The sequence below is a fragment of the Amblyraja radiata genome, chromosome 2, assembly GCF_010909765.2.
Source record: "Amblyraja radiata isolate CabotCenter1 chromosome 2, sAmbRad1.1.pri, whole genome shotgun sequence".
Classification (NCBI taxonomy): Eukaryota; Metazoa; Chordata; class Chondrichthyes; order Rajiformes; family Rajidae; genus Amblyraja; species Amblyraja radiata.
Genome location: NC_045957.1, coordinates 103,597,578 through 103,710,773, shown reverse-complemented (window position 1 = coordinate 103,710,773; position 113,196 = coordinate 103,597,578). Strand labels below are relative to the sequence as shown.

At 43.2% G+C, this 113,196-nt stretch overlaps 1 protein-coding gene across 1 annotated transcript; it reads left to right on the top strand.

Annotated features, from left to right (window-relative positions):
• The first annotated feature begins 9,006 nt into the window (after nt 1-9,006).
• On the top strand, nt 9,007-98,143 carry LOC116966412 (pituitary tumor-transforming gene 1 protein-interacting protein-like). The gene is made up of 7 exons (XM_033012639.1): nt 9,007-9,143; nt 32,055-32,107; nt 34,110-34,218; nt 62,478-62,610; nt 68,968-69,033; nt 79,400-79,446; nt 96,607-98,143. Exons 1-7 carry the CDS (start codon nt 9,056-9,058, stop codon nt 96,657-96,659), a joined length of 549 nt encoding a protein of 182 aa, XP_032868530.1. The 5' UTR covers nt 9,007-9,055; the 3' UTR covers nt 96,660-98,143.
• The last annotated feature ends 15,053 nt before the right edge of the window (nt 98,144-113,196 follow it).

Sequence of the window (113,196 nt, the reverse complement as noted above, 5' to 3'; positions counted from 1 at the left end):
ATAATGTAAAGACATGAGGACTGTGGAGTGAAGCCAGAAGGTGGCAGCAATGCAACATTGTGGATGCCGGCTGCCGTAAAACTCCAAAGAAGAAGAAGAAGAAGAAGAAGAAGAAGACGTCAGCCCATTGGGTTTGGCCGCAGGAGTGGGCGATCTTGCTCCTCTAGTATCTTTGGTCTGAAGAACGGTCTCAACCCGACATTTCACCCATTCCTTTTCTCCAGTGATGCTGCCTGACCCACTGAGTTACTCCAGCATTTTGTGTCTATGTTCAACTGGGAACTAAAACTCTGAAGAAGGGTTTTGGCCCGAAACGTCGCCTATTTCATTCGCTCCATAGATGCTGCTGCACCCGCTGAGTTTCTCCAGCAATTTTGTGTACCTGGGAACTAACTGTTCGTTTGGAAATATTAAGTACGTTTCTGAACTAAAATGTGCGTTGGAATCCCTTAATTTTAAATAGTCCCTGGCCACAGTTTAGGCATCAGTTGACTGCAGGATAGTAGATGTGAAGCTCATGAGGAATAAGCCAGATAATTAGATCAGCAGTGGGAAGTTATGCGAGGAAAGGAATGAAACGGGAAAGGTAGGGATTAAATACATAGCACAGAAACGGGCACTTCAGCCCACAATGTTTGCCGAACATTATGCCAAGTTAAAGTGAGCTCATCTGCCTGTACATGATTCATATAACTGTGTTCTCTGCACTTGTGCCTTTCTAAAAGACTCTTAAACGGCACATCTTCACCACCACCCCTAGTAGTATGTTATAGGCCACCACCATTCTCTGTAAAAAAAAAACACTTGCTCTGCACATCTCCATTAACCGTTCCTCCTCTTACCTTAGTTATAACTATGCCCTCTGGTGTTGAATATTTCCCCTATGGGGGAAAAAGGTGGACTATCAAAAAAAAGTCAGCGTGAATTTGTTAGCTGGAGTTCCTGTCCTACCAACCCGGTCGATTTTGTTTTTAGAGAGGTAACAAATTGTATTGATAAAGGCAACAGTCAACCTGCTGGAGGAACTCAGCAGGTTGAGCAGCATCTCATAGGAGAAAGAATGTTTCCAGTTGAAATGTTGCATTAGAACAGATTGGAGAGGGAAGACTGCCAGTGTAAAGAGAGAGGGGGAGTGGTGAGATAGAACCCAGTAAGTGATTGATAGACCAAGGAGGGGTGAAGAATTACATGCAGGAGTGGAGATGTGAAAGAGAGGCAGGTGGATGATAAATGGATGTAGACAAAAAAAGGACAGACTTGGGAAGTGGTGAATTTGGAAATGGCATAAATACACATATACACAAAGATTACCAGTGCTGCAATCTGGACTCCTAGTTGTTTCCCCCTTCCCCATCCCCTTCCACCTATATTCCGCCTCTGGTTTCCCAATTCGTGCCTCTTCTATCCTCATCTCACAACTTCTGTCATTTATTTCTGGCCTTTGTCCAACCATCTGCCTAACATCTGCCCCCTTTCCCCTAATCTGAATCCAGCTCTCACTTGCCAGGCTTTGTCCTTCCCCTGGAGAGACAAAAAAAGCTGGAGTAACTCAGCGATCAGGCAGCTTCTCTGCAGGAAGGGAATAGGTGACATTTTCGTTTTGGGTCGAGACCCTTCTTCAGACTTCCTGCTTTGCCCCACCCCTCTTCTTTACAATCAGTTTAGAGTAGGATTCTGACCCAAAATGTCACCCATCCACGTTCTCCAGAGATGTTGCCTGACCTGCTGAGTTACTCCAGCACTTTTTGTCATTTATGTAAACCCAAATCTGTAGTTCCTTGTGTCTGGAGTCTGGTAAGTAGGAGCGTGGTCCCACAATGGAAACCATTAGGAAGAAGGTGAAGGAACCAGAACCAGATGTGAGGGGAGGGGGAGGATCCAGTGGATAAAATGTAGGCAATTGGGAGATAAAACCAGGAAGAGGAGGAAGCTGAAAATTATGATGCATTGCTGGAAGGTGACCAATGGGAGATGGGTCTCATGGGGTGGGGAGGAGGAGGGCGAGGGCCACAGAAGATATGGGTTAGCTGAAAATTCAATGTTCATTCCATTGAGTTGTCTGGAATCTGATAGGTAAGGAAAGTGGTAATTAAAACTATAAGGGAAGAGGTGAAGAGCAAATGGAACCATGACCAGATAAGGGAGGGGATATCTGGTGGATAACATGTATGGGTAGTAAGTTTATGGAACCAAGAGGGAAAGGTTTGTGACTCTTTCATTTTTTAGTTTATTGTCACGTGTTCAGACATACAGTGAAAAGCTTTTGTTGCATGCTAGCCAGTCAGCAGAAAGACACTACATGATTACAATCGAGCCATTTACAGTGTATATGATAAGGGAATAACAGATACTTGATAAGGGAATAACATTTAGTGCAAGGTAAAGCCAGCAAGGTTGAATCAAGGGTCACCAAAGAAGTAGATAGTAGTTCAGCACTGCTCTCTGGTTGTGGTAAGATGATTCTGTTGCCTGATAATAGCTGGGAAGAAACTGTCCCTGAATCTGGAGGTGTGCGTTTTCACACTTCTATACCTATTGCCTGACGGGAGAGGGGAGATGAGGGAGAGGCCAGGGTGCAACTCATCCTTGATTATGCTGGTGGCGTTGCCAAGACAGCGTGAAGTATAAATGGAGTCAGTAGAAGGGAGGTTGGATTGTGTGATGGTCTGGGCTGTGTCCACAATTTGCTGCAATTTCTTGCAGTCTTGGATGGAGCTGTTCCCAAACCGTGATATATCCTGATAAAATGCTTTCTATGGTGGATCTAGAAGTTGGTGAGAGTTGTAGGGGACATGCCAAACTTTCTAAGCTTTCTATGGAAGTAGAGACATTGGTGTGCTTTTGTGGTCGTTGCTTCAATATGGGTAGTCCAAGAGAAGTTGTTGATGATATCGACTCCTAGGAATTTGAAATTTTCAACCATCTCTTCGGCACCATCAATGCAAACTGGGGTATGTGTACTGCTTAGTTTCCTGAAGTCGATCACTATCTCCTTTGCCTTGCTGATATTGAGAGAACAGTTGTTGTCTCGACACCAGGACACGAGGTTCTCGATCTCCTTCCTATACTCCGTCTCATCATTATTTGATATCCGGTCAAATAAGGGAAAATGAGGGACAAACAGGGCTCTCGCTTAGCTTTTTTTCCCTGTTGCCAGCCGGGCAACCTAGGCAGCTTTTTAGGTTGCCAAATGACAGTTTAGGTGGTCATTTAAGACGGCTCGCATGACACGTGCGATAATGTGCTTGGACGAGTGCGTAGTTACCAGTCAGAATTATGGTCAATGAAGCATTCACATATTATTTCTGCTTCAAATAAAGTCACAAACTAAACATATCAACAATCAAGACATGATATATACCACAATGACATGCAGCAAAATTACAATACAGTATCTCATATCTTTTTAGACGTTGCAATGAATGCAATTTCTATTATTTCTTTCCACTTCCAAACAAAATTCTGGTTGGATTATTCAGCGTATGATCAACCTCAGTGAGACCAAGTGCAGGCTTGGCGATCGCTTCGCACAACACCTACACTCAGTTCGCAATAACCAACCTGATCTCCTGGTGGCTCAGCACTTCAACTCCCCCTCCTATTCCGAATCCGACCTTGCTGTCCTGGGCCTCCTCCATGGCTAGAGTGAGGCCCACCGCAAATTGAAGGAACAGCACCTCATATTTCGCTTGGGTAGTTTACACCCCAGCGGTATGAACATTGGCTTCTCCAATTTCAGGTAGTCCTCGCTTTCTCCCTCCTTCCCCTCCCATTCCCAGCTCTCCCACAGCCTACTGTCTCTGCATCTTCCTTTCTTTTACATGACCCCCCCCCCCCTCCTGACATCAGTCTGAAGAAGCGTCTCGACCCAAAACGTCGCCTATTCCTTCGCTCCACAGATGCTGCCTCACCCGCTGATTTTCTCCAGCTTTGTCTACCAACGGGATCCCACCACTGGCCACATCTTCCCATCTCCTCCCCTGTCGGCTTTCCGCAGAGACCGCTCCCTCCGTAACTCCCTGGTCATTTTGGCCCTTCCCACCCAAACCACCCCCTCTCCTGACACTTTCCCTTGCAACCGCAGGAAATGCTACACTTGTCGCTTTACCTCCCCCCTTGACTCCATTCAAGGACCCAAGCAGTTTTTCCAGGTCGGCAGAGGTTCACCTGCACATCCTCAAACCTCATCTATTGCATCCGCTGCTCTAGGTGTCAGCTGCTCTACATCGATGAGAGCAAGTGTAGGCTTGGCGATCGCTTCGCCCAATACCTCCACTCGGTTCGCAATAACCAACCTGATCTCCCGGTGGCCAGCACTTCAACTCCCCCTCCCATTCCGAATTCGACCTTTCTGTCCTGGGCCTCCTCCATGGCCAGAGTGAGGCCCACCATAAATTGGAGGAGCAGCACCTCATATTTTGCTTGGGCAGTTTACACCCCAGCGGTATGAAAATTGACCTCCAATTTCAGGTAGTCCCTGCTTTCTACTCCGCTTCCCAGCTCTCCCTCAGCTCACTGTCACCGCCTCTTCCTTTCTTCTTCTCCCCGTACCCTCACATCAGTCTAAAGAAGGATCTCGGCCAGAAACGTCGTCTATTACCTTCGCTTCATAGATGCTGCCTCACCCGCTGAGTTTCTCCAGCATTTTTGTCCACCCATTCACACAAGTTCTGTTATCCCACTTTCCTCACCCACTCCCTACACATTAGGGGCAATTTTACAGACAAGTTAACCTACAAAGCCAATGCATCTTTGGGATGTTGGAAGAAACCTACATGCTTGCAGGGAGAATGTGCAAATTCAACACAGACAGTGCCCGAGGGCAGGATCGAACACAGATCTCTGGCGTGTGAGGCAGCAAGTCCACCAGCTGTGCCACTATATTTTATTTTCCAACACACAAAAAAATTATACGTTGATAACTTTGGTTACTAAAAAAAAAGAAACTATCCATTTTCAGTCTTAAATCTCTAAGTGATGCTATGTCCCCTTTACAGCTACTGTATGTTTTAATTCAGTTCAAGACTATGGGGCAGTACATTGGTCATAAAGTTGCTGCCTAAAATTGCCAGAGACCCGGAATTGATCCTGAATATGGGTGCTGTCTGTATGGAGTTTGCTCCTTTTCCCTTTAATCACACGAGTTTTCTCCGGGTGCTCTTGTTTCCTTCCACATTCCAAAGGTTTGTAGGGACCTTTTTCAGTCCCAACCCAAAACGTAATATTTTCCTTTTGTCCAGAGATTCTGTCTGACCTGTTGAGTTACTCCAGCTTTTTATGTCTATCTTCAGTTTAAACCAGGATCTGCAGTTCCTTCCTACACACACGATACTCTACGATAGAACTTTATTAATCCCAGGAGGGAAATTTGTGTGTGTGTATAGTAATATAATCATATATAAATATACACTGTTTTGATTTCTCATTTATAACATTGTTTACAGAGTACTATGTTTACATACTCTGTTGTGCTGCTGCAAGTAAGGATTTCATTGAGAGGTGAGACTCTTGACTCTTGACTTACGTCGCTAATGCATGGGATAGAACTAGTGTACGGGTGATCGGTGGTCGGCGTGGACTTGGTGGGCCGAAGGGCCTGTTTTCACACTGTATCTTTAAATTAAACTAAAAATACTAAAACCATAGGAAATCTAAAGAAGGGTCTCTACCCGAAACATCACCCAATTTCTTCTATCCAGAGATGCTTGCTGCTCCATGGAGTTCTGCTGCACAATTAAAGCATGGAATAGTCTTCACCCTACTATAGGTACCCAACCAGCAGCAATTAAATTTAAGGTATCTCTTTTTTTCCCCCAAGAACCGTTTTTTGTCTAAGACCAAGTCAAGTGTCAAGAGAGTTTTATTGTCACGTGTCCCAGATAGGACAATGAAATTCTTGCTTGCTGCAGCACAACAGAATATGTAAACATAATACAGAACAGGAGATAAAAGTTCAGTGTGTCTATATACCATAGACCAGATATATATACATATACACAATAAATAAACAGATAAAATGCAATAGGCTGTTATTTTTTAGAGTTTGGAGTTTGGTGGTGGTGCGTATGCGCACAACCACGACCGATGATGTGCTGGCCAAAGATCCTCGCTATCGGATCTTTGGTCCTGGCCATGGTTGTGCGCATGTGTAAGGCGGCCTGCCATGCCGGCGGACGAGGAGTGGGCGGAGACCTGAGACACATATACGGGTGGCGGACGAGAGAGAGAGAGAGATAGAGAGGGGGCCCGCTCAGAATTAAACCCTAGGTGTCCCGGGTGCTTGCCAAGCCGTGCAAAATGGCATGGCTTTTAGGTTGCCCGGCGGGACTGTAGGTTGCCATTGGCAACTGGGCAACTGCAAATTTCGAGCCCTGAAAGATTGGGAATAATAACCAACAGCAGTGCATTTGATGTTGTCAGCATGGACTTCAATAAGGCCTTTGCCAAAGTCCCACATGGGAAACAACTCAAAAAATTCAACCTCATGGGTTTGAAAGCAAGTTAGCAAATTGGATCCAACATTATGTAGGAAAGAACTGCAGATGCAGGTTTAAATCGAAGGTAGTATTGCGTACAGTTTTGGTCTCCAAATCTGAGGAAGGACATTATTGCCATAGAGGGAGTGCAGAGAAGGTTCACCAGACTGATTCCTGGGATGTCAGGACTGTCTTATGAAGAAAGACTGGATAGACTTGGTTTATACTCTCTAGAATTTAGGAGATTGAGAGAAGATCTTATAGAAACTTACAAAATTCTTAAGGGGTTGGACAGGCTAGATGCAGGAAGATTGCTCCCGATGTTGGGGAAGTCCAGGACAAGGGGTCACAGCTTAAGGATAAGGGGGAAATCCTTTAAAACCGAGATGAGAAGAACTTTTTTCACACAGAGAGTGGTGAATCTCTGGAACTCCCTGCCACAGAGGGTAGTCGAGGCCAGTTCATTGGCTATATTTAAGAGGGAGTTAGATGTGGCCCTTGTGGCTAAGGGGGTCAGAGGGTATGGAGAGAAGGCAGGTACGGGATACTGAGTTGGATGATCAGCCATGATCATATTGAATGGCGGTGCAGGCTCGAAGGGCCGAATGGCCTACTCCTGCACCTAATTTCTATGTTTCTATGTTTCTATGTAGACACAAAATGCTGGAGTAACTCAGTGGGACAGGCAGCATCTCTGGAGAGAACCTTCTCTCCAGAGTTGCTGCCTGTTCCGCTGAGTTACTCCAGCATTTTGTGTCTACTTTTGGATCTAACATTGGTTTCCTAATGAGAGGTAGAGGATAATGCTGAAAAGCTGTTTTTGTGATTGAAAGACTGTCACAAAAGCTGTGTCACAGGGATTGTGGCTCTGCCCTTATGTTCGATGTTATACATTAGTAGTTGGCTATGAATACAGCAAATATAATTGGTACATTTTTCAGATGATACAAAAATTGGTGGCATTGTTGAGAATGAAGTAGATAGTCGGGTTATAGGATGATTGTAGATCATTTGTTAGTGTGGGCAGAGCTGTGGCAGATAGAATTTAATTTGGATAAGTGGTTTACTTTGGAACTACACAATGGATAACATCTTACGCTATTCACATCGACAGAGTTGTGAATCTGTGGAATTCTCTGCCACAGAAGGCAGTGGAAGCCAATTCACTGGGTTTAGATTTAGCTCAGGGCTAAAGGAATCAAAGGATATGGGGAAAAAGCAGGAACGTGGTACTGATTTTAGATGATCAGCCATAATCATATTGAGTGGCGGTGCTGGCTCAAAGGGCCGAATGGCGTACACCTGCACCTATTTTGCTATGTTTCTATTCACAAATGACAAGCTCTTCTCACCAGAAAACAATCTGGCAAATTTATACTGCAAACAGACACAACATCCACCAAAGCCATCCCGTCTAATGAAACGACAATAGAGTCATAGAGTGATACAGTATGGAAACAGGCCCTTCAGCCCAACTCTCCCACACTGGCCAACAATGCCCCAGCGACACTATCCCACATGCCTGCGCTTGGTCCATATCCATCCAAACCTGTCCTATCCATGTACCTGTCTAACTGTTTATTATACAATGGGATAGTCCCAGTCTCAACTACCTCCTCTGGCAGCTCGTTCCGTACACCCACCACCCTTGATGTGAAAAAGTTACCCCTCGGATTCCTATTAAATCTTTTCCCCTTCACCTTGAACCTATTTCCTCTGGTCCTTGATTCCCCTACTCTGGGCAAAAGACTGTGCATCCACCCGATCTATTCCTCATGATTTTGTATACCTCTGTCAGATCTCCCCTCATCCTCCTGCGCTCCATGGAATACAAACCCAGCCTACTCAACCTCTCCCTATAGCTCACACCCTCTAGTCCTGGCAACATCCTCGTAACCTTTTTCTGAACCCTTTCAAGCTTGACAATATATTTTTACTCCAATCCCTTTGCACTAAAATGAACATTTGCTCGCTCAGTAGGTTGCTCTACATTCATGTTTACTCCCTGTGTGTCATAAACCAGCACGCAAATAACGTTTTTATGCAAGTGAAGCAATATTAACGTATATTAACATTTAACTTAACATACATGGTGTCAGCTACAATTGTTCTGACTTCCACCACCCATCTGTCCAATCTCACTCAATGCTTTAAAGCCTTTCCACTCTTTAATGCCACCACCAGGGCAGGCACAGATCACGCTGATACCTTGTAACTTTGCTTTGATGAAATGTATTTGATCTTACACCTCTGTTTTCCTCTCTGCGCGCACTGAAACTGCACATTCAGGTGAATATCATCACTCCCTAGTCCCCAATATCTACCTCGGCTCCCATTGCTTGGCATTCACCCAAGTAGCCAATGTTGGGCTGGGCATAAAGTTTGGGGAGTCTTACTTCGTGCCCTGCCATGCATAAGGTGCAGACCATAACCTTTGGTGCAGACTTCTTATGCCCTCCGCCGGGGCATGTGCGGGCGGGCGCGCGCTCCACTCCCCAGGGCACGTCCGGGCGCGCGTATATGGGCGCGGCCCTGGCTGGGAGCAGCAGGAAGGGAAAGTGAAAGCGCCGAGCAGCAAGATGAGGGTTGGTGCCGTCAGTCTGGCCGTCGTCCTTACCTGTCTCAGCCTGTCCCGCCCAGGCGCTGCAGACCCCCGGACTTGGAAAGGTAAAGGGATGCTGGTTGACCGAGGGTGGTCAGCTGCAGCGAGTGGGGGCAATGCCTGGAGAGCCGCTGGTCCAGAGACTGGGTGTGACTTTCCCGCCGGTTATCTACCTGCCCTGCTGTTGCTTTGGTTTGGATCGATCGGGTGACGTGGGGAGGGGGGACGTGCTGAATGTGCAACAGCCTGTCATCCATAATATTGACATCGCCCAAGCTTGCATCCGACCACACATCACCTGCAAACTAGGATGCATCACCCATGGTCAGTCATGACCGGGCGGGGGGGGGGGGGGGGGGGGGGGGGCTGCTATACACCTGCCCCCATCCGACGCCTGCCGTCCTCTGCCCTTCTGGGAGCATGGTCCCGGGAACACATGCCGGACCGCCTCTTCTCCACCCTGACCCACAAGAACACGTCCCGGCTGCACCCTGTCACACCCAACCCTGGCACCCTTCTCCCCATCACACATCCTCAACCCCCATGCCCCTTCCCCATCCACTGGCCAGCCCATAGTCACCAGAAACTCCGGCTGCATTTCCCTGCAACTTCGCCTGTTGCGCTCCCAGTCTGCTGCTCCGTAAAGATAGAGTGAGATATCTTCCCCTCCGCTTCCCTAGTATCTGCTTTGTCCCCTGCATAAAGACAACTTCCCTTGTACCAATGCTATATAAACTGTCTGAACAGTATCTTCGGAATAAAATAGCATCTACAGTTCCTTCCTACACAAATGGAAACCGGTGTCTGCCGTTCGGACCTATTCTGCTCCTCTTTTTAATAAGATCGATCTTTTACCTTAACATCATTTCACTGTGCGTGGTATTTCCGATACAGTCTCACCAGCATTTTATAAAATTGTAATAAGATAGAAAATGCTGAAAACATCCGACAGGCCAGATTGATGGAAAGAGAAACGAAGTTAACGTTTCAGATCAGAGACGTTATGAGAATAAAGTATTTTTAAGTTACAGAATTATTTGTGGAAAGGATGGATAGGACAAATAGAATATTTGTGGCGGAGTGAAGCTACGATGACCCAATCAAGTTTAAATTCTGAATTCGGGCAAGGCCAACTTTGATGGGAGGAACTTGCTAAAGTTAATTTTCTCTACCTTCCCACAGTGTCCTCAAATATATCTTACAACCAAAGGAATGTCGGTGAATGGGATGCTTTGGTGGTGACAATAGTTCAGGGCATGCATGTTCCTGTTAGAGTGAAGGGCAAGGCAGGTGGGTGGAAGCAAACTTGGATAAATAAGAGAAATTGAGGATCTGGAAAAACAAGGAGGCATGGGGCAGGTGTAGACAGCTAGGATCAAGTGTATCCTTGGATTACTTTTGGGAACTGTGGAGTATATTTAAGAAGGACGCAGGAGGGCAAAAATGAGACGAGATAGCTCTGGAAGATAATAGTAATGCAAATCCAAAGGGATTTTATGTACATTGAGGAAAAGAGGGTAACTAGAGAGAGAACTAGGGCCCCTCAGAAACTAAAGCAGTCATCAGTGTTTTGGTTGCAGGAGATGGACCAGATCCTCAATGAGTATTTCTCTGTTTTTAACATGGAGAAAGACATGAAGACTGGAGAACATGGAACATTTAATGGAGATATCAGAGGACAGTCTGTACTGCGGTCAAGGAGATGCCGGATGTCCCAAGGCATGTGAATCTAGATAAATCCTCTGAGCCTGATAAGATATATTTGAGGACACTGGGAAGGTAGAGAAAAAATTGCAAGCCGCCTGGCTCAGACATATGAATCATGACACGGGTGAGGTGCCAGAAGGTTGGAGAGTGGCTAATGTTGTGCCTCCATTTAAGAAAGGCTGCAAGGAAAAAGATGGGAACTATAGACCAGTGATTAGGGATAGCCAGCATGGTTTTGTACGTGGGTGATTTAGTCCCATGAATCTGAGGGTTTTTTAAGAAATAACCAAGAAGGATGATAAGGGCAAAGTTGTAGACGTTTATATGCATTTGACAAGGTCGAGAGTGAAGATGGTTAGCGATAATTACAGCACGATCTTGGATCAGTTGGGCAAGAGGGCTGAGGAATGGTTAATTGAGTTTCATGCAGATAAGTACGCTGCATTTTGAGGTGTGAAACCCAGACAAAAAGCCAATGCGTCTTTGGGATGTGGGAGGAAACCCACACGCTTGCATGGGAGATTGTGCAAATTCAACACAGCCAGTGCCCGAGAACAGGGTCAAACACAGATCTCTGGCGTGTGAGGCAACAAGTCCACCAGCTGTGCCACTATATTTTATTTTCCAACACACAAAGAATTATACGTTGATAACTTTGGTTACTAAAAAAAAAAGAAACTATCCATTTTCAGTCTTAAATCTCTTAAGTGACGCTATGTCCCCCTTTACAGCTACTGTATGTTTTAATTCAGTTCAAGACAATGGAGCAGTACATTGGCCATAAAGTTGCTGCCTAAAATTGCCAGAGACCCGGAATTGATCCTGAATATGCATGTATGGGGTTTTGTTTTCTCGTTTATAACATTGTTTACAGAGTACTATGTTTATATATTCTGTTGTGCTGCTGCAAGTAATGATTTCATTGTTCTAACTGGGACGGGAGAGAATAAAACACTCTTGACTCTTAACTTACGTCGCTAATGTGTGGGACAGAACTAGTGTATGGGTGATCGGTGGTCGGCGTGCACTCGGTGGGCCGAAGGGCCACGCTGTATCTTTAAATTAAACTAAAAACACTGAAACCAGATGAAATCTAAAGAAGAGTCTCCACCCGAAAAGTCACCCAATTTCTTCTATCCAGAGATGCTAGCTGCTCCATGGAGTTCCCCGCACAATTAAAGCATGGAATAGTCTTCACCCTACCAAAGGTACCCAACCAGACGCAACAAAATTTAAGGTAGCTCTTTTTTTCCCAAGAACCCTTTTTTGCTTAAGTCCAAGTCAAGGGTCAAGAGGGTTTTATTGTCATGTGTCCCAGATAGGACAATGAAATTCTTGCTTGATACCATATATAACAATTACAGCACGGAAACAGGCCATCTCGGCCCTTCTAGTCCGTGCCGAACACTTATTCTCACCTAGTCCCATCTATCTGCACTCAGACCATAACCCTCCATTCCTTTCCCATCCATATACCTATCCAATTTATTTTTAAATGATAAAATCGAACCTGCCTCCACCACTTCCACTGGAAGCTCATTCCACACAGCTACCACTCTCTGAGTAAAGAGGTTCCCCCTCATGTTACCCCTAAACTTCTGTCCCTTAATTCTCAAGTCATGTCCCCTTGTTTGAATCTTCCCTACTCTCAATGGGAAAAGCTTATCCACGTCAACTGTCTATCCCTCTCATCATTTTAAAGACCTCTATCAAGTCCCCCCTTAACCTTCTGCGCTCCAAAGAATAAAGACCTAACTTGTTCAACCTTTCTCTGTAACTTAGTTGCTGAAACTCAGGCTACATTCTAGTAAATCTCCTCTGTACTCTCTCTATTTTGTTGACATCTTTCCTATAATTTGGCGACCAAAATTGTACACTATACTCCAGAATTGGCCTCACCAATGCCTTGTACAATTTTAACATTTCATCCCAACTTCTATACTCAATGCTCTGATTTATAAAGGCCAGCACACCAAAAGCTTTCTTTACCACCCTATCTACATGAGATTCCAACTTCAGGGAACTATGCACAGTTATTCCTAAATCCCTCTGTTCAACTGCATTCCTCAATTCGCTACCATTTACCATGTACGTCCTATTTTGATTTGTCCTGCCAAGATGTAGCACCTCACACTTATCAGCATTAAACTCCATCTGCCATCGTTCAGCCCACTCTTCCAAATGACGTAAATCTCTCTGTAGACTTTGAAAATCTACTTCATTATCCACAACACCACCTATCTTAGTATCATCTGCATACTTACTAATCCAATTTACCACACCATCATCCAGATCATTGATGTATATGACAAACAACAGTGGACCCAACACAGATCCCTGGGGAAACCCACTAGTCACCAGCCTCCAATCTGACAAACAGCCATCCACCATTACTCTGGCATCTCCCATTCAGCCACTGTTGAATCCATCTTGCTACTCCACCATTAATACCCAACAATTGAACCTTCTTAACCAACCTTCCATGTGGAACCTTGTCAAAGGCTTTACTGAAGTCCATGTAGACAACATCCACCGCTTTACCCTCATCAATTTCCCTCGTAACCTCTTCAAAAAATTCAAGAAGATTAGTCAAACATGACCTTCCAGGCACAAATCCATGTTGACTGTTCCTAATCAGACCCTGTTTATCCAGATGCTTATATATATTATCTCTAAGTATCCTTTCCATTAATTTGCCCACCACTGACGTCAAACGAACAGGTCTATAATTGCTAGGTTTACTCTTAGAACAACAGATGCAGCACAACAGAATATGTAAACATAATACAGAACAGGATATAAAAGTTCAGTGTGTCTATATACCATAGATCATACAATAAATAAACAGATAAAATGCAATAGGCTGGTATTTTTCAGAGTTTGGAGTTTGGTTGTGGTGGGTCCACTCCAGTTTAAATTCCATTTGGAATATTTTTGGAGGACCAAGAAACCAAGAAGCAAGGGTTACTCCAGGGAGTTACTCCAGCTCCAGGGAGTAATTCTGCGTTGGTTTTCAGCGGTCGCGGTGAGGCGGCGACCGGACAGCAATGGCGGCCAGATCTCCCACAATGCAATGGGAGGGAGAAAGTGGCCGACGCCGACCAGTTGCCGTGGCAGTGCGCATTTGCAGGGCGGCACATGCGCACAACCACGGCCGATGATGTGCTGGCCGTGGCAGTGCGCATGTATAAGGCGGCCTGCCGAGCCGAGACCCGGGAGCCGAGAGCCGAGACCCAGACACGAATGGCGGGCGGAGATAGAGAGTGACAGAGAGAGAGAGATAAAGAGGGGGCCCACATAGGTGTCCCGGGTGCTTGCCAAGCCGGGCAAAATGGCATGGCTTTCAGGTTGCCCGGTGGGACTGTAGGTTGCCATTGGCACCCGGGCAATCGTTAATTTCGAGCCCTGTTAAAGGGTTTACATGGCACAGGGACTTTTGCCCCCTCCATTTGACATGCATGATTAAATTTACACAGAATATGTAACATGTCAATCCTTCCTTAACAATGATGATTGGTGTGGTTGTGCCAGGAGCCTGAGGGGTCCGGCTGGTCGAGTGAGTCTCCATTCTCCAAATCCTTCCTTGCTGTCGTCATTACATTGCAGTGCGTCTCCTTCACATCGGTGATGGATTCTCTTGAGGCCGTCACGTCGACATACTCTATTTTCCGCAGATCCAATGGTTACCAGTTTCCAAGGTAAACGAGCAATAGCGGTGTGTCCATGGTAACTCAACTTGTCCGTCCTGGGAAGAGATTTCTTAAAGGAAAAAAGGTTAGCCTGTCAGGTTTTTCGGCACAATACTGACAATCTTACAGTGGTGAAGGTGGATCCACGCATCTCTCCCTTCCACCTTAGCTGCAGTAGGGGTTGTGAGGAGGACCTGGTAGGGTTCTTCCCACCGAGCACAATTCTTGATCATTACATAAGCACCAGGTTCAATTATAGACTGAGTGGTTAGAGGTGGGAGTTCCTCGTACCCTGCTCGTAACCTGGAATGTAGGTCTCTCAATGCCTTGGTTAACGATAAAATATAGTTAGTAATTTCTGTTGTCATGTGGTGAAAGTGAACGGCCTTTGCGGTATTCTGATTCCATGGGGTTCCGAGTGAGCGGTCATATATAATCTCTGCTGGGCTCAATCGTGCCTTCCCTGCTGGGGTGGTGCGCATCTGAAACAGTGCCACAGGGAGTAGTTTAAGCCAGCTAGTCCCTGTTTCAGTCTGTAATTTGGCAAGTTTGCTTTTCAATGTTTGATTGGCCCGTTCAACGAGTCCAGCAGCCCGTGGTCAATGGGCACAATGTAATTACTGTTGGATGCCCATCTGGGCGCAAAATTCTTTGTTCACCTTTCCCACAAAATGAGGGCCATTGTCCAAACTCAGCCATGTTGGGATCCCATACCTGGGTATAATTTCTTTCATAAGTACTTTAACAACTGTAGAGGCTTTGTTATCCGTGGTGGGGTAAACCTCAATCCATTTACTAAAGGCATCAACAATAACCAATACATATTTATAACACTGACATCTTTCCTACTCAATGTAGTCCATTTGGAGGGTCTCAAAGGGACCTATGGGTAAGGGGGTTCTCCCATTTTCGCAAGTTATACCCTTCCCGGGTTTATGTTCCTGACAGATCAGACAACGACTACTAATCCCCTGAGCCAGAGTCTGCAACTTTGGATGCCACAATGTAGCTAGAAGCGTATCACCAGTTGCTCGAGCACCACCATGAGTTGCAAAGTGTATATATTCAATAACCCACATCACGAGTTCATCTGACATACATGTTTGCCCTGCCGGGGTAACCCATACTCCCGACAAAGTCAACTGTAAATCCGAGCTGCTTCCACATTTCTATGTCTCGGTCAGGAGCGGCCTCCTGTAATCTAACGACGCCTTGGATGGTTGGCATTGGCTATCCCGAGGGAGACTTGCCTTTGTCTATGCTTTTCGTCTGCCTTATCATTTTAGGTACAACCACCCTGCGCCCCTGGGACACTTCCTTAGCTTCTTGGTCGGCACGGTGATTTCCGACATCTACTGTGGTTTGGCCCGAAGTATGGGCAGTACATTTTATAACGGAAATTAGTTTTGGCAACATTTTGGCAACAGGTCTGATACCAATTTCTGGTGGGATATCTGTGTTCCCGCTGAAGTCAAGAATCCCCTATTTTTCCACAACTGACCGAAGTTATGGACGACTCCGAGAGCATATCTAGAGTCAGTGTAAATGTTTATTCCTAGTCCTTTCCTAGGGTGCAGGCTCTTATTGGGGAAAACAGTTCCGCCTGTTGGGCAGAGAATGGTGTTTCCAAGCCGCCGCGATGCTTGGTATTGCCTGCTTCTTCAGCGGGTACTGTCGTATAGAGGGCAGTGTTACATATTTCTGGAGAGCTACTTGGATGGGAGGTAATCTGAACGCATCCTACCTGAGTAGAGTCATCTGCCCAAACCGGTGGGTTCACGTACTTCACTCAAGATGATAGCGTAATTGTGTAGCAACCGTCTACGGTGACTGATAGAATTGGACGGTACAATCGTTGGGTAATTCTTGCTCTTGGCCCGTGTTCGGGTTTGCCAGCCCAATTGCTTGCTGAACCATGGGTCCTTTCTTTGTTACGTGTGGGGCGACCCCAGAGGCCAGTTTCCACAATTCCGGGGGTACGTTAGCATACTCTGCTGTTCCCTGTGGTCCAGTCACTAGGATTTACATCCCGCCTTGTTCCGTCACATGGTCTGTAAAAGGTTTCCAACTCCATGTTTCTGCCACTTCAGTGGTATGCTGGGGTAATATGGAGCGGGGGCTCATTTTCCAGGTCCAGTGACCACCATTGGGGTATCACTGACAAATAACACTGTCTTTTAGGGGCCCATGGGATCACAGTTATCCCAGTGTCTCCACATTCAATCTTCAATTGAAATGCACATAACAAATCTTGGGCCAACAGATTACAGTCTAGGCCCGTGGTGATTATAAACTGATGCTGTACCGTCTCCAGTGATAGAAATGGGGGGATAAGCAGAGGTACGGCGTTCCCATAGTTTTCAATTTCCAGCTCTGGTTTAATGAGTACTGCAGAAAGATTCTCACTTTATTCAACTCAGACGAAAATGATTTGTTAACGGCCACTGTTAGCACATTAACAGCCAGTAGTTAACAGTAGTTATACAACGTGTCATCAATACATCGATCCACATTCCTCAGTAAATGTAATTGTGTTTTAACACCGCGTTCCTTTGAATAACATTCAAGGGAGAATTTGTTAAACTCACTGTCAGGGCTACCGGATCGCGAGCACGGGCTCAGGTAAAGTCACGTTATTTTACTATTCCACGTTATTTTATTTGCCTCCGTGCCTCCCTGTGCCTCCCTGTGCCTCCGTTCCTCTCTCTCTCTCTCTCTGTCTCCGTGCCTCTCTCTCTCTCTCTGCCTCCATGTGTCTCTCTCTCTGCTCCCGTGCCCCTCTCTCTCTCTCTCTCTCTCTGCTTCCGTGCCTCTCTCTCTGCCTCCGTGCCTCTCTCTCTCTGCCTCCGTGCCCCCCTCTCTCTCTCTCTGCCTCCGTGCCTCTCTCTCTGCCTCCGAGCCTCTCTCTCTCTCTCTCTCTGCCTCCGTGCCCCTCTCTCTCTCTGCCTCCGTGCCTCTCTCTGCCTCCGTGCCTCTCTCTCTGCCTCCGTGCCTCTCTCTCTGCCTCCGTGCCTCTCTCTGCTCTCGAAAACTCGATGATGTATTTTGGGAGGTATTTTGGAGAAAGGAGATGCATAAAATGTGCACATTAAAAAAATCAGGGTTCAGATATACAAACCTGCAAAAGCAAATGATATGCTACATTTTCAAATGGGAAATAATGCTAATAGAAAACATATAAATCATTGGTTGTGCCATAGTTAGAATATTGTGTTCAATATTTCTTGAACGATATGTCCTTCAGCTAACAAAAATAATGAATAATTAGTCTGAGTTAGTCAATTAGTTAATGGTGCAGTAACACTCGGCTAGCAGTCACCATTGAATGGTATTCGATATGCTAGTTAAGAGGGAGAAGGATGAGTCAGAAAACAAGGCTCTAAATTTAAGTAAACTTTGGGAAAGAGAGGCAGAAGAGTAGACTATGCAGAGCATTGACAAACAATGTGAAATGTTCCAAGATCTTCTTGGTAATAGACCTGTACATTTTGAATTCAATTCAGATTATTTGTCATTCAAAGATGACTGAAAAGAAATAAATGTTATCCCTAACAACTAAGTTCAGGTAGACAGTAACATGGATAAGGGAGAGCCAGTGGATGTAGTGTACCTGGACTTTCAGAAAGCCTTTGATAAGGTCCCACACAGGAGATTTGTGGGCAAAATCAGAGCACATGGTATTGGGGGTAGGGTATTGACATGGATAGAAAATTGGTTGGCAGACAGGAAACAAAGAGTAGGAATTAACGGTTCCCTTTCAGAATGGCAGGTAGTGAGTGACTAGTGGGATGCCTCAAGGCTCTGTGCTGGGACCACAGCTATTCTCAATATATATTAATGATTTAGATGGAGGAATTAAAAGTAACATTAGCAAATTTGCAGATGACAAAGCTGGATGGCAGTGTGAACTGTGAAGAGGAAGCTATGAGGATGCAGGGTGACTTGGACAGGTTAAGTGGGAAGATGCATGGTAGATGCAGTATAATGTGGATAAATGTGAGGTTATCCACTTTAATGGCAAGAACAAGAGGCAGATTATCATCTGAATGGCAGGTAGACACAAAATGCTGGGGTAACTCAGCGGGTCAGTCAGCATCTCTGGAGCAAAGGAATGGGTGACGTTTTGGGTCGAGACCTTCTGTATGGGGTCAAATTAGGAAAAGGGGAAGTGCAACAAGACCTGGGTGTACTTATACATCAGTTACTGAAAGTAAGCATGCAAGAAACAGCAGGCAGTGAAGAAAACTAATGGCATGTTGGCCTTCAAAATGATAGGATTTTAGTATAGGAGCAAAGAGGTCCTTCTGCAGTTGTACAGGGCCCTGGTGAGACCACAACTGGAGTATTGTGTGCAGTTTTGGTCTCCTAATTTGAGGAAGGACATTCTTGCTATTGAGTGAGTGCAGCATAGGTTCACGAGGTTAATTCCCGGGCTGGCAGAAATGTCATATGATGAAAGAATGGAATGACTGGGCTTGTATCCACTGAAATTTAGAAGGATGAGAGGGAATCTTATAGAAATATAAAATTATTAAGGGATTGGACATGCTAGATGCAGGAAACATGATCCTGATGTTGGAGGAGTCCAGAACCAAGGGCCACAGTTTAAGAATATGGGGTAGGCCATTTAGAACTGAGATGAGGAAAAACCTTTTCATCCAGAGTGTTGTGAATTTGTAGAATTATCTGCCTCAGAAGGCAGTGGAGGCCGACTCATTGGATGCATTCAAAAGAGAGTTAAATTGAGCTCTTAGGGCTAGTGGAATCAAGGGATATGGGGAGAAGGCAGGAATGGGGTGCTGATCGTGGATGATCAGCTATGATCACATTGAATGGCTCAAAGGGCCGAATTGACATATTTTCTAGGTATCTATGTAAAATGCTGGAATAACTCAACAGAAAAGGCAGCATCTCTGGAGAGAAGGAATGGGTGACGTTTCGGGTCGAGACCATTTTTCATACTGATGTCGGGAATGAGTGGGACAGAGAGTGCAGTCGGAGACTGTAAGACTGGTGGGAGAACTGGGAAGGGGAGGGGATGGAGAGAGGGGGAAAGCAAGGGCTATTTGAAGCTACAGAAGTCAGTGTTCATACCACTGGGGTGTGAGCTACCTAAGCAAAATATGAGGTGCTGTTCCTCCAATTTGCACTGGGCCTCACTATGACAATGGAGGAGGCCCTGGACAGAAAGGTCAGATTGGGAATGGGAGGGGAATGGCGTACATTCACAGCTTTATCCTGCGCTACTTAATGCAAGGGCGAGCGGACAGATGGACGAAAGCAACGATCATAGAGTGGAATAGATGACATTTCGGGTCGAGACCCTTCTTCAGACTGAGTCAGGGGAAAGAGGAACAAGAGATATAGACGGCACTAAGGACAAATGAATGGAAGATATGCCTATATCTCCTGTTTCCCTTTCCCTTGACTGTCAGTCTGAAGAAGGGTTTCGCCTCACGGACCTTAATAATAATAATAATAATAATAATGGATGGGATTTATATAGCGCCTTTCTAATACTCAAGGCGCTTTACATCGCATTATTCATTCACTCCTCAGTCACACTCGGTGGTGGTAAGATACTTCTGTAGCCACAGCTGCCCTGGGGCAGACTGACGGAAGCGTGGCTGCCATTCTGCGCCTACGGCCCCTCCGACCACCACCAATCACTCACACACATTCACACACAGGCAAAGGTGGGTGAAGTGTCTTGCCCAAGGACACAACGACAGTGTGCACTCCAAGCGGGATTCGAACCGGCCACCTTCCGGTCGCCAGCCGAACACTTAGCCCATTGCGCAATCTGTCGTCCCAAGGTGTGAGCTACCCAAGCAAAATATGAGGTGCTGTTCCTCCAATTTGCACTGGGCCTCACTATGACAATGGAGGAGGCCCTGGACAGAAAGGTCAGATTGGGAATGGGAGGGGAATGGCGTACATTCACAGCTTTATCCTGCGCTACTTAATGCAAGGGCGAGCGGACAGATGGACGAAAGCACCCCTTAGAGCACCCCTAGTTCCTAAAACCCATTTCCATCACTGACCGTCTCATTCCGGTATATTAGTTCAACTGCCATAGAGATGGGGTATTGGCATACCTGTCCTTGGAATCCAGATAGGCTCTGGGTTTTATCGGATTTGGGGAGGCTGTAAGTGGACTGAATGGATGACATGAATGCCCTTGTGTCCACTAAGAAGGTGCACCATTTTCTCGCAACTTGTAGTACCAGAACAGGTTCCTTGTCAGTGTATGTCCTCATTTTGCTTGCCAACCTCCCCTTTGTTCTTGCTGATAACCCCCTCTTGCTTGTCTTCGCAACGGGCAATCCTTGCACCAATGGCCTTGCTGGCCACAATTAAAGCAAGCGTCTGACCCTCCTGGTCTCCCTCCTCTGCCTCTTCCCCTAAACTGCTGCCTTGGGGGACCATAGGGTGGGCTGTAGGTGGAGGCATTTGGTCCGTTGGGGTGACCAATGTACCTGTATCCCAGCCTATCTACCCATCCTGGCACACACTACTGAGGTTCCATCTGATAACCGCCGGTGTCCGGAGCAGGTTTTGATCCTCCCTTTTTCATCACATACTCCATTTTTACCTTAACTTGTGGTTGATTTTCCAGTCCCTTACCATCCTTCTAGTAGTATTTAACTAAGCTCGGACTATTTTAGGACCAGTCCAGATTGTTAGTTTTTGTTGCCTCTGCGACCATGGCTGGAAGGCAATTTATCAGAAGAGCACAATACTGGGGTGCCTTCTCACCATCTCGATAGGCAGTATCCCCCGACTGACTAATATACATCTCTGAATACCTCCCCCAAAATTATTCTGCCCCCTCTCCTTTCCGGGGTCAAGTATCCAGAATTTTGAAGATGTCAATAGGTTTTTGCAGAGCGGTAGCAAGGGCGGTAAAGATTGCTTCCTACCGGTCCGGATTCTGGGCTTTCCGATTGGCTAGCTCGGCATGGGTTGGGAAATTCAAGTTATCTAGAAATCTCGTGTGTTCCACTGGGATTAGGATTTGTTGCACCAGGGCCCACATATCTCTGCAATTGGCACGTATAATGGTTCGGAGGAAGTTTACAAATGCGACGGGTGACTTCTTTTTATCTGGCAGCTGGCTCAATGAGGCCATCATCTCATTCGGCTTCCAAGGGTAGAAAACGCTCACTGTTAGTTGGTTATCGTCGCCAACTGGTTCTGCTGGTTTGAAAGCGGGGTTTGGCATCTCTTTAAACGGGCATTGGCGGCGAAAGGATCGTTGCTCGATTACCTCGTCTTTCTCTGACTCGGGCTCAGATTCTGATCTAAGGAGGACAAGTCATCCCCAAAACCCTCGTCCTCAGTTTAATCGCAAAGCCGATACTTGTCAATCACTGCATTGCTGATCTGATCCATGCCGGATTTTCCTATTTGCTGACCAGATTCATGATTCATGCCAGGTTTTACTATGCCATTTAGTGGTATGCAGTCAGTTAAATGACGTTGTTTTCACTACTTCATACAGTGGGGATATGTGGGTAACGGTACGGGTTCTAGGAACATAGAAACATAGAAAATAGGTGAAGGAGTAGGCCATTCAGCCCTTCGAGCCTGCACCGCCATTCAATATGATCATGGCTGATCATCCAACTCAGTATCCTGTACCTGCCTTCTCTCCATACCCCCTGATCCCTTTAGCCACAAGGGCCACATCTAACTCCCTCTTAAATATAGCCAATGAACTGGCCTCAACTACTCTCCCATTCATCCAAATCCTCGTCATCTCCCTCTTTCAAACCAAAGCCAACCATAGGATTACGCGATACCCCTCTTTTTTATCCCCCTGTTTCACCCAGGGCCCTTTTGGACTCCTGTTTCTAGGTTTCTCATGAGCGCATTCTTTTTTTTTTAGTACGTTTAAGGATTTGGTAATTCCTCCCATGGTAATCTAATGAGCTTGTTTTACACCGTCCAGGGTTCTAGCTCCTCCTAGAGACCACAATTCTATGCTCCCACCATGTGTTCTTTTGTTCTCCTGGCTCCAGCATTTCGCTCTATCTGTCTTTTGCTAGCTCCCTAATTTGTAAGGAACTCCTGGAATCATTTCAGCCAAAGATTTTCACACAACAATTAGATTTCCACACAAGATTGACGGGGCCCACACAAAACTCACACAACTAATTAAAACAACAGCAGTTAACAATACAAACAAAATCATACAAACTCTAATGAACGTATTGGATTTTACCACTTTAAATTTAAAGTATTTGACTTTAGACCTTTAAATTTAAAGCAGATGAATGCTGGAAGTCATTACCACTAAATCTAAAGCAGAGGAATGCTGGAAGTCATTACCACTTTAAATTTAAAGCAGAGGAATTTGACTCATTGATATCGTGCAGCCTTAGAATATATCAATATTATTACACATTTTGCCTCAGTACTGACTTTCAAAGTAATTTACCAATTTTACCTCAGTACTGACTTTTAAATTACGGACCTTTTACCACAGTATTGACCTTATACCTGGACAAGCTAGATGCAGGAAAAATCTTCCCAATGTTGGGCGAGTCCAGAACCAGGGGCCACAGTCTTAGAATAAAGGGGAGCTCATTTAAGACTGAGGTGAGAAAAAACTTTTTCACCCAGAGAATTGTGAATTTATGGAATTCCCTGCCACAGAGGGCAGTGGAGGCCAATTCACTGGATGGATTTAAGAGAGAGTTAGATAGAGCTCTAGGGGCTAGTAGAGTCAAGGGATATGGGGAGAAGGCAGGCACGGGTTATTGATAGGGGACGATCAGCCATGATCACAATGAATGGCGTTGCTGGCTCGAAGGCTGAATGGCCTCCTCCTGCACCTAGTTTCTATGTTTCTATGTTTCTACCTCAGCACAGATCTTCTGACATAATATTGTATCACCCTCAATAACTCAATATTACTGACCCAAGATCCTCTTTCAGTATTCGCCAGACTAACTTTAATCTCGTCGAGACGGTACTCAGAAGTCAATGAATAGCCGATTCATCGTCGAACTAACGGACCGGGGGAAAACCGATGTAGTAAAACTACTTGCATCGGGAACCCAATTCCTCCCTCCGCGATCCACAAACTCGCGAGGGTAGTCCATTGAGATCCCAGACGAGCCCCCAAAAGTTGATTCCGGTTTTACACCCCTTAGTCTGGTTCAGTAAAACACCGATTCGAACACTGTAGTTCAACCCTTTTATTTTAACGCAGGACCCTGCTTTCTTTTCTCCGTGTTTGAGCTCTCTAGAACTCTCACATTAGAAAACGGGAAGCATGTGCTCTGAACAAAGAAAAGATCATATATTTATAGGGTTAATAAAATGGGCTGTTACCTACAATGGGTGGTAACCTCATAGCCCAATCACTACTGTATAACAATCATAAATCAAATGTCATTTAGTTACAGAGAAACACAACTTAAAAGTCACATGATTTCCAAGAACTGGACCTCAACTTCGTGATGTCATCATCAGTAAAGTGAAGCTAAGTCTAAATGGCCAGTATGACTCCCAGAAGAGAAAATACATAACCCTTTCAGTCCCAGAGCCTCCCCACTCACGTATATTCTCAGAAGGAATGGGTGACGTTTCGGGTCAAGACCCTTCTTCAGACTGGCTAGGGATAAGGGAAATGAGGGATATAGACGGTGATGCGGAGAGATAAAGAACAATTAATGAAAGATGTGCAAAAAAGTGACAGTGGTAAAGATGATAATAGAAGTTTGGATGTTATTGTTACAGTTCTACAAGATGTTGGGGGGGGGGTGCATTTGGACTATTGTGTTCAGTTTTGGTCAGCCTGTTATTGGAAGGTGGCCTTAAGGTGGAAAGAATGCAGAGAAGATTAACAAGGATGTTGCCAAGACTCGCGGGCCTGAGCTACAGGGTGAGATTGGGCAGGTTAAGACTTGATTCCTTGGAGTGCAGGAGGCTGAGGAGTGATCTTATAGATGTGTATGAGATCATGAGGTTAATAGATAGGACAAGGCACAGATCTTTTACCCAGAGTAGGGGAATCAATAACCAGAAGACACAGGTTTAAGATGAGGTGGGAAAGATTTAATAGGAATCTGAGTGGCAACTTTATTACACAGGTATAAGGGGTATATAGAATGAGCTCTCAAAAGAGGTAGGTGCTATGAACACCATTTAAAATACATTTGACAGGTTCAAGGATAGGAAAGCTTTAATGGGATATGGGCCATAAGTAGGCAAATGGGACACTTGTGCCCTATGTTGGTAGGGCATCTTGGCCAGTATACCCCACCCCTGCCTTTCCTGCTGTAAGAAAAAAAAATCCAGTCTCACAATGAGACACTCCATCCCAGGCAAACCATCAGGTTGGTACTGGATCCCTTGGATCCCAGGGGAAGAAATTTGTCGAGTGCCTACAAATGGCTTCTTCGAGCAGCTTGCAGTTGCGCCTACTAGGCAAAAGGCAATTTTGGATTTGGTGTTATGTTAGAAACCGGATTTGATTAGGGAGCTTAAGGTAAAGGAACCCCTTGGAGGTATTGACCAGAAAATTATAAAATTCAACCTGCGGTTTGAGTGGGAGAAGATGAAATCAGATCTGTTGGTATTACTGTTGCTTAATGGTAACTACAGATGCACGAGGGAGGAGATGGCTAAAGTTGATTGATTGGAAAGGGATCCTGGAAGGAATGACGGTGGAGCAGCAATGGCAGGGGTTTCTGGGAGTAATTTTTTTTAATGCAGGATCTTTTCATCCCAAAGAGGAAGATAGATTCTAAAGGGGAAAATGGGTTGACTGTGGCTGATGAGGGAAGTCAAAGACAGCAAAAAAACTAAAAGGGAAGGCATATAATATTGCAGATTAATGAGAAGCAAGGGGATTGGGAAGCTTTTAAACACCAACAGAAAGTAATTTAAAAGACAAAAAGGGGAGAAAAGATGAAATGTGAAGGTAAGCTCGCCAACAGCATAAAAGAGGATAGCAAAAGTTTATTCAGATACATAAAGAGTGAAAGAGGGGCAAGAGTGGACACTGTACAGCTGGTAAATTATGCTGGAGAAGTAGTAATAGGGAATGGCAGATGAATTGAATACATTTTCTTCCTTCATTCTTCATAGCAATGTGCCTAAAATTTAAGAGAGTCAGGGAGCAGAAGTTAATGGAGTGATATTACTAATGAGAAGGTGCTTGGGAAACTGAAAGATATGAAGGTGGATAAGTCACCTGGACCAGATGGACTAAACCCCCAGGTTCTAAAAGAGGTAGCTTTAGAGATTATGGAAGCATTTGTGGTGATCTTCCAAGAATCACTCGAGCCAGTAGTGGTCTCAGAGGACTGGAAAATTGCAAATGTTACTCTGCTGTTCAAGAAGTGAACGAAGCAAAAGAGGGGACATCATAGGCCAGTTAGTCTGACTTCAATGGGTTGCTAAGATTTTAGAGTCCATATTTTAAGGATGAGGTTTTCAAATCCGGAAGTGGTAGTGCATGTCGGCACAAACGATGTCGGAAAGAAGGGGATGAATATTCTGCAGCGTGACTTTAGAGAGCTCGGAAAAATGCTGAAAAGCAGGACCTCCAGGGTTGTTATCTCCGGTTTGCTTCCAGTTCCTCGTGCTGGCGAGAGCAGGAACAGGGAGATACGGGACCTGAACGTGTGGCTGAGGAACTGGTGCACGGGGCAGGGATTTAGATTCTTAGATCACTGGGATCTGTTTTGGGGTAAGGGGAAACTGTACAAAAGGGACGGATTGCATCTTAACAGGTGTGGGACCAGCATTCTGGCAGGCAGGTTTGCCACTGCTACATGGGTGGTTTAAAACTGAATAAGGGGGGTGGGGTGTCGAATGGGATAGTGGAGGATGAAGTTAAAGGGAAAGGGTTTCTTAAATGTGTGAGCGTAGAGACAGAGGGGTGTAAAATGAGGGTAGAAGCAATAGGTAGCAAGGTGAAAAGTAAAAGTGGCAGGCCGGCAAATCCAGGGCAAAAATCAAAAAGGGCCACTTTTCAGCATAATAGTATAAGGGGTAAGAGTGTTGTAAAAACAAGCCTGAAGGCTTTGTGTCTCAATGCAAGGAGCATTCGTAATAAGGTGGATGAGTTGAATGTGCAGATAGCAATTAATGACTATGATATAGTTGGGATCACGGAGACATGGCTCCAGGGTGACCAAGGCTGGGAGCTGAACATCCAGGGATATTCAATATTCAGGACGGATAGACAGAAAGGGAAAGGAGGTGGGGTAGCGTTGCTGGTTAGAGAGCAGATTAACGCAATAGAAAGGAAGGACATTAGCTTTGAGGATGTGGAATCGATATGGGTAGAGCTGCGAAACACTAAGGGGCAGAAAACGCTAGTGGGAGTTGTGTACAGGCCACCTAACAGTAGTAGTGGAGTTGGGGATGGCATCAAACAGGAAATTAGAAATGCGTGCAACAAAGGTAAAACAGTTATAATGGGTGACTTCAATCTACATATAGATTGGGTGAATCAAATTGGCAAGGGTGCTGAGGAAGAGGATTTCTTGGAATGTATGCGGGATAGTTTTCTAAACCAACATGTAGAGGAACCAACGAGGGAGCAGGCTATTCTAGACTGGGTATTGAGTAATGAGGAAGGGTTAGTTAGCAGTCTTGTTGTGCGTGGCCCCTTGGGCAAGAGTGACCATAATATGGTTGAGTTCTTCATTAGGATGGAGAGTGACATCGTTAATTCAGAAACAAGGGTCCTGAACTTAAAGAAAGGTAACTTTGAGGATATGAGACGTGAATTGGCCAAGATAGACTGGCGATTGATTCTTAATGGGTTGACGGTGGATATGCAATGGAAGGCATTTAAAGACTGCATGGATGAACTACAACAATTGTTCATCCCAGTTTGGCAAAAAAATAAATCAGGGAAGGTCGTGCATCCGTGGATAACAAGGGAAATCCGGGGATAGTATCAAAACAAAAGATGAAGCGTACAAATTAGCCAGAAAAAGCAGCCTACCAGAGGACTGGGAGAAATTCTAGACCAGCAGAGGAGGACAAAGGGCTTAATTAGGAAAGGGAAAATAGATTATGAAAGAAAACTGGCAGGGAACATAAAAACTGACTGCAAAAGCTTTTATAGATATGTGAAGAGAAAAAGATTAGTTAAAACAAATGTAGGTCCCTTGCAGTCAGAAACGGGTGAATTGATCATGGGGAACAAAGACATGGCAGACCAATTGAATAACTACTTTGGTTCTGTCTTCACTAAGGAAGACATAAATTATCTGCCGGAAATAGCAGGGGACCGGGGGTCAAATGAGATGGAGGAACTGAGTGAAATCCAGGTTAGCCGGGAAGTGGTGTTAGGTAAATTGAATGGATTAAAGGCCGATAAATCCCCAGGGCCAAATAGGCTGCACCCCAGAGTACTTAAGGAAGTAGCCCCAGAAATAGTGGATGCATTAGTGATAATTTTTCAAAACTCTTTAGATTCTGGAGTAGTTCCTGAGGATTGGAGGGTAGCTAATGTAACATCACTTTTTAAAAAGGGAGGGAGAGAGAAAACAGGGAATTACAGACCAGTTAGTCTAACGTTGGTAGTGGGGAAACTGCTAGAATCAGTTATTAAAGATGGGATAGCAGCACATTTGGAAAGTGGTGAAATCATTGGACAAAGTCAGCATGGATTTATGAAGGGTAAATCATGTCTGACGAATCTTATAGAATTTTTCAAGGATGTAACTAGTAGAGTGGATAAGGGAGAACCAGTGGATGTGTTATATCTTTCAGAAGGCTTTCGACAAGGTCCCACATAAGAGATTAGTATACAAACTTAAAGCACACGGTATTGGGGGTTCAGTATTGATGTGGATAGAGAACTGGCTGGCAGACAGGAAGCAAAGAGCAGGAGTAAACGGGTCATTTTCACAATGGCAGGCAGTGACTAGTGGGGTACCGCAAGGCTCAGTTCTGTGACCCCAGCTAATTACGATATATATTAATGATTTGGACGAGGGAATTGAATGCAACATCTCCAAGTTTGCGGATGACACAAAGCTGGGGGGCAGTGTTAGCTGTGAGGAGGATGCTAGGAGGCTGCAAGGTGACTTGGATAGGCTGGGTGAGTGGGCAAATGCATGGCAGATGCAGTATAATGTGGATAAATGTGAGGTTATCCACTTTGGTGGCAAAAACAGGAAAGTAGATTATTATCTGAATGGTGGCCGATTAGGAAAGGGGGAGATGCAACGAGACCTGGGTGTCATGGTACACCAGTCATTAAAAGTAGGCATGCAGGTGCAGCAGGCAATGAAGAAGGCGAATGGTATGTTAGCATTCATAGCAAAAGGATTTGAGTATAGGAGCAGGGAGGTTCTACTGCAGTTGTACAGGGTCTTGGTGAGACCACACCTGGAGTATTGCGTACAGTTCAAGTTCAAGTTCAAATTTATTTGGTCACATACACCTTTAGGTGTAGTGAAATTCTTTTTGCCATGCAGCACATAAAAAAAAAGAATACAACATGACAGTAATAGATAGTTTCAACATCAAAAAATCCCCCCACAATGGTTCCCATTGTGGGGAAAGGCACAAAGTCCAGTCCCATCCCCATGTCCACCCATAGTCGGGCCTCCTTACTCGAGACCGTGGCTTCCGGAGCCGACAGGGCCGCGCCGAATGGAGCTCAACTGGCGATCTCATCAAGAGATCCCAGGCTCCTGATGGAAAGTTCAGCGCCGCCGCCCGCAGCCGCTCCACAGACCCGCAGCTCCGCAACGGACCCAGCTCCAGTTACCGGAGTTTCAGCGAAGTCACCGCCAGCCGCGCAATGGCGCTCCAGCGCTGCACCGCCGTCCTCCGACCCGCAGCTCCGCCGCCGCCGATGTCGAGCCGGCACTGCTGCCGCCGGTGCCGCCGCTGCTGCTGAGCCGGTGCCGCCGGCGCCGCCGCCGCTGAGCCGTCGCCAGTGCCGCCGAGCCGGTGCCGCCTCTGAGCCGGTGCCGCCGCCACTGAGCCGGTGCCGCCGCCGCTGCTGAGCCGGTGCCGCCGCCGATGCCGAAGCTCCAGGCGGTCCCCTCAGGAGACGCCGCTCCAGGCCCGCTGGTAGGCCGCGGGGACGGGTCTAAGCTGCAGCCCGGAGAAAAGCTGCATCTCCGACCAGGTAGGGACCCTGAAAATTAGTTTCCCCCTCCCCTCCCCCACACATCAAAAAGCTAGAACTCCTCAAAACAAAACACTAAACTAACTAAAAATAAGAAAAAGAGATGAAAAAAAACAGACAGCTGCAGGCTAGGCAGCCATACCCCCTACAGGACGGCGCAAAGTTTTGGTCTCCTAATCTGAGGAAAGACATTCTTGCCATAGAGGGAGTACAGAGAAGGTTCACCAGACTGATTTCTGGGATGTCAGGACTTTCATATGAAGAAAGACTGGATAGACTTAGTTTGTACTCGCTAGAATTTAGAAGATTGAGGGGGGATCTTATAGAAACTTACAAAATTCTTAAGGGGTTGGACAGGTTAGATGCAGGAAGATTGTTCCCGATGTTGGGGAAGTCCAGAACAAGGGGTCACAGTTTAAGGATAAGGGGGAAATCTTTTAGGACCGAGATGAGGAAAGCTTTTTTCACACAGAGAGTGGTGAATCTCTGGAATTCTCTGCCGCAGAAGGTAGTTGAGGCCAGTTCATTGGCTATATTTAAGAGGGAGTTAGATGTGGCCCTTGTGGCTAAAGGGATCAGGGGGTATGGAGAGAAGGCAGGTACAGGTTACTGAGTTGGATGATCAGCCATGATCATATTGAATGGCGGTGCAGGCTCGAAGGGCCGAATGGCCTACTCCTGCACCTATTTTCTATGTTTCTATGTAATACTTAGAAGCACATGATAATATAGGCTGAAATCAACAGTTTTGTGAAGTTGAGATCTTGTCTGACAAATCTGTTGGAATTCTTTAAGGAAGTAAATGATAAGGCCGAATTAAGTTAAAAATATAAGAAGATATTAAAGTGGTTCCTGGGCTAGCTTACAGCTTATATTTAGTCCCAAATTAGTCTTTTCTCCAGTAGATTAATACAGAAAGGCATTTGTCTCCCAGGTGACGAGAGAGGATCCAGAGAAGTAGCTAGATCTCTTTGATGTATTTGAGAAGTAAAATGTCGTATACCAAGTGTCCTATGTTTATGAGGGAGGAGGTGACGAGAGAGGAGAAGCTAGATTGATCTAAGGGACTTTTGACAAATACCTTTGATATATTTGAGAGGTAAAATGCCATACCATATGGCCAATGTTTTTAATATATCTTGTACCATGTGACAAAATGCCTTTGATGTGATGCATTCTGTAGAAACCTTTATTTTCCTGTACCTCTGACCATGACTAATGTCTGTGGAATGTGCTAAGGTGACAAAAAAAACACTATAATACGATGTAATTCTGTTGTTCAGAGAAGTGGACTGAGGACAGTGAAGTGTCTATATTGGTCACTTGACTGGAGTTCTCCCTCCCTTCCATCGGCCGATAATAAGTAAAGTTTTGAACTGGTCTACCAAACAGTTTGTGTGTTGTCTGTTTATTAAGAAGCGAACCTGTTTAGTTGTTATACAAGTAACTTTTTCATAAATGGCAGGATAGACAAAGGAGTGGATGTTGTTGACCTGGATTTCCAGAAGGCCTTTGATAAGGTGCTGCAGGTGAGGCTGCTAAAGATGATGAAAACTCATGGCATTGGAGGCAAGATACTAGCATGTATAGAAGGCGGGCTGAATAGCATAAGGCAAAGAGGGTTTTTTCGAAAGTTGGCTGCAATTCAACTCGGGCTTAAGAAGGTGAGGGACAGGAGCAGAAGAAGACCATTCACCCTCCAAGCCTGCTCTGCCATTCATCAAGATTTTGCTTATCTTCCCACCCAGCCATATTTTTTTACATTATCCTCAGATCCTTTGAATCTCTTGTTTCCAGGAAACTATCAATCTCTGGTTTGAATGAAATAATAAAATCTAGCATTCCAAAGATTTTGCATCATTTCAGTTCTGCATGGTCAACCCATTATTTCAAGAATAGTTCCTGGTTTCAGAGTTCTTGCTGTCGGGAAACATCTTCCCTGCATCTAGGCTGTATGTCAAGAATATTGTACATTTCAATGAGATCTCTCATTCTGGATTCTGAGGAATACTCTCCTAGTCCACACTATCTTTACTTATTCGTAGAGTAAATCTTTGCTATACTCCCTCAACGGTATTCTATCCTCTTTAAGGTAAGGGAATCAAATCTATGCAAAGTACTGCAGGTGTAGTTTCACCAGTGCAGGATGGAAATGTGGGGAAGATATGTTCCAGGAAAAAAAAAGTGGCTTCTTACGACATTAAAAAAAATATGGAAATTTGCCTTCCTGACTAGATTTTGCACTTGCATATTCACTTTCAGTGAGTTGAACACAAACTTATCCCTATGAATATCAACACCACTATCTTTATCCTTGTGAATCATTAATTGCTGCTATTTAAACAAATGCTGACTCACTTATGAGGCATATTCTTAATCCTTTTGTAATTTTCAGACTATTTAAGAGAAAGAATAGTTCTTTCCTTAGCTAATAGTTTTTTTTAATTTGTTTTGTACAGATTGTTCAGATTTCACAAATAGATTTTGTGGAGAATGCTTGGAAAATATAAATGTAAGTATAATATCAGGATTAATGGGAGATTGACATGGAAATGTCGTGCTTACGAGATTCAAAGTTGGATAAGATGACACAGACACGGAGAATTCTTCAAGAAGACGAAAAGCCTTTATTTTCAAACATCAGCTGGAACACTCAGAGAAGACAACCGCCTGTCCATTCTCCGACTGCTCGCAGATCACAGCAACAGGCTCCTTTTTTAAAATAGTTTTACAGCCATATCTCCTCTACCTTATCTTGCATACGTACTCCTCTTGCATCTATCCATCTTCTATTCTGACATTCTCTGTCTCGCCACCATTAACTTCTGACCTTAGTTCAGTCTTATCTAACTTATCTAAATTCTTACATCTCTCCTCATATCTCTTCTTCTTTTGCCACCCTTAAATTCCAACTGTCACTCTAATCTCCCAGCTGTCACTCTAGCTCACATATCCCCTTCTATTTCGCCACCCTTATTTTCCAGCTACAGCTAAAGGTTACACACCATATTATAATGTTACATACCAGTTTATAGGTTGAGTACAAATATACAAATGTGTTTATTAAGAATACAAAGATGCAAAAGTAGAAATAACTTGTTTAGTGTCTTGTTTACTGGATAAATGATTTAATTACTGCTAAATTACGTGTGTTTAAGTAAAATAGCTGACGTCTGATTACGTAAAATAGTTGACATCTGCTGCTATGTATACTTCCATAGAAACTAGTCTAAGTATTTACTTTTCTGTCTAACTTACTTATTTTATCAATGTTAGAACCAACAGTAGTAAGAGAGAACTGGGTGTACAATTTCTTCCAGGCAAAGTTTCAGGCACGGTTTATGTTTGATGACAATGATCCTTTGTTCATCAGACCTCTCAGGATGGCAAGAACTACAGTATTTTTTCAGAGGCACACTTACATACACTTACATTTTTTTCCTGAGTCTACTTGTGTAGCTGCTACAAATTCGTACATATTAATGGACAAATAGTTACTATATCACAATGTGGCAGTTTTAAATGCTACCTTAACTTTCCTGCAGTCGTAATTTTGAGGTGCTATGCTGTCATTCTACTAAATGTGGTTTAGATTACTATGTTTCACTGTATTTAAAATTTGACATCCTCAAATGTTGTTAATATCAAGTTTTGCTGAAGTGATGACTTAGCAAATATCCATCCTGTTACTTTGACACTGGGATTACCAGTCATTATCACCTGGTTATTATTCATTCTGTTTGATTATGTCCTTTGAAATATTTTCCTGTTTTAAGGGAGCAGTGTGTGTTCGTAGTTTTTGTGGATCACCATGTTGCTATCATGGAATGTACATTTTTGAACATGTTTCCCTTGACCAACATGTCTCAAGTTTCTAGTGCAGGTGAACCCCTACAGAATTTTGTCTTAACAGAATTCACAAATCACAATCCAAAGATTTGAGATATGGAATAAAATTCACTTTCATGGAATTTGTGTAGGCGAAAAAACTATATATATCAAAACAAAATATATCTTTTCAGTTCGCATTTCTTGATATATGCAGGTGTCTAGCTTCAAGCCATAGAAAATCATGCTGTAGACCATTTTCTAGGAATGCGATTTCCCTTAGCACCTGTGTTCTCAATAACAGCCCCTCCCTGCTTTTTAAGTCCCATAATATTAAACCTAGAATAAGTCAGTTTTTCATAGAATAAACAATTTCAGTAAATCAGGTCTGTGGATTTCTGGGAAAGAATATATGAATAAGTGAAACATTTAAATTTATTAAAAGTTTTTACATTATTAATTTGGTAACATTAATGTTTAGCACTCCAAATGAACAAGTAATACATTGCAGAAAAAATTAAAAACAACTGGTGTATGATATTATGAAACAGTGATATAAATTTGGTTCAGGTGGGGTTTATGTTGTAGAGTCATATTAAAATATTTTGCTAATAAAAATTGGGAAACTTTGCTAGCTGTTCAAAACTTTGGATATTTTTCATATATTTCCAACTCTTGCTTTCCAGTGTCTCTGGTGTTCTGTTGACCAACGATGCATGAATTATCCCGTTGAAACTATTATTCCGTCTAGTTCAGTGTGTCCTTTGAAAGAAGCTCGTTGGGCAGTTTGCTGGGGTAAGAATATAACATACATTTATTACATGGCAAAACTTCAGATTGTATGCAATTGTAATTTCTGTTTAAAAGTGTAATCAATATTTTGTAGACCTGATCTTTTTTTTAAGGGTCAACTGTTCAACACCATCTCAAATATAATCACACTTCTGGGCAGCAATTAAAATCTGAAAGTTTCCAAGTTAGTATATCCTTCCTAAGAGTTTATTTTTCAACAATGGCTTGTAGTTTTTCATTCCTTCAGGTATAACTAGACTGTGCGACACATTGGGTCCCAGTCACACTGGAGGCCTGGTCCTCCAATGCAACCCAATTCCCCAAAAGACGGGGGAAGAGCCTTGGGGGAGAGGGGGGCATCATGGGGTAGGGGGGGAGAAACCAGCGAGGGTGACCAGAGGGGTAGTGGCTGGAATTAGCAGTGCGATGGGGACTCACGGTGGGCGCTGGTCGCTGGTCTTTTTCTGCCGGGATCAGAGTCTCCGTTTGGCGACATCTCCGACTCCGGGCTGGGCTGGGCTGGGTCTCCGACTCTAGGATGGGTCTCCTATGCTGGGCTGGGTCGGGTCTTCGACAATGGGCTGCTGCTTGTGGCGGGGCTGCTTGGGGCGGGGCTGCTTGTGGCGGGGCTGCTTGTGGCGGGGCTGCTTGGAGCGGAACTGCTTGGGGCTGGGCTGGGCTGCTTCGGGTCCCTCCGAAAGTCCGATTGGAAACCTCCGCCGGCCATCCTCAGATCCAGGAAAGGCGCAGGAAGGGGCGGAGGGTCCCAGGGAGTGACGGGAAGGGACTAATCCACGTGGCGCTGACTAGCAGGAGAAGAGATCGATCTGTGCATGGGCGTTTTTAAAGATTTTTAAACCTCGCTAACTTTTACGACATTCAACCGATCGGAACAAAACTTAGTGCACTCGCAGCACAGGAGAACGATGATGAACTGGTGAAAATCGTAGCGCTATCGCGAACTATTTTTGTGCAAATAGGAAGACCGCCAAACCGGAAGATAACAAGATCAGAGTTGTAGTTATGTATAGATAGATATAGATATTTAATCATATATGTTCTGCCAAAGGCAATGGGTTTGCTCATTCTAACATGAAGCAGGGGCAATGCTTATGCATTGCTGCATGTACATTGTAACATACATACTGAATGCCTTGCTAGAGCATACCAAATATGTATTAAGGAAAAAGCACACTGATGTGAAATTGGAGTCAACCACAGATCAGCCAATGTGAAGATTGTGTAATACCTAATCTAAATGATATTAGGGATCCAATTGAGTTAGAGTTTGATAGATTCATTGTCATTAGTTGGGAAAGTCATTTGTTCAGTGCTGAAAGACTCCTGTGAATCGTCACTAAGCCATAAGACTCTCATAACTACTGATTTAGTCGGCTGTTACCAAACCTATGGATACAGCTATGACTGCAAGGAAAACATGAAAGAGTACCAGGTGCGGGTGCGGGTGAAAAGACAAGAATTTATTTCCCCCAGTTCCACCACCCTCCAGCATACTTCTAGCCAGCGTTCAATCACTTGATATCAAGCTTAGATCAAGGCTGATGTTTCAAAGGAAAATCAGGAACTACTGCGTTCTTTGTTTCACTGAAACATGTCTCAGCCCCGATTCATCTGAGGGATTTTCCATTGTACAGAGGCGGCTGTATCTGCTTTTAGGTCAATGCTTCGTGGAGCACCAATGTGTTGGTTTTGATTCAGTTCTGCTCTCCTAACATGGATTAAATGTTCATATACTGCCATCCCTTTTATCTACTGAGGAAATTTACTCCTACCATCTTTTCGATGGTCTACACACCACCCCAAGCCAATGTCAAGATGGCACAGGACAAATTATATTCAATCATCATGTCTCTTGAGACCAGCAAGCCCTGATGCCCTGTTCATCTCTGATGACTTCAATCAAGCTAATTTCAGGAATGTACTCCCCAATTACCATGAGCAGCCTCCTACACAAGCTGGCCAACATGTCGTGGGGTACCAATGCATCCTCTGCTGTAGAGTATGCTTGTCCTGTTTGGGAGAGATTATCTCATGCGAAGAAAGTTGATGCCGCCCTTAATGACAGCTGCAGATGCATCACTGGCTGCATAAAACCAACGGTGTGGATAGCTTGCATGTCTTGGCCGGTATTGCTCCAACAGGAATCCGCAGATCAGTTGCCGGTAGAACTGAACGTAGTGGGCAAGTTGGGGACACCCGCCATTCTTGTCACTCCCATCACCCAGCCCCAAAACAGCTGAAGTCGAGGAAGAGCTTCCTTCACACAGTCCAGCCACTGTCACAGTCTCCTCAAGCAACCAGACTAGCCTTGTGGGAAAAGAAACGCAGTGAAAACCACCACCACGTAAAGATGCCAATCCAAACCAAGGAACAGCTACCACCTGGACACAGGTGTGACAGGAAGACCTGGAAGTCCCTCAATAGGCTTTGTACCGGATGGGCCGATGCAAGACCAATATGAGCAAATGGGGCTATGCAGATGCGGCAGACACAGAATGTGAATGGGAAACATCTGTGCAATCCATGCCACAACTACTAAGTTGCCCACTTCTTGGTGAACAATGCTGCCTGGAAGATCTAGTGGTGGCAAATGAGAAGGCTGTCCACTGTGCAAGAGCCTGGCGGAACATTTGAAACATAGATTATGGACACGAAAGAAGAAGAACCTTGAACATATCTCCTGTCCCATGTGGGTGTGAACACTCTTGACCATTGCTACACCACCATCAAGTGCACCGATTGCTCCCTCCCTTGCCTCATTTCAGCTTGTCTGTTGGTGTTGCTCCTAAAGATTGAAGTGCGATGCACCAATGAAAAAAGTAACACAGAAGTGGTCTGAGGAAATTGATGGTCTTCTTGAGAACCGCCTTGAGTCAGTGAATTGGAATGTGTTCAAGACTACTCATCCAATTTAAGTGAGTACCTCAGTTATCAACAGTTTCATCAAGATAGACACAAAATGCTGGAGTAACTGAAGGAAGTCACCAGGATGTCGCTTGGAATAGAGAGCAGTAAATATATGGAGTTATTGGATGGGTTTTGCTTGCATTTCTGACCAGATTTGTGCCATTATTATCTGGTTACCTATCCAAGGCATAACTATGGGCACGGCATGGGCCCCAGCTATGCCTGCCTCTTTGTAGGGCACGTCAAACAATCTTTGTTCGAGGCGTACCGTGGCCCTATCCCCGAACTCTACCTCCGCTACATCGACAACTGTATTGGTGCTACCTCCCGCACCCATGCAGAACTCACTGACTTCATTCATTTCACCACGAACTTCCATCCAGCATTCAAATTCACCTGGACCATTTCTGACATCTCCCTACCGTTTCTAGACCTCACTATCTCCATCGCAGGTGACAGACTTCTGACCGACATCTACTATAAACCCATTGACTCCCACGGCTATCTGGATTACACTTCTTCCCATCCTGCCTTCTGTAAGGACTCTATCCCCTACTCCCAATTCCTCCGTCTACGCCGCATCTGCACCCAGGAGGTGTTCCAAACCAGGGCATCAGAGATGTCCTCATTCTTCAGGGAGCGGGGGTTCCCCTCTTCGATTATAGATGAGGCTCTCACCTGGGTCTCTTCAATACCCCGTAACTCTGCTCTCGCTCCCCATCCCCCCACTCGAAACAAGGGCAGAGTTCCCCTTGTGCTCACCTTCAACCCGACTAGCCGCCACATACAACAGATAATCCTCCGACATTTTCGCCGCCTCCAACGGGATCGGCAGGAAGAAGATAGGAAGAGGCGGAGACAGTGAGCTGAGGGAGAGCTGGGAAGCGGAGCAGAAAGCAGGGACTACCTGAAATTGGAGAAATCAATGTTCATGCCGCTGGGGTGTAAACTTCCCAAGCAAAATATGAGGTGCTGTTCCTCCAATTTGTGGTGGGTCTCACTCTGGCCATGGAGGAGGCCCAGGACACAAAGGTCGGATTCGGAATGGGAGGGGGAGTGGATGTGCTGAGCCACCGGGAGATCAGGTTGGTTATTGCGAACTGAGTGGAGGTATTGTGCAAACCAATCGCCAAGCCTGCGCTTGGTCTCACCGAGGTTGATCATACGCTGAATAATCCAACCACATTTTTGTTTGGAAGTGGAAAGAAATAATAGAAATAGCTTTCATTGCAATGTGTAAAAAGAGTTGAGATACTGTATTATAATTTTGCTGCATGTCAATGTGGTATATATCATGTCTTGATTGGTGAATATGTTTAGTTTGTGACTTTATTTGAAGCAGAAATAATATGTGAATGCTTCATTGACCATAATTCCGACTGGTAACTGGGGGAGAATACGTGTTCGGCATGGACTAGAAGGGCCGAGATGGCTTGTTTCCGTGCTGTAATTGTTATTTGGTTATATGGTTATGCACTTTGTCCGAGCACATTATCGCACACGTCGTGCAAACCGTCTTGGATGACCACCTAAACTGTTATTTGACAACCTAAAAACCTGCCTAGGTTGTCCGGTTAGCAACAGAGAAAAACAGTTAAGTGAGAGCCCTGGATAGGATAAATATTCACCTGTGCCCAGGGCAGAAAAGTCTAGAATCAGCATAGGTTTGAATGAATGATATTTTATTAACACATGTGACATGTTGCAGTGAAATTCTTTGTTTTGCATATCATACAGAAAGTATGCAAAAAGTTGCCACGTATAGAGCTGACAAAGTTACAAAGTGTTCAATGTAATCCCAAAGGTTGTTCATCTTTCTTAGCGGCTCTCCCACACAGGGTCCCTCTTTCTACTCTCGGTGGCCCCCCACATCGGGTCCCTCTTTGTTCTCTCTAGGTGGTGTGTTTTCGACCGACTTCCGACACCCACCTTGGGCCTACGGTGAGAGGGAAAAAATGTAAAGATTGGAGGGGTACATTTTTTTGCATAGATGGTATTGGTTGACTGGAACAAGCTGCCAGAGGTGATGATAGAGGCTGATGCAATGACATTGTTTAAAAGGCATTTGGATAATTACTTGGGTAAGAAAGGCATAGAGAATTATGGACCTAATGTGGGTAGCATAGATCGGCATAGTTTTACGGTATAAGAGAGCTCTCAGCACCTAGTATTTCCTTCAGTCTTTCCATCACCTTTGGAAACTTTTATTGCTGTTTATCAACAACATGAGGACCAAAGTTGTGTCAAAGAAAGTCAAAGAAGCCATTACGAGACTGAGGAACAGGAAAAAATATTCTTAATGCATTCAAAAGAGAATTAATTAGAGCTCTTAGGGCTAGCGGAATCAAGGGATATGGGGAGAAGGCAGGAACGGGGTACTGATTGTGGATGATCAGCCATGATCACATTGAATGGCGGTGCTGGCTCGAAGGGCCGAATAGCCTACTCCTGCACCTATTGTCTCTATCTATGTCAATGTATCTATGGAACCACTCATTTTGGGGTCAAGGTGGCTGAAAGGACTCGTGTTTGTGATGTTAGGATTATATGCTATGGTTGAAGGTGGGAGCATTTTAATAGTTTGAGGATTTAAGTGTTACTAGACCAAGTGCAGACCCGTTGGGTCTGTTTCCCCAACGGCGTTTGCGGGGGGGGGGTGAGAAGAGGGGAGGGAGGGGAGAGGAGGAGGAAGAAACGGGATAGATTTGGGAGGGAAAGGAAAGCGGGGTAGGGGGTGAGAGATGGGGAGAGAGATGGGATGGGGGGATGGGGAGGATGGGGAGGAGGGAGGGGTGGGGGAGAGAGGGGAAAGAGTGGGGAGGGAGAGTGGAGGGGAAGGGGGAGAGAAGTGGAAGAGTGGGGAGGGAGGAGGAGAGGGGTAGCGGGAGTGATGGAAGAGGGATAGGGGGAAGGGGGTGGGGGAGAGAGGGAAGGGGGTGGGGTAGAGAGGGAAGGGGGGTGGGGGAGAGAGGGATGGGAGAGGGGTGAGGAGAGGGGAGGAGAGAGTGGGTGAGAAGTGGAAGAGTGGGGAGGGAGGGAGGGGTAGGGGGTAGAAGAGGGACGGGGGAGTGGTGGAAGAGGGACAGGGGGGTAGGGGAAAGGGTGGGGGAGAGAGGGGAAGGGAGCGGAAGAGAGAGGGGTGGGGGAGGGAGAGGCGTTGGGTAAGGGGATAGAAGTGGAAGAGTGGGGAGGGAGGGGTAGGGGGAGTGGTGAAAGAGGGACAGAGGGGTAGGGGTAAGGGGGTGGTGGTAGAGAGGGAAGGGGGGTGGGGGAGAGGGATGGGTGGGAGAGGGAGAGGGGTGATGAGAGGGAAACATAGAAACATAGAAATTAAGTGCAGGAGTAGGCCATTCGGCCCTTCTAGCCTACACCACCATTCAATATGATCATGGCTGATCATCCAACTCAGTATCCTGTACCTGCCTTCTCTCCATACCCCCTGATCCCTTTAGCCACAAGGGCCACATCTAACTCCCTCTTAAATATGGCCAATGAACTGACCTGAACTACCTTCTGCGGCAGAGAGTTCCAGAGACTCACCACTATCTGTGTGAAAAATGTTTCCTCATCTCAGTACTAAAGGATTTCCCCTTTATCCTTAAACTGTGACCCGCTTGTCCTGGACTTCTCCAACATCGGGAACAATCTTCCTGCATCAGACAAATGCAATTCAGGACTTTTCTCTTCACAAGCAAAGTCAGAATGATGGTTAGTGAAGAATTCGAATATTCGCTGAGCGTTCAGATGCTGCGCGCGCCTCCTGCACCAAAAGGGGGGGGGGGGGGGGGGGAGCGTGTGTCGTCACACACAAAGATCTTGTAGCGGAGAGCTCCGCTATAAGATCTTTGGTCACATACTAAGCACACGCCTCCACAAACAGATGAGCGTCTTCTTGAATGGAGAGCGCGTGGCCGCCTCCACAAACAGTCACACACACTGAGGACCCGCCCCCACAAAAAATATTTTGTGAGGAAGGGGAGGAGGAGGGTGGAGAGGGAGGGGGGGGGGAGAAGAGGATGGGGGAGAGAGGTGAAGGGGGGGGGGAGGGGTTGGAGCGGGCGTGCATGAGTCGAGAGAAGAGAAAAGGGCAGAGAGAGAGAGAGAGGCTGGTACAACAACAAAAAAGCTGGATAAACTCAGCGGGTGCAGCAGCATCTATGGACCGAAGGAAAAGGGCAACGTTTTTGGCCGAAACCCTTCTTCCGGGTTTCGGCCAAAAACGTTGATCATTCAATTTGCTCCATAGATGCTGCCGCACCCGCTGAATTTATCCAGCTTTTTTTATGTCTACCTTTGATTTTCCAGCATCTGTAGTTCCTTCTTAAAGACAGAGACTGTGCACGGTAAGGGAATGAGGAGGGAGAGGGGGAAGAGTGTGGAGGGAGGGGGAGAGTGGAATTGGAGGGGGAGAAGGGTGGGGGGGGAGAGAGAAGTGGAAGAGAGGGGAGGGAGGGAGGGGGAGAGGGGTAGCAGGAGTGGTGGAAGAGGGACAGGGGGAGTGGTGGAAGAAGGACAGAGGGGTAGGGGAAGGGGTGGGGGAGAGAGGGGAAGGGAGGGGGGGTGAGGGAGGGAGAGGGGTGGGGTAAGGGAAGAGAAGTGGGAGAGGGAGGGATAGGGGGAGTGGTGGAAGAGGGACACAGGGGAAGGGGGCGGGGGATAGAGGGATGGGGTGGGGTAGAGAGGGAAGGGGTGCGGGAGAGAGGGATGGAAGAGGGGTGAGGAGAGGGGGAGGAGAGAAGGGGGAGAGAAGTGGAAGAGTGGGGAGGGAGGGCGGGAGTGGTGGAAGAGGGACGGGGGAGTGGTGGAAGAGGGACAGGGGTAGGGGAAGGGGTGGGACAGGGAGGGGAAGAGAGAGGGGTGAGGGAGGGAGAGGGGTGGGGTAAGGGGAGAGAAGTGGAAGAGTGGGGAGGGAGGGGTAGAGGGACTGGTGGAAGAGGGACAGAGGGGTAGGGGAAGGGGGTGGGGGGAGAGAGGGAAGGGGGTGGGGTAGAGAGGGAAGGGGGGTGGGGGAGAGAGTGATGGGTGGGAGAGGGGTGAGGAGAGGGAAACATAGAAATTAAGTGCAGGAGTAGGCCATTCGGCCTTTCTAGCCTGCACCACCATTCAATATGATCATGGCTGATCATCCAACTCAGTATCCCGTACCTGCCTTCTCTCCATACCCCCTGATCCCTTTAGCCACAAGGGCCACATCTAACTCCCTCTTAAATATAGCCAATCAACTGACCTCAACTACCTTCTGTAGCAGAGAATTCCAGAGATTCACCACTCTGTGTGAAAAATGTTTTTCTCATCTCTGTCCTAAAGGATTTCCCCCTTATCCTTAAAGTGTGACCCCTTGTTCTGGACTTCCCCAACATCCGGAACAATCTTCCTGCATCTAGCCTGTCGGGCATTACGATTGGACATCTGCGAGCATTGGGCATTGTGACATCACACGATGGGAACGAATCGAAAGGCAGACAGGCAGCCGGACGGACGGCAGGCGACAGGCACACAGTTTTAATATATAACTAGACCAAGTGCAGACCCGTTGGGTCTGCTCCCCCAATGGTGTGATCCCCCAACCCAATATTCCTCCAATGGAACTGAAGCCGTTCCCAAATGTAAGATTCCAGCACTCCCCTGCCTCCCTCAGCAGTGGATTTAAAAAAACCCAATTGCACCTCCCCTGCCTGCTGCAGCAGTGAAAGGTTCAGAGTGTTCCTGTCTTGCAAGGTTGTTTCGAAGTGTGTTGGAAGCTGATAGGAAGGAGCAGCCGTCAACAAATCAAAAGGCAGAAAGTCAACGAATCAAAAGGCAGACAGGCAGCCGGACGGCAGCCGGTCGGATGGCACGAGAGTTTTAATAGTATACTAGACCAAGTGCAGACCCGTTGGGTCTGTTTCCCCAACGGCGTTTTGCAGGGGGGGGGGGGGGGGGTGAGAAACTTCTATAAACATTGTACTACCGTGTACCGATCTGGCTGTATTTTGGCAACTTCCTCTCGTCTCTTGTGCTGTTCTGCTCATTACTGCTTCTCAACGTTGCTTTGTGTTGTTCCTTGAACATCCAGCAACTCGATTGCTCCCATCTCTTTGCATGATGAAAAAAAAAGAGAAAGATATTTATCACGATGTAGATATTCATAAATTTGTAAAGGTAATTTCATCTATTGTAGACATTTATAAACTTCTTAAGACAATTATGTATATAAATGCATTTACATATAATTAAAAAAAAAAACATTACACAATTATGTACCATTTTGTATTTAATTTGGAAGCTTATTGTTGTGTCTCTTGTTCCATGCAAACTTCCAATAATTTTTGAAGCTCCTCAAGAGGTTCAGTCCTTTCTTGTTCTGTCTCTTGTTCACTTCTGCTCCATGCTGCTTCTCAACATCTCTTTACAGTGTCCATTCACCATCATGCAACTTGTTTGCTCCTGCTTCTGGGCATGAATTTAAAAAAAGGAGATATTTATTTCAATGTAGATATTTATAAAATTCTATCTGTCAATCCATCAACATACAAATAAAAAGAGTTTTTGTATCATATACCAATTTCGGTGTTTTCTATCAATTTCTTGTTGTGTTGCTTGTTCCCTACTGTCCTTCATTTATTTCTCGCAGATCCCAAAGACGTTCAGTCTAAATATCTCGGATCCAGAAATGAGGCGACAGTGACAGCTCTAGACAAAAAGGCAGCATTTGAATGGTATTAGGGCATTCTGATAAAACTGAAGTAAATTTGTATCATGGATAAAAAAAAACAATGCACGGGTCTGAAATAATCTCAAATACTGACCTTTCATCCATCTTAAGATCTGAAGTTGATTTTCACTGATGGTTACAGAATTTTCAATTCCACTGCAACTCCTGGGAAAATGCAGTCAATCCTTACAAACAAAATAACTCGACAATAGACCAAAGTGGAAAGTAACACTCATGTCAAACAACAGAAAAGGTAACGATAATTTCCTACAAGGCAGAAATTAACCACATAACCTTGATACGCAATGCCATTACCAACACCAAATCCTCAAACATCAATATCTCGTCAATCATCATTTACTCAATAATTGACTCAACAATTGAACTGTACCTGATACATATACCCTAGATGTGCAAGCCTGTAGTTTTATATCCTGCAGCAAATAATCCATCTGCAAGCTTTATCGTGAAGCATGAGAACAGCTCCAGCAACTTTCGATCCAAAAATCAAATACAACTGTTAAGATTTTACATGTCACTTAATGTGTCCTTGAAGCTTTTTCTGAGGCAGCATTTTAAACTTTTGTGTGCAGAAATGCGATTCCTGTGTTAAACATCCCTTGTTGAACTGAGGAGCAATAATCAAAAGTGTCGAAACTCTGGACATTCAGTTCCTTCCTGCATCGCTTTTTGCCTTCAGTTTTGCCTACTTTCATTGACTTTAGGAAAATTTGAGCACTTAATGCAGCAGTCATTTCTCAACAAAGCATTTGTTTAATCACAACATTCCTGGTTGATGTCCCATCTTTCAGGAACACTTTTACTTGTTCCTTCACCTTTCCTCTGCTAAGAGCTACATATAGTTGGCCATGTTGAAATACTGGTTTCTCAAGGTATATCAAGACCTTCTCCATGGTTTGTCCTTGTGCCTTATGAATTGTCATTGCAAAACTCGACAGAATAGGGAATTGGCTCCGCCTAATGGGAATGTTTTCATCTTCTGTCAAATTGATCTTCATCCTAGGAATTAGAACAATATCTTCTTTGTAGGCCCCCATGTTGATTCTAGCAACTATGAGATTATTGTGTAGCTGTTCTACAATCAACCTCGTTCCATTGCATAGCTTTGGGGGTTGCAAGTTTCTGATTAAAACAATTGGAGATCCTTTCTTCAACTCCAATTTGTGTGGTGGTAAACCACAAATCTCGACTGAATCGAGGAATTCCGTTGGGAAGTGAGTTGAATTTGTTCCGTCAGTGACAGAATTGAAAGAATAGTACTCCCTCATGGTTCCAGGGAAGCGTCTGACACACGCAGAATTGATTCTTCTCATCGTATCATTGTGAGGAACCAAGATACAATTGTTAGAGAATAATGTTGCAGGGTGGTCAAATGCTGGATAGATATAATCAATGCAGTCATCCAGTGTTCTTGCTGAGAGAACCATGTCTTCTGGAATGTTAATTTCATTGTCTTCATTCTTTGCAATCTTGTCCTCTCCTACATCCAACAAAAATTTAGAATACTCACCCTTTCCTTCGCTCAATCGCATATTTCTCTTCAATTCAAACTTTGTGAAAGTCCGCCACAAGTACGATGTCTTGATGCAGGCGTTTTGAACATCAATATCACTTCCCATCTTCACTACAGGAAGGAGTTGTCTAAAATCACCACAACAAATGGTAAGAATTCCGCCAAAATGATCCTTTTTGCGGCATACATCTTGAAGAGTTCTGTCCACCGCTTCAAAGCACTCCCTCCTAATCATTGGACACTCATCCCAAACAATGAGCTTCACTCTCCTGAAGAAATCTCCCGTTTTAGAGTTGCTGTTGATGTTGCATGTTGAATCCTCCGTCACATGGATAGGTATCTTGAATCGTGAATGTGCAGTTCTTCCACCAGGCATTAATGTGGCTGCGATACCAGACGATGCTACAGCAATGGCAATTTGACCTTGAGCTCTAACCGTGGAGAGGATCAAATTTATGATAAATGTTTTTCCTGTTCCTCCTGGTGAGTCAATGAAAATCATTGAAGATAGATCCCTCTGCAAGTAGTCGCACACATGGTCATAAACTTCTCTCTGCTCAGCATTCAGCAGAGGCTCATTCTCATCAACAAATCGCTGTTGTTCTGATCTATTGTAATTCAATTCATTAAGTAAATCAACATTTTCACCATCAATGTCCATCCTTTCATTTCTTGGTCGGGGCAAGGTAAAATTTTCCAGTGTGGTGTTGCAATTCTCAAGCTTGTCCTGAATATAAAAGAGAGCCTGATCATGATGTCTGTCATCAATTGTGATATTCTGACCACTTTTTCTTCTTCGCTCGCTTTCAAGGTAATCCTCAGACATGCAATTCTTGAAGCGATCCCATAATTGTAGAGGATCATTGATGTCAGTATTTGTCAGCAGAACAACAAACAAATCCCTGATTGCCCTGGGGAGTCTTGTCATTTCAGCATCTTCCATTGTTTGTTGCCAATGGTCGTCAGCTTCCAACAAACCTCTTTCTCTGCAGACGTCTTTGAAGGAAGGAAGAATTACTCCATTATGTGTCTTCAAGGACTCGAAAGACACTGGTCCTTTCACGTGATGCAGAAGCAGTCTCATGTAGAAGAGGTCACCTAGTTTTGGAGAAATGACATGTATTCGTCCAAGAACGTTGACTTCAAAAATACCTGGGAAGTTATCCACACTCTTTCCAACCTTCCTTCTTTGCCATCTCTTGCTGCTCCATGTATAAAATCGAGGTACATCAACGTACAATAGTGTTCTTGCAAACGGATCTTCAGAACTCAATCGAACAAATTCAGTCAAAGTGGTTCTCGCAATTCCATCATTCATCCCTTGCTGAGCAGCATCAAAAAATACTTGTTGTTGGTCTGGTAGATGTATATCAAGTCGAATGACAGGGGGGTGTCTCTCATGAGTAAGAAATCCAAGGACTGATGCCCCTGCCTCTGAAGGACCAATGTATCTTCCATTCAGGTACTGTTTAATCTCGTCATTTACGTTAATTCCAAAAGCTGCCTGATCACATCCCTTCAAGGTGTACTTGATGACGTATTTGATTGACTGTACAGAGCAGCATATTTCGACGTTGAGGTGACATTTGAAAGCCTTCAATAGTTCTGCATTATAGGGCACAACCCAATTAGAAGTAATAGTCTTTAACGAACGTCCTTCTTGATGTCCCTGAAATCCTCCCATTGCGGGAGATCTTCTCCTGTACAGAGGATACGAATCATCTCCATACATTGTGCTTTCGACAAATGGCTTTGGGAATCTCTTGGTGCATCTTCCTTCCTTCCAACATCGAGATGTGGCCTTGCAGAACGGTCCATGGATCATGTGCTTGAGTACCAATTTATGCAGCTCAGGATCTGCTTGTGGGTCTGGAATTTCAGCTTGCACAAATCTTTCATATTGTTGAGGTCTTGGCTTACTCGCTTCATCAAGCCAAAGCAGACAATGGAAATGAGGCAGGCCTCTCTTCTGATATTCCATAGTCAAGATGAAAGCAATACAGTTTCCAAAGAAGCCATCTGGTCCAGTGACGGTCTTCATGAATATTTTTCTTTTCAGCTCGAATACTCTTGCTATTAATTCCGGTCTATCAGACGGCTGCTGATTTGGAAAGAGGCACTGTCGGATCTCGCTCCAATTTGGATTGCAGGTCATTGTAATGAAGAATGCAGCAGTACCATACTTCCGAACATACATCATGGCGTCCTGGCATCGTCCCATCATATATCTGGGACCACCGACAAATGTTGAAGAGAGGATGATGCGCCTTCCAATGTTTTCCAAGTTATCATCATCATGTAATGCATCCGTCAGTCCTTTGTACGTCGTTGACCTCAACGATACCTGATTCATGCGAATATAATTCAGTCTATCACCTTCAATTTTAGCCGCCATATCTACAAGATATTGTTGGAAGAGTCGTCCTCCTCTCAAAAGCTGGTTGAATTCATTGTCACGATTCATGATCCTATATGCATAATATCGCATTAGTGTCAATTTTCTGCCGGTACTCATTTGGAGTTGTGAATGCCATCCGTCATCACCAAGTGGAAAGAAAAGGATGTATTGAAAACTGTCATAAGACCTATGGGACTCTGAAATGATTTGCAGACCTCCTTCTGCTCCTCCTCTTCCTCTACTTCTCAAGACAATGTGGCGTGATGTTGCCACAGGCTCATTACTGTTTGCTATGAGGACGGCAACTTCATTTGCAGTTTGCGTGTTAAACCTCCGTTCATGTTGGAAAGGTGGCCGATAATTGGGATCAATAACGATTGATGCCTCCGGTAAATCTCTAATTCTCTCCATCGCCATCACAAGTGAATGAATGTAAGGGTTGTTTAGTCTTATCATGTTTTCAAGCGTTTCAACAGTGTCCCTTTGAATACCAGCATCTTGGAGTATACTCATTCGCAACCCAATGCTATCTTGCGGGTCCATGAAATAGATTTGTAAGAATTTATTTTGTTGATCTTGGTCAGGCATCAAAGAACCAATGAAATGATGAATCTGGCCTTGAATGATCACTGAAGGATTCCATCCATGTGACATCACTTCCTTGGCACCAAATGACGTGAATTGAAAGAGACAATTGTATTGTCTAATATTCTTTTGGAACTCATGTGCTTGTGGCGTGTCACCTGTATACAAATTAATGAGTGCATTCGGGAGTGTTTTCAGAGGTGCAATCTTGACCTTACCCTTCATGCAGCAAAAGTTGGTCGTTTCTGCTGAGAAGTGTTGAGCTCGACAATGAAGGCAAACATGGGTCATTTGACCAACATCAGCATTAATATTTCTCCTTTTTAGTCGTGCATTTCGTTGTTCATCCAGCCTTCCAGTTCTTTCATTTCCCATCTCTGAATCCCTTCTCATTTGTATTATTTCTTGATGTTCCTCAAGATGTTGAGATGTTTCTTGATGCATTTCTTGAGTTCTTCTCTCCTGCTCCCTCTCTCGTTTATTTCTGAGACGCTGACTTGTTTCTGGCTCTGTCTCTTGAGTTATTCTCTCCAGGTCCCTCTCTTGTTTATTTCTGAGACGTTGACTTTTTTCTTGCTCTGTCTCTGGAGTTCTTCTCTCCTGCTCCCTCTCTCGTTTATTTCTGAGACGTTGACCTCTTTTTGGCTCTGTCTCTCGAGTCCTTATCTCCTGCTCCCTCTCTCGTTTATTTCTGAGACGTTGACTTCTTTTTGGCTCTGTCTCTCGAGTCCTTCTCTCCTGCTCCCTCTCTCGTTTATTTCTGAGACGTTGACATCTTTTTGGCTCTGTCTCTTGAGTCCTTATCTCCTGCTCCCTCTCTCGTTTATTTCTGAGACGTTGACTTCTTTTTGGCTCTGTCTCTCGAGTCCTTCTCTCCTGCTCCCTCTCTCGTTTATTTCTGAGACGTTGACATCTTTTTGGCTCTGTCTCTCGAGTCCTTATCTCCTGCTCCAACTCTTGTTTATTGATGAGACGTTGACTTCTTTTTGGCTCTGTCTCTCGAGTCCTTCTCTCCTGCTCATTCTTTCGTTTATTTCTGAGACGTTGACTTATTTCTGGCTCTGTCTCTCGAGTTGTTCTCTCCTGCTCCCTCTCTCGTTTATTTCTGAGATGTTGAGTTGTTTTTTGCTGCATCTCATGTACACTTCTCTCCCGCTGTCTCCCCTGTCTATCTTCTAGACACTGAGATGTTTCAGGCTGTGTCTCTTGTGCCCTTCTCTCCTGGTTCGTCTCATGTGCACTTCTCTCCCGCTTTGTACCCTGACTATCTTGGAGACAGTGAGATGTTTCTGGCTGTGTCTGTTGTGCCCTTCTCTCCTTGTTTATTTCTGGATTATCTCGGAGATTTTGTGTTGTTTCTTGCTGAGTCAGTTGTTCCCTTCTCCTCCTCATTACTTCTCGATGTTTCTTTTTCTCATCACACGACCGCCCTGTATGTTTATTCTTTCCTCTTGGCATGATTTGAAAACAGAATCTCTGTTGGCAATGAAGACTGTAATAAGTTATACAAAATGGAATTTTTCCGAATTTTAAAAAGCCGAAACACACTCTCAGATGAATTTATTCAAAATGGTAGATATGAGATCAAATGAAATAAATCGCAAAGAAATTTTGTTGAAATCTCAGTTGTCAAAGAAAACAGATCAATTTCTTGAAAATTGTTCCTTTCCTCTAGAATGAAATCAATCACAATGAAACCTGTTGCCAATTACAATGAAATGTCTTTTTAAATATGTTATCAATTTAAACGTCAAATAAAAACCAATAAAATGTTTTCAATGAAAGACAATCGTTAATCTCAAAATTGTAAAGATGTAACAAATGGGGTAATTTTAATGTTAGAAAACAGTCTTTATGAATTAAAGACAATAGTCAAGAAGTCTGTATTCTCAAAATGATAAAGATTTTTCAAATTGGGTAAATTTAATGTATAAAAAGTTTATGTCAAAATATTTTGTGTAAAAAATTTAAAAAATAGTCAACGATGACAGTGAAAAAACAATGAATTTGAATCTAAGTTGTCAATGAAAAGTCAGCAATTATTTTTTTGTTAAACAGTTTTTGAAATTAAAAGTATGTGTTAAAATGCAGTAATATTAAGTGAGAAGTAAATCAATTCAATGAAAAACAAACAATGAATTTTACAATGAAATGCAATCAAATGGTAATGTTATAAAATTATTCGTTTAAATGAAATGCACTCTTCTCTATGCTTGCGCCTCCACAAACAGATCAGAGCGTCTTCACACTATGCACCCGACCTCACAACTTATCTTCTTTTAAAAAAGTCAACGATGACAAAGTGAAATTTCAATGATTTTAGTTTTCAAAGGCAAGCGTTTAGAATCTAGAAATTTCAAAATGGTAAAGATGAAACAAACGGGGAATATTTACGTTAGTAAAACGTTTTTTCAGAGGCAGGGGAGGAAGAGGGGGAGGGGAGGGGGGAGAGAGGGAGGGAGGGGTGTTGAAATTATCAGTTTTTAAAAGTAATGTTAAGTGAGAAATAAATCAAAGCAATGAAATAAAAATATAGAATTTAACAATAAAATGTTAATGTTAAAAATGAAATGCACTCTTGAAGATTTATAATGAACAGTTAAATGAGAAAAATCAAATTGATAAAAATAAAGAAAATTACAATGAAATGCAATAAAATGTTATTCTTTAAAAAATAAGCTTGTAAATTAAATGGAATTTTTAAGATTTATATAATGAGCAGGTTGATGTGATACAAATAAATTCAATCCAATAAAAATAAAGCTGATTTTTATCGTCAGACAAATGCAATCCACGACTCCTGTCTTCACAAGCAAAGTAAGAATGACGGTTAGTGAAGAATTCAAACAATCGCTGAGCGTTCAAGATGATGTGTGAGCGCCTCCTGCACCAAAGGGGGGGGGGGGGGGGGGGTGGTGCGTTTGTCGTCACACACAAAGATGAGGAGGGAGAGGGGGAAAAGTGTGGAGGGAGGGGGGGTGTGGGATCGGAGGTGGAGAGGGGTGAGGGGGAGGGAGGGGTGTTGAAATTATTAGTCTTTAAAAGTAATGTTAAGTGAGAAATAAATCAATTCAATGAAATACAAATATTGAATTTAACAATAAAATGTTAATGTTAAAAATGAAATGCACTCCTGAAGATTTATAATGAACAGTTAAATTAGTAAATTCAAATTGATAAAAATAAAGAAAATAACAATGAAATGCAATAAAATCTTTTTTTTTTAAAAATAAGCCTGTAAATTAAATTGACTTTTTAAGATTTATATAATGATCAGGTTGATGTGAAACAAATAAATTCTATCCAATAAAAATAAAGCTGATTATTATTGTCAGACAAATGCAATCCACGACTCCCGTCTTCACAAGCAAAGTCAGAATGACGGTTAGTGAAGAATTCAAACATTTGCTGAGCGTTCAAGATGCTGTGCGCGCGCCTCCTGCACCAAAGGGGGGGGGGGGGGGGGGTGGTGCGTTTGTCGTCACACACAAAGATGAGGAGGGAGAGGGGGAGTGGTGGTGCGTTTGTCGTCACACACAAAGATGAGGAGGGAGAGGGGGAAGAGTGTGGAGGGAGGGGGGGTGTTGGATCGGAGGTGGAGAGGGGTGTGGGGGTCTAAGCTATTGCAGTAAAGTAAACAGTGTCACTAATGCCAGCGTGTTGTAGAGTAATTAGTCGTTAAGAAATAAGCTCGGTCCTTCCTGTGAAAACCTACCGGTACTCGCGGTAAAGTGAAGAAGCGGTCTCAATTAATAAGCGTCCGATTTGCGATCGTGGAGGCGAGGATCATATCTGTGGCCGGGAAGGGGGGGGGGGGGGGGGGGGGGGTGGTCGTCAGTATTTTTAGTTTGCTCGTTTTCGGACCATGATAACGGGAGAAAAAGGGAGTGAAATTGATTGCTATTTGCCGCGAGTTCGTAAGTTACGCGATCGGAGCATTTTGTCCCTGCATGTTTTCGCATGAAGCTCCGAGATTATCTGTTATAGACTAATAACTGTACAACAGGCTGGCATTAGTGACAATGTTCAATTCACCGCGTTATAGTTCAGGCCCTCAATTTCATGAATGAACGTCTGAGTAAGTGAGTGAGTGAGTGAATGAATAAGGAATGAATGAATGAATGAATGAATCTATTAACGTTATAAAGGGTGCAATTAGATTAATTAAAGTCCATACAGTTTGATGTTCATAAATTCCGGCCTTTAGTCTTTCCTTTCAGGTAGGTGATTCATGGGTTCATTTGTGTTCCAGCACATCAGCATGGACCTTGTTCTCTTGCATTTTTATCCACTTCGCAGCACTTTCTTCTGTCTTTTTTAATGTTTTTTGCACTAAATACAATGAAGCTGCTGCATGTTTCCATTACATTTATTCCACAGAACAACACATTTGAATCTCCAGTAAAACAGGCATCTGTGAAGCCCTCTCAGCCATTTTGTGTGCTGGCCTGAAACAAAGCGCGTGATTGGCCAACTGGCAGACAACTCAATGTCAAACGTGCATTGATTGGAATATTAAAATCTCGACATATTGTTCGTTCTTCTCTAATTTAATTAAGTTGTGCATGTGTTGTTCATATCGAGTTTTAGGGGTTTGAAACACGTTAATATTCTTACACAATATGTGAACATATCATGTTGTTTTGAAAGCTCCTCGGCTCACAGGCTATTCTCTGTACGGTAACTATGGCAACGATGTCTTTGAGCATCGGGGCTTGTGTGGGTGATAAGCCAGTTTAGTTTTGAAGTATTGGGGGGGGGGGGGGGGTATGTTATCCATTAAAAACGTGCGCTTAAACACGACGGAATGAAATGAGAAGCGCATACTTAGAAAGAAAAGCGAAATCTCTGACGAAGTGGAAAAGACGTGGGCGGTCCTGCGGCCCCCAATAGCCCCCAATGGGGGGGGGGGGGGGGGGCCTCACACACACTAACCACCCCCACACACAGAGTTGGAAAAGTGCATAAAGACCGTTCCCTACCTGTAGCCCCCAGGGGAGATTTGGTCGTTGAAGTCTGGTCCCTTCCGTCTTAAAATAGTGTATCTTGAAGTTGTCGAAGTCGGGTCCGTCTCGGCAACGCGTGGGGGGGGTGGTGGGGGGGTTTGCGGTGCGGCATCACACACACGAAGATTCGACACACACAGTGCCTTAAAAGTGTAAATGCCCGACCTCTTTTACGTTTTTCTCTAATTTAATTAAGATGTGCAGGTTGTGTTCTTATCGAGGTTCAGGGGTGAAAATATTTTCACACACACAATATGGGAACATCTCATGTTGTTTTGAAGGCTCCTCGGCCCTCATCTGACTCTCTGTACTGTCACTATGGCAACGATGTCTATGAGCACTGGGCATTGTGACATCACACGATGGAACGTTCACCATTGGCTGGGGATCCTGCTTTGGCATATGTAAATGGCTCCATTCCGATTGGGCATCTGTGAGCATTGGGCATTGTGACATCACACGATGGAATGTTCAGCAGGGGCAGGTGCTGGTGAGGCTTGTGTGGGTGAGAAGCCAGTTTAGTTTTGAGATTTTTGGGGGGGGGGGGGGGGGGGGTGGGTAAGGTTTTGATTTAAAACGTGCGCTTAAACACGACGGAATGGAATGAGAAGCGCATACTTAGAAAGAAAAGCGAAATCTCTTCCGAATTCGAAAAGACGCGGGCGGTCCTGCTTCCGGTTTCTGAGTTGCGGAGAATCACAGGGAGCGCGCCAGCAAAGGGAGTGGGACAGGGTGCCGGACGGACGGAGTTCCGTTTTGGAATCTGGGGCGAGAGTTTTATATATTACTAGACCAAGTGCAGACCCGTTGGGTCTGTTTCCCCAACGGCGTTTTGCAGGGGGGGGGAGGGGGGGCTGCGGCATCAAACTCATATTAACCAACCCCCAAACACACAGGTGGGGGGAGGGGGGGGGGGGGATGTGAAGAGGGGAGGGAGGGGAGAGGAGGTGGAGGAAATGGGACAGATTTGGGAGGGAAAGGAGAGCGGGGTAGGGGGTGAGAGAGGGGGATGGGAAGAGATATGTGGGGGAGGGGGAGGATGTGGAGGTAGGGGAGGAGGGAGGGAGGGGGAGAGGGGTGGGGGAGAGAGGGGAAAGAGTGGGGAGGGAGAGTGGAGGGGGAAGGGGGAGAGGTGGAAGAGTGGGGAGGGAGGTGGAGAGGGGTAGGGGGAGTGATGGAAGAGGGACAGAGGGGTAGGAGGAAGGGGGTGGCGTAGAGAGGGAAGGGGGGTGGGGGAGAGAGGGATGGGTGGGAGAGGGGTGCGGAGAGGGAAACATAGAACCATTGAAATTAAGTGCAGGAGTAGGCCATTCGGCCCTTCGAGCCTGCACCACCATTCAATATGATCGTGGCTGATCATCCAACTCAGTATCCTGTACCTGCCTTCTCTCCATACCCCCTGATCCCTTTAGCCACAAGGACCACATCTAACTCCCTCTTAAATACAGCCAATGAACAGGCCTCAACTACCTTCTGTGCCAGTGAATTCCAGAGATTCACCACTCTCTGTGTGAAAAATGTTTTTCTCATCTCGGGCCTAAAAGATTTACCCCTTATCCTTAAACTGTGACCCCTTGTTCTGGACTTCCCCAACATCTGGAACAATCTTCCTGCATCTAGCCTGTTGAACCCCTTAAGAATTTTGTAAGTTTCTATAAGATACCCCCTCAATCTTCTAAATTCTTGCATGTACAAGCCGAGTCTATCCAGTCTTTCGTCATATGAAAGTCCTGACATCCCAGAAATCAGTCTGGTGAACCTTCTCTGTACTCCCTCTATGGCAACAATGTATTTGAACATTGGGCATTGTGACATCACACAATGGAACGTTCACCAAGTGCTTGTGCTCCTGCAAAGGCATATGTAAATGAATCCATTCCGATTGGACATCTGTGAGCATCGGGCATTGTGACATCACACGATGGAACGTTCACCAGGGGCTGGGGCTGGTGATGCTTCTATGGGTGAGAAGCCAGTTTATTATTGAAATATTGGGGGGGGGGGGTGAAGGATTTGATTAAAAACGTGTACTTAAACACGACGACCAATGGCAAACCCGTTGGGTCTGATCCCCCAACGCAGCCGTACCCTACCCGTAGCCCCCACTGGGGGGGGGGGGGGCGGCATCACACACACTAACCACCCCCACACACAGATTTATAATGAACAGTTAAATTAGTAAATTCAAATTGATAAAAATAAAGAAAATTACAATGAAATGCAATAAAATGTTATTCTTTAAAAAATAAGCTTGTAAATTAAATGGAATTTTTAAGATTTATATAATGAGCAGGTTGATGTGATACAAATAAATTCAATCCAATAAAAATAAAGCTGATTTTTATCGTCAGACAAATGCAATCCACGACTCCTGTCTTCACAAGCAAAGTAAGAATGACGGTTAGTGAAGAATTCAAACAATCGCTGAGCGTTCAAGATGATGTGTGCGCGCCTCCTGCACCAAAGGGGGGGGGGGGGGGGTGGTGCGTTTGTCGTCACACACAAAGATGAGGAGGGAGAGGGGGAAAAGTGTGGAGGGAGGGGTGGTGTGGGATCGGAGGTGGAGAGGGGTGAGGGGGAGGGAGCGGGTGTTGAAATTATTAGTCTTTAAAAGTAATGTTAAGTGAGAAATAAATCAATTCAATGAAATACAAATATTGAATTTAACAATAAAATGTTAATGTTAAAAATGAAATGCACTCCTGAAGATTTATAATGAACAGTTAAATTAGTAAATTCAAATTGATAAAAATAAAGAAAATAACAATGAAATGCAATAAAATCTTTTTTTTTTAAAAATAAGCTTGTAAATTAAATTGACTTTTTAAGATTTATATAATGATCAGGTTGATGTGAAACAAATAAATTCTATCCAATAAAAATAAAGCTGATTATTATTGTCAGACAAATGCAATCCACGACTCCTGTCTTCACAAGCAAAGTCAGAATGACGGTTAGTGAAGAATCCAAACATTTGCTGAGCGTTCAAGATGCTGTGCGCGCGCCTCCTGCACCAAAGGGGGGGGGGGGGGGGTGGTGCGTTTGTCGTCACACACAAAGATGAGGAGGGAGAGGGGGAAGAGTGTGGAGGGAGGGGGGGTGTTGGATCGGAGGTGGAGAGTGGTGTGGGGGTCTAAGCTATTGCAGTAAAGTAAACAGTGTCACTAATGCCAGCGTGTTGTAGAGTAATTAGTCGTTAAGAAATAAGCTCGGTCCTTCCTGTGAAAACCTACCGGTACTCGCGGTAAAGTGAAGAAGCGGTCTCAATTAATAAGCGGCCGATTGGCGATCGTGGAGGCGAGGATCATATCTGTGGCCGGGCAGGGGGGGGGGGGGGGGGGGGGGGGGGGTCGTCAGTATTTTTAGTTTGCTCGTTTTCGGACCATGATAACGGGAGAAAAAGGGAGTGAAATTGATTTCTATTTGCCGCGAGTTCGTAAGTTACGCGATCGGAGCATTTTGTCCCTGCATGTTTTCGCATGAAGCTCCGAGATTATCTGTTATAGACTAATAACTGTACAACAGGCTGGCATTAGTGACAATGTTCAATTCACCGCGTTATAGTTCAGGCCCTCAATTTCATGAATGAACGTCTGAGTAAGTGAGTGAGTGAGTGAATGAATAAGGAATGAATGAATGAATGAATGAATCTATTAACGTTATAAAGGGTGCAATTAGATTAATTAAAGTCCATACAGTTTGATGTTCATAAATTCCGGCCTTTAGTCTTTCCTTTCAGGTAGGTGATTCATGGGTTCATTTGTGTTCCAGCACATCAGCATGGACCTTGTTCTCTTGCATTTTTATCCACTTCGCAGCACTTTCTTCTGTCTTTTTTAATGTTTTTTGCACTAAATACAATGAAGCTGCTGCAAGTTTCCATTACATTTATTCCACAGAACAACACATTTGAATCTCCAGTAAAACAGGCATCTGTGAAGCCCTCTCAGCCATTTTGTGTGCTGGCCTGAAACAAAGCGCGTGATTGGCCAACTGGCAGACAACTCAATGTCAAACGTGCATTGATTGGAATATTAAAATCTCGACATATTGTTCGTTCTTCTCTAATTTAATTAAGTTGTGCATGTGTTGTTCATATCGAGTTTTAGGGGTTTGAAACACGTTAATATTCTTACACAATATGTGAACATATCATGTTGTTTTGAAAGCTCCTCGGCTCACAGGCTATGCTCTGTACGGTAACTATGGCAACGATGTCTTTGAGCATCGGGGCTTGTGTGGGTGATAAGCCAGTTTAGTTTTGAAGTATTGGGGGGGGGGGGGGGGTATGTTATCCATTAAAAACGTGCGCTTAAACACGACGGAATGAAATGAGAAGCGCATACTTAGAAAGAAAAGCGAAATCTCTGACGAAGTGGAAAAGACGTGGGCGGTCCTGCGGCCCCCAATAGCCCCCAATGGGGGGGGGGGGGGGCCTCACACACACTAACCACCCCCACACTCAGAGTTGGAAAAGTGCATAAAGACCGTTCCCTACCTGTAGCCCCCAGGGGAGATTTGGTCGTTGAAGTCTGGTCCCTGCCGTCTTAAAATAGCGTATCTTGAAGTCGTCGAAGTCGGGTCCGTCTCGGCAACGCGTGGGGGGGGTGGTGGGGGGGTTTGCGGTGCGGCATCACACACACGAAGCTTCGACACACACAGAGCCTTAAAAGTGTAAATGCCCGACCTCTTTTCCGTTTTTCTCTAATTTAATTAAGATGTGCAGGTGGTGTTCTTATCGAGGTTCAGGGGTGAACACACACAATAGGTTTTCACACACACAATATGGGAACATCTCATGTTGTTTTGAAGGCTCCTCGGCCCTCATCTGACTCTCTGTACTGTCACTATGGCAACGATGTCTATGAGCACTGGGCATTGTGACATCACACGATGGAACGTTCACCATTGGCTGGGGATCCTGCTTTGGCATATGTAAATGGCTCCATTCCCATTGGGCATCTGTGAGCATTGGGCATTGTGACATCACACGATGGAATGTTCAGCAGGGGCTGGTGCTGGTGAGGCTTGTGTGGGTGAGAAGCCAGTTTAGTTTTGAGATTTTTGGGGGGGGGGGGGGGGGTGGGTGGGTAAGGTTTTGATTTAAAACGTGCGCTTAAACACGACGGAATGGAATGTGAAGCGCATACTTGGAAAGAAAAGCGAAATCTCTTCCGAAGTCGAAAAGACGCGGGCGGTCCTGCGTCCGGTTTCTGAGTTGCGGAGAATCACAGGGAGCGCGCCAGCAAAGGGAGTGGGACAGGGTGCCGGACGGACGGAGTTCCGTTTTGGAATCTGGGGCGAGAGTTTTATATATTATATGATATGATGATAGAAGATAGATAGATAGATAGATAGATAGATAGATATTTTGCTATGGTACCACCAAACTAAATATGCTCCCAAAACTTGGGCATTCAGTATAATGTATAATAAATGTCCAATATTGTAGCCTAATAATAAACTATAATGAAAACAATTTTATTAAGCTTGCTATACGCTTATTAAAAATCCAGGTTTTACGTTGTGTTATGTAATGTAAAATCATGCCCAGTTTCTACTGATTAGCATCTGACTGATCAAAGTACAATTAAAAATTCCACGTGTTCCTGTACATTGAAAACCGATTAGCCATTTTGCAACAATTATATGTGTTGATATATGCAGAATACTTTACCAAACACTTGAATGACAATTCAGAATTTTTCCTATGTAGATAAGGTGGTGCTCCAGAAACGTTTGAAATAATATAAATTTGTTCTCTTTGCATTTTTTTGAAAATAAAGCAGGAAGTATATTTAAAAGGCTCTGACATCAGACTCTGGAAGATATAGTTGTTTTCCTCATTCTGTATCATTTCATATAAACTGTATATGGAAAATTCAAGTAGCATAGACCATAGATTAGTTCAGAATAGGCCCTTCAGCCAACCACAATGTCAACCTTTTTACACTCTCTACAAAACTTTCTCATATGATGATAGTGAAGATAGATTCATTTCAAAAGAGAACCAAATTAGTATTTTGTAAGGAAAGCATTTGCAGGTTCTGCAATGAGGACCAGGTATGGGAATATCTGGATTGCTTTCAAAGAGGCTGTAGAGTCTCATTGAATCCGGCCTCTTTCCATGCGACAACAATTCAGTGATTATATCATCTTATTGAAATATTCTGAGGGGGGTTAAGAGGATGGATTTTGCAGAAAGTTCCCTCTCGTCCAGGAAATTGTGAACCAATAACATATTCAAAATAATGATTCCAATTAAAACAGAGATGAACAATTTTTTCTCTCTTTGGAATTTATACCCAAGTTTGCAGATGACACCTCTGTGATGGCCCGGATCACAACAAGTCTATGGAATTGCTGCATTACAAGGCTGATTATATTCTGCACTCTGTGTCTTCCCCTTTGCTCTACTGATTGTACTGGTTTGACTTAATTGTGTTTATGTATATTATTATCTGATCTGACTGGATAGCATGCAAAATAAATCTTTCCACTGTATATTGGTACATGTGATAAAGAAGGTGTATCATAAAAAGCATTTTATCAGGATGCATCACAGCTTGGTTTGGGAACAGCTCCATCCAAGTGCATATGCCAGTCCTGCCATCCCAGGGATCAATCTTGTCAACCTACGCTGCACTGCCTCAATTACAGGATGTCCTTCCTCAAATTAGACCAAAACTGTACACAATACTCCAGATGTAGTCTTCCCAGAGCCCTATACAACTGCAGAAGAACCTCTTCACTCCTATACTGAAATCCTCTTGTTATGAAGGCCAACATTCCATTAGCTTTCTTCACTACCTGCTGTACCTGTAAGCCAACTTTCAGTGACCGGTGTACAAGGACATCCAGGTCTCGCTGTACCTGCCCCTTACCTAACCTAACCCCATTGAGATAATAATCTGCCCCCTTGTTTTTGCTGCCAAAGTGGATAACCTCACATTTATCTATATTATACTGCATCTGCCCACTCACTCAACCTGTCCACGTCACCCTGCAACCTCCTCTTCACAGTTCACACTGTCACCCAGCTTTGTGTCATCCGCAAACTTGCTCGTGTTGCTCCTAATTCCCTCTTCCAAATCATTAATATATATGGTAAACAGTTGCGGCCTCAACACCGAGCACCGGCACTCCACTCGTCACTGCCTGCCATTCTGAAAAGGATCCGTTCACTACTACTCTTTGCTTCCTGTCTGCCAACCAATTTTCTATCCATGTCAACACCCTACCCCCAATAGCATGTGCTCTAATTTTAGTCACCAGTCTCCCGTGCGGGACCTTATCAAAGGCTTTCGAAAATTCTAGATACACTACATCCATTGGCTCCCCTTCATCCATTTTACTTGTCACATCCTCAAAAAATTCCAGAGCATGATTTCCATTTCATAAATCCATATTTATCTTGCAGTAAACATTATTCCCTTGATCCTGTAAACTGGATGGCTCAATTGTAATCGTGTAGTCTTTGCACTGACTGGTTGTCATGCAACAAAATCTTCTCACTGTACGTCTGGACACGTGACAATAAGCTAAACTAATATAACTGAACCATAAAGTTGAGTCATTGAATCGCTAAATTTATTCAAGACCAATACAGACCAAACAACAGTGTTGACAAGATGGTTCAAGGTAACAGATAAGAGTGGAGAGCAAGATTTGATCAGCCATAATCTTATTGAATGGGCAGATCTGGCCCAGACGATTTCCCGGTCCTCTCTGTGGTTTTCTTATATCCTTAGTTTTCTTATATCCTTAGAAAATTTGCTCAACCGCAGAGAGGTTATTGCTAAAAGATGGTCACAGTTTAGTGATAATTGTAAATCACTTAAATAAGAATATACATTGCTCAATTTTAAATAAGAGTCAGATTTGGTAAAATATTTTTTGCAGAATGCTTACATTGGTTAAAAACATGCACTGGGTGGCAGCACTGCATTATACAAAATCAATCCACAGTCATGGAAATTATGTTTCTGTTACAGTCTGTTTTCAGTTCTTAACTTCAAAGTGTTTGTGGACCTGTGTCTTCTTTACCAGCTGTTCTTGCAATGCATTCTCTAGTCAGACAAAATTTTAAAAAGCCACAAACACAGTGACTAAGCAGTTTAAGTCAGAAGAAGGTGCAGATGTTCAAATGCAGCATATGGAAAGATTACGCTTTGAGATAAAATATGATCAATACTTAATAAAGATTGACTGAACAGGATTTCCATCATTGTGTTTTTTAAAGATTGTAGATATTTTTTAAATCTGCACAAATTGACAAGCCTGCAAGGGCTATACTTATAATAATTGACAAGCCTGCAAGGGCTATACTTATAACAATTGTGAGATGTTTTAGATTGTGATGCAAGGGACAAATTAGGATGCCAGCCATCCTGGGACCACTTTAATGTGTTTCCTGAGTCCTTAATGCTAATGGTTTATTATTGTCATGTGCACCGAAATACAGTGGAAAAACTTTGGTTACGTGATATCCAGTCAACTCATACTATATAGTGTAGGTAGACACAAAATGCTGGCGTAACTCAGCGGGACAGGCAGCATCTTTGGAGGGAAGGAATGGGTGACATTTGGGACGAGACCATTCTTCACTCCAGCATTTTGTGTCTACCTTCAATTTAAACCAACATCTACAGTTCTTTCCTACACATACTAAATACTGTACAGGTGAGGTCCTGCCCCCACCTTTTTTTTCAGCTTTCTCCCTCCGCTCCAATCTGAAAATGGGTCCCAACTCAAAACGCTATCTTTTCATTTCCTCCAGGGATGATGCCTCATCCACTGAGTTCTTCCAGCACTTTGTTTTTTTGCTCCAGTGTCTGAAGTTTTTTGTGTCTCCTTAGGCTTTTTATGTTTTTTTGTGATGATGCATACTTTTCTTCCCTTCTTTGCACAATAATATTTCTGATCTGAATATAAATGGATTGTGAAGGTCGCTGCATTTGATGATTCTAATGTAATCATTGTTAGAAGGAATAATATTAAGCATAATCAAATACTTAAAATACAGGAACTTGTAAGGAATGGTAATTAAAAACTGTACTTGATGATCTGATGTCGTTGCATTTCCATTAATTCCACATATTTGTTACTCTTTTGCAGTGAGCTTTGAATCGTTAATCATTGCAATGTCCATTGTTGTGGGACTGACGCTGCTGCCTTTCGTGTGTTGCTGCTGTTATTGCTGTTGCAAGTTCAAATGTTGTTGTTTCTGTTGCAAGAAGAAATCCAGCTGGTAATTGTCATTTTTGAAATATTATGATCAGGCACATACTCTGAATCAAACACTTACACTTGATTCTCAATTAATAAGAGTAAGTGGGAGTACTAATAGTTATCATTAAAAATAACTATTAGGCAGCATGTGAATTTATTGTTCAAGCTAAATAACTTTGAAAGATGCAAATCATATTAGTTATGAGTCGCAATGCTCAATGTAACCTCTTATGACCACTCTATTGTCCCATAATACATCTGGATCATGAAACAATCTTCCCTCTTAACATCACACTGAAATTGATTGTTCCTGTATAAGCTTGCTAAATAGTTAAATTTTGTGAGGGATTCTGAGTGAAATATCTCATGATAAAAATGTGAGGTTTAATCATTTTACTGATTAAAGTTTTACAAAAATGGTTTTGTAAAGATTGCAAAAACAAAACAGATAAGATTTAATAATGTTAATTCCCGCTTGAACAGTTTTCAGTATGACAGCTTAATTGCTGATCCAATAAAGCACGAGGTGTAAACATTTTGTGGTGTATCGGATTGTATTAAAACCCAATATAATGAAAGAAGCAAACATCAAAATATATTAAGATCCATACTATTGTGTAATGCAGATCATTGCACAGTACTGAAAATATTGTACACATATTACTAATTGATTTTGGCCAAGGATTTGCAGTCGATTGAGTTATTTTATCAGTAGCAAATTAGTCCTATTGTGGGCAATATCATTTCATGGTTTCATAGAAACATAGAAAATAGGTGCAGGAGTAGGCCATTCAGTCCTTCGAGCATGTACCGCCATTCAATATGATCATGGCTGATCATCCAACTCAGTATCCCGTACCTGCCTTCTCTCCATACCCCCTGATCCCTTTAGCCACAAGGGCCACATCTAACTCCCTCTTAAATATAGCCAATGAACTGGCGTCAACTACCTTCTGTGGCAGAGAGTTCCAGAGATTCACCACTCTATGTGTGAAAAAAGTTTTTCTCATCTCGGTCCTAAAGGATTTCCCCTCTATCCTTAAGCTGTGACCCTTTGTCCTGCACTTCCCCATAATCGGGAACAATCTTCCTGCATCTAGCCTGTCCAACCCCTTAAGAATTTTGTGGGTTTCTATAAGATCCCCCCTCAATCTCCTAAATTCTAGCGAGTACAAGCCGAGTCTATCCAATCTTTCTTCATATGAAAGTCCTGACATCCCAGGAATCAGTCTGGTGAACCTTCTCTGCACTCCCACTATGGCAATAATGTCCTTCCTCAGATTTGGAGACCAAAACTGTACGCAATACTCCAGGTGTGGTCTCACCAAGACCCTGTACAACTGCAGTAGAACCTCCCTGCTCCTATACTCAAATCCTTTTGCTATGAATGCTAACATACCATTTGCTTTCTTCACTGCCTGCTGCACCTGCATGCCTACTTTCAATGACTGGTGTACCATGACACCCAGGTCTCGTTGCATCTCCGCTTTTCCTAATCGGCCACCATTTAGATAAAAGTCTGATTTCCTGTTTTTGCCACCAAAGTGGATAACTTCACATTTATCCACATTATACTGCATCTGCCATGCATTTGCCCACTCACCCAGCCTATCCAAGTCACCTTGCAGCCTCCTAGCATCCTCCTCACAGCTAACACTGCCCCCCAGCTTAGTGTCATCCGCAAACTTGGAGATGTTGCATTCAATTCCCTCGTCCAAATCATTAATATATATTGTAAATAGCTGGGATCCCAGCACTGAGCCTTGCGGTACCCCACTAGTCACTGCCTGCCATTCTGAAAAGGACCCGTTTACTCCTACTCTTTGCTTCCTGTTTTCCAGCCAGTTCTCTATCCACATCAATACTGAACCCCCAATACCGTGTGCTTTAAGTTTGTATACTAATCTCTTATGTGGGACCTTGTCGAAAGCCTTTTGAAAGTCCAGATATAACATATCCACTGGTTCTCCCCTATCGACTCTACTAGTTACATCCTCGAAAAATTCTATAAGATTCGTTAGACATGACTTACCTTTCGTAAATCCATGCTGACTTTGTCCAATGATTTCACCACTTTTCAAATGTGCTGCTATCCCATCTTTAATAACTGACTCTAGCAGTTTCCCCACTACCGATGTTAGACTAACTGGTCTGTAATTCCCCGTTTTCTCTCTCCCTCCCTTTTTAAAAAGTGGGGTTACATTAGCTACCCTCCAATCCTCAGGAACTACTCCAGAATCTAAAGAGTTTTGAAAAATTATCACTAATGCATCCACTATTTCTGGGGCTACTTCCTTAAGTACTCTGGGGTGCAGCCTATCTGGCCCTGGGGATTTATCGGCCTTTAATCCATTCAATTTACCTAACACCTCTTTCCGGCTAACCTGGATTTCACTCAGTTCCTCCATCTCCTTTGACCCGCGGTCCCCTGCTATTTTCGGCAGATTATTTATGTCTTCCTTAGTGAAGACGGAACCAAAGTAGTTATTCAATTGGTCCGCCATGTCCTTATTCCCCATGATCAATTCACCTGTTTCTGACTGCAAGGGACCTACATTCGTTTTAACTAATCTCTTTCTCTTCACATATCTATAAAAACTTTTGCAGTCAGTTTTAATGTTTCCTGCCAGTTTTCTTTCAAAATCTAGTTTCCCTTTCCAAATTAAGCCCTTTGTCCTACTTGCTGGTCTCTGAATTTCTCCCAGTCCTCTGGTAGGCTGCTTTTTCTGGCTAATTTGTACGCTTCATCTTTTGCTTTGATACTATCACTGATTTTCCTTGTTATCCACGGATGCACTACCTTCCCTGATTTATTCTTTTGCCAAACTGGGATGAACAATTTTAGTGGTTCATTCATGCAGTTTTTAAATGCCTTCCATTGCATATCCACCGTCAACCCGTTAAGAATTAATCGCCAGTCAATCTTGGCCAATTCACGTCTCATACCCTCAAAGTTACCATGTCACTCTCCATCCTAATGAAGAACTCAACCATATGGTCACTCTTGCCCAAGGGGCCACGCACAACAAGACTGCTAACTAACCCTTCCTCATTACTCAATACCCAGGCTAGAATAGCCTGCTCTCTTTTGGTTCCTCTACATGTTGGTTTAGAAAACTATCCCGCATACATTCCAAGAAATCCTCTTCCTCAGCACCCCTGTCAATTTGATTCACCCAATCTATATGTAGATTGAAGTCACCCATTATAACTGTTTTACCTTTGTTACACGCATTTCTAATTTCCTGTTTGATGCCATCCCCAACTTCACTACTACTGTTAAGTGGCCTGTACACAACACCCACTAGCGTTTTCTGTCCCTTAGTGTTCCGCAGCTCTACCCATATCGATTCCACATCCTCCAAGCTAATGTCCTTCCTTTCCATTGCGTTAATCTCCTCTCTAACCAGCAACGCTACCCCACCTCCTTTTCCTTTCTGTCTATCCCTCCTGAATATTGAATATCCCTGGATGTTCAGCTCCCAGCCTTGGTCACCCTGGAGCCATATCTCCGTGATCCCAACTATATCATAATCATTAATAGCTATCTGCACATTCAACTCATCTACCTTATTACGAATGCTCCTTGCATTGAGACACAAAGCCTTCAGGCTTGTTTTTACAACACTCTTACCCCTTATACAATTATGTTGAAAAGTGACCCTTTTTTGATTTTTGCCCTTGATTTGTCTGCCTGCCACTTTTACTTTTCACCTTGCTACCTATTGCTTTTACCCCCATTTTACACCCCTCTGTCTCTCTGCTCACACATTTAAGAACCCCACCACCTCTTATTCTCTGTTTATTATTGTTTTCTTTCCCCCTACATGTTGGGTCTGAATGCTTCCCTTCTCTGCCTCCTGCCTCACACACTGTCTACTAGCTTTCTCTATTTGAGTCCCTCCCCCCCCAACCATTCTAGTTTAAAGTCTCCACAGTAGCCGCAGCAGATTTAACATGAAACATTTGCCTTTTATCCCAGTTCTTTTGAAAAATTATATTTTTGTCAACTTTGAACTCAATTTGTTTCCCAAAATGTCATCACTTACAACCCCTTCTACAATCTCTACAATTTACAGCAAATGGTCCATCTATTTCCTTTATCCTACAGGTCCTATCAGTTTAGCAATTCCCCATTGAGACAGAATGTCAGCCATTTTGGCCCAATATTCTGGAATTATTCTGCACCATCTCATCTGAGATACATTTCTCTTTCTATTTTCAGTGCTCTCCCTTAATAAGTCTATCTCTTGAAATTCACAATGCAAGTTAACCTCTGCTGCAGGTCTTCTTTCTTTCTACCACCTTTGAGAAGTGGTCTGAGCTATTTCATGATGATACCAAATAAAAGGGATTTTGATGGAATAAATCGGGAGAAACTGATTTCCTTTATCATGGGGCAGAAGAGAAATAAGATAGTTATAAGTGAACAGATATAATGCATCTGGAAAAGGAATGAGATGCAACTTGTGCAAATTTTCTTTGGATGCAGCAAATATAGATATAAAATCAAAAGACTTGGGCATGTTAGAAATCTGAAATAGAAACTGAGAATGCTGGAAATACATGGTCAGGGACAATAGGCAACAGGTGCAAGAGTAGGCCATTCGGCCCTTCATGGCTGATCATCCTCAATCACTACCCCGTTCCTGCCTTCTCCCCATATCCCCTGGCTTCTCTATCTTCAAGAGCCCTATCTAGCTCTCTCTTGAAAGTATCTAGACAACCGGCCTCCACCGCCCTCTGAGACAGAGAATTCCACACTCACAACTCTCTGTGTGAAAAAGTGTTTCCTCATCTCCGTTCTAAATGGCTTACCTCTTATTCTTAAACTGTGGCCCCTGGTTCTGTACTCCCCCAACATTGGGAACATGTTTCCTGCCGCTAGCTTGTCTAGCAAAACATATAATCGTATATGTTTCAATAAGGAACCCTCTCATCCTTCTAAATTCCAGAGTATACAAGCCCAGCCGCTATATTCTCTCAGCATATGACAGTCCCGTCATCCCGGGAATTAACCTTGTGAACCTACGCTGCACTCCCTCAATAGCAAGAATGCCCTTCCGCAAATTTGGAGACCAAAATTGTACACAATACTCCAGGTGTGGTCTCACTAGGGCCCTGTACAACTGCAGAAGGACCTCTTTGCTCCTATGCTCAACTCCTCTTGTTATGAAGGCCAACATGGCATTCGCTTTCCTCACTGCCTGCTGTACCTGCATGCTTACTTTCATTGACTGATGAACACGGACCCCTAGATCCCGTTGTACTTCCCCTTTTCCCAACTGAATACCATTTAGTTAATAATCTTCCTTCCTGTTTATTAATATTTAGGGTTACTGACCTAACATCAGAATTGCAATTATCTGGAGAAAGGGTGTGGATGCTATAATGATAGAAGGTGAACGCAGATTGAGTAACTTTAGAAGCATACATTTAAAAAATGGCATAGTGAAACAGCAGTAAAGCAAGAAGACTGAATACCTCCTTCAGAAGAACATGATTTATAAAGGATATTTACAATCTTACGATATCCCAAGACTTTTGAAGTGCAGTTACATTAGTTAAATAGGAATTGCAGCTGTCAGTTTGTGTACAGGTGAGATGCAAATGTTGTTCAGCAAATTAAGACTAGCTCCCTGGTCGTCTTTGCAATAATGTTTAGGCAGTTTCTCAATAAAACAAGCAGAAAGCAGCTTTTGGAACATTCTGCATAATGAATAAGATCAGTGATTTATTCCTCAACTACTTTCCTGATCCTCATAATTTCTTGATTTCTTCAGCACATATTTGTTCTTTTTCACCTTGAATGCACTCATGACTGGGCTTCTTCACGTGATGAGACACTCGTGTTCTTTAAAGATCTAAAGACTTTTATTTAATGCTTCAGGGGGAAAATAAACAATATTCCAACACTTTACCTTCCTATAGTGGAAGTTATGAACAACATTTTTATTGTGTACACTGTATTGGTTAATTTCTTTCAAATATCTCAAAATACAGAAACGTGCAAAGTGTTGAAATTAGATTTATGCAATTTAATGTTGATTTTGCATATCACCATTAAAAATTGAATTAGTAATTAAAATAGATATAAATTATTTAATTTATAGCTTTTGCCCATTCTATGTGACTGAAGTATAATCTGATATATAATCTGATCGATGTATTCAAGAGAGAGTTAGATATAGCCCTTAGGGCGAATGGAATTAAGGGATATGGAGAGAAAGCAGGAATGCGGCACTGATTTTGGGTGATCAGCCATGATCGTTTTGAATGGCGGTGCTGGGTCGAATGGCCGAATGGCCTACTCCTGCACCTATTGTCTATGTTTCTATAACTGGACACTTAATTTGTTACTCAATTTACTTGTCAGTCCTGATGAAGAAAATCTGAAACTGGCCAGGCGTAAAGAGGAGAGGCGGCTACACAGTGAGCAAAGGTGAGTGACAATAGGATATCTGAATATTACATCCAGATTCAGTGGTCATTCCTTATTGCTTTTTTAATTATGTCTTTTTCTTTTCTATACCTTTCTTTTTCTCTGTCATATCAAGTTATGGGATAAAATAAAACGTGAAAGGGACTGAATTTAATTGGAGGCTGAATTTAAGGTGGCGATTTGAGGGTGATAACGTTTTGGCAGCTCCACTCTTATTTATTCTCTTTTACTCTTGGCTTGCTTCGGAAGCTAGCATGAATTAAAGGAAGTTTCAAGCCATGTTCTTTTGCAGGTAGTTGACCAAATCATTTGTACCCTCCATCGCTAAGTTGTTTACATGACAGTGATATGGATCTGGGGATCTGCCAGGGTAGGGGGGTGGTGCTGTAAAAAACAAATGGGAGGAATGTGTCGCCAACAGCCATTCATGATAACCAACAGGAGCTTGATGATAAGATGCTAGATTCTTGCTGAGTTGCACAACATGATCCAAGTCTTGTCAATTCCCCCACTACGCTGCTGTTCACACAAGCTATATTTGGGTTTGTTTGACAGATCAAGGTAGAATGTGTCTGCAGAAGCACCATTCGTAGAGATCCAAAGGAGAAAGGGGCATCCCTACTATCTATTTGTGTCTATCTTTGGTTTAAACTAGCATCTGCAGTTCCTTCCTACACATCCCGACCCCATTCCAGTCTTCTCTGTGTGTGACTGCTTTAGGGGATGTGTAAATCTCCTATATGCAGGTATAAACAGAGATGTAAACCATCATGAGTGGAATAGATAGAGTGAGTGCACAGAGTGTTTTAGTCCGAGTAGGGGAATTAGGAACCAGACCAGGCACTGCCTACCCGGACTAAAATTATAAAATGGTAATAACTAAATATAAATAGTAAAGGCATGGGAGAATTATGCGTATCTAAGAGATCGATCTCTTTGGTAGGCATAATTCTCCGTGCCTTTCATCCGCAGCACTTGTAACACGAGAAGGTCTGTGCAGCCAATTCAGATGCGCAGCGCTAGTTTCTTGGCGGGGTTTTCAAATATGGTTTGGCATTATTTTAAGAGTATCTTAGGAAACAGAGAGAGAAGGATGGAGCTCGTGTACCAATGATGTGGTAAGTGCATTTCTTGGTGATGTTTTTAAATACCGTATTTCCCGGGGGGTGGGGGGAGAGCTCCTTTCACAGCGTTTGGGGAGTCTAGCCCGGGGTAAAGTTGCGGAGAGGGCACGAATGTTGTGAAGGAGAGGATTGGGGGGTGGGGGAGAAGCAGCTCGGGTGGCTGCGAGCGGCCGCCGGGCCGGACAGCGGAACCGGCCGCCACCTCAGCGCCTTTTGCCGGCCCCCACTCACCTCTGGCAGCTCTCCGTCTAAAAACCTCTCTCCTGCCGCTCGCTGGCCTCACTCATGTCCCGCAAATCCTTAAATTCCGACAGCACGATTGAGGTTACTCGGCTGTGGGAATTTAAGGATTTGCAGGAAGCGGCTGACATGAGCAAACGGCAGGCTTCTATCCCGGGCTACAATGCGGTGGCGCCCGGAGAGCTGCGACAGCGGTGAGTGAGTGAGTTACTGGCATTATCCCAGACCCCCTCCTTCTCAACACTCCTGCCCTCCCCGCAACTTTACCCCTGGCACAGACTCTCCTCACGCTGTGAAAGGAACTCTCCCCCCAATTGGACCCTTGAACAAGTGTTGTCATTCAATAAGATGACAACGGATTCAACTTTTCCCTGTGCTCCCGTTTTTCCCACTATCTCTCCACCTGCCATCACCCTTCACCCCGCACCCATTCAGTAATTAAGAATAAAGGATACTAGGAAGCCATGGGCAAATTGAATTGTTACTGTTTTTATTTTTATTTTTGATTTTTACGGAGTGAACAATCTGCGCATGCGCGGTTTAATTTTTTTTAAAAGCCGACTGACTGCCTACCCTGAGTAATTACTCATGGCACGTGCCTGCAGATGACATAGGTTTAAGGTGACGGGACTGTTTTAATAGGAACATGAGGAGCAACTTTTTCACACGGAAGATGGTGGGTATATGGAATGAGCTGTCGGAGGAGATAGTTGAGGTTGGTCCATTAACAACATTTGAAAAAATATTTGGCTAGGAAAGATTTAGAGGGATATGGGCCAAATGGCAACATGTAGACTTAGCATAAATGGGACATCTTAGTTGGCATGAGCAAGTTGAACCAAAGGGCCTGAATCCATACTGTATGGCTCTCTGACTGCTTCCTTCCATGAAGCCAATGCTCTATCCTTTAGCTAGCTCTCCGTGTATCTCATGCGATTTAACTGTCCAGAACAGCCTACCATGCAGAAGCATATAAAAGGCTACATGGACAATGTCTATAGCTTTGGCCTCGTCAACCTTTTCAGTTACTTCATCAAAAAACTCAATCAAATTCGCAAGACTCGATCTCCCAAATACATGTATCCCAAATCCGCCACGTTGATATATATATATGCATATATATACCTTTATTCCTCTGAATCCACTACAGATGTTAGGTTCACTTGTCTATAATTGCCAGGCTCTTCATTATTTTTTTTCGTATCCTTCAATGTCAAGCTTGGAGAAATGCATTGCTTTCTATCCAGGCACTGGGGCCACATATACTGAAACTGTTATCAATGCACCGGGCGGCACGGTGGCGTAGCAGTAGAGTACTGCCTTACAGTGCCAGAGACCAGGGTTCGATCCTGACTACAGGTGCTTGTCTGTACGGAGTTTGTACGTTCTCCCTGTGACCTGTGTGAGTTTTCTCCGAGATCTTCGGTTTCCTCCCACAATCCAAAGACGTACAGGTTTGTAGGTTAAATGGCTTGGTATAAATGTATTGTCCCTAGTGTGTGTGGGGATCACTTGTCGGTGCGGACTAGATGGGCCAAAAGGCCTGTTTTCCGCAGTTTCTCTAAACTAAATCCTGGGCATCAAGTTAATGAGAAGCCCTCAAGTCTGCCCAGAATACCAAAACCATATGTTTTTCTTTTATCATATATGTGATGTTGTCCTCGCTGGTAAGGCTAGCATTTTCACTCATCCTTTATTACCCTTTAGAAGGTGTGGCGGACTTTCTTGAAAGGTATTCTCACCATGTTGTTGGAAAATGGGATTTCCAGTATTTGGACTCAGTAACAATGATGAAACAGTGGTGTCTTTCCAGGTCTAGATAGTTTGTGATTTAGAAAATAGGGAGGAGAATGGGGGGAACTTGCAATTGGTGATTTCCCAAATGCAGCAGAGTGATTCAATCAGCCCCTCAATCCCACTTTGCCATTCAATAAGATCCAATCGGGGTTCAACATTGCTTTTCTGCATTCAGCCAATATGCTTGATTGTTTTAACATTCAAATGTGCGTCTACCTCTAACTTGAATATGTCATTGACTCCACTTTCATAGCACACCATGATAGAGAACTCCAAAAGTATCACAAAGCAGAGAAAATACATTGTCAGAATTCCTGCCTTAAATGGGTGACCCTAACTCTAGGCATCTCACTAGGGGAAAGATCCCCCTCAGCATCCATCCTGTCAGTTCCATACATAATCTTGTATCAATAAGAGTACCTCTCATTCTTCTAGATGACAATGAGTAGAACTTGGTCTCCTTTAATGTGTCAGGCCTTTCATTGCAGGAATCAATCTAGTGAAACTTCATGAACGTTAGAGAGCTACGGGTGCAATTTAATATCTCATCAGTAAACTAATTGAGGGCAACAAACAAAGTGTGGAAGGAACTCAGCAGGCCAGGCAGCATCTGTGGAGGGTAATGGACAGAGCCCTTCATCAGTCTAATATTTAGCAAACATAAACAAGAATGATATTAATTTGCAATAAAACTTGATTTGGGCTATAAATAGATTCATTTATGATAGTTAAATAGAACTATTTCTTTACAAAGCATTATTTGCAATATCAGTGTATGGTGATCCCAATAGTGGCATGTGAATATTAACACAAAGAAAACCGTGATCCAACACCAGGTTTTCAGTGGACATTGGAATGCTTTTTTATCCTCCATGAATATCTGGTACTTTGAATTGATAATTCAGTAGATTCTCTATCAATTAAAATGCTTTTTATTACAATGTTAATTCAACTTTGCTTTATACTTTAATTATAAAGTCTCCTGTTATAGGTGGACACGGTGGTTTTTCAATTTATTATAATAAATCCTCTTCAGGCCTGCGTGGACTTTGGTGTAAATGTTATATCTTCCTTTTGCTTTTTGAATTGTTTATCTTGACCTCAAATTTGTGGTCAGAAAACTCCCCAAAAGTATTTAAAATTGGCTGATGATAGGAATCCCGTTCCCATGCCTGCTGCTTTCAGATGTCAGCTTGATAAGATTCCTGGTGTTCAGTCGCTGTGATAACATCAAGCTGACCGAACAATCATTTGCACTTAATTCTCACAGAGCAAACCAAGAAACAGAGGTCACAGTTTCTAGATAATTTCTTAATTTTTATGCAGAGTGCTAAATAAATAGAAGTTGTTATATAAGGCAAAGGTCATTTTAAAATCCTTTGTACTTTGAAATATGTAAATGTGTTATCATACAGTACTTGTTTTACTAACTGCATTAGTATTTGCTAAGCATTACTTATGGTTAACGTACCTGTTAAATAATAGCAACATTATACAACACAGTTCCATTTTCTTTATTGCTAATTTACCAAGGGAGTCATTTGTAAACAACTTTTCAATTCACTACAATTGAAGTATTTTTTTCAACCATCTTAATTGTGGTGGAGTAAAGCATGCAAGCTTTAGCTAGTGGTAAACACAAAGTGCTGGAGTAACTCAGTGAGTCGGGCAGCATCTCTGGAAGACATGGATAGGTGACGATTCGGGTCGGGCCCTTCTTCAGATTCCAGCTTCTGCATTTTCTTGTGTCTACCTTTGGGAGATGACAACAAGCTATTCAGAAGCTGTGAAGTTGCTGTTGGATTTGAGGTGTAATAGCAGTGAACAGTGTATTTTCAATCCCATTATGATGATCTGAAAGTGGAAGCCAAACAACTGGTTATTATGTCATATATAGAGTCATACATCATGAAAACAGGCCCTTCGGTCCAACTTCTCCATGCCGACCAAGATGTCTCATCCATCTACACTAGGCCATCTCCTTGTGTTTGGCCCATATCCGTCTAAACCTTTCCTGTCCCTGTACCTGTCCAAATGTATTTTAAATGTTGTTTAGCACCTGCCTCAATTATCTCCTCTGGCAACTCATTCCATTTACTCACCACCCTCTGTGTGAAAAGGTTGCTCCTCAGGCTCTTATTACGTTTTTCCCCTCTCACCTTAAATCTATGTCACCTGGGTTTTGATTCCCCTGCACAGGGTAGATGCACAATAGTTTACCCAATCTAAACCCCTCATGATCGTATACACCTCTATACGATCACCCCTCATCCTCCTGCTCTTCAAGTCCTAGTCTGCCCAACCTCTCCCTATATCTCGAGCCCTCAAGTCCTAGCAACATTCTCGTAAAGAGTAATGTGTTTTATTCTTTTAAAACCCCATTGTTCACTATAAATATACCATTGTTCATTTTAACTCCACAATCTTTTAAGAAAATCTGATACGTGAATGAACTTTAAGTACATTATTTTTCCATCGTAGTGCAAAGAATGTTTATAATTCATGCTTCATCATTTGATTACTTATTCATAGCAACTTAGTCTTCAATCTATAATGTACTAAATCAAATGCTAATTATTTCATGCATATAAATTTTATTTAGTTCATTTTTGATTGAATGATATCATTTTCCTGCTCTAATTTGTAGCTGGGGGATTATTTCTAAATTGGGAGATTTATCCACAATAGCTAACAGCAGTCAGAATTATTTTAAAATATTGTCTTTAACTTGTAAGGGCATAATAAATGGGACCAGGAATAGGTCATCTACCCCTTTGAGCCTGCTGCAATATTCATCATCATGGCTAATCTTTGACACAAACACCATTTTCCAGCACTATCCCCATGTCCCTGGATTCTCCTAATGCCGAGCAATCTATTAATTTCTGTTTTGAATGAACACAATAAGTGGGCTTCCACAGCTGCTCTGGGTGGGGAATTCCAATGATTCACCATCCACCCGTGCAAAATCTACCCCTTGATCTCAGATTGTGCCACTGGTTTCTAGACTCAATCATTGGTATTATCCTCTCTGCATCTAGTCTGTCAAGCCCTTCAAGAATTTTGTAAGATTTCCTTTAATTCTACTAAACATTGGACAATAGAGTTGCAATCACATCACTGTCTCCCTGACCTTCCATTCCTGAAACAAGTCTAGTGAATGTTCACTACATACCCTCTATGACAAGTGCATCTCTTCCTATGTAGGAAGATGAAAATTGTACTGCAGGTGTGATATCACCAAGGCCCTCCATATTTGTTATAAGGTTTCTTTATGCATGTAATCTAAAAAGCATTTGGAAGGGAAAACTAATACTAAAGCCAAGTAGCTATTATAATAATTAAATACACTTAAGAAATTATTTGGGAGCCTTTATGGGCTGAAGAAGGGTCTCGACCCAAAACGTCGCCTATTCCTTCTCTCCATAGATACTGCCTCACCCGCTAAGTTTCTCCAGCATGGGCTTATTTGTCAGTCTGAAGATGGGTCTCGGCCTGAAACGTCACATCCATATTTTCCAGAGATGCTGCCTGGCCTACTGTAACTCAGCAGTTTGCATCCTTTTGAATATTAGCCAGCATCTGCAGCTCTTTGCTTCTACATCTATATTTTATTAAGACCTTGAGTTTTATATTTAAATCAAAAATGATCAACTGAAAATTATTGTTTAAGAAAAAACTGCAGATGCTGGAAAAATCAAAGGTAGACAAAAATGCTGGAGGAACTCAGCGGGTGAGGCAGCATCTATGGAGAGAAGGAAGAAGGGTCTCGACCCGAAACGTCACCTATTCCTTCTCTCCATATGGGTCATATGCTGCCTCACCCGCTGAGTTCCTCCAGCATTTTTGTCTACCAACTGATAATTATTAGGTATAATGCAAGAAGAAGAATTATTACAGGATGTTTTGGAGTGTACAAAATATCGGCAAGCTCACTTGAATTTCTTGCATTTTGAAATGTCAGCTTTGTTTTGATCATCCAGTGACATTCTTTAAGAAAGCCTCTAAAAGAAGAAATGTCAGTAATGATACCTGTTTTGGGGCCTACCGGTACTTGGTAAAACTTTCCATTTGCCAACAATTAAATTTCAATTCATTGTTCTGAATGAAGTATCTTCAAAACAGTACAAGATGCCTAAAAGAAAGAATTAAGAGGGTTTGACAGGGTAGATGTCAAGTGCCAGTTTCCCAGAAGTGTAAAACTAGCATTGATAGTCAGAATGGGAAGTTGACTGAGATTGAGATAAAAAACACTTTTTTAAGAATATTGAATCTAAAAGGTAGAAATAAGGATGTAGTCTGTATATTTATTTAAAAAAACGTTATCCCCATCTTTCATAGGCCACAGAAAATAAATGTAATTTTAAGACTCTTAATAATCTATACTTGTCTAATCTATACTGTCATATGAAACAATATAGTGATAGACAAAAACAAACAAATAGTCCATGGATCACTAAGGGTTTAAAAATGCCTGCAAAAAGAAAAACACACTATATAGACAATTTATAAAATATCGAACTTCAGAAGCAGAAAATAAATATAAAAAATATAAGAATAAATTAACCAATATTATGAGATGTAAGAAGGAATACTATAATAAAATGTTCGAGAATAATAAAAACAATATGAAAAGTTTATGGAACGTGCTAAATAGTATTATTAGAAATGGATCAAAAAAAATACAGGCTACCCTGAGTATTTTATTGAGGAAGACAAGACAATAAATAATATGGATGATGCGGTTAATGGTTTTAACAAATTATTTGTAATTGTGAGACCAGATTTGGCAGAAAAAATTAATGACCCAGAAACAAAAGAAGGGGCAGATACTGATCTTTGGGATAGAAATACTAGCTCTATCTTCCTTAGTGCAGTGGAAGGAAAATAAATCATAGACACTGTAAGAAAATGTAAAAGCAAATCCTCTACTGATTGGAATGATATTGATATGATTATAATTAAAAAAACGTTATTGAAGAAATTGCAGAACCATTGTCATATCTGTAACTTGTCTTTTCAATCCGGTAAATTTCCGAACAAAATAAAAATAGCAAAAGTAATACCATTATATAAAACTGGGGATAGACACCATTTCACAAATTACAGGCCTGTTTCTTTACTCTCCCAATTCTCCAAGATCCTTGAAAAAGTTTTTACAGAAAGACTTGACAATTTCATTGAAAAACATAAGCTTTTGGTCAACAGTCAATATGGATTCCGGACAGACAGATCAACATCTATGGCACTAATGGAACTAATGGAGGAAATCACAAATTGCTTAGATAATAAAAAACTTGCAGTGGGAATATTCATAGACTTTAAAAAAGCATTTGATACGGTAAATCACAACATTTTACTCATGAAACTGGATAGGTATGGCATCAGAGGGGTTGGATTGGATTGTGTGAGAAGCTATTTAAGAAACAGGCAACAATTTGTAGAAATAGGTGAACATAAATCAACTTACATGAACATAACTTGTGGAGTACCTCAAGGGTCTGTGTTAGGTCCAAAGCTTTTCATAATATACATTAACGACATATGCAAAGTATCAAATATACTGAAATTGATTATATTTGCCGATGATACGAATATTTTTTGTTCCGGTGACAATTTGAAGCAGCTTTTGTAGGTCATCACATCAGAAATGAATAAATTAAAACAGTGGTTTGATGTCTACAAATCGTCTCTAAATTTAAGCAAAACAAAGATTATGCTAGTTGGAAAACATAAAACAAACCCTCAAGTACAATTGAAAATAGATAACATAAGTATAGAAAGAGTATATGAAAATAAATTTCTTGGTGTGATCTTAGACCACAAAATCTGCTGGAAACCACATATAAACCACGTCAAAGCAAAACTGGCAAAGTCTATAGCAATATTGGGAAAATCAAGACACATTCTGGGCCACAAATCATTACATACTCTGTATAATACACTCATATTGCCATATCTGAGTTACTGTGTGGAGATATGGGGTAACACCTACAAAACCAACCTACAGCCGTTATACACATTAGAAAAAAGAGCAATAAGAATTATCAATAACGTTGGATATCTTGAACATACCAATTTATTATTCTTAAAGTCACATACCCTGAAGTTCACCGATCTGGTTAAATTTAAGACTTCGCAAATCATGTACAAACCAAGAAATAATTTACTTCCAAGAAATATACAAAAACTGTTTATGGAAAGACAGGGTGGGTATAATTTGAGAGGGGAACATAATAAAAAAAAACTCAATGTCAGAACAACTCTTAAAAGTATGTGCATAGCAATCTGGTGTGAATTTGTGGAATGGTCTGGAACAGGAGATAAAACATAGCACAAACATAATTCAGTTTAAAAAGATGTACAAAAACACTTTTTTTAAAGGATATTGGGATGAGGATAGGTGATTGTGAGTGGGATATTTGTTGTACTGATTGTATTGGGAAGGATGATTATAGGGTGATGGGTTGTATATATGACTAAGAGATACTGTATAGTATATGAGGGTTTTTTCTTTCCTTTTTTCTTTTTTTCTCTCTTTTTGTATGGCTTTGTAAATATTCGATTAATGTATAAATGTAAATAATTTGGTGTACATATAGCTGCTGGTGTACATATAGTGTTCATATAACTGCTAAATTTGTATAAGATAATTATAAGCAGTGGGAATTAATAAGCTTTGGCTTCTTCCTGCTCCTTTTCGGACAGTTTCATTTATTTATAGATATTGTTTATGACACTTTATAAATATTCTTGATTTGTTTTTTGTATGCTGTTTCACACTTGCTTTTAATTCTTTTATTCTGTTCGAAATAACGAATTAAATAAATAAATACTTCTTCATTTTAAGATTTATATATTAAGGTTATTATGTCTAATTCTTGGTGTCATGTTTTTGTTTACTTCAATATGGTTTTTTTTAATCCATGTGATTTGGAGAAAGTTGAAAGGAATTATTGTTATTGATGCTTTGGTGTGGTTTAAATAAATTCCACCTTTTTGCAAAAATAATCTCCTTATTTTTTTCAACTATTATATTTTGTTGTAGAATATAGTTGGACATTTTACATTAATCAAATATGATGTAGGCCCCTCAATATATATATATTAATATATTAATTTGCCAGCTAATATAAGGAATTTTCATTAAGATTTCACTTTCTCCATTTGGAAAGCTAATCATATTTTAATTTATGTTTCTTCAGGAAATTTGATCTAAGGGAGCGTTGCAATGAAATCCGCAGGAAATACGGTATGAGAGTGTCATTTGGCCTTACTATTTCATAATGCTTCATATTATTGTATCAATTCGTCTTGCATAGTAAAAAATATTTGAGATGAATTTCATTAACATACAGTTGCAATCAAAATTACATAATCTGTCTTCTGTGTACCTCGTTAGGTGATGCATTCTGCCAATATCCCTTCATTATTACAGAATTTAGCTGGATGAGGTCATAAGCACAGTATGTAGTATATTTAGTTTTTTAAATGACATCTAATTAGACATCACACATGGTGGTTACATAAAATTAATCTCACAGGACTGAAAGGTAATAAGCGTGGATAGAGGGTTACTACTGGGTCACTATTCATGTTCATAAGTGATAGGAGCAGAATTAGGCCATTTGGCCCATCAAGTCTACTCCGCCATTCAATCACGGCTGACCTATCTCTCCCTCTCAACCCCATTCTCCTGCCTTCTCCCCATAACCCCTGAAACCCGTACTAATCAAGAATCTATCTAGTTCTGCCTTAAAAATATCCATTGATTTGGCCTCCACAGCCTTCTGTGGCAATGAATTTCACAGCTTCACCACCCTCTGACTAAAGGAGTTCCCCCTCATCTCCTTTGTTAAAGGAATGTCTTTTAATTCTGAGGCTATGACCTCTGGTCCCAGACTCTTCCACTAGTGGAAGCATCCTCATCACATCCACTCTATCCAGGCCTTTCACTATTCTGAGATCAGTGCTCAGCGTATGGCTATTGGCAGCTTATATTAATGAGTAAAAAAAAGAATAACATAAGAAGAATGAGCCAGAAGGATAATCAGGGATGTGGAATAGTTAAGTAAATGGGCAATATGGTATAAGAACTACAAGGCACATTGTTATAAAATGTGAAGTTATGCACTTCAGTGAGAAAGAACAGGTTACTTTTTAATGGTGAGTAAAAGGTGGGGTATAGAGGAATCTCATATTAATTCTTGAAATGTTAAATATAGAGATGCATACGAGCAAGCAAATAGGAGGGCAAATGGTATGTTATCCATCATTGTAAGGGGTTTAGAGTATGTTTTATTGAGAATGTGTTGGGCTTTACTGTGACCTTTTTTTGAATATTGTGTGCAGATATGATCCCCTTAACTTAAATATCAAAAGTAGATTCACAATAGAGTCAAGAGTGTTTTATTGTCTCAGATCACTGAAATTATTACTTGCTGCAGCACAGCAGAATATGTAAACATAATAAATAATATAACAAAACACAAAAAAACAAACAATAACAGTGCAATAATAATAATTTTACTTTGGAGTCACGTGAGTGACTACGTGAAGAACCCGCTCAGTGCGCAGGCGCGGCATTACGCCAGCAGTGCAACAGCGGCTGCCACGGGAGTTAGGCTCTCCCGGTACAGAATGAACCAGACCGTCAGGTGAGTACCCTGAGGTCGGGTTTCTTTTACAGGTGAGCCTTTTTCTGCTTGTGTTTTTTACAGGCAGAGAAAAAGGCTCTGGAACAAAACTGTCCCCCGTTCAAGGAGGAACGTATTCCCGTCGGGGAGGGGGGCAGCAACAGGCGGTAGGAGCGTTACCCGGTGTTCCGTAATTTCCCGACACCGTGCCGAGGCCAGCCCGCTAGTACCTGAGCAGCGGGCTGGATGCATAGCCACTCGAGAGGCATCCGGCAGGTGTTCCCGATGTCGGACGGGACGTCTCTCCACCCGCACGGGGGGAGAGAGAGCCGCCTGAGCCGCTGGAGCGGCTCACGGAGCAGGTGCCTGCGAGACGCGCTGCTTGAGGGGCGCTCTCGCTACTACAAGGCACAAAAGCTCCAGAAGAAGGCGGTAGGAACAATTACCGGGCGCACCGCTATCCCCATCACCGCGCCGAGCCCAGTCCCGCTAGTGCCTGAACTGCGGGCTGGATGTCTAGCCATCCGAACAGGCATCCGGCCGGTGGCGTCCGATTCGTCGGACGGGGACATGTCTCCACCTAAATGGAGGAGAGACAGCCGCCTGAGCTGCATCCAACAGCAATTGGAGCAGCTCCAGCGAGATGCACAGAAAGAGCGCTCTCGCGGAGGGAGGTCAGGCACCCCCTCCACAGTGTTCTGTACACTGCCCTCTGCTCCCTCATTACTGGAGGCTAGTATTGGTGACCAGGGCTGGGCTGGTCTGGAACAGGGGCAGGCGGACGAATTCGGGAGTATGCCAGGGGTGCAGGAACATGAAGAGCTGTTGGGTGTGATGAACCGCTCGTAGCAACCCCACGGGCTGGAGCACCGCTGGAACCAAGAATGGCGGCCAGCATCAACCATTACTGGAAAAGGTGCTCGCTGAGGTGCTGAAACAACACACAGCACCAGAAAACTGAGAGGCCCTCAAAGTAAAAAGTGTCCACAGCCAAATCTGGGGGCATGTGGGTCACACATCCGGACCCAAGAACTCAAGCTACAGCGGATCCTAAGGCTCCTGACGTCGGCCATCACAGCATTTGCTCGTTCCGTGGAGACCACGGAGATGGATACCTGCCAGCAGGATGTGCTGGCATTAATGTGTACCACACAATTTGAGATCAACAATCTCCGGAGGGAAACATAAGACCTGCCCTCAATCCCAAATTTGCTGGCTTGTGTAAAGCCCCAGCTGCGGAGACGGACGCGCTGCTATTTGGGAAAGATTTCAATAAAAAACTGAAGGAGATGCAGGAAGCATCAAAAACCTTCGGCCTAATGAGGGCAGGCCCCGGGACGAGCAAACCAAGACCTCCGATACCCAAGCGGCAGCACCCCACGGCATCCACCAGTCGACGTCCGCAATATGGGACTGGTGAACGCTTGGGGTCCGCACATTATCCCCAAAGATCTTTTAGATCAGGGCCCGCAGCGGACCCTCTGGAAAATGCGCCTCCCCCCAACATCGCCAGCACGTCAGAACAAAATCTTCAGGAAAATTAAGAAACAGAATCGCCAATAACCATGGAGGTAGGTGGGTCTGGTCCCTACCAGCATATAGAGAATAAGGGTGCTTTATTAACAGGGGGAGATTACACTTGTTTAAAGAAGCATGGGGTATGGTCACGAGTGACAAGTATATACTAAACAGCATTAGTGGATATAAAATACAATTCATGTCAGAAAAAACGCCGCCAGTTCAACAATGGCCCCAAAGGGTATTTCTCCCTCCTTCAAAGAGAAACGTGAGGGACAAGCTGAACTGGTGAGACTTAACCAAAGGGGGTCATCGAAAAGACCAAACATGAACCTTTGGAATTTGTATCGAATATATTCACTAAAACCAAAAAAGATGGTGGCTGTCACATCATCATTGACTTAACATCACTAAACAAATTTGTTAAGTATATACATTTCAAAATGGAGACATATGTTACTGCCAAACAACTGAATTCCAAAGGACACTTCATGGCAAGCATTTATCTTAAAGATGCTTACTATGTAGTACCCATATACAAGGATCATCGCAGATACCTAAAATTTATCTGGATGGTACAAAGCATTGCCCTATGGGCTAACTTCAGCCCAAGATTATTCACCAAAATATTGAACCCAGTCATGGCAATATTAAGAAAACAAAAACATTTTGTCATGGCATATCTGGAGGATATTCTGATAGTGGGGAAAACGATGGAATTGGCTGTGGCAGCAGTATCAGCTACAAAACAGCTCCTCGAAACTCTGGGGTTCGTCCTACATCCAGATAAATCTAAGTTGAAGCCATCCACTATCATGGACTACCTGGGCTTCACAATTAACTCAGTCCATATGACTGTTACCTTGCCAAAGGCAAAAATGGTTGAATCAGCACAATCATGCAACAAATTAATGGTCAACGAACGACCAACTATTCGACAAGTAGCAAGAGTAATTGGGGAAATGGTAGCAGCATTTCCGGCTACACAATTCGGACCTTTGCACTATCAAAAAATTTACAGAGAGCAAAGGTACGGGCAATAAAACGACATACAGGTCACTATGATCGTGTCATGAACTTACCCACTGAAGCAATATCAGAGCTACAGTGGTGGGCAGAAAACGTTTGGCATAGTTTCAGCCCTATTTTTATCACTAACCCTACTTTAGTTATTCAAACAGATGCCAGTGCTCAAGGCTGGGGAGCGACTAACTCCATATCCAGCACAAGTGGTAGATGGACTAGCCTAGAGTCATCATTACTACTTACACTGGGCATTAACTATCTAGAGATGTTGGGCGCCTTTTGTGGTTTAAAAGCATAGGTATCTAATATGCAGCACTTGCATGTTCGGTTACAAATTGATAAATACTACGGTGATGGCTTATATTAACCATATGGGTGGAATAAAATCATTATCATGCGACAAATTGGTCAACATGATTTGGCAATGGTGTGTCGAAAGACATATTTGGCTATCAGCTACTTACCTACCAGGTAAGCTAAACACCCATGCCATAAGAAAATTAAACGCCTGGGTTGCAAGTTTGAACAGATCTTACCTGGAACTGGGATTGTCCAAACAAACCATCTCCACCATGTCGGCATCCCTTCGAACATCCACCAAGAGGCAGTACTTAACCAGCATCAAAAAAGGGAGAAGTACTGCCAGGAAACAGGGACAACATACGCAACAGCTACAGCCACCAACATACTGGAGTTCCTGGCCTATCTACACCACGATGTGGGGATCAGCTACAGTGCCATCAACACAGCGCAGAGTGCTCTTTCTGCTTATCTCAAACCACCGCCAGGACAACAGGCGATGGGATCCCATCCACTGGTGGTAAAACTGATGAAGGGCATTTACAATATCAAGCCCTAAGCCCAGGTATACCCATATTTGGGACATCAGTGTGGTCCTGACATATCTCAGGGAATGGCCACCAGCCAGATCCCCCGGCCTCGAGCAAGCTACACTAAAGACGCTCATGTTGATGGCACTTGTATCCGCTCAGAGGGTCCAGTCACTACACCTATTGCGACTGGACAACATGATCACAGCTCCAGGCCAAATCTGTCGTTATCCAGCGACTGGTCAAACAGAGCAGACCAGGAACACCTAATCCAGTTGTGGCTTACCCACCAGAACCACGGTTATGTGCCATGACCCACCTACTATCCTACATAGACACAACCAGAATATTCGAGGGAGATGAAAAGCCTTGTGGGTCAGTCACAAAAACCTTATGGTGGGGTACGAGCCAAACCATTGCGAGATGGCTCAAGCAGGTGCTAGAAACTGCTGGGATAAACACTAACATGTACAAATTTTATTCCACCAGGGCAGCATCCATGTCGACGGCTAAAGAATGGACATGCCTATAGACCACATCCTGGCTACAGCAGGATGGTGGGAAGGGAAAAGACCGTTCAGAAATTTTATAATAAGCCGTTGGCAAAACCTGGTTTATTTGCAGTAAAGATTTACGAACTGCAAATATTTAATTTAAGCCCAGGGGAGCAACTTAATTCTTTGTTGTTATTGTTTAAAAAATACCATTGTGTTTTTCTACAAATAGACTCATTGGTTCATTACGATAACACTTCCTCCCTCAAGAACTTCGGCAGTGAGTGAAATGAAACTGTTACACGGTTTGAAATCACAGAGCTTTGAAATCTTCACGTAGTCACTCACGTGACTCCGAAGTAAAATAGTAAGATTAAACGAGAACTTACCAGTTTGAAGTTTGATCTGTATTTTATGAAGAGTTACGATGAGGGTATTACGTGCCCTCCGCTCCCACCCTCATTATATGGATCAAACTAATAAATTGATGTCTCCTTATCTTTACTATGTTTACTTCAAAATAACTGTGTCTATCTGTGATTCCACACCGCTGCTTGGAAGTATGCCGCGCCTGCGCACTGAGCGGGTTCTTCACGTAATACCCTCATCGTAACTCCTCATAAAATACAGATCAAACTTCAAACTGGTAAGTTCTCGTTTAATCTTACTATAATAGTCTATTGTCGTTCATAGCTTATGAGGTTTTAGTATTTAATAGCCTGATGGTTGTAGGGAAGAAGCTGTTCCTGAACTTGGATGTTACAGTTCTCAGGCTCCTGTACCTTCTTCCCGATGGCAGTGATGAGATGAGTGCGTGGCCAGGATGGTGTGGGTCTCTGATGATGTTAGCTGTCTTTTTGAGGCAGCGACTCCGATAAATCCCTTCAATGGTGGGGAGGTCAGAGCCCGTGATGGACTGGGCAGTGGTCACAACTTTTTGCAGTGTTTTCTGCTCCTGGACGTTCAAGTTGCCGAACCAGGCCATGATGCAACCTGTCAATATGCTCTACTGTGTGCCTGTAGCAGTTCAAGAGAATCCTCTTTGACATACCGAATCCCCGTAATCCTTATAGGAAGTAGAGGCGCTGATGTTCTTTCTTTATAATTGCATCAGTGTGCTGGGTCCAGGAAAGATCGTCAGAAATATGCAGGCCCAGGAATTTGGATTTTTTGACTATCTCCACCAATATTAATATCTGGTGAGAGTTATCCAATGAGGATAGACTGAGAAGGTTTGTCCACTGATGTTTTAAACAATCTATCAATCAATCAACCTTTATTGTTATCTTGCAAAGCAACAATTGTACAGTGCAAAATGAGAAGACGTTTCCCAGGGAATACCGGAGCATCACACATAAAACTTAAACATTTCACACATAATAAAAACAATAAAAAAACAATCCAGTCTCTGATGAAACAGTACAAATAGTTAAAAAGTGCAGGTAAAACAGCAATATTAAAATACAGTAAAAACAGTCATAAATAGTCCCAGGCAGCTGATTTAAGTGGCCAGTGCCAGCGTTATTAAATCGTCAGTGCAAAGCAGCAGAATCAGGTGGAGTGACTGTATAGCAGCCTCACAGCCTGTGGCAGGAAGCTGTTTAGCAGTCTGGTAGTCCGGGCTCTGATGCTACGGTATCTCTTGCCTGATGGCAGGAGATCCAGATGTGTGTGGAGGGGGTGCAGTTTGTCCTTAGCTATTCTCAGTGCTTTTTTCAGACAGCGGCCCTGGAACTGTTCTTGTACCGAGGATAGGGAGACGCCAATGATCCTCTCTGCTCCCCTCACTACCCTTTGCAGAGACTTCCTGTCTGAGCAGTTACAGTTGGAGTACCACGTGTTCATGCAGTACGTGAGTACAGACTCCACCGTGCCCCTGTAAAAAGTTCTGAGGATGTTGGTGGGGAGTGAGGCCTGTTTGAGTTTCCTCAGGTTGTGCAGTCGCTGATGCGCACATTTGACAATCCCAGTGTTGTTCCTGGACCAGGTGAGACTGTCTGTAATTTGCACTACGAAGAACTTTATGCTCTCTACTCTCTCCACCGTGGTGCCACTGATGTTGAAGGGGTGTGTGTTTTGGCTGCGACCTCCTGAAGTCGACAATCATCTCCTTTGTTTTGTTGACGTTTAATGCTAAATTGTTGTTGCCGCACCAGTCCACTAGTTGTTTCACTTCCTCCCTGTACATTGTTTCATCATCTCCGCTGATGAGTCCCACCACTGTGGTATCATCTGCAAATTTTATAATCTTGAGAGTTGGTCTATGTATTTTCAGGCAGGTTGACAGGGCTGATGCCAAGAAGCACAAGAATCCTTCATTACAAGAGGATTTCAGTATAGGAGAAAAGAGGTTCTTCTGCAGTTGTATAGGGCTCTGGTGAGACCACATCTAGAGTATTTTGTACAGTTTTGGTCTCCTAATTTGAAGCAGTGCAGTGTAGGTTCACGAGATTGATCCCTGGGATGGCGGGACTGTCATATGAGGAAAGATTGAAAACACTAGGCTTGTATTCACTGGAGTTTAGAAGGATGAGGGGGTTCTCATAGAAACATATAAAATTATAAAAGGACTGGACAAGCTAGATGTAGGAAAAATGTTCCCAATGTTGGGCGAGTCCAGAACCAGGGGCCACAGTATTAGAATAAAGGAGAGGTTATTTAAGACTGAGGTGAGAAAAAACTTTTTCACCCAGAGAGTTGTGAATTTATGGAATTCCCTGCCACAAAGGGCAGTGGAGGCCAAGTCACTGGATGGATTTAAGAGAGAGTTAGATAGAGCTCTAGGGGCTAGTGGAGTCAAGGGATGTGGGGAGAAGGCAGGCACGGGTTATTGATAGGGGACGATCAGCCATGATCACAATGAATGGTGGTGCTGGTTCGAAGGGCCAAATGGCCTCCTCCTGCACCTATTTTCTTTGTTTCTAAGCAGTTTCCTCAAGCTCAAATGCATCATCTTATGATGAGAGCCAAGGTCAAGAAAATATTCTTTATGCAGAGCCTACAGAGACATTATTGAGTAGATTCAAGGCTGAAATCAAGGACTGGTTGTTAAGTGGATTTTAGGCTGAAATCCATATATTTTGATGCAGAAAAACATTTGCTACATTATAATGACAGAGTAGGTTATGGCCCCTATGGGTTATTCCTGCTTTCATTTCTTGGGTTCCTATTGGTAGTAACTAGAATGTGGTAATTGTGATTAGAATTGGCAAATAAAGTATGATTATGATCATTAGAATATAGAATAGTTGAGGCATTTAGGGGAATCAAGGTAAATGTGTGAAGAAGATTGATTTAAAGCTGGAATTCACCCTTGATTCCTTGATTGAAATACTTCATTCTGAGAAATACTACTGACCTCTGAGTATATCTATTTCACAAAGCTGAAGAATAGCACAGTTTGGGCCAATAACCTTTTGGCTTTCTAATTTTGAATCTTTCAGATCTAGTCTGCTCTTTCACATAGGTAGTTTAACCTAATCAGCATTGGGTGAACCACTTGTTTCTCATCATGCTATTGATTTGATTTGCACAATATATCCTATTGTCTGTCATTTTGTCACCTTTAATTCAGTAGAAATAATGGATAAGTACACACGTATTTGACCCACGGATTGTCAATTTTCTAGTCTTGTGCCTCGGGAAGGTCTGAGGGGAGGGATTCTCCAACTTGAGTTTGAATTCCAACATCTTGCCAAATTTAAATTCAAATAATTCACTGCATCTCAAATGAAGAACCAATGTCAGTAACAGTATCATTGAAGTTACTAGATTGCATTGAAGGGCAAATATGATTCACTAATATTGTTCAGGGTAGGAAATCAGCTATATTTGCTGAACCCCAAGTCATTGATTCTTAGGAAACATAGAAAATAGGTGCAGGAGTAGGCCATTCGGCCCTTCGAGCCATGATCATGGCTGATCATCCAGAATCAGTACTGGTTCCTGCTTTCTCCCCATATACCTTGATTCTGTTAGCTCTACGAGCTATACCTAGAGCTCTCGGGGCTGGTAGAATCAAGGGATATGGGGAGAAGGCAGGCACGGATTATTGATTGGGGACGATCAGCCATGATCACAATGAATGGCGGTGCTGGCTCGAAGGGCCGAATGGCCTCCCCCTGCAACTATTTTCTATGTTCCTGACCCTCTTGAATACATCCAGACATAATAGACTGCAGATGCTTTTTTTGGATCATAAAACAAACTATGTGAAGAACTCAGCGGGTCAAGAGTATCTGTGGAAGCAAAGGGTTTTGGGTCGAGAGCCAACATCACGATTTTGTAGGAAAGAAAGTCAGTGTATACAAATGAGAGGGAGGGTGAGACAGTGGGTGGGAGTTGAACAGTGCATCCAGTGGGGGTAAGTTGATGGGCAGATAGAGCAGAGATTGGAGGAGCAAGTGTTTAAGCAGAGACTGATAGGCGATGGGTGGAATCAGATGAAGGGATAAAAATAGGCAAATGAGCCAGGTGGGGTAGGGTAGAGGGGAGTGTAGAGACATATGCTGGTAGGTAATGGGTGGAGCTAGGTAACAAAAGAATGATGGGTAGTTAGAACTAGATGGTGGATGGTAATGAATCTTGGTATCGGGACTGGAAGAGGGATAAAATGGCCGTGGGACTTGGCATCGCCCGCCTGGGGCTTGGACATCGGGAGAGAAATGGAGAACAGGGGAGAGAAAATACTTTGCCTTCCATCACAGTGGGTTCACTGTGATGGATGTTTGTGTGAATTAAATTGTGTGTATGTCTGTAGGAAATTGTCTTTGTTTGTATACTGTGTGAGGCTCAAATGACAATAAATGGTATTGTATTGTATAAAAAAAGGTCATGTGATAGGAGCAGAATGATGCCATTCGGCCCATCAAGACTACTCCACCATTCAATCATGTCTGATTTATCTCTCACTCCTGACCCCATTCTCCTGCCTTCTCCCCATAACCCTTGACACCCATACTAATCAAGAAAAGGTAAACTTGTGGGTATTGGAAAGGAGCCCAATGGTGTGGATTACCAGAAATTGAAAAATTATTTGTTCATAGCACTAAGTTACCCAAGCAGAATACGAGGTGTTATTTTTTTAGTTTGCGTTTTGTCTCACCCTGTCAGAAGAGAAGGCCGAGGACAGGTGGGCTAGACTGGGAATGGGAAAGAGAATTGAAATAATATGCAAACTAAAGCTCAAGATGGCCATTACTGAGAGAGCAGTAGAACAGTTGCCTGGTCTACATCTGGTCTTGCCAACAATGCAAGCACCAAATGCATTAGAATGGGTTGGATGAGGTGTACGTGAATATCTGCCTCGCCGTGCACCTAAAATTTGCAATTAATTTTCAACTGGAATCTGCAATGACCCAGCAAGGCACTGGTTTCAAAGAGCAAAAATCCATATTAAGGATTTTTAATATAAGACTTGAAAAACGTCTTTAATTAATAACCTACTTGACTGCCTTGCAGCTCTTTAATTCTATCAAAATAAGTAGAACATCTTACACCTTTTCAGACTTGGCACAGAATCTTTTGTGAATTACGTCTGAGTAGTGGTTAATTAGTCCAAGTCTCGATTTTTGAACTCCATCTGAAGTTCATGATTGAAATAAAGCCTGTAAACCTGTGTTGAATTGATGACATGGGAGAGAATCCTAGTTATATTCCGTTCTGTACAGCATTAACAACAAATGCTGCCAACCTTCCAGTTTTATCACAAAACTTCAGCCAGTATTTACTTTATTAATTAAAAAACCGAAAGGAATTCAAAGATACAAAAACAAGGAAGTTGTAGAAACATAGAAACTGGGTGCAGGAGTAGGCCATTCGGCCCTTCGAGTCTGTACCGCCATTCAATATGATCATGGCTGATCATCCAACTCAGTATCCTGTACCTGCCTTCTCTCCATACCCCCTGATCCCTTTAGCCACAAGAGCCACATCTAACTCCCTCTTAAATATAGCCAATGAACTGGCCTCAACTACCTTCTGTGGCAGAGAATTCCACAGATTCACCACTCTCCGTGTGAAAAATGTTTTTCTTATCTCGGTCCTAAAGGGCATGTCCCACGAGCATGCGACTCCATGCGGTAAGCGCGACCTAACGTGGTCGCTTGAGCCGTACGGCCTTGCAGGGCCGGTCCCACTTCAATCGTCGGAGCCATATGGAGTTGTGCGGAGCTAGTCCCGACATCGCGCGGGGCTCCGAAAAACTGACCGTGTTCAAAATTTCCACGCGGCTACGGCCTGCCGGCCAGCAGCCACCTCAACACTGTACGCACCGCCTCGACGCCGTACGCCCGTCGGACTTCGCTCGAACTTCACGTCACTCACTCGACCTCCGTGCGTACGGCGTCGAGGCGGCTGCGGGCCTTAGGTCGCGCTTGCCGCATGGAATCGCATGCTCATGGGACAGGCCCTTTTAAGACTTCCCCCTTATCCTTCTGTGGCAGAGAGTTCCAGAGATTCACCACTCTATGTGTGAAAAAAGTTTTTCTCATCTCGGTCCTAAAGGATTTCCCCTCTATCCTTAAGCTGTGACCCCTTGTTCTGGACTTCCCCAACTTCGATAACAATCTTCCTGCATCTAGCCTGTCCAACCCTTTAGGAATTTTGTAAGTTTCTATAAGATCCCCCTTCAATCTTCTAAATTCTAGCGAGTACAAGCCAAGTCTATCCAGTCTTTCTTCATATGAAAGCCCTGACATCCCAGGAATCAGTCTGGTGAACCTTCTCTGTACTCCCTCTGTGGCAAGAATGTCTTTCCTCAGATTAGGAGACCACAACTGTACGCAATACTCCAGTTGTGGTCTCACCAAGACCCTGTACAACTGCAGTAGAACCTCCCTGCTCCTATACTCAAATCCTTTTGCTATGAATGCTAACATACCATTCGCTTTCTTCACTGCCTGCTGCACCCGCATGCCTACTTTCAATAGGTACACAAAAATGCTGGAGAAACTCAGCGGGTGCAGCAGCATCTATGGAGCGAAGGAAATAGGTAACGTTTCGGGCCGAAACCCTTCTTTAGACTGACTACTTTCAATGACTGGTGTACCATGACACCCAGGTCTCGTTGCATCTCCCCTTTTCTTAATCGGCCACCATTCAGATAATAGTCTACTTTTCTGTTTTTGTACCAAAGTGGATAATCTCACATTTATCCACATTACTATCCATACTGCTAGTGAACTATTTACAAATCATTTATGAGACCTCATTGGATGTTTGTACACAGCTCAGAGCATTGCCACAATATCTTGGCAAGCATTCAGAGGCTACTCACCAGAAAGATGTAAGGATGTGGGGTTTCTATAATGTGGTAAGATTGGAAAAACTGGCTTGTGCTTTGAACAGGCACGGCTTTGGAGAGAATTAATGGGGGGGGGAATTTCTTTCAGAATAAATTTGGAGCAACTATTTCTGCTGGCCTTAAGGTCGTTTCCTAGGAGATGGAGATTAAAGGTGATTAACAAAACTTTCATAGTTAGGAAGGGGAAACTGTTTTGTGCATCAACTTGTTCCAGTCTGGAAAGAATTACCCAAAAGAAGTGGGTCAGCAGAGATTTTGAAATTTATTTGAAATGTAGAATTTGTGAAATTTGCAGAAGGATTATGTGAATGAAAAGACAATAAATATGTTGGGTGAATGGGCTTCTTGTATATTGTATTATTCCATGATTTGGAGAAATCTGGTCTCCTGGCATTGTTCTACAGTTTTAAGCATAAATTCCAAACCTAAGATCAGATTTAACTGGAAAGAGGAATTGAAACATAGTGAGCGACATTGCGTATGTAGGCCCAGCATCCTTTTTTTGTAAACTAGTGTTCTGTTACACATCTGGTTTTAATCAGTAACATTGTGTTGAACTTCTATCCCTTGCTGACATTTAAATTTATTTAATTTTGTCTTAGTTGCTGCGTTACTGTACCTTTTCTGAAAACCTTTACTAAATTTCCAAAATGTTTTAATAATAGATTATTGAAATACTAAAGTTAAATTAAAATGGTCTAGGTTTCATGGTCAGCTAACAAAACTCAACAAAGACCTTGATGTTTAGACTGCATAATTCAATCATCTTCCCAGCAGAAATTTGGGCAAAACATTGGGAAATGTTTCCACTGCATGCAGTTCAATGTCTGTGTGCTATAAATCAGTAACACCACCCACAAAGACAGAAAAAGGGCATTTGGCACTACCAGAGTTGGCTTGAATTGCTTATGTCTAAACTTTTAAACCTTGAGCACATATTAATAAGTCAAGCCGATAAGATTATTTAATTATTTAAATAACATAATCCTTGTTTTGTTTTAATTTAGCCATGGGGATATTTTCCTAAATCATGTTAAATTAATAAGCTTTTTTATAGGTTTGCTGTTCTCGTCCATTAAAATAATTGTGTTTGCAGTCAAAGATTGCTCCTTGCACTCCCTTGGATATGGTGTAAAATTTTCACAGGAGTAATTTTCCAAAGTTCCTGGGGAATTAGTGCAAGATCTTGCTACCTTATTGAATTCTATGATTCACACTCAGAGCACAATTTAAAGACCTGCAATTAAACACAACAACAAATAAGCTGAGCTCTGAACTGCAAAAGACTATTATTACTGCACTATATTTGTTGAACTTTATTGAACTTTTTTTCTCTTCCCCAGTTATGTACTATGTTTGCATATTCACATATTCTGTTGTGTTGCAGCAAGTAAGAATTTCATTGGCCCATCCAGGACATGTGACAATAAAACACTCTTGACTCTTGAATTTGTGACAGTAATTTCAAAATTTTGCCTAGACATGTGGAGATTCCAAAGTTGGTGTCAGCATCACAGAATTGTGTCAGTCTCTGAGTACTGGTGCAATGGCTGGAGATATTATTGTTTGTATGGCACAAATCTTCATCACCACAGCAAGGATACCATCATGACTACGCATTTTATTTAATGTTATCTGAATTGCCACACCGAATTGTGGTAGAATTGTCTAATACAACTTCACAATCAAAATGCATGATTAACATTTTATTGATTGAAAGAAGATTTTTCTAACAAACATTTCTTTTCAAGTTGCCATTGTTGGCAACTTTCACATTGCACTGCAAGGATGTGATTGATTGTACAAAAATTCACAACAATGTTGTCTCAATAGGAAGGTTTGAATTATAAGGAGTAAATGGATAGGCTGTCCTTTCAGGTTAGGCAGAGGTTTACTTGTACCTCCTCTAACATCATCTACTATATCTGTTATTCAAGATGTAAACTCTTACACATCGGCGAGACCAGATGGAAACTGGGCAATCATTTCGCTGAACACCTTCACTCAATCTCCCTGGATCTACCTGATCTCCTGGTTGCCACATGCTTTAATTTCCATTCCCATTCCCTCACTGACCTTTCTGTCCCAGGCCTCCTTCATTGTCAGAGTGAGGCTAATTGCAAATTGGAGGAACAGCATCTCATATTTTGCTTGGGCAGCTTCCAACCCAGTGGTATGAATATTGATTTCTCTAACTTCCAGTAACCCCTGCACCCCCTCTCCCTCCATCCCGCCCGCACCCAAGTCATGCCAGTTTCCTGTTCTCACCTGGCAAACAGCTAACAATGGCCTGTTTCCTTTATCATTGTTACTTTTTTGCATATCTTCCATTGATTTGTTCTATATCTCTCTACATCACTGTCTATATCTCTCATTTCCATTTTCCCAGATTAAACTGAAGAAGGGTCTTGACCCGAAATGTCACCCATTCCTTCTCTCCAAAGATGCTGCCTGTCCCGTTGAGTTACTCTAGCATTTTGTGTCTATCTTTGGATAGGCTGGTACTATTTTCCCTGGAGCAAAGGAGACTGAGGGATGATCTTAGGGAGATTTATAACATAATGTGGGGCATTGATAGGGTAGATAGTCACCATATTCTTCCCATGGTAGGAAGTTTACAACTAAAGGACATTGTTTTAAGGTTAGGGTGGAAAAATTAAAGGGGATCTGAGGGACAGTTGTTTACACAAAGAGTGGAGGGTATATGGAGCAAGATGCCAGAGGAAGTGGTAAAGATAGGTACAATTGCATTGTTTAAAACATACATTTGAATAGATACATGGATAGGAAAGATTTTGGGATATAGACCAAATGCAGGAAAATGGAATTGACATGCCTGAGTAGGGATGTGTTTCGTAATACATAACACCATGTATCTGTAACTTCCTGCCAGAGTGAATATACCATTGGTGTGCATACTGTTCTCCTCCACCTATTGTATTGTATTGTATTGTATTCAAATTTATTGTCATTGTCTCAGTTAGAGACAACGAAATGAATTTCCCTTACAGGCAGTATCATAAAAATAAAAATTAATAAATAATAATAATAAATAATAAAACATATTAAAAATAAAATAGAATTTAAAAAAAAGCACAAACACTGAAAGTCCACGACACAACATAACACAGTGGCACCAAGGTGAGGAAGGCACCATAGTCCAGCCAGCCTCCCCTCCGTTCTTCCCAGATTTTCACTCGTGGTCGAGGCCTTCCTAGCACCCGCAGTCGCCGCCCCGGGCGGCCCGATGTTCAGGCCCTCACGCCGGGCTGGTGGAACGCCGACGCCGATCCCCGACGGTGAACATCCTCCTCCTCAGCGGCCCGGACCTCCTGATCAGCCGCCTCCCGCAGCCGGAGTCCGCAGCTCCCGAGTCCGCAGGCCGAGCCGGGCGGAGTCGCAGGACCCCGCGTTGTTGATCAGCGCCGCCCGCGTTGGGAGCTCCGCAAACCGCAGCTCCATGATGTCGGTGCAGCAGGTCCAGCACTCCGGGCTCCTGACGGCGATCCCCGGTAAGGCATCGCCAGCCTCGCGATGTATCAGCGCTGTCCCGCCGCTGCTGGAGCTCTGGTCGCAGGAAAGTCCACGCCAATCCAGTAGGTAGGCCGCTGGTGGTGGGGGGGGGGGGGGGCGAGGACGCGACTCGAATAAAAGTTGCGTCTTCACCAGGAAGCGGCTGAAGGACGGTATCCCCCGCACCGTGCCCTCTTCCCCCACATCAAAACACAAAAAAAACACAAAAAAACACACTTTTACATAACTAAATAAACAAAAAAACAAAAAGATACCGGGCTGTAGGTGGAGGCAGCTGATGCCAGCGCCACCGGAAGTACAACAAAGTACAACACCTAGATTGTTAAGGATCTATACCTTGCTTTGATAGTCAGACTTTTATCAATATTTGCATATTTCCCTTAGTTTGCTGTATTGCAGAAGGTAATCGTGGACAGTTTATTTTAATTTGTCCGTGTTTGTGTGTAATTCCAGTTTATGAATCTCCATTTTGACCGTTGTGTGGCAAGTATTCCCATGTCATTGGGGATAATATACTTTCTCAAGGTGCCTTGGAGAACCTCCTTGGACCTTTTCCTCTGTCTACCTGATGATCTCTTGCCATGATGGAGCTTGAAATAGAATAGTCTGGAAGAGAAAGCTGACATTGGTTCTTTTGTCCTACTAATGGATATGGTGACAGCATTGGTGGTATATTTCTGATATTTTAAGATGCCTTGCATAGGTTTTCCATGTCTCCGAAGTATACAAGAGAGCTTTGTGTTGAGGTTGAGGTTCTGATCTTCAAACTCTTTCTAAAAATTCAAAACCAATGGATTGATCACTTTTCTCAGAAGAACTTCAGATTAAAATGTCAGTGATTAAACATGTAAAATTAAATGCAGAGTGGAAGGAAAAAGAAAAATGTTGTTTTGCTTGCCCTTCCAATGATATACCACATCAGCACTCTGTTACTCATCAGGTTAAATCATCAAACTCTCTAGTTTAACACAAATTTAGGGACATAGTAACTGTAAAAAGTTTATTATTTGGTTTTATTGTGAATTTCTGTATCGTATGCATAAGTGAATATTTGTTTTTTTTTCATTTCAGGTCTTATTCAGAATTCTGAATCCTCCTATCACAGACTTGAGAATGAATTTTGAAGAGTGGCAAAATGGATTTTAGTGGCCATCTGTTGTTTTAATAATGAGTGTTGTTAAACATCTATCTTTTCATATCCCATATTTGGATTTAGCAACCACATTACCATCTATTATATCACTATGACTCCTACTAGCAGATGTTAGGCTAGAATTGAATTATGAAGACAAATAAAACGATGGGAGCTACCCACCACAGGAAAGGATACAGGGTTCGTACCTTAGATTATTTGTGACATTAGGTACATAATTTGAACTGTTAATGAAAAGATAATTCTAAAATCTAGATTTTATTGCATCAATGGACACATAATAATAGTTATAGTAAGACATTATAAAAGTAAAATAGAAAACTGCAAGCATAAATATAAAATAAACCAACTATTATGTCTGCTTATCTTAGGGTTTTGATTGATTGAAAGATGCAGCATGGGAACAGACCCTTCAAGCCACTGTGTGCAAGCCAACTATCAATCACCCATTCACAGTGATTCTATGTTATCCTACTTTTGCGTCTATTCCCTCCAAGGGGCAATTTGCAGAGGCCAATTCACCTATAAACCTGCACTTCTTTGGAATGTGGGAGGATACCAGAGCACCAGGATGAAATCCAACCCAAGCAAACTCCCGGTCACAGGGAGAACATACAAACTCCAGCCAGACAGCCCCCAAGGATTAAATCCGGGCCTCTTGCTGTGAGGCAGCAGCTCTACCAGCTGTGCCACTACCACACTTAACAAGCAGACATAAAGATTTTAATATGTACACATCTCCTGCAAATGTGGCCTAAGGTTTCCTTGGTCATTGAGCAGTGTCTGTAGAACCTGTTTATTTTCGGTCTAGTAAGATCAAGATTTCTTTTAATAGGAAAAGTAAAATCAATATGATGATTTTCTAAATTTGATTGTCTAAATGAAATATGACCCCTTTTCTAATTACTTGATTCAGCATAATTTTTTTAATAACTTCACCGATTCCCAAGGGCTATAGTCCTGCTCCGATTTCAGATTCTCTATACTTCCCATTATTAATCTTACAAGAGTCAACCTCAGTAACTTTGACATCCAAAGCATCATTGTTCACTGCACTTCTTTAAAAGCATTTCAGATTCTCGTATTTAATAATGGCTTGTGGCGGCTCCCTAGGGTCGGGCCATTTCCACTATCGAACCCCTCGGCACGGGAATGGATGAGTCCGGAGGCGGCCCTTAGCTACAAGGATAAAGGGCAGGGGTTTAGGTGCCATCTTTCTCCTGCAGACTCGTCTGGTCAGGAGAAGGACAGCGAATAAAATACCTCCCGAAAAGCATGGCTCCTCGCCTTTATCTCGGGATTATCGTCGTGCTACAGGCTACTAATAAGTGAGGAATGACAAACATAGAAAATAGGTGCAGGGGTAGGCCATTCGGCCCTTCGAGCCTGCACCGCCATTCAATATGATCATGGCTGATCATCCAACTCAGTATCCTGTACCTGCCTTCTCTCCATACCCCCTGATCCCTTTAGCCACAAGGACCACATCTAACACCCTCTTAAATATAGCCAATGAACTGGCCTCAACTACCATCTGTGGCAGAGAGTTCCAGAGATTCACCACTCTGTGAAGTTTTTTTTCTCATCTCGGTCCTAAAAGATTTCCCCTTTATCCTTAAACTGTGACCCCTTGTCCTGGACTTCCCCAACATCGGGAACAATCTTCCTGCATCTAGCCTGTCCAACCCCTGAAGAATTTTGTAAGTTTCTATAAGATCCCCCCTCAATCTTCTAAATTCTAGCGGGTACAAGCCGAGTCTATCCAGTCTTTCTTCATATGAAAGTCCTGACATCCTAGGAATCAGTCTGGTGAACCTTCTCTGTACTCCCTCTATGGCAAGAATATCTTTCCTCAGATTAGGAGACCAAAACTGTACACAATACTCCAGGTGTGGTCTCACCAGGACCCTGTACAACTGCAGTAGAACCTCCCTGCTCCTATACTCAAATCCTTTTGCTATGAATGCTTTATCTTTAATGCAAAATCTTTAAAAATCTCAAATATGTACCTGGGCTTTAGCTTGGCCTTTGGGGACCACTTAGGGTGGCACAGTGACACAGTGTAGAGCTGCTGCTTCACCGCGCCAGAGATCCGGCTTTGATCCTTAACTCAGTTGCTGTCAGTGCGGACTTTATACATTCTCCCTGTGACCGCATAGGTTTTTTCAGGGTGCTCTGGTTTCATCCCACATTCCAAATACGTACAGGTTTGTAGGTTGATTGGCTGCTGTAAATTGCCCCTAATGTGTAGGATGCAAAAGTGGGATAACATAGAAGTAGTGTACAGGTGATCGACGTGGACTCGGTGGGCTGAAGGGCCTGTTTCCACACTGTTAAAAATTAAACTTGGACATTTAATTATATCTGTGTTCAATATTGTTAATTTTCAAATTCTTATCATCATTAGCAGTAATATCTTATTTTTGAACACCTTATAAAAACCTGCTGTTTTCTTATAATTAATTTGTGATCTGGTTATGACAAAATATCTTGGCGTTCTTAACATATTATGATATACCCTTGTGAGAATCATTCACATGGGTTACACCATAAGCAAAAAGCTAGAGTACCCCAACCTATATCATCATTAGGATAGACAAAGGAGTAGGATAGACAGTGGATGTTATTATTTGGATTTTCAAAAACCTTTGATAAGGTACACGTGAGTTTGTTAAACAAGATAAAGGCTCATGATACTTGAGGCAGAGTACTAGCATGGACAGAGGATTAGCTGGCTGGCAGAAGACAAAGAATGGGAATAAAGGGTGTCTTTTCTTGTTGGCTGCTGGTGACTAGTGGTGTTCTGCAGGGGTCGATGTTGGTTCCGCTACTGTTCACGTTACATGCTAATGATCTGGATGATGGAATCATCTGATGGAATCATGGAAAGATCTGGCTTCGGGGCCAAGTTTGCAGATGATATGAAGATAGGTGAGGGCAGGTAGTGTTGAAGAACCAGGTAATCTGCAGAAGGACTTGGAGCAGTTGGGAGAGTGGGCAGAGAAGTGGCAGATGGAATACAGCATACAAAGTACACTTTGGTAGAAGGAATAAAGGTGTAGGCTACGTTGTAAATGAGGAGAGGATTCAGAAATCGGAGATGCAAAGGGACTTGGGGGTGCTGATGCAAGATTCCCGGAAGGTTCATTTACAGATTGAGTCAGTAATAAGGAAGGTAAATCGTGGTAAGGAAGTCTGGGAAAGATTTTCAGTCTCGGAAAAGTGCGGAAGAATTTTAAAGGTTTATGGCGGATTTGTGGAGCCAGCAGAAGTCAGCTAACTTGGGAGGCATGACAATCTAAAGGTAACCAGTGGATTGATTGGAGCATCCAAATTGACTAATTAAGCAGCTAATGAAGATAAGGCAAGGTGTAGTGGAGCGGGCGTGTTAGGCGAGAGGCTGTGTGGGGAAAGTGCTGTGTTGAAAGCAAGTGTGAGTCTTTGTCTCAGGAGCCTTCAGCAAGGAAGAAATCACAGAGGGAGATGGGAGGATAAGGTACAGTCTGTTCTTGAATGAGTCTTGTGAATTTTTTTCCTCTCTTGCTTGGTTCGGTTGCAGTGGTGATGGCAGTTATACTGGTACAATGTTCCTCCTGCAGGATAACATAAGTAAGGGAAATTGCTGGTATCTAGCTACACCAGTGTAGGTGCAACTCCTTAGAGGGCAAGTTGGGGAAATAGAGCTGCAGCTAGTTGACCCCAAGATCATGCAAGAGAATGGATAGGATGTAAATGAAATGCAAACAGTAATTTCAAGGGGATTAGAATATAAAAGCAAGGATGTAATGCTGAGGTTTTAGAAGGTGCTGGTGAAGCCACTTTTGGAATATTGTGAGCAGTTTTGGGTTGCATATCTGAGGAAGATGTGCTGGTGTTGGACAGGGTCCAGAGGAGATTTAAAAGAATAATCCCTGGGATGATTTTGGGTTAATGTATGAGGAACATTTAATGGCTCCCAGCCTGTAATTGCTGGAGTTTGGAAGGATGAAGGGAGGAAATCTCATTGAAACCTACCAAATAATGAAAGGCCTAGATAGAGTGGATATGGAAAGGATGTCTTCAATAATGGAAGGATGTAGGACCAGTGTCAGAATAAAAGGACGTATCTTTAGAATGGAGATGAAGAGAAATTTGTTTCGCCAGATTTGTTAGGCCAAGACATTTAAATGAGAGATTGATAGGTTCTTGATTAGTAAGGGCATCAAAGATTACAGAGCGAAGGCAGGAGAATGAGGTTGAGGAAAAAATAGATCAGCCATGATCCAATGGCAAAGAATGCTCGGTGGGCTGAATGACTTAATTCTGCTCCTAGGTCTTATGATCTTAAAAATAATAACATCCTTCCCTATCTAAGTAACATAATTAAAAGTCCATGAGTTCATGAAATATGTGAAAGTAAGTCACCCTTGATCCCTTTTTAAAAGGAATTGGCTCAGCACTAGCTTTATTACCTCTGATTGTTGGTGTCAAGTTCAAATATAACTGTATCATGAGGTCAGTAAAATGTTTATTGTCCTCCAGATGACCCAAAGCTTTTACTATTAGCTTTTGTTCCGTGGAGTTGAAAGCTTTTACAAAGTGTACAAAGACAACTCTGTGATTTTTTGCGATTCCTTTTGGCCCTAATTAGTTATTTAAAATGACAATGTTTTGCTTGCATTCAGGAGTAGTCATGATAAAACCCGAGTGGAGACTGTTCAGGGGTCACAACCTTCATTAGTTGTGTGGCTGAGATCGTTGTTAAAAATCCTGAGTAAAATGGAAGAGGCCTTTAATTAATGATGATCTGCAATTTAACAGTCGTCAGGTACATTGGCACATTTAATCCAAGAAAAATAAAATTGCACTATAATCTCGATCGCTGTTTTCTTTACCTCATCTGAACCCAAGCTGTCCTGGCTGGCACTGCAGCCTTGTCAGTTTTAAAACTGTCAAGTGCCTCCCTTATCTTGGCCACACTGACTGCCAATAACAAATTTTCATTCCTTGCACTATACAGTTAATTTTGGTGTTCCAAGTTGCCAACCATGGCATAAAACAATAAACTGTAAAAGCAGGTTACACTAACTAGACTTTAATTAATTGCCTCGCCAAAGCTTTTGTTTACTTTATGCAGAGTTTAGTTTGTTGTGACTGACTAAAGGTAATCGGTGTCCTGCTCTGTAAGTGAGGCTTCTGCCCATGCATACTCACAGTTCATTCATTCTTATCATCCAAAATGCATGCTACTTATTTCTACATTAAGATCTAGTTCCAATTACATTTCATAAATGATGTAATGTTTACATTGTAAATCTTGAACATAATATTGATACCACAAAAGCCCAGAGATGCTGATAGACTGACAATTAAAACCATACTAAATTGTCCTGTTGAAGGTAAATAGATCTCTTCTAATTTCCGAACATCAGATGTGGCTGATTGTAATATTGTGACAAAACCAACAGATTAATTAAGGTAGACACAAAATGCTGGAGTAATCAGCGGGACAGTCAGCATATCTGGGGAGAAAGAATGGGTGACGTTTTGGGTCGAGACCCTGCACAACAGATTAGTTATATATTTTCAGCAATATGACAATTGCATGGAGTGCCTTTGAAACTATTTGTCTTGATTCACCTTGTACAGTATTGGTAAGGAGAGAATTAAAATCCACATTGTATTTTAGGTTTTACACTTGAAATATAAAATATGCAGGGTTTCATAAGAATGCTGCATTAGACTAAATGGTCTGTTTCAATTCAAAGGTATTCTTTGCCATTAAATACAACCTTAGTTATACCCGTATTTGTACGAATTGATGATATCTCAATCACAGATTTCAGAACTATTGAATGTACTTTGTATATTGCACTAAGCCTAGTTCTTAAAGGTATTAATTTTGATATTAAAGATGCATTTAGAAGCAGTAAATGAAACTTTTCTAAATCATATTGGACTTTGTCTAGTCATAATGAAGATTGTAAATTTACATAGCTGCAAAAGAAAATGTTGATTTGGATTTGCACTGTAATAATTAAGAAATAAGAAATGATGTGGTTAAAAATAAAATTTGTTATTTCCATGACACACCTTACATCATGAATATTGGTGTTTCCTTTCAGATTTTTAAACGGTATGCCTTTATCACATCCATGTTATTTTGAAACTTCTGATGGCAGACAAAACACTTGCATGCACATAATTCAGATTTTTAAATCTTTTCTGAAAAAAAAATTATGATCTTATAAATAAAACTTATAGAAATGAAGAAACGATTTATTCATAATATTTACAAATGTCAAATGAATTGAGAAGATCGACTCAAAATGCCGGAGTAACTCAGCGGGTCAAGCAGCATCTCTGGAGAAAAGGAATGAAATGAGAAATTGAATAGTCTGCATAATGAATCTTGTGTTTTGTTTCCTTGTATATGTAGATACTGTGTGTCTTTACCAAAACTTTCCGGCATGCTGGGCAAACATGGAGCTTGTCCATGTTGAGCCGTGGTTTCATTTGATGTACTGGACTAAGTCATTCAGTTGTCCCTTGCTGCATGTCCTTGATTAAGAAAGTGAAATAAAAGGACTGTGAGCCTGATGACAGATTTGAGGTGTCTGCAGCCTGTGACTGGAGAGCAGAAAAAGGTCCCAAGACCTACCTTGAGGCAGGTACTAATGCAATGTTCAAAAAACATTTAGATAATTTAGGGTAGGTTTAGAGGGATATGGGCCAAAAGCAGGCAGGTGCGATTAGTGTAGATGGGGCTTGCGTGGGCAAGTTGGGCCGAAGTTCCTGATTCCATGCTCTAAATCACTATGACCTGAAGATGAGGTTTGTAGTTGGGAAAAGGATTTGTGGCTCTCATTGATACACTTCTTAATCCAAGGATCTCAAATCTACATGTCCTGGCTTGGGCCCCGCTTTTGGTATAGGCAACTGCAATCAAGCAAGTCCTGTGAAAAATATTGAGTGTGTAGGAGAGTACATCGAATTTCGGAGTACAAAAATAAGCTATATAATATTCTTGGCAGATAAGTTAATGAAAAATTCTAAGTTATATGTATATTGAAAGCAAGAGGGTAGCTGTGGAAAGAGTAGGTGCCCTGAGGAACTAAAGGCATAATCTATGTGTGTAGTCAGGTAATGTAGGTAAGATCATAGGATCAATGATCCCGGGACTGATTGGGTTAACCTATGTGGAGCGTTTGATGGCTCTGGGCCTGTACTCGCTGGAGTTTCGAAGGATGTGGGGGGCTGTCATTGAAACCTACCAAATAATGAAAGGCCTAGATTGAATAGACGTGGAAAGCATGTTTCCAGTAATGAGAGAGTCGAGAGCACAACTTCAGAATAAAAGGACATACCTTTAGAAGTCAAGAGAGTTTTATTGTCATGTGTTCCAGATAGGACAATGAAATTCTTACTTGCTGTAGCACAACAGAATATGTAAACATAATACAAAACGGAAGATAAAAGTTCAGTGTGTTTAGACCATATATACGCAATAGACTATATATACACAATAAATAGATATAGTGAAATAATAAGAATAGACTGTTATTGTTCAGAGCTTATTTGATGTTGTGTTTAATAGCCTGATGGCTGTGGGGAAGAAGCTGTCCTGAACCTGGATGTTACAGATTTCAGGCTCCTGTATCTTCTTCCCGATGGCAACGGTGAAATGAGTGTGTGACCAGGATGGTGTGGGTCTTTGATGATGTTGGCAGCCTTTTTGAGGCAGCAACTGCGATAGATCCCATCAATGGTGGGGAGGTCAGAGCCGGTGATGGACTGGGCAGTGGTCACAACTTTCTGCAGTCTTTTCCGCTCCTGGACGTTCAAGTTGCCGAACCAGGTCACGATGCAGCCAGACAGTATGCTCTCTACTGTGCACCTGTAGAAGTTTGAGAGAATGGAGATGAGAATGTATTTCTTTCGCCAGAGGATGTTGAATCTGGAATTAATTGCCACAGATGACTGTGAGGACCAAGACATTTGATGTTTTAAAATGAGAGATTGATATATTATTGATGAGTAACGGCATCAAAGTTTACGGGGAGAAGGCAGGAGTATGGGGTTGATAGGGACAAAAGATCAGTCATGATCGAATGGTGGAGTCGACTTAATGGGCTAAATGGCCTAATTGTGCTATCGATTATGGTATAAATGAATAATACATCTGTATGTTTGGAGTTCTGGGAGGGATATGTTGATAGTCTGGAGCATGTCAATATTAGAAGATTGAGTTGTTTAGCTGTCTTTGGACTCATAAGGGTGGACAAATCCCAGGGCCACATGAGATCTATCTCAGAATACTATGGAAAATAAGAGAGGATGCTGGGTCTTAAGAGATTTTTGGATCTTAATTACCTAGAGACAAGACATCAGAAGGTTGGAGGATAGCTAATGTATTGGTTTATGACTGAAATAAATTGTAGAGAGTTGTGGACACAGACCAGTCCATTCCGCAAACCAACCTGCCACCCACCTCCACCAGAATCATTGCCACCTATACCACATTGACTTGGTAAAGTAGCTAACATAATCAGGGGCCACCCACACCCTGATCATCCCCCTTCTGCCCTCTACTGTCAGGCAGAAGATACAAAAGCTTGAAAACACATATAATCAGAGTCAACTACCTTGCTGTTATCAAACTGCAGTCCCCTGTGTTTTGCTCATTTCCTTCCAACCTTGCATTTGCACGAGATATTATAAAGAGATGTAAGTAGAGATTAAATGCAAAAAAATAAGTTACGAGCTATGTTGAAGTGTATCCTTTCATTAAAAGAGCAGCTTTGAATAGCTCTTTTATAGTACATAACATCTGATTAAAGTTTAGAAGGGTGGGTGGAGAGAAAAATAATGGGAAAAGTAAGCTAGTGGATGATGAACTATGAAGGGGTTAGAAATGATCAAATGCTTATTTAAGGTATTGGTCATTTAGAAGGATTTTAAAGGCAAGAGAATTCCAAGGTAAGGAGCTATGGCAAGTGGAGTTTTTGTAACAAGTGCTGGGAATGGTCAAACATTCCTATGTACAGGTGATTCAGGAACTTACATGGAGGATGCTGAATAATTTCAGGTTGAGCAAAGGTATTTTAGATTCAACACTTTGGTCAACTGGAGGCAGCATGTTCAGATTGCGGCCTGAATTTTGTGGTCGTTAAAAATTCGAAGGAACTTGCAGCTGGCCTTGAGGAAAACCAACTGCAAAGAACTTGTGGTCGCTCTGGCATGGATTTCCTTTACACCTGAGTTAATTTCATCAGGGCATCAACTTTAATTTGATCTCGGGCACTCAACTGTCATGTCATCTAGCAGGTGGATCAGCCAATCATATTGAACAATTCTCACAGCAAACCAGGAAGCAAAATGCTCTAATGTTTATATACTTGAACATGTTGCAAAGACCAATATTAAAATTGGTACATGGACACGAGATTCAATTAATGGGTGGAATGTCATAGAAAAGTCTGACAAAATGTTGAAAATCCGTGCTGTGTTTTCTAGGTCGTCAATGAAGATGCTAAATTGTCAGATATAGAGATGACAAAGGCATGCATGGATGCGAAAATGAAAGAGAAAAACTAGGAACATATGTGGACAATGTTGAAAAGTTGTAAATACGCAACAATTGTGATGTCTTTCAAATGTAAAACTTGTAGGTGTCTACTCCTAAACACTTATTGCTTACACTATAAAACGTTGCACAACATCCTTTACAATGGACCTGTGTGAATGCCTGTTTCAGCATTGAAGGTAGATGGAAAATGGTTCATATGCATACCCATACAAATATATAATGTATTTGTTTTCAGCAACACCATCCTACATTTACTAGCAGCTATTCACATCAGGTACATCAGGTTTGTGTTTTTTGTCTGTTTATTATTCTACTTGTAGTTTAGGATAAACAATCCTAATTTTTCACCATCGCAGCAGTGGAATTTTAATTCAGTTTATTAATCTGAAACTCGGATCAACTACATCCCAAGTTGAAAATAGCTATCATAAAATGACCCAGATTACTGCAAAAAAAATGTAGGAGGAGGAAATATGCTGCCTTACCTGGTCTGATCAAATGTGACTGCAGATCGACACCAAGTGGTGGTCTGAATGCCGTTTGAAATGACCCCGCAAGCTACTCTGTTGTATATTGCACACCAGCACCTCCCCAAAAGGGGCAGTCAGGCATGAACAACAAACGCTGGCCTGGCCAGTGAAGCCCTGATCCTTCAAAATGATTATTAAAAAGCTCTCATCCAGCTGAGCTCTTAGCCATTGATCAACAGGAAATGTTTGCGTTTTCATGTTTTCACAATAAGCTGCTTGCAGTGTAGCCGCTTGCAATGCAGATGATTGCAGTGTAGCTGCTGCTGCTGGCGCCGAAGCTGGCTGCCATGGTGTACTGCTCCTTGCTGTTTTGTATGTGTTTGTTCATTTGTGTCGTCTGTGAAAACCCTACAAAGATTACTTTCACGAGAGAGGTACTCATAAACATCGGACATACAGTACCTCCAAACATCGTTCCGGATTTCTCTCACTCGCTGGATTATTTGGATATACTCGTCGGCGGGGCTCTGGCAGCGTTCAAGGTCTTGAGAGGGAGGAGGACCCATGGGAACCGCTCTGGAGCACTCGCCCGACTCCGGCGACGGGGATCACGCACACCACTCCCGAGCATATTCCTGGCAAACGTACGTTCTCTCAATAACCAAGTGGATGAACTGCAACACCTGCATCGGATAAACAAGGACCTCTCGAGCCGCTGCCCTGTGTTTCATCGAGACCTGGCTGTGTGAGTCGACCTAGGACAGCACGCTGCAACCTTGACCTACACGCAGAAACTAAAATCTGCTAAGCCTGTGGTCAGAACAATGAAAATGTGGACAAGAGAGGGCATTGAGAACCTACTATCCTGCTTTGACTGCACGGATTGGAATGTGTTCAGGGAAGCAACCACAAGCCTCGATGAGTATACAGACACTGTATCATCATACGTCAGCTTTTGTGAGGACAGTTGCATTCCAACTAAGACCCGGACCTGGTTCAACAATGACAAACCCTGGTTACAGCAGAACTCAGACATCTCCAACAGTCTAAAGAGGAGGCCTCCAGGAGCGGGGATGCAGACCTCTAACGGCAGGCCAAGTACAAGCTGAGAAGAGGAATAAGAGCAGTCAAGGAAAGGTACTCTGAGAAGTTGAGGAGCAAGTTCTCAGCTAGTGACTCTTCTTCAGTTTGGAAGGGCTTGCAAGAAATCACCAGCTACAAGAGGAAAGCCCCCCACTCCTTGGACAATCATCAGCTGACCAACGAGCTGAATGAGTTCTACTGCAGGTTTGACAAGCAAAAACGTAACCCTGGTACCCCCTCCTGAACAAACACAGCCGGACCCCAGTCTGCAAAGTCTGGACCCTTCTACACCCACTCCTCCCCAATCACTACTTCACACGTACTTAAAGCAAAACTCCAGTCTGAAACGACTGGACCCTTTCCCACACCAACCAACACTTCACACCCATCCACAGTCTGACCTCAGTCTGCAAAGACTGGACCCTACTACATCCACTCCTCCCCATTCACCACTTCGCACATACTTAAAGCAAGACTCCAGTCTGAAAAGACTGGACCCTTTCCCACCCACCCCTGTCAAATCACCACTTGACACCCAATTAGGGAGCGGGGCCATACATCGCCCCGCGCGGCCTAAAATGGCCGTGGGACTTATCATCGCCCGCCTGAGGCTCGACATCGGGAGAGAAATGGAGGACAGGGGAGAGAAAAGACTTTGCCTTCCATCACAGTGGGTTCACTGTGATGGATGTTTGTGTAAATTGAATTGTGTGTATGTCTGTAGGATATTGTCTTTGTTTGTATGGCTGTGGAAACGGAGTTTCGTTTGAGCCTCACTGAGGTTCAAATGACATGTAATAAATATTGATTGATTACCCATCCGCTCAGTGCTGCACAACATCACTTCCCCATCATCAACAATATAAATAGAGGAGGTGGAGAGGCTGTTTAGAAGACACAAAAGCCGGAAATCTCCAGGACCGGACAATGTTTCCCCCTCTACCTTCAAGCTCTGCTAAACAACATTTTCAACCAGTCCCTGCAAACCTGTACTGTCCCTGCCTGCTTCAAAGTATCCACTATTGCCCCTTTACCCAAAAAAGCAATGATTATTGGTCTTAATGGCTACAGGCCTGTCACACTGACCTCTGTGGTCATGAAGACCCTTGAAAGACTTGTGCTGGCCAAGCTATAAAATATCACAAACTCTCTGCAGTTTGCATATCGGGCCAATAGTTCTGTGGATGACGCAGTCAACCTGGGCCTGCACTTCATCCTCCAGCACCTAGACCGCCAGGGGACCTATGCGAGGATTTTGTTTGTTGTTTTTAGTTCTGCATTCAACTCTCTGCCAGAGCTACTACACTCCAAACTTTCCGAGTTGACTGTGCCTGAACCCCTCTGTCGGTGGATCACCAGCTTCTAGACAGATAGGAAGCGGCATGTGAGACTGGGAAAGCACATATCGGACCCGCAAACCCTCAGCATAGGAGCTACTACACTCCAAGCATTCCGAGTTGACTGTGCCTGAACCCCTCTGTCGGTGGATCACCAGTTTCTAGACAGATAGGAAGCGGCATGTGAGGCTGGGAAAGCACATCTCGGACACGCAAACCCTCAGCATAGGAGCTCTGCAAGGCTGCCTACTCTCCCCTTTCCTCTACTCTCGACACCAATAACTGCACCTCCACAGACACCTCTGTCAAGCTTCTCAAGTTTGCGGACAAAACAACCCTGATTGGACTGATCCAGGATGGGGTGGAATCTGCCTACAGACAGGAAGTGTCACAGCTGTAGTCCTGGTGCCATCGCAACAATCTGGAGCTCAATGCTCTTAAGACAGTGGAATTGATAGTAGACTTTAGGAGAGCTCCCCCTCCCCTCAACCCCACTCACCATCAACAACACCACAGTCACATCTGTGGAGTCTTTTAAGTTCCTGGGAACCATAATCTCCAAGGACCTTAAGTGGGGGGCTACCATCGACTCCACAGTCAAAAAGGCACAACAGAGGAGGTGCTTCCTGCGGCAGCTGAGGAAGCACAATCTGCCACAGGCAATGATTGTCCAATTCTATACGGTCATCGTAGAGCCTGCCTTCACCTTCCCCATCATGGTCTGGTTTGGCTCAGCCACCAAGCACGACATCCGGAGGCTACAGCAAATCGTTCAATCAGCTGAGAAGGTTATTGGCTACAACCTTCCCTCCATTGATGAACTGTACACTGCAAGGGCCAGGAAGCGAGCAGGTAAATCATCTCTGACCCCTCTCACCCTGGCCACAAACTCTTTGAATCACGTCCCTCTGGAAGGCGACTCCGGTCTGTCAAAGCTGCCACAGCCAGACATAAAAACAGCTTTTTATCCACGTGTAATAGCTCGACTCAATAAACAAAAATCTAGCCTCCTTTTGCTCTGATATTTTATTTAATGCATATGATTAATCAATAATATTTTATTAGTAATGTTTTATGTATAATTCCTAACTGTCACGGTCATGTTGTCACTTGCTGGCGGAGCACCACGGCAAATCATTGTATGTGAATACTTGGCCAATAAACGTATTCATTCATTCATTCATAAGTATCTTGTGCAAATAAATGTGTGTGTTAAAAGCACAAATAGGCAGAAACGATTTGCCGTCATGATTGGCATGGCCATTGTGGGCTGGAGGGCCTGTTCATGGGCTCTACTGTTCTTTATAATAGAACACAATGAGGAATACAACCCTTTTTGAGGTTCTATACAGGGGTTTTACAGTGGTTTTGCAACATTCTTTGATTATCAATCATTTATTTAGGTATGGTGAATGTTTTGATAATGCACCTCACGTGGTTTATGTTCTTGGCACCATCTTACTGTACAGCATCTTAATAGGATATTGCTGGTAAGTGGCTTTTAGATAGGCACATGGATATGCAGGGAATGAAGAAATGCATCATGTGCTGGCAGAGGAGATAAGTTTATCTTGTCATCGTGTACATCGCAGACTTTGTGGCCAAGGGACTGCTATATTTTTCTATGTTTAATGTTTAGTCTTGCACATAGAGGAGCATAGAGTCCCACCTGTCCAGCAATAATACACGGGAGGTATGGCGGGGCATACAAGACATCACAAACTACAGAGGCTATGCCACAATGACAGAAGACCTGAGTGCGCCGCTGGCAGAGAAGCTAAATTGCTTCTTTTCCCGCTTTGAAACATCACAACAGCAGCACTCACCTGCTACAGCCCTGCTCCCACCCTCACCTGGCTCCTGTACTACTCCACTCACTGTAAGGGAGCACGATGTCAGACGGGTGCTCCTGGCAGTGAACCCCAAGAAGGCTACCGGCCCAGATGGAGTGCCTGGTTGGGTGCTCAAAGCGTGTGCCCACCAGCTCACTGTCATCTTCACCAGAATCTTCAACCTCTCCCTGGACCAGGCAGTTATCCCGTCCTGCCTAAAATCAGCCACAATCGTCCCAGTGCCGAAGAAGTCTCCCATCACCAGCCTAAATGATTACCGTCCCGTGGCCCTCACTCCGGTAATCACGAAGTGCTTCGAGAGATTGGTCCTCCAGCACATCAAGGACTATCTCCCTCCAGACTTCGACCCCCACCCATTCGCCTATCGCCCAAACAGATCCACAGAAGACGCCATCACCGTAGCTCTCCACTCTGTGCTGAGCCACCTGGAGCTGGGGCAGAGCTACGTCCGGATGCTCTTTGTGGATTACAGCTCAGCTTTCAATACTATCATTCCGGACATTCTCATCGACAAACTGGTCACTCTCGGCCTCCCCACTCTCACATGTGCCTGGATAAAGGACTTCGTCACCAACCAGCCCCAGACTGTGAGACTCGGCCCCCACCTCTCCTCCACTTGCATGTTGAGTACCGGCTCCCCACAGGGCTGTGTGCTAAGCCCCCTCCTATACTGTCTCTACACCCACGACTGTAGTCCGACCCACAACAACAACCGCATCGTCAAGTTTGCTGACGACACTACAGTAGTCGGACTCATCTCAAGGGGAGACGAGGCAGCCTACAGAGAGGAAGTCCTGAAGTTGACAGCCTGGTGCTCAGAAAACAACCTGGCTCTGAACACCAAGAAAACAAAAGAGCTCATTGTCGACTTCAGGAGGCACAGCACCGACTTAGCCCCCCTATACATCAACGGCGAGTGTGTGGAGAGGGTCTACACCTTCCGGTTTCTCGGCGTCCTCATCTCCGCTGACATCTCCTGGACAGACAACATCAAGAGGGCTCAGCAGCGGCTGCATTTCCTGAGGGTTCTCAGGAAGCACAACCTGGACTCTAACCTGCTGCTGACCTTCTACCGCTCGTCCATTGAGAGCCTGCTGACATACTGCATTACAGCATGGTACGGCAGCTGCACCATGGCAGACAGGGAGAGGCTTCAGAGGGAAGTTAGAGCAGCACAGAAGATAATTGGCTGCCCTCTCCCCTCCCTGATGGACATTTACACCTCCCGCTGCCTCAGCAGGGCGAAGAACATCATCAAGGACAGCTCCCATCCTGCATTTGGCCTGTTCGACCTGCTGCCCTCAGGGAGGCGCTATAGGTGCATCAGAACAAGGACAAATAGACTCAAGAACAGTTGCTTTCCAAAAGCCATAACATCTCTGAACTCACACATGTACTGACTTCACAGCCTAACCCCCGGACTTACATCTATCCACCTACTGTAATTTGTACTGTAACTGTAATTTTTTTAAAATATGTGCAATAACCCATACTGTATATAGGAATCCTATTTATTCACTATTCATTCATTGTCTTTTTATAGATATGTATATAGCGCCGCAGAACTGTGCACCTTATCCCCCCCCCCCCCTTTGTTTTGTTTTTTTGTTTTTTGCACTAATTACATGTCTGCACTGAGTACGAGCTGCTTTTAATCTCATTGTACATGTGTATAGTGACAATAAAATGGCATTCTATTCTATTCTATTCTATTAGATTTCCTGATTGGTTGGTTAAAGTTCATACACATTTATTGTTTATTTACGTTCATCCTTCTGAATATTTCGGCAACACTTTCCTGAGCTGAATGCAAATAAAGAAAAATTAAAGCAGTGTTTTAGCTGTACAGCAGATTAAAATTGCTATTTCTAAATTAGTCTAATTATTACTCCACCTCTGAATGTACATATTTATAATGCTGTTCCACGATAAACACATTGAGTTGCATGAGCTGAAACCACATACATGTACCAGGTGCTATTTTCATTTTGCGGATCTTACCCTGGGAATTTCAGAACTCATTTCATTTCTGACCTTTGAAATTCTCTGGAGACTGATGATCTTTTCATTCATCTCACAGTATGATGGATTTTAATTCTTTTATAAAGCTCAAGGCATTTAAAATAAATGAAGAGGGCAGCAGCAACTAACTGAAAACACATGAACTCAAAGTCCCCAAAAAACTACTGGAATCTTT

What these genes read in the sequence shown, in the direction of transcription:
- LOC116966412 (XM_033012639.1), top strand. Translation starts at nt 9,056, where the DNA reads ATGAGGGTTGGTGCCGTCAGTCTGGCCGTCGTCCTTACCTGTCTCAGC. An exon ending in AGACCCCCGGACTTGGAAAG is followed by an intron (nt 9,144 to 32,054) that starts GTAAAGGGATGC and finishes TGTTTTGTACAG; the next exon opens with ATTGTTCAGATTTCACAAAT. An exon ending in TCGTTGGGCAGTTTGCTGGG is followed by an intron (nt 34,219 to 62,477) that starts GTAAGAATATAA and finishes ACTCTTTTGCAG; the next exon opens with TGAGCTTTGAATCGTTAATC.